We start from the raw sequence: 125,240 nt of genomic DNA on the forward strand, positions 1-125,240 counted from the left end.
AACATTCTCAAAAAATTCCTCATGACCCCGGAACCCCACCCCACCCCCCTCCCCCAAAAATATAGTAGAGAAGCGATGTTTTCATACCGACACATCCTCATGTTTCTTCATTTCTCTTTCAATAGTTCTTACATTCTTATAGATACACATAAATACATAAATACAGTTCATCTGGAGGCCCAGCGGCTGTGCGTCTCTGAAATGCTTTCATACGGAGCATGAGTGGACAAACATGCTCATAAATGAACACTGCCTAATTCCATTCAATCGTTAAGTCAAACCGAATCCTCAGAAAAAAAACTGTGTGTGTGTGTACAGTAAATGAGGTGTATCCAAAAAAAAAAAAAAAAAAAGAAAGAAAGAAAAAAAAAAGGGCAGATGCATCAGAACTTCTTAAAACATGGCCAATGTGTTATGGTCTGGATTTAAAGTGTGTACTGTAATTTTGAAGAAGTACGGTGTCATGGTCTACAAGCGGTGTTTCAATATTGTTTTTAAAAAGCACACACCCATTTAAGTTAAAAGTGCCCAACAGCTCCATCACACCTCTCCTGAGTATCCTGTCTTGTTAACCAGTTGGTGTTCAGTTAACGAGTTGCCTTGGTAAGTAGTGACTGAATCTGGTAGATCAAAAGATTTGAGGTGGGAAAAAAAAAATTACAGCATTAAGTATTTTATATATTCCAAGTATTCGGAAAAATTCTGTTACAAAGTCGGTTATATTTTCCAGGCGTGGAAAATAAAAGGAAATTGTCGTGATGCGACTTAAATTTGGGGGTCTGTTGTTCAGCATGTTAACCAATCGTAGTCGTTTCCACCCCCAGGTTTGCTCTGATTGGCTGCAGAGAAAATGTGACGGGAAATCTAAAATGATCCATATGGTGAGGAAATCCACTAATGCACTGTTTACAGTTAGTGTCCAACTGATGTACTCTACACCAGCAGTCACCAACCCTCTTCCTGGAGATCTACCTTCCAGCAGGTTTCATCCCCAACCTCAACATCGAACACACACACTGTTTAAATGGATCAAGAACTTCTTAAGGCAGTGATTAGATGGTCGGGTGGACACCATAATGAGTGGAAGGTAGATCTCCATGAACAGCGTTGGTGACCACTGCTCTATCGGGTACAGAATACCCATAATGCACTTTGCCATTTATAAAGGTGAGAAAGTGAACGCACGCTAGAACACAACACAGCGACAACAAATAAAACGCGGACACTGGCGTACATTTCAACGATCGCCCGTCTCCATGTAGTCTTGTGAAGGTGCAGGACGACTGCTGGATATACAGGGTTCATCTTTCTACCGCATTTGACACGCCGGATAATCACTACAGCCTTCAAGGGCTGGTGTGTTGAAAGACAGAAAACAAATCTCAGGGAGATATTTAAACGCTGCATTCTGTTTGGGACAGAAGCACATCCAGACCTCCTTCACTTCACATCCTTCGCCTGGCTATGGGGGGGTCGATCAGGTAAGACGTGTTTGGTGTCCGACGTTTACTTCTTTAGGTCAGCAACACCAAAAACACGTCCTGGCTGATCGACTTCGCTTGCACACAGTATTTGAAATCCATGACACAGAACGGTCGTGACTGTTGAAATGTAATACAGGACATGTATCTGCAACCTGCTTTCTGAGACCGGGGATTAAAAAATAAATAAAAAAAGTTTCGGAAACGTGCAGCTTGGTGCATGAGGAAATGTTAAATCATCCTTTAAAACTCTAAGTTTGTTCACTCTCTCATTCACACACACACACACACACACACACACACTCCCTCTCCACTGTGTGTCTGCTCAGGCGTACGGTGATAGGTAACATCACTCTTCCTTTGTGCGCTGTGTGTGTTCGGGTGAGTTCGGGACTCAGCAGCAGCCTCCGCTGGACGCCTTCACCGGCTGGCTGTGGAATTTAACGTTTGATTTCTCGGCCCCGCCCGTGCTGGCACCTGGTCCCATCTTCTTCTTGATCTCCGCCGCCATGGTCATGAAGGCCTGCTCCACGTTGGTGGCGTTCTTTGCGCTCGCCTCCAGGAACGGGATTCCCAGAGAGTCCGCAAACGCCTGAGACGCAGACAAAAAAGCAATTTGAATACCGAGTTAGACCCGCTAGAGCTTCTGCTTGGGTCAGAAGGTGTTGATTAGTTTTCTATAACAGCAGCTCTGAAAGTAGCGCAGCTGCACATCACAGGTTTATATTAAGAGTTTGTGATTTGTGTACGCATATCTGAAGCAGCAGGCCATTAAATGGTGTAATAAGCCAAAAAAATAAAAAAATCATCAAATATATATCATTTCATATAAACTTTCTGGGGATCTAAGAGCAGCTATGCTGACAAGCTGGATTATTTCTGGAAGTTTCCTGGTGACAGACTGTTCTCATACTGTCAAACAACACCGGTCAATTATCCAAAACCTTTACAAAAGAAGTGTTTGATGGACTAAAATTCGAACATGAGATTGTAAATATTATGAAAATGTTTGTATTGTTCTCCTCTTCTATTAGTCACTGCAAGGCGTGGGTGTACAGATTCGGATTATTGCCTTGGCTGTCGTGTAGTCCACTACTTTCTTGGTGGTCAGGTCACACTTGTTGCCCACAAGCAGTTTGTTGACGTTGTCGCTGGCAAAGCGGTCGATCTCCTGCAGCCACTGCTTCACATTGTTGAATGACTCCTGTAGAAATCAAAGTCAACAAAGAAGGATCTCATACTCGGTGCACAGTGCTATGACCTCACTTCCTATCACTAGACTACACAGCGTCTTCAATGAGATCCACAAATGGGTAAAAAAATTAAATGAGCAAAAACAGTTTTGTTTTTTGTTTTTTTTTAATAACTAGTCCTTTTACTAATTAGGTGAAAGTCTCAATGCAGTAAAATAAAAAATTTCCTGAGCTAAAATCAAAATATTGGACACACTGTAAATGTTCTTAAATCATTTTAAATCATATTTAATTTGCGGGGTCAAGGGGTGTTGTTTCTTGAGGGGTTGGGGGGGGGCATTGTTTCTCTGAGTGAAATTTAGTTCAAAACCTACAAAACATTTTTTAAACCAACATTTCCAAGTGATGTCATTTTAATCTATAACTAATCTTTTTTGTTTTCTGGATGTCTGGTACTTGTTATACTAGCAAGAAGGTCTGTAAACAGAGCAGGGTCGTCATGGTAACGGAGTTGTCATGGTGCTGAAATGCTCCATCTACCTGATCTGTGACGTCGTAGACGACGATGATGCCGTGGGCGCCTCTGTAGTAGCTGGAGGTGATGGTGCGGAACCTCTCCTGACCCGCCGTATCCCACTGAGCAACACACACACACACACACACACACACACACACACACACACACACACACGATTCAACACCACTATAAACTGGGTGGATTTACATTACACACCAACAATTCAAACATTATCTGATATGAGCACGTATTGGATTATTCAGTCAAGCAAACAGCATAATAAGATATACTGGATTAAAGACACCTGTACTGTAGTCCAATAATTTCAACACTACACCTACAAAGGGCATTTATTTTCCCCCAAATAAATATTTGCCAGAAAAGCTGTGTTTATTTGCAGGTTACAGGTCAACTGTGGAAGTGCAAATGTCATGTATTTAGAAATAAATATGATGACTGACTCCAATATGTACAGCTGACCTCATCACAACACCTTACTGTCTGACTTCTTTTTACAGCAGTATGATTTACTAGAAATTGGGGCCCAGGCACTATTAGAACCCACTGTACTACAGTTGGTAATATTCTGGAAATTATGTTTGGGCTACAGCTATAGCCTCACCGTATCCCACTGCCCCATGCTTCATTCCCCACTCAGGATGCAAGACTTACAATCTGTAGTTTGATGGTCTTGCCATCCAGCTCTATCGTTCTGATTTTGAAGTCAACGCCGATCGTGCTGATGTAGCTTTCTGTATACGTATCGTCCTGAACAAAGCAATCAGAGACAGAGAGGGAAACAAAAGGTAGGTATAAGACTTTATGAAATGTTCTTTGCTACCTCTATGAGCTGTCAGAAATGGCAAATTGGTATGATAACTCACTGCAAATCGCAGGAGAAGGCAGGACTTCCCGACCCCAGAATCTCCAATCAGCAGCAGTTTGAACAGGTAGTCGCTGGAAAAGACACAAGTCGCATCGCATAAAGCAAGTGTGACAGAAGACTGAAGAAAAGCCAAGCTTCAGCCTCAAGCTTCGTTACTAATCAGCTTTGAGACGTCTCCTGTGTGTGACATGAACAAGCCCTTAGATATGATCATCCAAACTGAACATACAGTTCAAAGTCAAGCTGAAGAGTTGGTTTATTATCTTCCACTGACCTGTGCGATATTATGCTAACGATTAATCCGGGTGTATGACTGGATGGTTACCTAACCGTTGACGTTTTCAAAAAAAAAAAAAAACCTGATTAAAATGCATTTCTCTCCATTACCTACCTTTTCATTTAATTTTACATGATCAGATTCTTTACTCCAGTAGTTCTCCTGTGACCGTGACAACCCCCAACAACATGAAAAGATACTGATAGTGTAAGAGATTTTACAAGAATGGTTAGACGATTTGAGCTTTTTATTTCCTTATATACAAACAAACATACATACAGAAGGATGTGCAAAGAGACTTTTGTACAAAGATGTCATAAGAAGCTCTTCCTTTAATTTCCACCACAGTTGATTAATACCATGCCATGAACATCTCAAACCATAACATCCCTACTTAATACTTAAAACTGGAATATTCCGCCTCTTTTAGTTTTTCAAACACTGTATTAAAATAAAAAGGCACTTTTTTTGTTGTTGTTGCGAGGACCCTCACATAATTCCTATTACTGTGGACATGCTTGGTCCTTACGAAAGGCTAAAAAGTCTACACACAGACACACACACACACACACACACACCAGTAGAAACAGGAAATTACAACATTATGAGAAACCATGTGAAATCAGTGTGACTTAAGTATAAATCAGAGACATAATGGTAAGAGTTATAAAACACTATTTATAAATGAGCTTTTAAAAGGACATTATCTAGCTATAAACGTCTGTTTATGTTGTTGTTGCTGCTGCTGCTATTATTATTATTATTATTATTATTATTATTAACAATATCGTCAATTTGACTAATATCCTAATTTCTAGGAAAAGTTCGAGATGGAAAAAGGCTCAGAGATACACTAACAGCCCCAGAAATAGCATAAACTACATTTAGTAGACATTTTAGCAGGTCTAAATAGGGTCACATCACCATGGCAACTCAGTTCACAAGTTCATCCACAGAGCTAGCTAGCCTCGAAACTAGCATAAGATTTGTGACTAAACTTCAATTTGAACGGTTTTATTATACTTCAGTCTGCTTCTGCGAGCATTATCTTATGTATAGATAAACATTTTAGCTAAGTTTTAACCTCAGCTACTCTGTATGTAATTCTTTTTTTTTCTTTTCTTTTTACCTCAGTCGCTAGCTAACCGGCTAGCGACGTGGCACGGACAGTGATGAGGCAAGTGAAAGCTTTATCTTCAGCAGGTTTGGCGGAAACGGACATAAACCGACATCAGATATTATAAGAGCTCGTAAACACTAACAAAAAAAATAATCAGATTAACCCAAGAACCAGCACAGCTAGCGATATTAATCATTTAATTAAACACAGTATCTAGTAACTTTTCTTTCTTCACACACCTGCTACACAACAGCAGCACCTCATCAGTGAGATATCCACTGTGACACAGTGTCTACGGGGATTTAAAGTAATTTTACTTATTATACAAATAAATCATAGTATTAAATTTCCTTTATTTTGTTAGACGAGTCAAATTAACGCACGGATAAGGGGAATTGTGTTTGTACAGGTGGCAACTTATGTAACGTCACTTGTTTTGTCTTACTTCATTTTTATAATGGTGATTATATGGTCTCCTGCTCCAACATTCTTGATACACGTCAGTTAATCATTTAACCTCTTTCCCTCACTCACTTACTCACTCTCTCTCTCTCTCTCTCTCTCACACACTCACACACACACACGAGGTTCAGGTGGACTTGTAAACTAATGATAACTTATGATACTTTTTCAATATATCATTCAGAAAAGTATAGAAACCAATATAAATATAAAACCACTGTGGACCAGATGATAAAGCTAATTAACTGCATGAACAATACTTTTGGATCTAAACACTATGAGGTTTATGGGTGTTAATCTGACATTACTGCGAGCCTAAATGGAATACAGTCTGAAATAAAGCTACTGATTAAAGACATAAACGACATGAAGTTAACCAACTACTTACTATTCAGGGTTCATGGTTGACACCTGGCCCAGAGAATCTCCTTATAATCAAGCTTAGTTTGTGTCTTCTTTCTTCTCTTTTGTGATTTTAATGTATTTGAAGGTTTCTGGTCAATTCCTGCCCGAGTTTGGAGATGAAATGCTGAAGGCTGAAGATCCGGGTGGATTGAGTCAGTTGGCTAACAAAAATGGCAACCAGGTTGTGAAACCTCAACAAAACGCCATCATGAGTCGTTATTTTAAACAGGCATGTCAAAATAAGAGTTTCCCCAAACGAAATGTTTGTCTTTGAGCTTTTCATCCAACAGCAAATTGCTTTCCTTGATGCGCGCGCGCGCGTGTGTGTGTGTGTGTGTTTTTTTTAAAACAGCAGATTGAATCCTAACACTGAGATTAATTCCACACACCTCCTCAGTACAGATTTACTTCATGAACATATCCAACTATTCAAACATTATGCTTTTGTTTCAATGCATGCAAAATATTTGGACTATTTATTGGAATCAGTGAGTTTTTTTTTTTTTTATTGCTGAAACTTCCACAATCAGAACACGTCAGGGTTCAAGTAGGCCGTCTTGTTTTGGGGTTATTGAGGTTTGGATTAAACAATCCAATTCAAGTGACCGGTAGAATATACCCAGTATTATACTAAGTATACGAATTAAATAATAATTATGATAACTTTGATAACAGTGAGTTGTAATGCCCACCATGATAACAAAAAGAAAGAAACGAGACCCTACTAGGAGGACTACTGGTCTATAGAAATTGGAGTCCTTCTGGTCTGTTCCTAATGACTCGGGTTTTTTTCTCTCTAGGTATAACTATTGGCAAAAAGTTTAATTGATGTTTATTATTTCTATCAGGTATATAGGAATGGAAAGATGTATGAAATGCATTTTTAATACCTACAGCTCTTGTTTACAGATTTGCTCAACACACAAATCGTTTCTACCACTGTGGCTTCTGGTATTTAGCCAATGCTCAAAACCAATGCCAATCATGGACTGCTCCGTACTGGACAGTAGTTCCCCTCAGTGGGAAACCAGGCAAGAAATGCAAGGTGATATGGCTCTGGATTGAGGTTCATTCCACCACTGAGGAACAATCAGTTTGAAGGTTCTGTAAAGGAACTTCATGCCTCGCTGAGTAGGCACTACCAGATGTTGGTCCTTACCTGATCGCAGGTTGTGTGAGAGAACATAAACCTCAAGGAGAGTGTTGAGGTAGGGCGGTGCTGTTTCAGACAAGGTCTTGTATGTGAGCATTAAGGTCTTGATACGGACGGCTACAGAAAACCAGTGGAGGGAGATGAAGAGGGGTGTGATATGGGTTATTTTGGGCTGGTTGAAAACAAGGCATGCTGCTGCATTCTGAATCATCTGAAGGGGTTTGATGGAGCTGGCTGGGATGCCTGGGAGTAGTGTGCTGCAGTAGTCCAGTTTTGAGATAACAAGAGCCTGGACTAGTATATGTGTAGCCTGATCAGTGAAATAGGGTCTGATTTTCTTGATGTTTTACAGAACGAACCTACAGGATCATGCAGTTGTTGAGATGTGGTCTGTAAAGGTCAAGTGGTCATCGAAAGTCACCCCAAAGGTTCTGGTTGTCCTGGCTGGGTTGAGTGTAGTTAGGCCGAGCTGTACAGTGAGGTTGTGGTTGATTGAAGGGAAAGGAAGGGATGACGAGAAGCTCAGTTGTTGCGAAGTTGAGCTTAAGGTGGTGTTCCCTCATCCAGTTTGAGGTGTCAGACAGGCATATTGTTATATTATAATCTACAGGGTTAGTTATAAAACTGTCTGGTTTTAAATTAATAGTCAGATTTTTTTTTGCTTGAGATTTTCCTATTTTGCTATTGAGAAATTTCATGAAGTGAATTTTACAGAAGTTCCCTGTCACCGGTTCACCGGTTGTCCTTCCTTGGACCACTTTTGGTAGGTACTAACCACTGCATACCAGGAACGCCCCAAAAGACCTGCCATTTTGGAGATGCTCTGACCCAGTCGTCTAGCCATCACAATTTGGCCCTTGTCAAAGCCACTCAGATGCTTACGCTTGCCCATTTTCCTGCTTCCAACACGTCAATTTAAGAACTGATTGTTCACTTGCTGCCTGATATACCCCACCCCTCGACAGGTGCCACTGTAACGAGATAATCAATGTTATTCCACCTATTAGTGGTTTTAATGTTGTGGATGATATGTCTGCCTGTATAGGGTGCAGGGAAATGGAAATGTCTTAATGAATGTACAATTTAAAATCAGATCATCAGTTATATTATGATTGAATCACGATATGTTTTACAACAGATTACTGGGGAAACAAATGGAATCATGGAGTCATACCATGTGCACCTTCATGCTATTTCCACTAGAGGACGCCAGCAGAGCATTTAGTGTGGGTGTGTGTGTTTGAGAGAGCGAGAGAGAGAGAGGGAGAGAGAGAGAGGGAGAGAGAGCGCGCTATTTTGTAGTAGTAAGGATCAAATATAAATACATGGCAATTTTTTACCTTTGAGAACCATTCATTCATTCATTCATTTTACTTTGTTGTTTTATCATCCATTTCAACAATGAAAAAAAAAAAGAAAAGAAAAAGATTTTGACTGGAAAATGAAAAAGGGATGTATTTTTGAGACCACAGGTTAAGGTTAGCGGTATGTTGCACTTTCAAACCGCATAATTTGTGCCATCAGCTGACCTCAGTTAATGTGTATGTAAGTTGTGAATCCAAAGAGAATATTACTATATCCATCCATCCATCCATCTTCAACCGCTTACTCCTTTTCAGGGTCGCGGGGAAACCTGGAACCTATCCCAGGGAGCATCAGGCACAAGGCGGGGTACACCCTGGACAGGGTGCCAGTCCATCGCAGGGCACGATCACATACACACTCACACACCCATTCATACACTATGGACACTTTGGACACGCCAATCAGCCTACCATGCATGTCTTTGGACTGGGGGAGGAAACCGGAGTACCCGGAGGAAACCCCCGCAGCACGGGGAGAACATGCAAACTCCATACACACAAGCCACGGGAATCGAACCCCGACCCTGGTGGTGTGAGGTGAACGTGCTAACCACCCATGCTGACCCCTGTCCACCACCTACAACGGGCATGTGGATGTGGATGGCCGGGTGCATGTGTGTCACTTACCTGGGGAAGAGATGGCACCAGGATGCACTATGGGAACAATGTGAGCCAGCAGAGGCAGTGTTGTGGATGTTACTTTGACACATACCACCTACCTAAACATTGCTGCAGACCAAGTACACCCCTTCATAGCAACGGTATTCTCTAATGGCAGTGTCCTCTTTCAGCAGGATAACGCACCCTGCCACACTACAAAAACTGGAACGGTTTGAGGACCATGACAAAAAGTTCATGCCAAAATATGTTGGCTCGGCCTCCAAATTCCCCAAATCTCAATCCGATCGGGCTTCTGCTGGACGTTCTGGACAAACAAGTCTGATCCATGGAGGCCCCACCTCCCAACTTACAGGACTTAAAGGATATGTTGCTAACGTTTTGCTGCCAGATACTACAGCACACCTTCAGAGGTGTTTTTCCCATACTTGAATTCAAAAAGTGGAACTTTCATATATTCTAGCTTCTTTACACATAAAGTGAAATATTTCAAGTCTTCGTTTTGTTTTAATCTCGATGATTATGGTTTACAGCTCACAACATCAAACATCCAGTATCTCAAAATATTAGAATAAATAATTTATAATACAGAAATGAACTTTTCCACGATTCTCAAAAATTTTTTACATAATTTTTTATATCAAAATAAGAAACCCACACTGCATGAATGAATGAATGACTTAATGAAAGTGCACTTAACAGAGAACTGTGACCATAAAAAATCACTGAAGTTAAATACACAATAAAGAAACATAATAAGACATGACAATATACTGTGTGTATATATATATATATATATATATATATATATATATATATATATATATATATATACAGTATCTCACAAAAGTGAGTACACCCCTCACATTTTTGTAAATATTTGATTATATCTTTTCATGTGACAACACTGAAGAAGTGACACTTTGCTACAATGTAAAGTAGTGAGTGTACAGCTTGTGTAACAGTGTAAATTTGCTGTCCCCTCAAAATAACTCAACACACAGACATTAATGTCTAAACCGCTGGCAACAAAAGTGAGTACACCCCTAAGTGAAAATGTCCAAATTGGGCCCAGTTAGCCATTTTCCCTCCCCGGTGTCATGTGACTTGTTAGTGTTACAAGGTCTCAGGTGTGAATGGGGAGCAGGTGTGTTAAATTTGGTGTCATCGCTCTCACACTCCCTCATACTGGTCACTGGAAGTTCAACATGGCACCTCATGGTAAAGAACTCTCTGAGGATCTGAAAAAAAGAATTGTTGCTCTACATAAAGATGGCCTAGGCTATAAGAAGATTGCCAAGACCCTGACACTGAGCTGCAGCACGGTGGCCAAGATCATACAGTAGTTTAACAGGACAGGTTCCACTCAGAACAGGCCTTGCCATGGTCCACCAAAGAAGTTGAGTGCACGTGCTCAGCGTCATATCCAGAGGTTGTCTTTTGGAAATAGACGTATGAGTGCTGCCAGCATTGCTGTAGAGGTTGAAGGGGTGTACTCACTTTTGTGAGATACTGTATATAGACAACAGTAAAACACCACCACATGTTCTAATAATTGTCCTCTTTTACTTTTGTTTTTTTTTAAACCCCAGATTTTACCATCATTTTATTTTAGTTTTTAGTGTTTCGCGCTACCACAATTGTTTGAAGCATTACCGAAGCTTTAGGATATTAGTTATTTACTGTATTGTGATAGTATTTCACATAAATCACCTTCACTGACCACTTTTCCAGGTTACAGTGGTGGTGGAGCATATAAACACACTCTAGTCCATCCAGGCATCACACATACACGTTTGCAAATGGGCGATTGACCAAAAAACGCAGTGGAAACTAAAATGGGCAAAGGGAGAACACACAAAACTATGCACAGACTGTAACCTGAGCTCAGGATTGAACCTTGAACGCTGGAGCTGTGCCATCTATGGAAAAATCTTTCTTAATCACCGTTCGTTTTGTCTAATTTCTTATATGCATGAATGGGTTGATTTTATTACTGCTTATTTTCTGATAATGGATTTAAGCAGTCCTTTAACCATTAATCTAAAGTCAACACATTACTAGTGGTCAAGTGATCTATTACCAAATTGTTTTGTCTACTATTATGGTTGGGATAGGTCTAGGGTTAGGATTCATGTTGGGTTAGGGTTAAGGTCGGCCTATAGATAGGCTGGGGTCAGGCTAAAGTCGGCCTAGGGTTAAGGTCGTGTGAAGTAACAAGGTTTGTTGGAATGGAGACTCATTTTGAAGGACATGGCCCACAATTCATTCTGAGGTCGTGTGAGGGGATAATTATGTGTATTAAGTCTTCTTCACTCCAAGAATAGTCATTCTATCACCACTAACCTATCATTCTGGAGCTCATATTTCTTTCTCTCTCTCTAGCTCTCTGTCCATATATTTCTTCTTTATTTGTTTCTATCTCTCTGTTTCACAAAGGGGCTGAAAACTTGCATTAACTCTTAATGGAAGTATTAATAAATCTGACCAGTTCACCAGCATAGCATGCATAAGTCCCATGACTGCTAATAAGGGCTGTGTCACATGCAGTGGCTGAGCCGGGTCACTGTTAAACTCTGCTACGTGATGGCCGTGCATCAACATGCATGGGGGGGTGGGGGGGGGGTTGATTGAGAGATTGAGAGGGAATAGGGGAGAATGTAAGAAAATTATCATGCAAGTAGCAATGCTGGGAACCGCTGGGGCAGATACAAAATCATCAGGTGGGTGGAGCATGAAAAGGGGCGGGGTTAACATTTCAAGACAAGGAGTGAACATGTGATTTGATTGACAGGTGGAGGGACAAACTTTTGTAGGGCCTCTATAAAAGTCAAGTCAGGGCTCAGCAGCAATACGTAAAAATTTGAAGAAAGCTTTATCCTCTCATCTGATCACAACACTGTCCTGGTAAGTTTTGTGTGCATGTGTGTGTGTGTGTGTGTGTGTGTGTGTGTGTGAGAGAGAGAGAGAGAGAGAGATTATCTCTCTTCAGGTGGCTCAGGTTCTTCTCAGATGGGACTGTGATGGGTTTTTACAGAATAACTTGCAAAACCACATTTGCAGTTTCACTTTAATTTAACCAATAATTCATTCGAGAAAATGATTCAACCTTTGTGTTATGATTCTGAGAGATGTGCATTTGTGTGTGTGTGTGTGTGTGTGTGTGTGTGTGTGTGTGTGTGAGAGAGAGAGTGATATTCCACTCTGTATCCTCACAGTTATTTCCTCAAGGTCATAAAAATGTATTTAAAATGTTGCTTATTATGTTTCATATTAAACAAAGGGCTTTATACATTAAATATACTGACTTTTAATGATGCTTTTGAAATGACACAAAACAAAACAGATAAATAAAAGTAACTGTGGGATATATATATATATATATATATATATATATATATATATATATATATATATATATATATATATATATATATATATATATATATAATATTTTTTTATTCAAAAAAACGAAACAAAAAAAGTCCAGCTTGTTTAGTAGTAGATGTGTATACAGGTAGTTTGTCCTTACATGACCTCCAGCTTCTGACTATGTTGTGTTTTTTTTTTTTTTTGTGTGTGTGTGTGTGTGTGTGTGTGTGTGTGTGTGTGTGTGTGTAGAAAATGTCTGACTTTGACACCATTCTGACGAGCTGGGGCAGCGTGGAAGCCAACTATGCTGCCATTGGAGGAGAAGTTCTGGGCCGGTCAGTACCGAACCACTTTTCCAAAAACCTCTTTTGGGACGTCTTTCCGAAAAGCACTATAGCACAAAAGATCAATTAATAATGACAGGTTATACTCAATTGAAGTCATTACTAAAGATAGAACTATGCTGTGCTTTTATCAGTGGAAACTTTGTGAGATGTAAGAGGGGGTGGGTTGGTCACAATTAAGCTCTCAGCAGTAAAGAAAGCAAGAAAGAAAGAAAGAAAGAAAGAAAACTACAACAGGAACTTGCACACGTCAGGATGGGGGCAGAAGATGATCATGAGAGCGAGAATACGTAGTTCTCAGGAAACGTCAGGAAAACAGGATCCAGTTGGTAGCATGATAGGTAAAAGTAGGTTTTAGTGTTATAAAGAATCACTTGATCAGTGACGAAAGGAGTTTAGTGATCAATAAATGAATCTCCAACACAACAAACTTCTAAGCAAGCAATAACTTTTCCGACAGGGGCTGTAGTTCGGCAGATCGTTGGGCTTTAGTTTGTCATACTGAGTGTAATTCATCGATCAAACAAGCTTAAGAGACTGATCAACCTTCTTAACTGGCCTTTTAATATAATCCTCTGTTATGATGCAGCACGAATGGCAAATATAAACAATAAACTTACAAAAATTACAAAAAATGAAAGAACATCCTTTTGTGTTCTGTTCTGAAGCAGCAGAACTGTCATGCACTTGCAAGTTATAGTGACTAAGTTCCTGAACATTTAAAGTGAGTTCTCAAACCCTTTAGTTCTTTAAAAGGTTCCAGAACATTGGTCCGGCTTGCACGTTGCGGTGCTTTTGAGAATGAGGGTCTGAAACCTACCCCCGGATTAGACTGGATTTGACTATTCTGAGAAAGGATGGATGTAGCCAGGGCTTTGCCGACCTGCTTTCTCCCCTGTGGAGTTTCCCCGTCTCTGAGTACACAGAGGTAACAGGATGCTGATGTAGGCCGAGCTCACAGCATGGACAATAGTCTCTTTCATTTCATCTCTCCATCTCTCGCTGGTCTCAAAAGGAAACCAGGACTTTCAGCAGGCTTAGATTGCCGTCTTGATAGCTTTTACCTTTGTTTTCTAATGGTTCTCGCTCACTCCATCTTGCTCCACCTTTCTCGGTGATCGAGTATGCACAGTCGATTCACAGTCTCTTACTCGGTTATTGAATAACTGCTCCCTTTTTGCAGTCTGTTCGTGGAGCACCCTGAAACCCAGAAACACTTCCCTAAGTTTGATGGGATCTCCGCTGCTGATGCGGCTGGAAATCCGGCGGTCAAGGCACATGGAGAAACCGTCCTGAAAAAACTGGGCGACCTCATCAAGGCAAAAGGAAACCATGCCGACATCCTCAAACCACTGGCTACATCCCATGCCACCATACACAAGATCACCATTACCAACTTCAAGGTACATTTACGACATTTGGCAGACACCCTTATCCAGAGCGACTTGCATTTATCTCATTTATACCTCTGAGCAGTTAAGGGCCTTGCTCAAGGGCAGAACAGTGATAGCTTGGTGGTGCTGGGGTTAGAACTCATGACCTTCTGGTCAGAAGTCCAATGGTGATGGACCACCGCCACATTGTTGCACTCATCTCCCACGCACACGTGCACACGTGCACACACACCCAGTTAGCTAGCCAACTTTCTAAGCCAGACTGAACAGTATTTTTCCAACCAAGCATTATTAAGGAAACATCCAGTCATTCACATGGCACCAAGAACACACACATTCAGAGACATTTTAGAGTACCCAATCCATCAATGTTTTTGGGAGGTGGGAGGAAACCAGAGAACAAGCCAACATGGACACTCAGACGACATGTGAAACACTGAAAATATGTCGAATTTTCATTCGGTTTTTACGCAAAAGCCGTAATTAAGCAGAAGGATGTTAGGGGTCTTGCTCATGCTGACCTTCTGTACAGTAGCCCAGAGCTGTAATCACTATTAGAGTCACTACTCAAACACATTACTGATCATCAATCCCTCTTTCCCGCTCTCTCTTCCTTTATATCAGCTGATCAGCGAAATCATCGTTAAGGTGATGGCGGAGAAGGGCCTGCTGAACAGCGGCGGGCAGGACGCCATGAGAAGGGTGTTGGCTGCCGTCGTCAACGACATAGACGTCTACTACAAGGAGTTCGGCTTCGCCGGCTAGATGAACTTCGAACCCTTGAGTCCCTAACGTCGCTGGGGCCAAGTAAATGGGTGTTTATTTAGCCCGTGGGAGTAGAGTGTAATCAAGTCACTTCTAATAATTACTTTTTCTGTAAGCATTGTTGTAAACTGCATAGTAGCGAGCAGCAGCTGTGGAGCGCAGGGCGAAATCAACACCCCACCTCGAAAAAGAGCCTGACAAAAGAGAGGACGCTGAAACGGGCAGAAATGAAAAAACAAGGTGAAAGAAATTACTGAATTAATTACTGAGTCCAGAAGTCTGAGCCTCTGATTTGATCACTAATGGAAAAGTAATCGTGTTTTTCATTTTTATTTTACAATTAATAAACAAATTAATAATAACAATAAACACAACGTTCATTACTAACAGAAGTCCAGAAGGGTTTTCTTATTGACCGAGTCATTCGGCATGTACGTGCGCCATCAGTTGTGTGATTTTTACAGTCCCCTTATATACGGAAAGGTGTGTAAATAAGACACCCGGGAAGATTTTTGGAAATGGACCGGGTGTCCGTTTTACAACACTGGGGTTTGCTTATTAATAAGGATTAACAGTGAATGAGATTTATTAAAGCAGTTGTCTGTAACGCACTTGTACTCGTGCACCCGAATGCATTTCACAGCTTTATAAGAACAGCACAACTGCCAAGTGTTGTTGTGTTCATGTCTGGTTAGGGTCTCGGCCCAGGCCTACCGAAACGTAAAAACAAACCTGAGAAATTGGTACTGAAATAGAAAAGAAACGCTGTTGGAAAGATGAGCGACACTCTAAACAGCTCAAATATACAGAGAAATGGTTTTGAATGACCACATCCGACAGATATCACTTCATTAATGTGAATTAACGTTAATGATACACCTCAACTGAGGTACTGAGTTCGTGTGGTTCAATTTTATCTCGACTCCTCAGATTATTTAGCAATAATGAACAGTAAAGTCTCTTCACTTAAATGTAATGAAAAAGAACTGGACAAGAAGTAATCAGACGTGTGTGTGTGTGTGTGTGTGTGTGTGTGTGTGAGTGTGAGACATGCTTATGAATGTGCAGTCCTGCTGGTCTACATCTATCTCTCTTCAGTATCATTAACATACTTTAATGTGTGATTAAGCAATGATCATTAATAAAAATCTCTCGCTCACAAAGTCCACGCTGCCTTGTGTCCTTCCTGTCTCGGTCACGTGCGAGGTGTAAAAAGCGACACCTTCACGTGACGGTACCTAGTCTGAGTAAACCAACACAAACGAACTGGAACAAACGTGAAGTGAATTTGTTCAACAGTTCAATAATTACACATGACATGTGAAGGAGTGAACCCACTGTTGGGTCTAGATTGCTTTGCGCTTGCTGTAAAAGTCAGCGGTGAACGAGCTGTTGCTATAGAAACGATAACGTATTAGAACCAGCGCGTTAATATAAAGCTGTGATTTGCAGCTGCGCTACTGACAGAGCCGCTGTTGTTGAAAATTAAACCAACACCTTCTCACCAATTAGCACAGTGGTATAAAGAACATCATGTCCTGGTGTTTATTATTATTATTATTATTATTATTATAAGTATTATATATATATATATATATATATATATATATATATATATATATATATATATATATATATATATATATATATATATATATATATATACATAGACCTTCTCTCCCAGTACTTTACTACCACGACCATAACAGTGCTTAACCAATAAGAACAAAGGATGTAGGAAGAGGAACTGAAACAGCAGTCTCCACAAAATGGCTGCTCAGGGAAATGGTTTGGAATTTTACCTCTTGGATCTGATAGATTAGATTAGATTAGATATAGTAATTTGCACCCACTACTGCTTTAGTGTGATTCAAAATCCAAACCACAAAAAAAATCCAAACCACAGTTTACACGGTGTGTGTTACTTTAAACTAACACACACACACACACACACACACACAGACAAACACAGAGACACACTCAAGCATTTCCTTTGCGTCAGACATCTTCACACTGCTTATCACGGTTGTGGACGTGACTGAGGCCATGAAGCCCTCACTGATTTCTTGGCACCGAAAGAGAAAAAGAGAGAGAGACCAAAAGAGAGATATAGATATATGGTGGTATGTGTATAAAAACTATATGAGTTAAGTCACGTCTGTAATGGCTGAAACGGTCTAGTGTTACACTTAAGTGCGTGTGTGCTGCACGTGCCGTTGTCTTTCCTTTCCGCCATTCCAACACACTACTGATCTGTGACGATCGTTGGCGCTTGAGCTAGTGACCTTAACGGTTCAAATACTTATCGAGTGTTGTTTATAACGGACATTATTTTGATTCTGAATGGGATTTCGTATTATCTTGTTATGTCCGTTTGGTTTTTTTTCCACGTTCAGGAAAGTACTGTACAAGTACATCTGTCGTTCTGGAGCCGGCTTTCTCGGGCGCGAGCAGCGTGTTAACATCGTTCCTTTACCTGGGAATGTGTCGACCGAGTGAACAGTTCATTTGAGTGCAGGTTCAGTTAATGGTTGGTATTAGGGACGTCATACGTTTCTGATCCCTGTGAACCGCCACATGAGTTTGGATTGGACGTGCGTTCTGATCTGGCTCGTTCATCATTTCTTACACACGCCATGAACGTGTGTTTGATGTTGGCCGACCTGACATGGAGATTGCAAACATACTCATAAACATCAATATCGTATCAGAATTACGGAGCCCGTCAACGTTAATGAGAATGCGCTTATTGTGAAGACGTGTCACGAGACAGAAAGCAAAAGAGCACCATCCATCCATCTTCTATACCACTTTATGCAGTTCAGGGTCACAGGGAACCTGGAGTCTATCCCAGGGAGCATCAGGCACAAGGCAGGGTACACCCTGGTGCCAATCCATCGCAGGACACAATCACACACATTCACACACTACGGACATGCCAATCAGCCTACCATGCATGTCTTTGGACTGGGGGAGGAAACCGGAGTACCCGGAGGAAACCCCCGCAGCACGGGGAGAACATGCAAACTCTGCACAGACAGCCACGGTGGGAATTGAACCCCCAACCCTGGAGGTGTGAGGCACACGTGCTAACCACTAAGCCATCGGTTCATACAAGTGCATACGAGCACGTACGCTCTATTTTGTAAAACTTGCTGGAACCTGCAGGCATGGTGTGCAGGATGTGTTTAAGAACACAATTAACCCATTTAATCATTAGTACACCAGGATCAAAATACAGATCATAGAGGATTATCTATAGTCCCAGCAAGTCCAGACAAAGAGTGGAAAATAAAACCATGGGGAAAACACAAAAAAAAAGCATAAGAGACGAGGCTGTTCAAACGGCACGTACAGCGGTGCTTTACACTTTGTGAACTAAATTTCCTGCATGAATATTACCGGAAACATCTTCCCATGTTCACACAAGTCCTAAAAGGAGATAAAGAGAACCCAGTTAAACAAACGAGACAAAGATATCACACTTTATCATTTATTTATTGAGGAAAATGGTCCAATATGACATATCTGTGAGGGGTAAAGTATGTGAAGCTGTGTTTTCAGTATGTGCTGTGACCCCCTTGTGCAGTAATAACTGCAGATAAACGTTTGGGGTGAGTGTTGATCAGTCCTGCACATCGGCTCGGAGGAGTTTTATCCCGTTCCTCAGTACAGAACAGCTTCGACTCTGGGATGTTGGTGGGTTTCCTCACATGAACTGCTTGCTTCAGGTTCTTCCACAACATTTCTACTGGATTAAGGTCAGGACTTTGACTCGGCCGTTCCAAAACATTCACTTTATTCTCCTTTAACCGTTCTTTAGTAGAACGACTCATGTGTTTAGGATCGTTGTCTTGCTGCATGACCCACTTTCTCTTCAGATTCAGTTCACGAACAGATGTCCTGACATTTTCCTTCAGTATTCGCTGGTATAATTCACAATTCATTGTTCCATCAATGATGGCAATGCAGTGTTTTCCTTTCTCCAAACATAACGCGTCTCATTCAAACCAAAAATCCTATTTTGGTCTCCTCCATCCAGAAAACTTTTTTCCAATAGCCTTCTGGTCCACGTGATGTTTAGTTCTTTTTGGAGAGCCGTGTCTTTCTCCTTGCATCCCTGCCATGCACACTACTGATGTTCAGTGTTCTCCTGACGGTGGACTCATGAACATTAACCAATGTGAGAGAGGCCTTCAGTTGATTAGAAGTTACCCTGGGTTCCTCGGGGATTATTACACGTCTTACTCTTGGAGTGATCTTTGTTAGTCGAAGACTCCTGCGGAGGGTAACAATGGTCTTCAACTTCCTCCATTTGTACACAATCTCTCTGTCTGTGGATTGGTGGAGTCCAAACTCTTTAAAGATGGTTTTGTAACCTTTTCATCAACAACTCTTTTTTTTTTTCTTTTCTTTTTTTTGAGATCCTCAGAAATCTCCTTTGTTCGTGCATTGAGACACTTCCACAAACGTGTTGTGAAGATCAGACTTGGCTAGCATCCTGTTCTTTAAATAAAACAGAGCGCTCACTCACCTGCTTCTCGTCCCATTGATCGAAAACACCTGACTCTAATTTCCCTTTCAAATTAAACTGCTAATCCTAAAGCTTAATATGCTTTTACCTCTCACAGATATGTAACACTGGATCTTTTTCCTCAAGAAATAAATGACCAAGTACAATATTTTTCTCGTTTGTTTAACTGGGTTATCGTTATCTACTTTTAGGACTTGTGTGAAAGTCTGATGTTGTTTTCAGTCACACTTATGCAGAAATATAGAAAAAAACATGTAGACTAAACGTGCATAAACACACATACAGTATGTCAACAACTCGTGGTTAACCTGTGACACACTACAAGTTTTATATGATGTTGAACATGAGATGCAGATATCAAGGCAGATTTGAGAAGTTCTCCATCAACTAAAAGAGGTGTTAGATTTTGGTTGGAGATGAAACCTGTAGGAGGGTAGATCTCCAGGAAGAGGGTTGGTGATCGCTGGTGTACAGGGTATGGTAGGTCAATGGGGACAGAATCAATACAAATGTGCCACTTCCTCAACATGGAACTGAAGAACAAAGAGGTGCAGGCCCAGACCATGGGATGCTATTTATAGAGGAGCACCACTGTTCAAGGTGAAGCTAAAGGCAGTGTCCAGAAGGGGTCTAGACCAGAGATAGTGGTGGTGTATTTGGTCAGAGCCTGAGGTGATGTTACTATTTTTGCAACATGAAAAGTGGCATTGGTACGGCTGTTAATTATGGAATTGCATTAGTGGGGGGTTACAAGGTCGACATAATACCATGTCATTGACCAAACAACCAAATAGTAAGCCAAGTGGCAGTCCTTTTCCTAAATTAGACTTGAGCCAATACACTGTGCAGACCAACTGTCAGTAATTCTGCACCCCGTGGCGTACACCAGTGCTGCACCTAGACATGTTCTCAGTGCAGAATCTTCACTATCACACAGTTGTTTTAGGCCCCTATCACACGGCCGAGTACCCACTTAATGTGAGTCTGACTGGCTCCAGTGCCTCTCTGGGAGGTCATTGTCCTCAGTGAAAAGGAGCATCTGGTTTCTGAGAATCCCAGCCCATCTACAGTGTCCTGTGTGTGTGTGTGTCTTTCTTTAGGGAAACTGTCTGATTGTGCAAAGGAGAAAATGAGATAGTGTCTTCTGAATGTTTCCTTTGGGGCTTAGATGTGTGTGAGGAAGAGTCCGGGCAGGAAAGTGGAGATGACAATACAAGCACACACACACACGGATTTCCCTAGAGTCACTACGAATCGTGCACTCACTCACACAGTAGGAAAACCTCAGCTGTTTATAAAATGACTGTGTATCATTTGCGACCAAAAGCATTGTAGCGTTAACCCGCAGAATCTGATATAATTTCATTCAGAATTCTGTCCGTGACATAAATAAAGAGCAGCGCAGCTCCTTCTCTTGTTCCTTTAAAACCATTAGAGCATGATCAAGCCCTTAGACGGTTCCCATTAGGAAAATGAATCACCAGGTTACACAGTAACTCTAGTTTAGCGTTTGTTCCATGAAGGCTTCTACATTGAACTGTTTTTGCATTGAGATACCAAAAAAAAAAAAAGGGGGGGGGGGGGGGGTGTTTATGTGCGGCTTTTGGGTGTAACGCCTTATTGTGATTAGATTTCATTTCCCTGTGAAAAGTAATGTACGAGATTTCGTTTGCGTTTTTCAGTACTTTAATTTCAGTTACTTTCTTAAATAAAACTCAATACTTTCAAGTTACATGTACAATTTCAGTAAGGAATTCAAACACCAGCGATTATGCTCCCTTTAAACGTGATGACGAATCCCAGCGCCTGCTGCGCCCTTGTAAAAGGATGGCAGGAGCAACGATGGGCTGTTTTCAGCCAAGTCGAAATATTGCCATCACCCCTACCTTATGACACGTTCAGACAAGAACATCACTAAAATACAATTTGCCTCCTTGGGGAAATAATTATCACCCTTTCAGCGGTAAATTATTAAAGCTCTCGTCACAGCAACATTCCCACGTTAGACTTCAGGTGAATTCACCAAGTTGCTGCTGCTGCTGTTGTCTGATCTTACACAATTTATTTGAAATAACTTATTTCTATGGCAATTTAACGTATCAAGTAATTAACAAGTAATTCGTTAATGATGAGGTTTTTTTTTTTTGAGTGATTGCCAAAGTAATCTGGGTGCAGTTTTAAAAAGTAACTAGTTAAGATAGGTGGAGTTCGTCTCGACAAACTTGGACGGTGGCTTGAGAAAGCAAGACATCAGCTAAACAGCGTCCCAATACTTCCGGAGCTAGACGGCGTTCCAATACTTAAAGACTTCGGGCCATGTGCACTCAGCTGTGTGAGAGTTCTGACAGTTGGAGCCAGGCTCTGAACATTCCCTCAATGTAAGGGAACGGGAATTTTTAGGAATTTTCCATCGTCTGCAATGGGAATACCGGGAATTCCGATCAGTTTGGAAAAATAGAGCCTGACCAGTGTGACCGGCCAGAAGGACTGTTTCCCGGAAGTAGCTTGAAAGCTCAAGGAGTTAGAACAGCCAGAAATTTTCAATGCAAGTCAGTGGGAATTTTGGCCACTTTGAGCTTCTGTACCGGGAATTCCGATCAATTAGAAAAGTCATAGCACTCCTCTCCTCGATAAACCGATCGATTCGACATCTCATTCATGGAACTATGACAAATAAAATAATAAGTATGCAAGAGAACAATAGTGATGCTTTGCAAGCACCATTAATAATAATAATAATAATAAGCTTATAAAGCAGAACAGTACCTTGGCTTTCTCAAGTCAATATAATTAACAATTTCTTGGAGTAACTGGTTATGAGTAAGCAGAGCATGCAGAGGTGCTTTGACTGGCTTACGTGCACATGTTCAAACATCTGAGTGTTGTGTGCATCTACAGTGCTGCGAGTCAGCCAGGTTATGTCATTCATTATTCGGACTCCCAACATGCCTGTGATGCCCATGAACGGTCTCAGGAAGCTATAATGACCTGAAGAGGGTCAGCCCCTTGTCCATGTGGTACTTTGTTTTTCTGTTTTAAAAGATGCAAGTTCAGGCTATATTCAAATAACCGTTAAAAAAAAAAAACCCGCAGGCAAACACACACCGCCCATTGTGAGGAGTCCTGCACGAATAGGAAGCGGAGGGAGAAAGCAGTACGTGCATACAGAAACGTAGCTACTGCTAGTCTTGCTCCACCAATCTCTCAGCACCTGGTGTCACACACACACACACACAGTTCAGTAACTGAAGGTGCCCCTGTTTGGTGGCACAGGACAAAAGGCTGGCCTACAGGGAGAGCGAGCAATTGCGGGGTTAGAAGTGAGGCAGATTACAGCTACTTATTTCAATACCGCCAGAACCCACGAGATTATTATGGTAAATAAGGTGAGAAATGTGAATTAGTGCAGCTGAAACAGTTTTTTTTCTTACTGTCACTGGATCAGCTTTGTTTGCGTGTATATTTATGCAAGGCAGGATATCTGGACATGTGCTTGTTCCAGCACACATGGCCAGAGATAAGGAGGTCACCATAGGGGTCAGACCTTGTCACGAGAGAGAGAGGGGGGGAGAGAGAGAGAAGAATACAGGCGATTGAGAACATAAAAGCGCTTTTTTCTTTCTCAGGTATACTGGATAAAGTTTCTCCTGAGGGAATTCAGAGTACAGATATCTAGTGCACAGGTTAGTTGGCGACGGGGGGCGGGGGGGGAGTGATCTCTCCATTTCAAGGTTATTGAAGTACACAGTGACCAAGATCACCAGAGAGGGAGGCGGAGCTTAGAGAACACTTCCTATATGCAGGTTTATATTACAAAAATAAAAGGGGGTTTACAGTAAATGTGCTAAATTTACAAATAAAACTGAATTAAAAATGCAAATTCAAATATATATATATTTTTTCCTGGTACATTTGTTTTAGCTCCCTTGCAATTCTATCGCGAAGTGTCCCAGGACTTTTTTTTTTTTTTAAACTTACACAAGTGTCTTTGAGTATCTTGAAAAGTGCTCTATAAATAAAGTGTACTGTTATTATTATTATTAAAACTTCTTAATCTGACGTTTAAACAGGCGTATGCATTTTAATTAGAAAACAGCAACAGTTTCTGATGAACAATAAAAGTGGAAACAGATTGCAGAAGGTCTGTGGAAATAAAAGAGTGAAATGTGTCCATTATGCACAAAGAATTAACGAAAGACAAAAGAGAGAGAGAGAGAGAACGAAAGAAAAAAAAAACAACGTGGGGGAAGAAAGAGAAAGAAAGTAAGAGTAAGAGAAAGAGAGAATGAAAAAAAGTGAGAGAAAGAGAAATAAAGAAGAAAAAAGGAAGAAAGCTGAGCGTTCGCTACTCGTATCCACACAGTAGGGATGGGAAACATCACATCAGCGCAATAAACATCAATTCAATTCGATTTTTATTTGTACAGTGCTTTTAACAATGGTCATTGTCACTGGATGAAATGGAAACTTTGAAGTGCTTTGAAGCCTCCATCAATAAATACATCCGGATACTGCTATTTATTGATAGAGACTTCAAAGCATGTGTGCTTCGTTGTTTTATTTTTAGAGTGAAATTTCAGGTTGTTGTTTTTTTGTAATAACGTGGCACTACTTTTCTGGTGTCACTACGCCGACACGTCAGCATTAGTAGTGAAGATGACATTTATTTCTTTCTTTTAACGCCATGTCAGCATCAACGGCTATTTTCATTACAAGATCAGGGTGGGTACGACGATGATAGAGTTTTTAGTGAAGATTATAAATGTCAGAAGGTCTTATAAATCCTATCAGTTTAGCACACGTCTGCTAGCTGGCTGCATTTTTGGGTGGAGAACTACTGGAATTGCCGAAATCGCACAAAATGTATTTTGCACGCTCTTTCACGTTGAGGAACACCATTTTGAAATTGTACTACAAATTGTAGATGCAGTTTTTCGCAGATTGGTGAGCCTCTGCCCATCTTTACTTCTGAAAGACTCCACCTCTCTCAGATCCTCTTTTTATACCTAATCATCTTACTGACCTGTTTCCAATTAACCTCCAGTTGTTTCTTTTTACTAACACTTACTTCTCCAGCCTTTTGTTGAACCCCTGTCCCAAATTTTTTGAGATCATATTCAAAACGACCTTATCCCCCCCAAATGGTACATTTCCTCAGTTTAAACATTTGAGAGAAAACGTATGTTCTATTCCGAATAACATACGGGTTTATGAGATTCACAAATCACCGCGTTCTGTTTTTATTTACATTCTACGCAGCGTCCCAACTTTTGTGGAATTGGGGCGCAGAACACCGCTGCCCTGATGCACAACCAATTAAGACTGAAAATGAGACAGAAAGAGCTCAGGGTTTAATAATGAACACTCCAGAAACAGAGAGACACTGTGAGAGAATAAAGAACTGATGAAGTCATACAGCTACTATAATATACAGATCTACACCCCACCCACAGGTATTTATTTGCACACAGTGCCACCTGCTGTCTGTAAGGTGAAGTGAAATGAAATGTGTTGACTGCCATTTATTTTTAACCTTCAGTCAATGTCTACTTTTACCTTTGTGATACCCAACAGTCAATAATAATAATAATAATAATAATAATAATAATAATAATCATCCCCAATACTGGAATAGATATATGGCGTTTCAGATCATATTTCAGTACAGATAGTAAGAGATACACGGAACAAAAAGCTAGATGAATAAAAATGCAAAACTTGAGAAAGCCTGTTATCTACAGTATGACTAAAATGTTCAGTCTTGTAAATTGAACAGTGAATAAATACGAATTCTTGTTGATAAATCAAGATTTAAAAAAAAAAAAAAAAACACTTACGCTAAAAGTGGATTTGCAACCAGCTCTCTTTGGGATGAGACAATGATATAAAGAAATTCCTAAAAAACTGAGCAACATGTAAGATCTTCCATGATGTAGTTTAAACCCACTACAGCTCAGGACATCTCTCCAGACTTTATCCAAATACGATACGACCACCCATGAAAATGTTGACTCACGTAGAAGTTACAGTAAAACACAGTTTACTCGCGCACGTGTCTTTTCTTCATTACGCCTTTCGTCACCTTAATAACGGCACCGATCCAGTCAGGTGAAGATTCAACTCCACAGGGTCTTGAGAAGGTTCCCGTCAGCTCTGTTCCACTGTTCCGTGACTGGGTGAACAATTCAGCTTACAGTTTGTTGGTTTCAGTTTCAGTTGTGTGAAAGTGCTCCCTCAGATTCCTCGAACACGCCACACACAGATTAGACCTTATGGAATTTGGGCGTGTCAGTGTTGTGTACTGTTAGAAACCAAGCACAAAAAGCAACCTCAGGGTCCGTTACAACAAACTGACCGTCGGCTTTCGCACCAAGTTAAATTCCTCCAGGTGGCACTGGTTATTGTTTTTGACTGTAGTCTAATTTTTACTCTGTACCAGGGGTCAGTTACTCCCCAAGGTGCCTCATTTCACCCAAATTTATCAGATGCACTTTCCTGTGTTGGCAATCTGATAATTCTGTTCACCAGAAGAGCAACAGTCAGTACGCTCACACTTACGAAAGGTACACCGATATAACCGTGCACCTCAGAGGATATTTTTAGATGACCAGTCAAATTTATTTACTCAAACTCCTTTGAGATCACATTAAAAGTCTGACTGTAAAGCCTCAAATGTAAACCTTGTCTGGGTTTTCCTCAAATTCCCTATTCTTACTATCGACTCTGCAGGCATCGCAGCAGGGATGTCTGAAAAGACACAGAGAACGGTAAAGAGGTGAGAGGTCAGTCCTCATCCAGCTCAGAGGGCACGGTGCAGCGGGTCAGCGTGGACAGGTAGAGCGCTGTGGTCGCCAAGGGAGACTGACCGGCCGACACCTTCAGGATGGTGAGGAGCCTCGACGCTGCCATGCTAATGCCATCCTCTGTCTGTACGCATGAGAGAGAGAGAGAGAAATAAAGAAAGAAAGAAAGAAAGAGAGAGAGAGAGACGTTATGTAGCCATCAGTGAGAGTACTGGTAATCCCGCTGGCTGATACACTCCAAACCATGAATTATAGAAAAATATAAACAATAGACTTAACTTTTTTTTTTAAAACTCAGTATGGTTTGTAATGCAATATTCCAGGGAAGCTTAGTTTCCTAAACCCAGATGTAATGAAACCGTTATACATCATCATGTTGGCGTTTAACGTCATCAGTGAAAAGGAGAACATTTACATAAGAATGTGTCCTGATACATATATTTGCTCTTCACACCATTCCATTTCATGTCTACGAACAGATGGAGACGAGTCCCGTGTGTGTTAACGGACACCGTCCAGGCTGTGCTCAGTACTGTATGACTGCGTCGTACCTGGTGTTCAGCGCAGATTACAGGGCAGCGGTGAGACGCAGCTAGTTTCTTCACGCTGAGCAAACGCTCCTGAGCCAGAGCACCACATCGCGCTGAGTAAACAAACACACACACACACACACACACACACACAAACACACACACACACACACACACACGTCGAAGGAAAACTATGATGACGGATAACCCGTTTTATATGATAAATAAGTTCATGTATTTGGGGGGAAAAAAAAAGTTTCAATAAAACTTGAAAAATGTGGTTGTTAGGTTGTAGGTAGTCAGTTGCTAAGGAATCTAGGGTGTTAAACGGTTGCAGTCATTTTCCAGGGAGTGACTAAGGTGTTAGTAGGTGCAGAAATACGGTTTTGATTGTTTTCTCTGTGTGTGTAATATATATATTTATATATATACGAATAGAAAGAGACATCACGTACCATCAGTGACCATGAAGCACACCTTCCCGAGGAAATAATCTGAACTCAGGTGATTGAGGGAATTCTCCACCACCTGAAGACTACAGACAGGCGAGAACAGAGACAAATAAGCCAGTATGGGTTAGAAAGATGATTAAGCTGGCCCACGTTCAATTTCCAAGTGTAAATGTAGTGGAATGAGATAGGGTAAGCGTGTGTCTGAGAGGAGAGTGTGATGGAGGTTACCTGCGCTCGAACAGGAGGTTCACTATAAACACCACCAGGTCCACACGTGGTCGAGTCTCACCATTCTCGACAGGGAGAGGTAGTCTGCAAGCCAGCCGTCTGAAACGAGTTCGAATTTAAAATCATGAAGTGGTTGAATTTTTATGAGGAGCAACCTGATGCTTTAAAACAATACAGTAAAAAAAAGCTGATGTGTTCCTTCGCTTGGTCTTTGGTGATCCACCGCTAAGAGTTGTCAGCTCTCTCTGTTCTTTTCTGTCTCGATCGGCCCTACGCCGGACACGGAACGCGGGCTTTGGTCATTGCAAGGGTTAAGGGACTAAGTGTTGTCAATGTTGTGAAATTGTGGCTATAACTGGAGACTTTTTAAACCCCTTTAGTCACTTCATTAAAAACAATGAGCCTAGCAACAAGTCTAGTGACTATTTGAGTAGACGATAGTGACCGTTCTACATTTATACTAGTTGAGAGAGGTTCATGCGACTCACCACCAGTGTGCAAAACCTAATTACTGAGCTGCGCTTGTGTGAGCCGATGTTCTCAACGCCCAACCGCCATGGTTCTCAACTGCCAATCACTGAGCGCCATAGTTCTCAACGCCCATTTGCAGAGCGCCAAGGTTCTCACGATTCAAGCGCTCTTCACTATTGTTCCCAACCACCAAAGCCTGATTACTATGACTCCTAATGACCAATCCCTGATCTCTACTGTTCCCAACAACCAAAAGCTAATCATCACCGTTTTCAACAGCCAATCACTGATCAGAATGGTTCCCAACAACCAACCAGTCACTAACCTCATTTTGTCTCATTTTCTAAATAATAAAAGCTAGTCGTTCCATCCATAACCATCTCCTTCACATCAGATTCCCAGCTACTCACTACCACTGCTTCACTTTGTCTGCGATATTAACAGAAATGATGGAACAGTCTGAAGAGCCAGGAACAAAGACTTCCATCTAGTAGAAGTTATCAATTCTTCTCAATTCCTCAATAAAACTCTATTCTATTAAAAAAAAAAGATGATCATTCTTTATCTACCAAAGTATCATGCAAATAACAACGACAAATCAATGAACATGCAGATTAGCCCGTGACGTCACTCGGCGATTGTAAAGGCATGTTGTGCTACAACAGTTTCCCCTGAAATGACTAGGCAACACTGAACACTGCTGGAAACCTCCAGCAGAAGCAGAGAGACAGCTGAATTAGCTTGTATGGTTGATGAAGGTGAAATTGTGCATCTTGTGGATTTACTCACACGTTCACGTTGACGTCTTTTTCCCGCTTCACGATGGCGTCGGCTAGTTTGGACTGAAACTTCTCCTCGTTTTCAACCAACTGTTGTAAGGCAAAAGCACAAACATTACAGTTATATCGATGGAGGAAACAATGGGTTAATGTTTTATTTTTTTAAAAAAACCCTGAAGCTAGGTCCACTGGATTTAGCCAATTGATAGTTAACTGTAGCTATAAACAAGTGTTTACGTGTTAGCAAAAAACACACACACATCTTAGCTGGCTACTTACTAAAACGGTTGCAGTATTCGGTTCAGGTATTTTGCTGTAAGGTACCAGTAACGCCATGTTGCATTAAATTATCTTTTGAAACTCAACGCATTTTCAGACAAGACTGTACTTCCTGCTGCCGCCACTTCTTTTCAAAGATGCTGTCGTCACTTCCACCTAACGCTTTGCTGCCCACTTGTGGACGTGTGGCACATTATTCCCGTCACAAAATATCCTGTCCGGTCTAGCGGTTGATGCTAAGTGTATTTGTAATTGTAATAATGTTCTCACTGATTTGCCAACAAATATAAATTCGTTAAATATAAATGGTGAATGTTGATATTCCTGACGGCTTTGTCTCGTTTTGCTCGGCCACTTTTTCCTTCACACATTTCGCAATGAGAGATTTAACAGCTAGCTGGCGTGTTGTTTAGCTTAGTTGTTTCCCCTCAGTCCTCAAACATACCCGGTTGCCTAGCAAGTGTTCTCACAGCTCGAACGGCGGCCATTTTGGGTTCAGGCGGTCAAACCAGCGACACACTGAGAAAACAAACTAAAAATCTTCAAACATTTTAGGCTGTAATTTTCCAAACGTCTTTATTTAACTTGTATAGCATTTGATGTGTCAGATTTCTCCAGAAAACTTAACATCAAACTGGAAATAAAGAAAAGAAAACAACAACAACAACAAAAAAACAGTTGTGCACACAGCATACTATAGTAGAAACAGTTGGCTTTTGAGAGATACAACCTGGACGTACAAATAAGCATGGACAAAAGAAAGTGGTATTGTTTGTTTCCAAAGAAAAAACGAAGGCTACCTCTCAAAACATCATGGTGGTGTAGTGAACTAACAAACCAACATTATTACTGAGTACACAAGGATGAGTGTTGGGAAGTAGCCAAAGTTTTATATTCACAGTTGCTGCTCAGGAGGTTTGGTCTAAACATTCATGTACAAACTCAAACTTTTCATTGCACCCCCAAAAAAAAAACGAAAAAAAAAAAAACAGCTTTCAAACTAATCTAAATAAAAATAAGAACACTATGAAACTGAAAGCACTGGTTAACAAGCAAACTTTAAGAGCATGATTATCTTGGTTTCAGGATCGTAGCATTAATAGCTTACGATCGTCTTTATCACTCATGATTCAGATTCGGACTTCGTTGAGGAAACGCTGTGCTAGAGTAAAGAAAATACAAACATTTCAAGGCTGTGAGGCTCCATGGGCTGAGATCTACATTCCTGGTCGAGAAGGAAACGCCTACTCCTTTACCTTTAAAAAGGAAAATTCATTACAAGTTCGTGTGAACATACACAGGGACCAAATTCATTACCTCTCCAAGACAGGACTGGTTTGGGACAATTACTTTTAAAATTTTTTTTTTTTTTATTAGTTATTCATCTTAGAAAATTTGGGCACATGATTAAAGAATATTTCGTAGTCTTAAACGTTGAGAAATTAACAAAAATCTTATTTAAAGGACAACGTTATCAATTTTTTTTTTTTTTTTAAATCTAATCGCCATCGGTACCATATATGCAGTTACCATAAACGATATTGACACATTTCCATGTACCGAGGAGGTATCTTTGTAATGTAAGTCTAAGGGAACTCCCCCTAGGGAGTTAATAACTGCCCCAAAAAGTTGTCTTCTGTTGCGTGTACAGGAAAACATGTTAAAACCTTTGCTCGTGATATGTACGCTACAGATGTGCTAACTAGCGATTAGTTTGCTGGAATACTCCATTAAGATGGCTAGTAGTTGTCTGCAGAAAATCGTGCACATTTTTTTGGGGTTCCAGCTTAAACCAGCTTGTTAACGAATAACTCCAGGTTCATAGTAGCTGTAAAAACATCCTAAGCATCAGTTATCATTTGTTTAATAACAGTAACAACAAACAAACAAAAACAAACAAACAAACAAATGCTCTTTTTGTGAAAGAAAATACACATCATTTGTGGTAGGTGAACATCTCGAGGAATGTTATTCCTCACATTAACTCGCTGTAACATGGATGAAGTTGGTGCCCTCTTCCCCCCCACCCTACTTTGGTTGGCTGGCAGATTGCAGGTCGCTCCCTCTGTATAGATCTGAATGCATAACATGAGTGAACAATCTCTGGTCCTGTACATCCTCCCACTTGCCTAATAAATCTGGTCAAAACAGGTACGTTAGAGCACGAGAAACTTCTAATACACACACGCACACAGGCAAATCTGGCGGAATCTACTCGCAAATGTTATTCAGGCACCCGTCATTTTCACTCAAACTCAAATTTTTTTTATAAAAAAAAAAAAACCAAGTGCACAACTTTTCTCTCAAGTCCTCTATTCTTCAATCTGCTGCTTTTCTCAATCTGATGTCATGCAGAGACCCAGCTCAGTACAATCGTATTGGATAACAGGCCCAGTTGGATAAATGACATCTATCTGCAGCCATGAAGACCCTAGCCTTAGCTTTGTCAAAGATGGCTGACTGGGTGTAAAATTTAATGGACGTATTACGCCAGTTAAACGTATTTCATAAGGAGTCCACTGTAATCCGTGACGATTACGGTTTTCCGTCACATAACTATCTGTTAACTACACCTGGACAAGTTAGTCAGCTAGTTAAAGGTGGCTAAGGCTGGAGAAACTGTTGTTGAGGTAGCCAATGTTAAACTTGACTGTTAGTGAAATTAAATGGATCACTTTTTCAACGTGACAGCTATTAGCATAGTTACACGTTACCTAACGGTGGGGCTTCACACACTGCAGTTTAGACCACCTGAGATCGCACGCTGAATTTTTTTTCATTGGACTGGACTTCGAGAACAAGACCTTGAGGGAAGTCTGTGAAAAATATTTAGTTTAACTGTTTTCTGTTTAAGTGAAATTAGGAGGGGGGAAGAAAAAAAAAAAAAAAAAAAAAAAAAAGAGGGAGAGAGAGCAAGAGGCCGAATCGTGAAAGTACAGCCCAAAAAAGGACATGCAGCTGAGAATGAGATCTTTCTTTTAATGTTTAGTCGTCAAAAGAATATCAGATACATAGCATGTCTGTGTGTTGTAGTAAATAAAGCCTAATTGTGCTAAAATTCATTCAGATTTGTGATGTGACCCTGTGCGCATCTGCCAAGCCCCATCCAGTCGCTGACAGGTCGGATAACACTCAGAAATAAACAACACGGACAGGAAGTCATCTGAAAGCATAGCAACCGACATCATTCTCTCTTTCTCTCTCTCTCGCTCGATCTGTTTATATCTCTCCCGACTCCCTCTCCTCTGAGCTGGAGCGGTTCTCTCTCTCCACAGAGACGGATCTCTCTCTACCCCTCAGTCTGCCCATCTCCGGGGACGAGATGGACTTCTCTCTTTCCCCCGGCTCTCGCTCCGTGTCCCTCCGGCTGTCTTCCCGCCACCTGTCTTCTCCTCCGCACTCCCTCCATCGCTCCTGTGACGGGGAGCGCTCCCGCTCTCGGGTGTGCGACGACCTGAGCGAAGAAATCAGAAATAATGTTTCAGAATTGAAGTTCTGCAGCGAGATCATTCACACGATCCCTTTAATCATACTGCTTCCTTAACGAATTCAGCAACAATCGACTTGTATACTGTTTGAAGCTAGCTAACCCACTAGTTAGTCAATTTTTAATAAGTTTTTAACCCTTTAAACGAAAGAAGGTGTATAATTATGTGATAACTGCACCTCTTCTTCTTCCTCCTGTGAGAGTGGGAGCGAGAGCGATGGTGGTCTTTATGTCTGTGCTTCCTCTCCCGGTCCCGGTCTCTCGAGTGGGAGGAGCGATGCCGCCGCGAGCGATGAGACGACGAACTTCCGCCATCCCTGACACGTGCACACAGATAGAGAGACAGAGGGAGGGAGAGAACCTTAAAAATGGCTTTGTTATGACCAACACATTCCTACGTGTCAGCAGAGTACCATCTCTCACAACACAAAAAGCGTAGCGTATCAGACAAGCTTTAGCCCGATCATCTGGAGGCCAAAGCCATGCGTGGCCAGGGGGCCAAGAGAGCATAACTGGCCATGCTCTTGGGGTGGGAGGGACTAGAGGTCGACTGATTGAGCGGGTTTTCCCCGGTTGCGTCCCTTGTGGAGTCCATTGAAAATGGTCCGCTGTAATTATACAGCACAAGAGCGGCCTCTAGAGGCGAAATAAAAAATGACTGATTTTGTTGTGTTATTTGAAGTGTTTATTGATTCGTTTTGGATGTCTCTCTATTTTTATTTGTTATTTGTGTTACTTTCGGGTTCAGTTTGGATGCATTGAATTCCTGCATGAACGTGGCGTGGCATGGAGACAATCAGCCTGTGGCACTGCTGAGGTGTTCTGGAAGCCCAGGTTGCTTTGATAGCGGCCTTCAGCTCGTCTGTATTGTTGGGTCTGGTGTCTCTTGTAGATTCTCTATGGGGTTCGGGTCAGGCGAGTCGGCTGGCCAATCAAGCGCAGTAATACCACGGTCAGAAAACCAGTCACTAGTAGTTTTGGCACTGTGGGCAGGTGCAGAGTCCTGCTGGAAAAGGAAATCAGCGTCTCCATAAAGCTCGTCAGCAGATGGAAGCATGAAGCTCTCTAAAATCTCCTGGTAGACACTGCATCGACTCTCGGCTTGAGAAAACACAGTGGACCAACACCAGCAGATGACATGGCACCTCAAATCATCACTGACTGTGGAAACTTCACACTGGACTTCAAACAGCTTGGATTCTGTTCCTCTCCACTCTTCCTCCAGACTCTGGAACCTTGATTTCCAAATGAAATGCAACATCGACTTCCCTCTTGCCCGTGATTGTGGCTGTGTACAGAACCAGACTGAGATTAAAGGCTCAGGAAACCTTTGCAAGTGTTTGGAGTTAATTCGCTGATTAGAGTCTTCTCAGGTCGACATTTCTGGTAGAATTTTTACACGATATTCTAATTTTTTTTAGATGCACCTGTACACTCTCTTTCCTGTCAATCACAGTGACATTTGTCAATTATGGGGTTCTGTGAACACATGTATGCAAAAGAGCTCACAGAAGCCTAAGATCATATCTGGAGTAAGCAGAACCACTGTGAGAAGTTTATTTCTTGAACTGTTCCTATGTGTAATTGAAATTATACTGCTCCAAACATCTACACACACTGTAGTCATATTCACCTGTACCTGTCCCCACTGCGAGATCTGGACCTGAGAGAGAGAGAGAGAGAGAGAGAGTGTTAAGACTACGCTAAAATTGTGTAAATCATGTTAATATATAATTTATAACAACACATTACTAAGGGTTTATGAGTAACTCACCTCCTGCGCTCTCTCTCCCTCTCCCGTTCCCTCTCCCGCTCTCTTTCTCGCTCACGTTCACGCTCCCTCTCTCTCTCCATCTCCCACTCCCTCTGTTTCTCCTCCTCTCGCTCCCTCTCCTCCCGCCGCTTCATGCGCATCCGCTCCTGCTTCTCCACCACTGCTTTCTGGCAGACAGACAGAGACAGAGCGTGAGAGAGAGAGAGACAGACTGACAGAGGTGTTATACTTAACTATACAACCTGGGAAATATAAGTGGTATTAAAGATGACGTATGTATTTATAAGTAACAGATATAGCTGTGTGATCTCCTGTGTGTGTGTGTGTTCTCCTGTATGTGTTCCTGTCCTCACTCTCAGTTTCTCCAGCTTCTCCCGGATCTCGATGAAGCCCAGGTGCAGTTTCCCCCCAAAGTGGTCGGCGAGGCGGCGGTCGTTGTCATGGAGGCCGAGGTAGGCAGAGCACACCTCACACACCCTCAGCTTCTGCTGCTGGAAACTGGAGGCTGGCATGGAGTTCCGGTATATGTCCTAAACACACACACAACCCTCTTTATGCTCCTTCGGGTACAGAATGTAAAGCATGATGTTAATGATCGTTACTCAGTGAAGTCTCTCTCTTTAAGGAGAGGACCGCCCCCTGACCCACACTGACCTCTGCCTCTCTTTTAAGGGCACGCGTTTTCTCCACCTTCTCTAGCACCTGCTGAGCCTCGTCCACGTTCCCCTCTCCACCCAGCTGCTCCGCCCGCGCCAGCAGCTTCCCGATTTCCTCGTTCAGTTCGTGCACACGCTCTGCCTGAAAGCACACACACACACACACACACACACACACACACACACACACACACACACACACTGAGCACAGACATCACAATGTATAAATCTCAGTATTAGAAAAAGAAGATTGGAAAGAGAACAAAGAAGATGTAACAGAAGAAGCAGAGGAGGGAAAAGAAATAGAGGGAAATAGAGGGGAAAAAAGAAGAAGGAAAAGAAAAGAGGAAGAAAAGAAAAAGGAGGAGATGAACAAGAAGCAGACAGAGAAGCAGAAGAAGAAAAAAGAAGGAAGAGGAGGAGAAGAACAGATGTCCAACAACAGTAAGGGAATTACATACTAATCCACACATACAGTTGAAATCAAAATTATTCAACTGTCTGAATAGAATCCCTCACAACAGCACAAATATGCAGAACAGGTGTTGTCTCAAGCACACCTGATGCAACTAATGAAGGGCTTCATTAGTCACACTAGGTATGCTTGAGCTGGAACACATGAAATACCAGGACGGGGCAGAAAAAGGAAGCTATCAACGGCTCCATAGCAGATTTGTAAAAAGGCAGGTTGTGAAAAACCCTCGAGTGACTGCAAAAGACCTGCAGCAAGACTTGGTGTAACAGACACTGAGGTTTCAGTGGGCACAGTAAGGCGCGTACTAAACACAGAAAGTTTCCATGCCAGAACTCCAAGATGTTCACCACTACTGACCCAAAAGCACAAGAAAAGTCGCTCAAAATCATATAAATAATTCACAGAAGTTTTGGGATTCTGTTCTGTGGAGCGATGAAACAAAACTGGAACTTTTCAGCACGATGATTCAGCGGTATGTCTGGAGGAAGAAGAATGAAGAAAGAACACACTGTCCACAGTCAAGCATGGTGGTGGCTCGGTGATGCTCCGGGGCTGCTTTGCATCCTCTGGCACTGGAAACCTACAGCATGTGGAAGGCGAGATGGATTCATTGAAGTATCAGGAAATCCTAGGAGAAAACATCATGCCCTCTGTGAGGAAGCTGAAGCTTGGGCGTCATCGGACCTTCCAACAGGACAACGATCCCAAGCATACCTCTAATTCCACCAAGGCTTGGTTGCAGGAGAACTCCTGGAAGATTCTACAGGGCCATCACAGTCACCTGACTTGAACCCCATAGAACATCTCTGGTGGGATTTGAAGAAGGTGGTTGCAGCACGCAAACCCAAGAATATTACTGAACTGGAGGCCATTGCTCATGAGGAATGGGAGAAGATTCCTCAAGAATGCTGCCAGAAGCTCTGCATCTCGTTTACAGCAGGTCATAACAGCAGAAGGGTGCTCTACTAACTACTAAACACGCTTGCCATGAAGGGGTTGAATCAATGTGAAACTGGAGAAGTCATTATAAGTTGCATTTTCAGTTTAATTTTGACAATAAACCTGATTTGCAATGAGGACCGAACCATTTCGATTGCAATTGTACAATATAAATGATGTAAACGGCTAAACATGATCTAACCACCCACGAGAAATATTTCCTGTTGAGGTTCACAACACATGGTACAGACTGGGCTCTGGTGAATATCTTCTGACCTACAGCGCTGACGCTCCACCATCCACCAAGTTCTCCAGTCGGGAAACTTTAGTTATAACCTGCTTATGTTCCAATTCAAAAAACAAAAAAAAACAAAAAAAGAGGAAGATCTTAGCTGTAAGGGGGCGGAGCAGCAAACAGCACGGTGTAACGTGTGAAAGCGCACAAAGCTATTTTGTGCAGCTCTACTCTGAACTTCCTGCCAGCTGCAGGCCAGGTGTAGGAACCGTCAGTTTCAGAGCCATCTAACTGACATCCTCTCAGAGTTTCAGAGCAAACACCAGTCACTCTAGGAGAAAAGTACTTTCTCCCTTTCTAGAATGTAGTGATGCACCAAAATTCAAATCTGTGGTTAAAACTTATTTTAAGAAAACGCTGAGCTGCTTATGGCTTTATTTATTTTATATTTTATATATATATATATATATATATATATATATATATATATATATATATACATACACATATACATACACACACACACATATATATTTTATATATATATATATATATATATATATATATATATATATATATATATATATATACATATATATATATATATATATATATATATATTAAAAAAAAAAAAAAAAAAACAGTATTCGTTATTATTTCTTTGCACCCATCTGTTATTAATTGTTTAACGAGCGAATGCGCGTTTTACTCCGCATACCGAATAATAAGACGTGTTTTTGGGGCAAAAAGACACAGAAAGCGGTTACCTTGGCAGCGACCTCTGCGCTGATCTCTTCCTGAGTCTCGGCCAGTCGTTTCTTGGCCAGTTCGGTCCTCCGGTCACAGTCTGCGATAAACGACTGCAAGTGTTCGGCAGCCTGGACACGCCCACCACACACACACACACCAGCATAATCAGACACATGATTCTTCTTGTGAAGATGTGACTTTTCTGAGAAACATATCCAGAAGGACGTGAATTGGGTTATAGGTATCGTTTACGACGTAGTAGCTAACTCGAACTGTAAACGCGACTGCGATGAAATAACGGAGCGTGGTGATGATGTAGCGGGGGGGTTTTTTTTTTGGTATCCTGTGGACATATGGAATAAACAAACAAACAAACAAACAAACAAACAAACAAAGTGTTCTTCGTTAACAGTTTTCTTTCGCCATGGATTTTGCCGCCGGCTCATCAAAGGGCGCCGTGGTCAACGTGTTTAAGCAGCACTACAAAATGGCCGACTACATAGCGAAAGAGCTCATGGTGAGCCAGAACCACTATTGTCCACAGCGTCCTGTTCACATCACACACTCACATCCAGCTCGAAGAAGTACTCCTGGTGTTTGGAGGCGATCTCGTAGTCCGCCCTCAGAGCCAGGTCGTGCACTTTTAAACACTCGCCCAGGTCCATACGCTGCACCAGACACACACACGGGATCAGAGAGAGGAGAGGAAGTAGGAAGGTTTTATAAGTCAGGAAATTAAAGTCTGCACAGATATTTCTACCATGCAGTCCTGGAGCACTTAACAGTCATGAATTTTGTATCAACAACAAAAACAACAACAACATAATGACAAACAAACATGATAAAAACAAGTGTTCCACCACAACATGTGACTCCTTTGGCCAATCTCAGATCCAGATGATGATATGAAAATAGTATCCACAACTCACATCAGCATGCAGTCTTGAGACTAGAGGTCGACTGATTGATCGGTTTTGGCGATTATTCGGCACAGAAAAACGATCGATGGAACTGTCGGTTATCGTCAAAAATCTACAGCGATAGTGTTTGCGTCCATCGCGGGAGCAGCTGAGAAGGGTCCGCTGTCATTATACAGCATGAGACCTCTATAGGCGAAATAAAAACTATCACTGCTCAATTTTGCTGTGTTATTTAAAGTGTTTTTTGATTCGTTTTGGATGTCTCTCTATTTTTATTTGTTATTTGGAGTGTTACTTTTCTGCTCCGTTAGGGATGTATATCTTTTATTTACTTTCATATATATTATTTATTTCATTTTTTAAAAAGTACAGTACATTTTCATGGTACAGTCAGTACGGTTTATTTTTTAAATAAAGTTCAGCAATATTTCGCTTCGAGTGTTACGTTTTCATTCGGTATCGATATTAAAAAACTATTGGTCGATTAATCGGTCATCGGCAGGTAGGTACCACCCGAATTACTGTAGTTATCGCTCTCTGTATCATCCGCTATCGCTCGACATCTAGTTGAGAGCTGTGCAAACAAACAATGATTAAAATAAAATTTTAAATTCAAAAAAGAAGTCAAATTTAATCCTATCATCAAATACCAAACTATACCAATTAAGAAGGCTAAAAAAATAAAAAATACAGAATATAATTTTAATTTGATTCACAAATTAAAATTCCAGTGAAAACAGTCGCAGGATTCATCGAACCCCAGGAAAAACGCTGCATCAGGAACACTTCCCTATTACGGAGGAAGCACCTTTTTGGGGGATTAATTATTCTTCCTCGTCTAAGGTATGAACGTCAATATCACAGGATGACAAATCCTTATCGCGTGGAGGAATTGTACCGGTGTATCGTGGACGATACCGAGCTGCACACACTCACCGTCCCTGATAAGATGTCGTGAGGACAGGATTCCAGTAGATGACTTTTACACACTCTCTCGTCTGTGAACTTGATCCTCTGCCGCATCGTGTCTCCTACAACGACAAGAAAACACCATCAGCTGCTGCCGAATCCGTTCGAACCGCCTCATTCATTCATATTCATAACTCCCTGCACTCTTTTATCTGGTTTGAGCAAATTACTAGGTTACCGATACGCTAGTGTTGCTCCAAAACGACGATGAAATCCGCGTTTAGCTATAAATATACGCATTCAAAAAATTTTACAGTCTCTCTCTGCCACTGATACAGAGCAACAGTTTGGACGACACTGTTCAGCACTTCAGCTTCTCATCAGATTTTCGGTCCAGTCAAACGCTCTCGAGAATCCGAAGCGTTCCCGTCGCCAACGTTATAAAAATCGGTTTGCCGACGTCGCCGTCGTTGAGTGAGAGAAATCATATCGGCGAGCACGGGGTTGTAAAGTGTCTCTGGCAGTTCAAACGCCTGCGTTTTTAATCAGGTTTCTCATTACGGCGGAGGAAATGGTTTCGTACGCGAACTTATTCACCGCCGTGTCGGTATCATATCATCAGCCAGAGTTCGAACCATGCCAGCAGTGAGAGCAGTTACACCTGTATAACGCCGGGAAGAGGGAAGACAGAATAAACACACAGTTAATGATAAAGAAGTAAATTTACTCACACAGCCGCACTCCATAACAACGTCAACAAGCGTCTACGCTCTCGCACTCATATGTGTCCCCCTGACCATCGCACCCAAACGACACCCAGGTCTGCTGTTATTTATAACGAGCTCCACTCTTCTGGGAAGACTTTCCACTAGATCCTGGAGACCTCGAGGAGGCTCCAGTTCACACCAAAGGTGTTCAGAGGGGTTGAGGTCAGGGCTCAGTGCAGCAAGCTCCAGTTCTTCCACCTTCACACACCATGTCTTCATGGAGCTCGCTTTGCCATGATGGAACAGGTCTGGGCCTCTTAATTCTTAGGGAAATTGCAGTGCTAAAGATGTTCTACACACCTGTGTGGTTCTAACTTTGCGGCAACAGTTTGGGGAAGAACCGCACAACATGGGTGTGATGGACAGGGGTGCACATACTTTTGGTCATACACTGGATGTTTATATTATTTGTGAAGGTGCATGTGGTGCTAGCTTTAGTGTTACTGTTCTGCTCTGATACACACATTTAAAAGATATAAATAAATAAACCAGCCATGTGGGGTAACTGAGGTGTTTTCGGAAACATCTGATGGAGAAACACAGCGCTTAGTGGAGAAGCTAAAGCTAAAGCTAAAGATGGTTGATCAGGAAACACACACACACACTCATTCTCACTCACCGTCTCTGCTTGTGCCCATCAGCTGGTCCAGCATGGCTCTCATCTGCGCCTGAGCCGACATCTTCACGGTAATAAATTATTACAATTATAAAAATGTTATTGTTTTCCTCCTCCGACACATGCAGGCCTTCAGTTCAGTGCGTGCCAGAGCGCGCGCGCGCTTGTGTGTGTGTGTGTGGCGAGTTTAACTTTTCTGACTGGAACAAAAAAGGCCCCGGATGTTAGCAAAAAATCCTGCCAGTATCCCGCTAAGTATTTAGCCTTATAATGTTTATTTAAGACCCAGGAATGTGTCTGTGTGTCCGAGCCAACACTGTGTGAATGCCCCCGTCCTTTTTTTCACCTCTCCCCCCCCTTTAGCTTTTCCTTGTTAGCAAAGTCGAGCTAAGCTAGTCTAGGCTAAGCTAAGCTAAGCTAGCGCTAGTCGGCGAGGGGATGAGAAACTTCCGTTTATATTTATATATATTTCCCTTCTAAAGCGATTTCCGCAGACTATTACACTCTGGATTTCTCCATGTTCTGGACAACTTATTATTTTTTATTATTTTAATTTATCGTTGTTTTTTGTTTTATTATTATTTTTTTTGTCTGTTTGTTTCGTAGGTTTGCCAACTTCCTGCTCTGTCTCCGAACCGCGCGCGCTCGCCTCGCCGACGCGGCCTCCAGGAAGCGTGGCGTCATCGCACCCCGGCGTCTGATTGGCTGAAACACGGCTGACGTCACCGCCAAGGCTTCCGTTCAACGATAATGGGTGCACACGCTAAGCGTGTTCTCTTCTGCACTTGCGATCATTCTTTTCATAACGAACACGTTGTAGGTGATAAGGTGATACGCTGCGGTCAAAAGTATGCGGACACCTGATCATCACACCCACATGTTCCTCAAACTGTTGACACAAAGGTTGCATCACACAATTGGATAGAAGGTCTTTGTATGCTGTAGAATTACAATTTCCCTTCACTGGAACTAAGAGGCCCCCAAACCTGTTCCAGCATGACGATGCCCCTGTGCACAAAGCGAGCTCCATGAAGACATGGCGTGTTAAGGTTGGAAGAAGGTGGAAGAAGTCGAGTGTCCAGCACGGAGCCCTGACCTCAGCCCCATTGAACACCTTTGGGACGTACTGGAAGTGGAGCCTCAACCTCACTAACGGTCCACAACCACGCTCCAAAATCTAGTGGAAATCCTTCCCCGAAGAGCAGAGCTTATTATAACAGCAAATCTGGAATGGGATGTTCAACGAGGACATGTGTGTGTGATCATGAGGGGTGCACATACTTTTGGCCATATTAGTGTATATGAAAATGTTACATACAGAAACAAATAGCATGCATACAGTACTGTGAGTACAAAAGTCTTCCAAAGAAAAGACGTGAAGATCCATCCATCTTCTATACCGCTTATCCTTTTCAGGGTCACGGGGAACCTGGAGTCTATCCCAGGGAGCATGGGGCACAAGGCGGGGTACACCCTGGACAGGGTGCCAATCCATCACAGGGCACAATCACATACACACTCACACACCCATTCATACACTACGGACACTTTGGACACGCCAATCAGCCTACCATGCATGTCTTTGGACTGGGGGAGGAAACCGAAGTACCCGGAGGAAGACGTGAAGATGCCTTCAAAAATAAAGAAATGAAATGTTTCTCCATTTAAAGTAATACTATATAGAGCAGTAAACGGTAATAAATGAAACAAAGGTAATATTTGGTGTGACGAGCCTTTGCTTAAAAAAAAAAAAAGTAGTCTCAGGTAGAATTAGTGCAGTTTTACAAGGAAATGAGCTGTAAGTGTTATCGAGCATCTTGCAGAATCAGACACGGTTCTTCTGGAGACTTTGACTGTCGCACTCGCTTCTTATTTTTGCAGAGAAACCTGGCAGCCTTCATTATGTTTTTCTTTTTTTTTTTCTGAAAAATCTCTCTTACCACTTAATACTCTGCTTTCTTTACTGGCATACAAACATTTTTCTGTAACATTTAATTTTGTGCTGGAAAACTAATGTTTGGAAATGTTTTTGTACTGACTCCATAATGCAGAATTCATAAAATAAAAATCTATGCCAAAGTACAAAAAAAATAATAGGGTGCCTAAGACTTTTGCACAGGACTGTACATGCTTGAGGAACTAAAGCAAATGAAGCGAAGTTCAATATTTTAAAATATTACTACACTACAATTTAAGTAGTCTCACTGCTGTACTGAAAAATAGTGAAATTACCACTTAAATTATATCGTGATACACTTTTGAGTGTGTGGTTTGCCAACTGTGTTTCATTAAAAAAAAAAACATTTAATAACAAAATAATAAATATATTCTATAGAACGCGAAGTACGAAACAAATAAAATCCTATCATTTTATAAATAAGAATTATAAACACAATCATTCATTAATAATTGTTATAACTTCTACAAATATATATATATATATATATATATATATATATATATATATATATATAAATAAATAAAAATAAAGCATTGACGATGAGCCTCTAATATTCATATATGATCTTTACTTTTTTTTTTTTAATTAAACATTTTTTAAAATGCAGAATGTAATGTAGACCATGGCTCGATCACTATTAAGTGTGAATTTTATGCCTGCATTTAAATAAAATATCAACCACGATGGATTAAATGCATCAGAGCCAACACTATTGTTATATTCTACAAGCTAGCATCAATAATAATAATAATAATAAAAAATTGCTGACCAGCAAATAAATGACTCCAGAAATGCATTGCTTCTTTATTGTATTGATGTGAAAGAGACGTTCTGTAGTATATGTGAGCTGTATACAGTATAATATTCATATACATATGTATAAAAAAATCAAATGTGTTTCCCCCCCCCATCAATCTTTTCCCACATTATACAAAACAAAAGCTAGCTGTGAATATGGGTTATAATAAATGAGAATAAATATGGGTATGGGGAGGTCTTTTCAAACTCACGCAGTCATCCACCAAGCACGCTTCCCATTGGTCAAAAAAAACAACAAAAAAAGCGCACCTGATTGGCTTGGAGCATGTAGTAGATTGGCATCACTTACTTACAATCTCTACTTTTCTCTAGTCATTTTTATTTTGAATTTTTTAAAAGACAAATTTCCTTAAAGCCTCGAGCCTGACAATACAGTGAGTGACGAACATCATAAAATATTGTGTAGTTGATTATCGGTACATGGCTCACGTGGACGTCCGAGACGTGCTGTTTGGCGTATGAAGACGCGCTGTGTGTGAAGAAGGCCTTCCCATTACAGCTTTTAAACAAAAGTTTCATCACCAACAACCACAAGTCGTAGCTATATACAGCATACAGATGATACACACGCACCGAATTGCCACTTTATCATCAGGCCTACTCATGGGATACAGTCAGTAATTTGACCGGTACGGTTTACCTAACGAAAAAAAACAACAGATGTAGATACAAGGTAGGAGATCCCAAAAACTGGCAACCGAGTTTGTACTGTATATATATAAAACACATTAAAATCAGCGAAACAACCGTGAACATGAAATATACAAACCGTGTTGTACCTTTTGAATGAATGAAATCTAGTGAACACATGGACGGTCACAGATTTGCTACAGTTTTGTGTAGATTTTTCTATACAAAGTTAAAAAACAAACAAACTAATAGACATATTGTTTTCTAAACACAATAAAGCCACAACATACTGTATAAATGTCAGCTGAAGGATCACATTCTCTGATTTTAACACTGGGATGCTTTTAGGAAACTTAATCCAGATGTATGATGATGATGATGATGATGATGATGATACTATCCTGTATTATACAAGCTATACGACTGACTCACACGCGTAGAGGTTTTGATGAATTCATTTCACCATGCTACATTTCCTTTCGAAGACCAGGCCAGCCATTAGCTTTTTTCTCAATCCTTTCAAGCAGTGGTCACCAACCCTGTTCCTGGAGATCTACCTTCCTGAAGACTTTAGCTCCAGCCATAACGGTGCCCACCTGACCATCTAATCATTGCCAGCTAAACCTGCAGGAAGGTAGATCTTTTGGAGGAGGGTTGGTGACCACTGTAGACACCACCCATTTTTTGAATTTGGCAGAACTGATAAATGTAACTGTACAGAGCTTTAACTTAATAATTCATCAACCCATCTAAGGAAAATTTTATATTCTCAGTTGATTCATCTTGTTTTAACCATCACCCCTTCTTCACATTGTCCAGATATATGACTTAACAACTAGCTAGCTAACTACATCGTGAGCCTGTCATATATAATGGGAAAAAAATGGTACAACATTACACAAGTACAGCAGTATTGCTTGATAATATTGACAATGTGGAGCAGTTCAGACCAACCAGAAACGTGCAAAATATTACTTTACCGCCATAATAAGTGTCCAAAACAAATCAGAACAAAAATTGAAATTGTGACAGTGATTTTTTTTGTTTGTTTGTTGTTTTTTTGGGTTGGGTGTGTGTGTGTGTGTGTGTGTTGGGGGGGGTGTTTACAAGGAATAACCAAAAATTCACAGCCTCTCTGAACTTCCAGTTTATTTTACTTCCAGTCTTTTCCTTAAGACATTGATCTCCTTGTTGCTATGCAAACGAGTAATGGCTATGGTAACAGGACATGGTCAAACATTTCTGCTGGTGGCAGTGAAGAGAACTGGCTTTGCTCGCTACATTCAGTAACACGGCGACACAATCAGGTTTGCTGAGCTCTTATGACCAAAATGCCGATGCTACCGATGATCATGATGCACCTGCTAACTGTCAAGACATTCATTGCTAGCTGGGGTGCCTTAAGAATGAACGAAAGCTAATGTTGCTAGCTAGCACGACAACATTTAAAAAGGCAAAATTAGCTTCAGCCATCTGTTTCTTTCATCCGTTTCAGTTTGCTCAGTCTGAACGAAGGCTTCGCCAAAGACCTCGTGACGATCACCTCGAGATATTTGCTACCTTTAGATGTAGTTTGCTGTGTTTACTCACTATTGTAGTATTTAGTACTTAAAAATGGTCTCATCCACTTTACACAATTTGTGATACATCGTTGAATATATCCCCCCTATAACTAAATATAGTCATGGAGGAACATTAGCCGTAAGGAGCCTTTTCTTAGTAATTTATCAACACATCTGAGGAAAATGTCGACGTTCCCAATTGATTTGTCTCGTTTGCACGATCACGCTGGCCTGATATATGACTTAACGGCTACATGCTAGCGATCTACAACATTAGCTTCGTTCACATCCTGTATAAAGAGTAAAGGCTCTGGCTGGATTGCGAGATTGTGTGTATGCATGCGTTTATGTTGAGACATCACACAGTCCTGCATTCACTGAGGGCGGGATGGAAAAAAAGCAACTATAAGCAGTAGGAATAGAGGATTGTGGGTAATCTAGTGAGGTATAGTGTAACGTCTAGCTCCATAGCACCGTTTACTCACTCCAGCTACGACTACCGCTAGCTATTCACCCGCTGACATACGATTTAACCATCTCAAAGAACGGCTCACGTCGTAAAACCGTGTTCACGTGAAAAACGTCAGGCATTTCGACAAGATTAAAAATAAAAGACGACGTATTAGGAAAACTTAAGAGGTCTAATTTAGATGTCAGTTGCAAACAATACATGCTCACAACATTCTGCATAATAATTTAGTTGCCACAGTTCTGGGTAATTTCTACTCTAAAATGCTGACTTGCTTGTCATAATTTATTCAGGGGCAAAACTTATGATGTTAAATATTTTTCTGCACAGATGAGGAGGAAAGGAAAGTGCCTAGCAGTGTTTTAGCTCAGCGTGGATTAGCTGGAGGTGTGTACAACATCCCTGCTGAAAAAACCCCCCCCAAAAATAGAAACCATCACAGAAATTCTAATGGTTTCCACTACAAGCACCATTACAAGCAATCAGCCAACCATTAAAATCATTACTGGTCCTTAATGGTATCCACTAGACATAACATGCAGCCAGTAGAAAGCAACAAGTTACCAGTATAGATCCGCAGGGACCGTTAGTTTCCATTAAAACTCAATACAATTCCCATTAAAACCATTACAACGTCTATGAGAGTTTCTATTGTGTGTGGATTTTTTTTCTTCAGCAGGGAGGTCAGTGTATGTTGCGTTCATTCTTTTTTTTAAATTTTATTTCAAGATTATAGATAAGAACTATATGAAAACAATAAATATTAAGATGTTTTGCTTTAAAACAATTTGTTTTAAAAAATGCATCCTTTCAGATTCATTTTTTAAGTTAATCAATGATCATGAAGGACGTGGATGTGCATCAGTGACTACTGGGCAAGTTACAGATCAGCTTTAGTTCCTGAGGTACTTTTTCCAGGTGCTGTAATTTAAGAATATTTTAACCATGAAAAAAAGTATTTCTACAGACGCTGATTCTGTTTAAAGAAATAAAAATAAAAATCATATCCTTTATGAAAACAGAATCTTAAGCAGAGAGGAGTCTGTAGAATAGACTACTAGTATTTATGAATAACTGAGTTCTAGAGTCTGTGTGGGGAAGCAAGTAGAAACCAAAACAAGACTTATATATTTATTTATATATTTATATATATATATATATATATATATATATATATATATATATATATATATATATATATATTTATATATATATATATATATATATATATATATATATATTTATATATATATATATATATATTTTTTTATTTATATATATATATATATATATATATATATATATATATATATATATATATATATATATATATAAAATAATAAGTGAAATAAAAAAATGAACGCAACCTACACGGACCGTAACGTACGAAGTTGCACAGATTCCATGTTTTCATATCAGCGCTCCAGATAACGGATTATGCGCAGATTAGAAAATGGAGCTCCATGGACCTGGAGCGTTCGAGGAACTGAAGAACACCACAGGTCTCGGACAAGTTCCTGTTTTGTGTTAGAATTGATACTGATCGGCCTTTTTAAAAAAAATTTTTTTAAGGCAATACTTGCAGAGAATGATTGACAGGCGTTGGTGTGAGGACACTCCACAATCAGCTTTGCATGGAAATAACTGCCATAGTTTACTTATTATTACATAAATACCAACGCAATCAACAGTCACATTACTCTGAAATAAAAAGAAAAAAAAAAAAAAATGATAATAATAATACATTAAATGTTGATTTCAGGCTTAGTTGAGTAAACTAAATTAGAACTATTATATCTATCTATCTATGTGTGTGTGTGTTTATTCTGTGTTTCCAAGATATCTTTAAAAAAAAGTTAATTTAACATTTCAATATCTGATTTACGGGTCAAAAGGTCTTTTTGCGTTCGCCTGCGATTACAGATGTCTAGGCTGATTTCGTACGCATGTACACGACACGATAGCCCTTATTTTATGGCGCTTAAATTGAACACAGAGCTAATATGCTAATCCATTAATTAACATTTTAAAAGAAAGACCTTCAGAAATCAACTGAATTCAATTAACATTATTACTTCCGAGAAATCCGTTATAAAAGACGAGGCCCTCGCTAGAGCCGCGCTCTGTAACACACTGTTCAGTAAGGACTGGAGCTGAGCGAGAAAGGGGAAATGGGAAGGGGGTTTAAAGAATAAATCACAAACAGAGAACACAGATTGTTGAAAGCTACATTATACACAGACATGAAACAGCGTGGTTGGTTTCTGTGTGTCTGTGCGCACGTGTGTGTGTGATTTATAAGCGTTCCGGTTGTTGAACGACTGTGAAAATGTATCATCGTGTAATTTTCACTTCACTCTGCGTGTGTATTTTTAACCAAGGTGAGATCTTCACCCTGTGTGCAGTAATGGGAATGAGGGTGTGAGCTGTAGGGTGGTAGTGAAGGTGCAGTAACACACTGTGCCCTGCAGGGGGCGGCGTGGACTCTACAGTGCGGTGAGGCGGCCGGTGAGAGCAGCCTGCAGCTCAGATGGCAAAAACACACCCAGCTCCGTGATGATCCCACCCGTTATCAGCTGATGAGGAGTGACATCGAACGCCGGGTTCCACACATCAATACCTACAGAGAACAAAAGGAGAACACCATAATACATCTCAGACTTGAACAAACTAATGGATAACGAGCGAGCTAGAGGGGGGGTGCAGAGACAGAGAGGAAGAGACAGAGACACACACACACACAAAGAGAGACAGAGAGAGACACACAGAGACAGAGAGACACACAAAGAGAGACATACAGAGACAGAGAGACACACAAAGAGAGACATACAGAGACAGAGAGAGACACACAAAGAGAGACATACAGAGACAGACACACAAAGAGACATACAGAGACAGAGAGAGACACACAAAGAGACAGACACACAAAGAGACAGAGAGAGACACACAAAGAGACAGAGAGAGACACCCAAAGAGACACACAGACACACAAAGAGAGACACACAGAGAGACAGAGAGACACACAAAAAGAGAGACACAAAGAGACAGAGAGACACACACAAACAGAGACACACAGAAAGAGAGAGACACAAAGAGACAGAGAGAGACACACACAGAGACACAGAGAGAGACAGAGACACAGAGAGAGATACACAGAGAGAGACACATACACAGAGACAGAGAGAGACACATACACAGCGACAGAGAGAGAGACACACAGCGACAGAGAGAGACACACACAGAGACAGAGAGAGACACACACAGAGACAGAGAGAGACACACACAGACACATACACAGAGACAGAGAGAGACACACATAGACAGAGAGAGACACACACAGACAGAGAGAGACACAGAGAGAGAGACACATACACAGAGACAGAGAGAGAGAGAAAGAGTGGGAGAGAAACACAAAGAGAGAGCACTTTAGGGTGGGAGAAAGAAAGAGAAAAGAGAGAACATATGAAATGAAAAAAGAAAATAAATGAAAAGAAAAAGTAAACAGACAGATGGACATGAGGAGACGCGTGGCTCTGAACCGAGTCGTGGCCTCATCAGGCTAATACATTAAAGCTCTGTTCAGATTCACTCAGTCGCTGGATCAGACGGAGAGAATGTGTGTGTCTTTATTAAATTTATTACAGCACACAGTGTGTGACTGATCTCAGATCTGCTCTGAGCCTCTTCTCCCCCAGCGTGAGTGCACACACACACACACACACACACACACACACACACACACACATTACACAGCCTGCCTTTAATTAAACCGCTGCCACACACACACACACACACATCAAACATGTTTAATTAAAAGACAGCTCAGTACAGTTTCAACCATCACTCAAGCCCTTGTCTCCTACTCTCTCTTTTCGTCTCCATCTCTCTCTCACACACACACACACACACACACACACCTGGTGCAGCGACAGGGACGCCATTGATGCTGGTGAGCTCCTCGGGTGGTCTCTCCTCAATCACAATGTCTCTCCCACTCTCCAGACTCAGGTCACATGATGTGCTGGGAGCTGCCACGTAGAATGGTATCCCATGATGCTTTGCAGCAATGGCCAGCTGGTACGTGCCCACTTTGTTGGCCGTGTCACCATTAGCAACGACCCGATCTGCCCCGACAACGACGGCTACACACACAACCACACAAAAAACACAGTTTGCTGGAGTTTCCCCTCCCCTAACGTGTGTAACAACCAATGAAAATGCCAAAGAGGTGGATCAGAACGAATTTCTATAAACAGATACATTCTTTAAAAATCAAAACAACTTTAAAAAAAAAATCACTGTATCGAGATCATGGTTAGCTTTTTGAATAAAAAAAATAAATACTGCAGTAGCAGAGCAGCTAGTTTTTGTAAGACTTGGGTTCAAGATAAATAATCATGATTATCTTTCCTTTAAAATACACACACACACACACACACACCTGTGATGCCTTTCTCCCTCATGGCAAGAGCGGCCATGCTGTCTGTGATGAGTGTAGCAGGGAAGCCCTCAGCCACGGCCTCGTATGCTGTAAGCCTGGCTCCCTGGTTATACGGCCTCGTCTCTGTACAATACACTCGCTTCAGACGACCCAGAGTGTGCAGCGACCGCACCACACCTAAACATACACAGGTTATGATAGGATTACATCATCAGTAATCTCACACACACACACACACACACACACACACACACACACACACACACACACACACACACACACACACACACACACACCCACCCACCGAGAGCGGTGCCGTATCCGGCGGTGGCCAGGCTGCCCGTGTTGCAGTGTGTGAGGATGGTGACGGAGTCTCTCGGCACTCCGGACAGGATGTGCTGGGCGCCATAGTTACCAATCTTCCGGTTATCATTCACATCTCGTTCCAGCATCTCCTCAATCCAACCAATTACGCTGCAGAGGGGCGGAGCCAAGAGAAGAAGAGGTTAGGTAAAAAATTTAGGAAAACCTATAATGAGCTGAAGTTACCACAGGAAGTTATCTTTATAGCTAAAGTTACCACAGGAAGTTATCGTTAGAGCTAAAGTTACCACAGGAAGTTATCGTTAGAGCTAAAGTTACCACAGGAAGTTATCTTTAGAGCTAAAGTTACCACAGGAAGTTATCTTTATAGCTAAAGTTACCACAGGAAGTTATCTTTATAGCTAAAGTTACCACAGGAAGCCATCATTATAGCTAAAGGTACCACAGGAAGCTGTTATTATAGCAAAACTTTCCACTGGAATTTACTGTTATAATGAAAGTTACCACAGGAAGTTATAACAGCAGCTAAAGTTATCATGGGAAGTTATTACGGGCAGTGGTAGCTCAGTGGTTAAGATGTCGTGAGTTCAAAATCCCAGCACTGCCAAGCAGTTGAGGGTTAAGGGCCGTGCTCAAGCCCTTAACCCTAAACTGCTCTGTTGTAAAAATGAGATAAATTGAAGTCGCTCTTGATAAGGGCGTCTGCCAAATGCCATGAAATAAATAAAGTAAATGCAAAAATATTACAGCAGCTAAAGTTACCACAGGAGATTATTACTATAAATTAAACGTCAAATAAACTATATATAAATATGATACTGAAGACTTCAGTGGCTAAGAAGCAAGAATCAAACACAATATAATTCATGCATCTTACATATGTATATAAACAAGCCTAATTGGAGTCGTAGTGTTGCATCAGTTTTTTAAACCCTTATACCTTTCTCGGAGTTGCTCTCCTCCTTTCTCCATGCTCTCGTTCTCGGTGAACTCCATTAGCTCTCGTGCTGCTCGGCCCATATTGACGGCGGTGGGCCGTGCTGAGGTCAGGTGACACAGAGACTCCCTGATGAAGGACACTGGGTCATCACCCCCGGCACCCGCCCGGAGCTCCACTGCCAGGCTCAGGCAGCCCACAATGGCGATGGCAGGAGCGCCACGCACCTAAGGGTTCAAAAGGTCATGAGACAGAAGGGTCATTAGGGCACTTAATAGGGTGGTCTTTCACAATGGATACATGTCACATGAAATGAGGATGAGAATATACAGCACCGGCAAGGGTCTTAGTCATATCTATAGAAAATCTGTACAGCGATGCTTTCAAAGTAATGAAATGGAAAGTTTATAGACATCAGAGAAATTACTATAAATTGCAGAAGACAGTTTTAAAAAAACCAAACCCAAGTCACTATTTGACATGACCAGCCTTTTAGTTGAAACCTGCATTAAATTCTCTCAAGTACACTCATGCAGGTATAAGGAACTCGACTGCCAAGTCTGTCCTACATCTCAGAGAACCTTCCATAGTTCTTCTGCAGAATTTGGTTTGCACTTGCTTCGGTTTCTGCAGTAAAACCAGACAGCTTTGATAATGTTTCCCCCTCCCCCATCTGAAAATGGCTCTCAATCTTACTTTCCTTAATGACATACAAAAAAAACCCCTCTAAAATTTTAAACCCCCTCCTCCCAATCTTCTGTGCTGAACTGTAGTCCTGGAGGCTTGACTATTACGACAGCTTACTCCTGAAAAAATTATTATGACTAGAGGTAAAAAATGTTTTTTTTTTTTTTTTTAAATGTATGTAAGACACCACAATCAGTGAAAGACTGTTACCCTTACACCACATTCCAGGAAGCGTTATCACTCTGTAGGGGAAAAGTTATTACCATAATGACAGCACTTTTTTTTTGTTATTAGTGACAGCACTCTGAGGTAATGGTTACTGCCACTGTGACATCACATTCCAGGAAAGCTATCACCATTACAACATTGTGTTCTGAGGAAGATTACTGATTGTCATTATGACTCAATGTGTGATGTTAAACTGCAGGAAAAGATTGTGCCTGTTTTACGTCAAACTCCAGGAAAAGTTATTACTATTATGAAAGGCATTGTGCCACTGTGGCATGACGCCCTGGGGAAGTTATGACCATCACGACCCGACACCCTGGGGACGTTATGACCATCACGACCCGACACCCTGGGGACGTTATGACCATCACGACCTGACACCCTGGGGAAGTTATGACCATCACGACCCGACACCCTGGGGAAGTTATGACCATCATGACATCACACTCTGGGGAAGGATATTTACATTTGCATTTATGGCACTTGGCAGACACCCTTATCCAGAGCAACTTACGTTTATCTCATTTACATAACTTCCCCCAGAATATTACCATTATGGCATCGCAAACAGGGAAAGGTAGTGTCATTATGAGACCATTCTCCATGAAGAGTCATCATCATCATCATCATGATGTCACATTAAACAGTTACCTATCTAATACATTAAAATATTCATAGATGTCAAATACATTTCTGAAAAACAGAGCCACATCAGAGCCACCTCTAATTGGCTAAATGACTCAATTTAAAAGACAAATATATTGAAAAAATAATAATTCATAGGCTACTTCAGCAAACCACATCTGCTCACAGGAGGACCTCGGAGTGTTTAAACCCCACAATAGCTAAAGTAATATCCAAACCATTTCAGCTCGTAGACCGTCTCGTGCAGGGGGAAAGCGAAAGGAAGCTAAAAGAGCTAGCTGCAACATCAATAATTCATGTTGCAGCTCGGTTGGCTGAAACAGCAGGGCGCGAGCACCTCTAATTAAAAACGATGACGCGCACAGAGGAATAATTGGGTCTGGACGGAAAACGGGGAGGCAGCGGGACGCTTCTACAAGTGACACATCATCGAGGAGGTTAAACAAAAATACAAGAAGAAGAAGAAGAAGAAGGAGAATAGAATTAAAGATCGGGGTTTGAGCTTCCCGTAATGCAGACAGGTTCCGTTCAGTCACCCAGCGCGAGAGCGACGCTGTAGAGCTCGAGCACATCAACGGAGACGCTGACGCGCGCACGCGCGAACAAAAGCGGTTGACACAAAGAAGCGTCTGCGTGCCTCGCGCTCTAACGTTCTTCACGCACCGTGATATTTATAAATAAATAAATACATACATAAAATGCCAACCGGAAAGAAAGAAAGAAAGAAAGAAGTGAAAGACTTGCTGCTCTTTCGTACCTTCATGCTCTTGATGGCCTCGTATCCGTCCTGCACCGAGCGGATCTCCTCGTACACGGTCTCCCGCGGTAGCAGCAGCTGGTTGAGGATCTGCAGAGACCCGGCCCGGTACCGGATCGCTTCTAGCGTCATGACCCCGCTTCAGACCTGCTCAAGTCGAGTTCAGGTTCCGGTGAACGTTATGCACGAAGGATACAGTGAGGAGGGGCAAAAACAACAACAACAAAAAACCCCAAACACCGGGCCGCGGGCGCGCGTGAAAGCCTCTCGGTGTGAGTGCGATTTAAAGGGCTTCAGCAGCGACAACAACGCGCACCGACTTGACAGAGGGACCTCTCTCGCGGAAGCACGTGCTCATTCCGGCAGGAAACGCGAGGCTCTTTTTTTTTGGTCACGCCCACCGTTTTCGGTTCTCATGCGCGCGCCAGTCTCCTTAGCACAGACCGACTGGCGCGCACACGTGAGACTTTACACGCTAACCCTTGGACGGACATAAAATAAATAAATAACAAACACCAGTTCCACACACACACACACACGTTTGTCATACTGTCTTTGTGAGGACCTTCCACTGACATAATTATTAATGAAGCTATACTAAACCTTAATCCAAGTCAGCACAACCAGACATGCATACTTTAGCATCATACTTTAATGAGTCATCATAAGACATTTGCCCAAAAACATCTGCAGTAAATATCAATAAGACATCCAAGCAATCACCTCGGATACACAGTGTTATAGTGTCGCTGCCAAAAATACACCACATACATTAATACATACATACATTTGTTCTGATTGCCATATTTTTAAGTATTATAGAGGAAGGTGTGTGGAAAGTTAGAATGTATATTATAATCCCAGAACCTTGCTATGTTAAACATTCTATAGCATAAAAGCCTCAGGGTGATTAATACAGAGAAGTCTGTGAAGCTTGTAGAGCTGGTATGAGGCCTCCAGTACTGTAGGTGGCGCTGTTCAGAATTTACTGGAAGAAAACTGCTGCTCCTTAAAGTGATAATTTTTTGGACTGAACCTGGTCGAGCAAACCTAGTTTGGGGCGAGCGATGCCTCCACACGACGTCCGTTTCCTCCACAATAACGGCGTATCGTCTCTGCAGGAAGTACGCTGAGGCTTTTTTTTTTTAGTGAGTGCAAGAAAGAGAAGGAAAACACATGGTTTGCGATTGTCCCACGAACACCTTCCTAACGGGATACCTGCATGATTAAGGCTTTCCACTGCGCGGGTTTACCTGTAGCGACCCTTTAATTGAGCTAATTTCCTGTCAAAAATAAAAATTACGGCTAGTCTGGGTTTTTACGGATCGCTGGTTTTGCCTCCACTGTTTACGGACACAAACGAGTTACCACTGGAGCATTTCGAGGGGTAGAACCCAACCCGACGTCTTCGGAGAGGTTTTCCGAGGGCGGCGGGACCAGTGGTGGCTGAGGGGGCGGGGTTGAAAGAAACTTTCAGATTACAGATTTACAAAACCGATGAAGCTGCAATTCAAAAGCGCCGCCATTCTGGCGTCGCGCTGACATCAGACAGGAAATTTGCTACCACGAACCCAAGCCGAACTCGAAACTCGGACACCAACGATCCAGCTCATGAAGGTCTCGGTAACTAGCTGACGAATTAGAAACGAGGTAGAACGAGGCAGAGTAAATTAGCCCGCCCCCCGATACATTCGTACATTCGGCTTTGTTCCAAATGATAGATCGCTCACAATCTGCGCTTTTCTTTTTTTATACCCCAGGACAGTCGTTGTTTTTGAATCTTAACGCGGTCTAGTTTCACCAGCCGAGCGATTCACACTACCAACACGTGCACGTCGGTTTTAACGCTGAGGAACAGCAGCTGGTCGTATTAGCATTCAAAATAACAGACTGTATAATAACAGGAAGTGCTAAGTTAGCTACAATATCGGTTGCATTTGTTTAGCATCACTGCGATCTCTGTCAGGCTTTAGCTAACGGAGCTGGTTCATGCGGGTATAGAGCTCTCCTGTATGAGAACAGCTCATCTGCTGATTAACCAGCAAGCTTCCAGGGCACAAAAAAATCTATTTCCTAAATATTTTTGTTTTTATTTTAGGATTCGGAATGAACTCTTTTCTCACAATTGCTAGTGTTTGGGACACAGCCCTCATTTCCCTACGTAGTCCCTGAAGACCACGATCTGCACCTGATCACCTGGCTCAGGTGTGCTGAAGGTGAGTTGGAAGATCACACATCCGAGAGCTGAAACCTGACATGGCTTCACTTATGTACAGAAGTCCAGAGAGGCCGTACGTTATTTGTTTCGAGGATCGTGTAGGCAGGAGAAGCTCCAGAGTGTACTACGTAGATATTGGCTATCTAGCAAGCATAGGTTCCGTGTGGTTTATTGTGATAATGATGCAAGAAGAATGCATGGCTCCTCTGGACTTCTGTCATTTTATCCAAATGCTGGCTATGAAACATCCCACAGTCAGATTGTTCGCTTTGTCGCTCCACTGTAGTTCAAAGGTCACCCGGGCAACCAGACGAGGGTTAATCCCCGATTACGGACCATGGATCCTCACCCCTCCCCCTTTCCCCCTACGTACACATATACAACCCTCTATTCCCGTCCCATTAAACTTCCCCGGTGGAGTGTTAGCATTATCCCCGTATCACAGCATGCTGAGCTGCACAGAGGAAGGATTAAGCAGAAACCCAGTGCAGAGACCAGATTATTCTTCATATGCTCTCTATAAGGATTTACACCACACACACACACACACACACACACATATGCTCTCACAGAAGGCACAGGGAGCATGGAGACAGAGGAGGGCAGATGGAGAAATCAGAAAAGTAGCAGTACTGCTATACGCCTCATCAAATGTGCAAATGATCGCTAAAGAAGCAGTTTGGCCAAAAACTAAACGTACACAAGCACCCCGAATGCTGAGAAGATCTTCCGAGAGCCTTCTGGGTGCACTTCTGTACCGGAACCAACGAATAAGGTTATAGCCTACACCCTTGTTTCTAAAATATATATATATTTTTAAAAAAGCCTGTGTCTGGTCACTCGGCTTTGAGGAGATTTTCATTGTCTCTGCTGTAGTTTCTGACCCTGTGTGACACACCTTTTTATATATATATATATATATATATATATAAAAAAAAACCCTCGCTATATCTTAAAGCAGAACAACTTGTTTCTCAGGACATGTTTCCTTCCCTTACGTGTGAGCTACGTAGTAAATAAGGAAACGCCAGACAGCCAACAGGTCCTGTAGTGTGTACATTCCATTTCAGGCTAAACTGTTCTGTCGTTATAAAAATAAGCCCAGAGGCAAAAACATCCGATACAATAAGTAGTGCTTCGTGTATACGACGCTGGAGTCGTCCGATCCTGATCATACGGACGTCCACAGAGGCTGTGCGTTACTGTTTTTTTGGGGTTTTTTTTGTCCTGTGACTTTTCCCTTCCGTTTCTCCTGAATGAATAATCGTTACTGAGATAACAGACCGCGTGCACAGGGTCGGAGATGCTGAGCGGCGAGTTAACAAGCTGGTGCTGAATCCTTTCTTCCCACTAGCAAGTGAGACGTGTTTGTGGGCGTGGCCAGACGTTTCGATTAGAAATTTCAGGTAACTGTATGTAAACAAATTAAAGTATAGCTCATCGATTGGATGTGCTGCGGAGCTAATTTGCATAATGTTGAATAATTAGTTAAACAGATGTTAGACAGGGTTACACATCTGGATATACTCCAGATAAGAGAAACTAAATAACACACGGACTCGTTGGCCTTCCATACAGACCAGTACAATTTTTTTTCCTCAGAAAAGTAGTCCAGTGAATCTCAGGTGATTGTGGACTAAAATATCATTAGTGTTTGTATAAGAGGATATAGAGAGAGAGAAAGAGCAGGGAGAAGAAAGGGTGATGCTGTGAGGAAGAGAAGGAAATGAAGTACATGCAGAACACGTGTGTTATTGACTGCCTCTGCGTGTGAGAACGGTTCTCCGACGCCCGTGAACTTCCACCTCCTGCACATGTTCACGCAGAACGCTGCCTCCTAAGAGACTCCATCTGAGAGAGAGAGAGAGGGAGAGGGAGAGAGAGAGAGAGTGTAAAGTGACACACTCTGAACGTATTGCAATCAGCGTTCTTGTTTGTTTTTTGGGTTTTGGCTGTAAGGCCAATATTGAATAACGCGATTACCGAGACAGTACAAACACTCGGTACTGCTCTTTATCCGACCCAAACCACTCTCACTCTCTGACACGAATAAACAACGACCTGTCACTCACAGCGGCAACATACAGGTTTAAAGGTCTCAAGGCTGAAAAGAAATCTTTCCGTTTTTGCTCGTGTGGGACGAGCGATACAGAGTATGGAGGCTTGTTTGGAATTTATTCAAAAGGAAACTCAAGTGAGCAGAGCTCGCTCTCTAGCGATAACCTCCTTTACTAACTCCAGCTATAGCTAAACTAGTTCACTAGTAAACTTACCTCAACCTCCACCAGCTTCAGTCTTCCTAGTGCATCTTTAGCTGCTTCCTGAACACAGAGAGAACGTGATAAAGACATCTAGAAAGGAACGGCAACATGTTTACGGCGATCTGTGTATACGTGTGTGTGTGTTTACTCACTCTGTTGCCTTCACTGGAAAACTTCTTCACTGAATCAGCAAGACCAACAGCGAACTTATTTAACACACGATCATACTCTAAAAGAGAGAGAGAGAGATACTGTGAGAGCGAGAGCATGATAATGTGTGTGTGTGTGTGAGAGTGTGTGTGTGAGAGAGAGAGAGAAAATGTGTGAGAAAATGTGAGACAGAGAGGAGAGAGAGATATAATGTGGGGGGAGAGAGAGAGAGAGAAAATGTGTGAGAGAAAATGTGAGACAGAGAGGAGAGAGAGATATAATGTGGGGGGAGAGAGAGAGAGAGAGATAATGTGAGACAGAGAGGAGAGAGAGATATAATGTGGGGGGAGAGAGAGAGAGAGAGATAATGTGAGACAGAGAGGAGAGAGAGATATAATGTGGGGGGAGAGAGAGAGAGAGAGAGAAAATGTGTGAGAGAAAATGTGAGACAGAGAGGAGAGAGAGATATAATGTGGGGGGAGAGAGAGAGAGAGAGATAATGTGAGACAGAGAGGAGAGAGAGATATAATGTGGGGGGAGAGAGAGAGAGAGAGATAATGTGAGACAGAGAGGAGAGAGAGATATAATGTGGGGGGAGAGAGAGAGAGAGATAATGTGAGACAGAGAGGAGAGAGAGATATAATGTGGGGGAGAGAGAGAAAGAGAGAGAGATAATGTGAGAGAGAGGAGAGAGATATAATGTGGGGGAGAGAGAAAGAGAGAGAGATAATGTGAGAGAGAGGAGAGAGATATAATGTGGGATAGAGCGAGAGAGAGAGAGATAATGTGAGAGAGAGAGATAATGTGAGAGAGATATAATGTGGGGGAGAGAGAGAAAGAGAGATAGAGATAATGTGAGAGAGAGGAGAGAGATATAATGTGGGAGAGAGCGAGAGAGAGAGAGATAGAGATAATGTGAGAGAGAGAGAGAGAGAGAGAGATAATGTGAGACAGAGAGGAGAGAGAGATATAATGTGGGGGAGAGAGAGAGAGATAATGTGAGAGAGGAGAGAGATATAATGTGGGAGAGAGCGAGAGAGAGAGAGATAATGTGAGACAGAGAGGAGAGAGATATAATGTGGGAGAGAGCGAGAGAGAGAGAGATAATGTGAGACAGAGAGGAGAGAGATATAATGTGGGAGAGAGAGAGAGAGAGAGAGAGAGGAGAGAGATAATGTGAGACAGAGAGGAGAGAGAGATATAATGTGTGTGTGAGAGAGAGAGAGAGATAGAGATAATGTGAGACAGAGGAGAGAGATATAATGTGAGAGAGAGAGAGAGAGAGATAATGTGAGAGAGGAGAGAGAGATATAATGTGTGTGTGAGAGAGAGAGAGAGATAATGTGAGACAGAGAGGAGAGAGATATAATGTGGGAGAGAGAGAGAGAGGAGAGAGAGAGAGGAGAGAGATAATGTGAGAGAGAGAGGAGAGAGATAATGTCAGACAGAGAGGAGAGAGAGATATAATGTGAGAGAGAGAGAGAGATAATGTGAGACAGAGAGGAGGGAGAGATATAATGTGAGAGAGAGAGAGAGAGATAATGTGAGACAGAGAGGAGGGAGAGAGAGACATAATGTGAGAGAGAGAGAGAGAGGAGAGAGATATAATGTGGGAGAGAGAGAGAGAGAGAGAGATAATGTGAGACAGAGAGGAGAGAGAGATATAATGTGAGAGAGAGAGAGAGATAATGTGAGACAGAGAGGAGGGAGAGAGAGATATAATGTGAGAGAGAGGAGAGAGATATAATGTGGGAGAGAGAGAGAGAGAGATAATGTGAGACAGAAAGGAGAGAGAGATATAATGTGAGAGAGAGAGAGAGAGAGGAGAGAGTGCCACGTTATGTAGTGGACTACTTATCCAAAAGAAAAGCCACCTAAATATAATAATATTTATTCCGTTGCCATGACAACAGCTTTTTGTTGATGAGCTATAAATATTGAAATGCATGGTGTCATATTGTATATAGGTCACTTTAAATGTTCGCAGTAAAGTATTATAAGAATAAGTAAATGAAGGCATTCTTCTCCTGTGTGCGAGTGTGCGCGAGTGTGTGTGTGTGTGTGTGCGCGTGTGCGACCTGCTAACACCGCTGAGGATCCTCTCCCCAAGTAGGATTTTTGCCAGTGCAGTCGCTGACAGATCTCTTTATGCTGGTTCAGCAGGTCTGGCGGTGGATCCCGTCTATTTTTCTTACACTCACCAATCTGTGGACGGAGAAACAAACAGTCTGACCTAAATATAAACCAGATTTTGGTGGGGGTCCCCCCCCACTCCCACCGTCCATCAGGTCCTGTGATGTGTACAGAAAAGCAGTGTTATAAGACGCAATTTTCGAATGACCCTCACAGTAAAATATCCATCCTGAACGTTTAATCTTTTGAAGACGATGTCGGTTTATAAGCTCTCAAAATTAACGTACTTCTTCTGGTAGAAGGATTACTAAACTCTGCATCCAGTTACATCCAAGATATACAAAAGGTAAGCTGTTACTAAGGCTAACGTTCGAAACCTGTATTTTTATTTCTATTTAATGCTAATTTGTGCGAACAGTAATGAAACTATTCGGTATACAACCGGATACAGCACCGCCGCTGTACGTTCTTTTTAACCACAGCTCCACAGGAATCTCTTTCCAAAGAAAGTAATTATGCTAATGGAAGGTAAATGATGTTTAGCATGACACTGAATGCAATTTATACTATGATACAGCGCACACACACACACACACACACACACTGACCTTTCTCTCTAGTCTTTCCTTGTCGTAGTTGAGGAGGCTGAAGCTGTGGAGTTTGTATTGAGGAGGTGAAGGACTGAAAAGAAGAAAAGAGCTCTATACTCAGACAATTGTGCAATACAATTTCATCTATTCAACTGTTAGATTTTTGGTTAGGTCGTCTATTACTAACAGGACACACACACAGAGTGTATTACCCTGGTTGGATGCTCTTTCCTTGATCGTTGCGGGGTTTGGATTTTGGTGAAGGTGCCTAATGGGAAAGAATCAAATATGAACTGTAGCTGCAAGCTGATGACGATGATGATGATGACGCGGGGTTTCATGGGATTTTTATGGTAGTAATAGAATAGATGTAAGACATGGCTTTCTGAATGGTGCGCTGAAAAATAACACTATTATCCGTGTTAACAAAACAAAAATGCAAATATGCCCAGTGGAGAGACAGGATGCGCTTTATAGCCTAGTTAAACAGAGAGAAATAAATCTGTGTGTAGGATGGAACTGTACATTCGTTACCAACACGTCTGTCAAATCTGCCTTTTTTATTATATTTTTTTAAAAAGTGAAATATTCCCAAAAATGTGCCAAAACATAATCAAAAATGTAAAAGACCAAAAAACAAGAATAGAGAAGCAGGTCAAATTTTTATAAAGAACAACAATGACGATGATGAAATGTAGGCAACACTCTACAATAACTGAATGCAGATGAACATTCCACCAGATTAAAAAGAATGGGAAAAAAATACAATAGATAGTAGGTAAAATATCTCCTTGGTGCTAATATGATACTTCATGCATGGCCCCCTAATGTCATCCTTGGTGCCTGGCCCCCCAAATATGCTCCATGATTTCACGCTTACTTTTTTCATCCTTTTATTTCTTCTGTCCTGTCCTTCATCAGTTTATCCCTCTTTCTCTCGCCGAGTGTTTGTTCTTACCCGTTCTCTCGCTCTCTCTCTGTCGGGGGTGATGGCCGGTGGATCCACTACGATCCATTTCTCTGTGACGGGCTGAAGCTGGACCCCGCCCAGTGGCTCCCGAATCTTCACCCTCACCTCCAGCTTCCCTCCTGTCGCCTTCCTGCCATCCAGCACCTTACACACAGACAGCACCTCACTTGTTAACCACATTTTTGTATGTCTTTGATGTATAGATATGACGAGGATTCTGATGAGTGAGTGATATTTTATGAGAGTGAAACATGAGTGAGTCTGTGTGTGTATAACTCACATCTATAATCTCTCTGATCTCACACTGATTCTCCAGTGCTTCGAGTTTCAGCTGAGCATTTCCCACCACCTTATCATTCTTGAAGAGGCCACTAAACACACACACACACACACACACACACACACACAAATTCACAGTCACATTTTCATTGACGTTGATTTATCATTTCTAGTTTTTCTCAGGTGACCTGTGGTCCAGGTAAAAAGTAAGCGTGGTGCAGGTTGTGAATGCATGGTGTGTTTTTCTCCACAAGCTCAGCTGCATTTCGAGTGCTCAGGTTTTTTTTTTAACTGCACGTTAAAACAAAGTTTGGTGAATGATAGAGAAGTACAAGAAAGCCTCACCCTTTGTGGACGACCTCGAACTTGATGCCTTTGGTCTGCACCACTCTCTTAAAGCCTCGGTGTGTTCGGTTGATCTGCAGCTTAAACTGCGCTCTGAACTCTGTTGGTCACAGAGGAAAGGGAAAAGAGAAAGAGAGAGAAAATACTGTGACCGTGCGTTCACACAATCCCACGAGTGTATGACTGACGTCGCTTCAGGTCTGTTGTGGGTGTGGCCTTTTTAGGTGTTTATCTTTTTTTTTTTTTTTTTTTTTTTTTTTTTTTAAATCTTCCAGTAGAAATGATACTAGCTAAAATGGTCATCATGAATCTTATATAAACATCACCAGATCTCAATTTCCTCATGTAAATTTCCAAAAACCTATACATAACTACAGTCCCCTCCGAAAGTATTGGAACAGCAAGGCCAATTCTTTTGTTTTTGCTATACACTGAAGACATTTGGGTTTGATATCAATTTCAGCTTTGATGTCCTGGTATTTACATCTAGAGGCCTTAAACAACAAACTATGAAATAAATTCCAATCTGGCTTTCTGATTCTTACTGCTGATGAAAGGTCTGCATGTATATTTATGCTCTCGAAGTCTTCTTCGAACGGTGGATTGTGATACCTTCATCCCTGCCCTGTGGAGGTTGTTGGTGACTGTTGTTTTTGGGGTTTTCTTCACAGCTCTCACAATGTTTTTATCTGTAGTTTTCCTTGCCTGACCCATTCTGTGTCTAGTTGCTCAGTACACCAGTGGCTTCTGTCTTTTTCTGTCAAGACATTCCAAATTGTTGTATTGGTTTCCCCTCTTTTCTCAGCTTCAAAATGGCTCGCTTTTCTCCCATAGACAGCTCTCTGGTCTTCATGTTGGTTTATCCGTTTTAACAACAAATGCAGTCTTCACAAGTGAAACTACAGATGTCAAACCAAGTACAGAAGTTCAGAGCAGAAGTTCCATTCTTTAAACAATCAATCTAACAAGGCAGACCTGGGCAGCAAGAAACACCAATGTTCCAATATTTTTGATCACTTGACAAAAAAATATGGGTGGGTTCAAACATAAGGTGCCATGTTGCTCAACACATCTAGATGTAAATATCAGGAAATAGAAGCTTAAATTGTCATGATTGGCTGGTGCCATTTGATTGACAGGCTGCAGAGCCACCATTTTTAATACTGTAATATTACCAAGAAGATAATGAGACCATGGTTATAGGTCTCCCCTCCATGTTTCTGAGCCAAAGCGGATACATGGAGAGTAAATGCAGGATGGGAAGTGGTGAGAGAAGAGAATTGTTTGGATTTTTCACTTTACGGGATTATAATTAAACACGAAACTTGTCACTGCTGCAAACCTACACAAGAGCTGAAAGGTCATCTGTCGCTTGATAGTGGAACACGTGGTTAAATGGTTTGTGTGTGTGTGTATACCTGGGCAGTTGGTGCTTTTCACAGTGTTGGTTTTGTCTCTTTGAGCTTCTTCCTACACAACAAATAAACGATACAATTACCAATGATACTATTTTGACAGAGAGAGAGACCGAGAGAGACAGTTCTTTTTTTTCCTTTACCGAACTAGGGAAGGGAAACTCAAAGCGCACACTAGCGTCCAAATCATGGGCTGAAAATCCTGCAGGACAGAGAGAGAGAGAGATGAAATGAGAATGATGTAAGAACAAACAAGCAGGAACTCATCTTTTCATCTCACACACACACTCACACACACACACCTGGAGTGGGTAGGTTGATTCCTTTTATGATTGTCAGCTCCATCTCACTGGCAGTCAAATTGGGGAAAATCCTACAGAGAGACAGAGACACAATTCAGCCCACGTCATCTTCTCATATTGGCACTTTGTGTGTGTGTGTGTGTGTGTGTGTGTGTGTGTGTGTGTGTTTACTTGACGGTGTTGATGGTGCGCTCCTCTGTGTGGTGACCTGGAACAGGATAGCCTTTAGCATGAGCTTTCTTCAGCAGCTCAATATTACTCATACACTCCTCCGCCAGCTTCTCAAATCTGCAAACACACACACACACACACACACCAGTATTTCTCATTTCATGCTGCTTGTGGGTTATGAATGTTATATTAAAAACATCCATCAGCTGAACTCACTGATCAGAGAACTGTGCTAGTGGGCGGGGTCTAATATGCTAATGAGCACACTTCATTGACCACCCCTTTGACCAAGCGCTCCTCCCTTGTCCTTCCCAAAAAACCTCCCCATGTCTTCGATTCAGCTGTTTCTACAGTATACGCTACATCTCAGCGATGATTTAACAAGTCAAACGATCTCAAAATCACCAATTACGTGAGTCCACTAGCTACAAACGCACTTTATGCTACTTGTTAGCAGCGTGAGGTCACGTCTCGGCCGATCGGTTACATTCACGCCATTTCTTTTTTGCTTAACGATTCCAATAACTCCTACCTTGTGGTCTCGGCCATGTTGCCCATTTGAGTGAACTGCTGCGAGTAGCTCAGACATTTCTGTACAGAGAGAGAGAGAGACAGCGAGAGAGAGAGAGAGAGCAGTTTGTAAATGTAACTTTGTTTAAAAGTAAATTGAATTTTTCTCAGTATTTGCTGATCAAGAACAGCACCAGCAGGAACTAATGGTGTATTTGACTAAAGGTCGTAATTTGTCATTTCCATCCTCCAACCGGATAAAACACCAACCGTTTACGTATGTAATAACAGGATTATGAAATGACGGGTTTATTAGATAATGCAGTACATTAGACTGCACTGTTCAGTGTTATAACCCCTGTTTTTAATGTGTAATACGAGTGTAGTATGCAGGTAAAAAGTGTTGGCGAGCGCGTGCTGACCTCGTGCTGCTGCCTGAGGCGCTCCATGAGCTGAGCGTACTGCTGGGACAAGCGGGAAGAGAGAGAGGACGAGCGAGCTTGAGAGAGAGCGTATTCTTCCTCGCTCACTGGGGCACTGGGTACCTACACAGAGAGCGAAGGGGGGGGGGGGGTGTTACAGTCAGGTAAATGTCAATGAAACAAATTAGAGAGCAAATAAAGACTCTGACCCAGGGACTCTGACCGCACCATGGAGTAATCTCATGTGCATACTGTTATAGCTGTACTTACGTGGTATCAGTACTACAGTCATAATGGTAGTATTATGCCAACACTAGCTCACACACCTTGCTGATATCGACGGGAAGGCCTCCTTTGGCTGCGGTGATCATGTGGTCGAGTCCCTTGGCGTTGCGCAGGTGCTGCGCTGCTCCCTGAACATCCTTCATCTGCTTCGAGCGCAGGGCCGCTTTAATAAACTGCTGCCTGCGATGGAGCAGGAAGTCCAGCTGCTGCTGAACTACACACACACACACACACACACACACACACACACACACACACACTTACATCAACTCACTGATTTATGTTAGCAGTTTTATATGTAATTGTTTATATGTAATTGTTATTTGCCCGTTTGATAGTGGTGTTACAGTCTGTGGTGTTACTACTCCAACATTTATGGTAATTTTGCCAGAATGGTTTTAGAGTCCTACTCCAGCATCTGTGGTAATTTAACATTTATTTGTGTTTTTGCAGTGCTACGTAAGCAGTTTCTGGTCATTTTGCCCATTGGTTATTGTTTTTACAGTGCTACTCCAGAAATTACGCCACATTTGTCCATTTCCTAAGTGTTTTACAGTGCTACTTCGGCAATTATCATGATTTCATCCATTTCTACAGTCCTACTCCAACAGTTATGAGCGTTTACCATTTGTTAGCACGTTTACAGTTCTTCTTCTCCAACGTTTATGGTAATTCTGCCCATTTGCTAATGCTTTTAGAGTGCTACTAGTGACATTGCGACTCCAGTAATTATGGTAATGTGCCCATTTGTTAGTGTATTTACAGCTCTTGTGCTGCTTCAGTAGTTACAATAGTTTGTCATCAATATATCAAGCTAAATCATGTACTGTAATAACTGTCACGCTTGTTATTTAAAGTGAGTGACACTAGGGGAAGGTTTGGAGGCAATATAAATGTTATAGCGAATTAAAATGGCTGCTCCATTGATGAGGATTATACAGCAAAGTGGAGAATATACTGATCCTCGGTGATACACACCCACCCACTCACCTTTAGACCCCACTTTGGGGGTGTCTGTGGAGGCCGTGGGGGTCACTGCAGGGGACGAGGAGTGTGAGGGAGCGGGGGCTCGAGCTTTCTGTGCAGCAGGACGCACCGCTGGCTATACAACACAACGGAAACATACAAAAACAACCCAAAACCAGGATCAATACAGAGAACAAGCAGAGCCACTGACTTAAAAATGGTGTATTAAAGCCAAGTAGCAATTTCCAGGCAAGACAAGTTTACTTATATAGCACATTTCATACACATCGCTAAAAGCTAAATAAAAGCAAGCGATTAGCTCTTTTCTAAGCTAATTAGCTAAAAGATTTAGCTAAAATCTTTGCGTAAATAAATCAAGAACACCAATCATGTCTTGCCTGATGGACTACATTTTGTTTGAGGGAACCTTTAGCGAGATTCCTGAAATATTTCACAATGCTCCTTTTCCTAGCGACTCTACACCTCCCTGATCACTGTAACATTCAGAATGAATTTTAATCACAGTCCTTCCCTCTAATTGTCCTTTTTTTGGTATGTTACCTTTGCACCTTCCTCCTCTGGCCCATCGTCATCATCCCCTGCATCTGCATCCTGATTGGCCAGTTTCACGGCCGTTTCCAGGACACCCAGGAAGTTTTGCTCTGCGCTTTCGGCACCCTGTAGAGGAGGACAACCTGAGAGAGGGAAATAAAAACAAGACCATAAACACACTTGGACACACACAGACACGCAGACATTGGTACGCTTCAGGTGTGTGTGTTACCTGGCGGTACTGGTAGCTCTGCTAGATTCACAGGTCGTCCTGCTTTGTGCGCCTTAATGGCATCTTGATATTGCTAAACACACACACACACACACACAAAACAAATATTATTTTGTCTATAATCTCAAACACCGATACATCTAACTGCTGTCAGCACCGGTGAAGGAGGCATGGCCTCTGTGGGTGTCAGTCCCGGTGAAGGAGGCGTGGCCTCTGTGTGAGTCCCAGTGAAGGGGGCGTGGCCTCTGTGCGTGTCAGCCCCGGTGAAGGAGGCGTGGCCTCCGTGGGTGTCAGTCCCGGTGAAGGAGTCGTGGCCTCCGTGGGTGTCAGTCCCGGTGAAGGAGGCGTGGCCTCTGTGGGTCAGTCACTGTGAAGGAGGCATGGCCTCTTTACCTTAGCAAGGCGCTGGTGCATGCGAGCTTTCCGGTCATCTCCTTTGCTCTTGGCACTCTCAGCTGCACTCTTGTATTTGTCCATGCGCTGCTGCAGTGCCTCGGCCAGGTTACGGGGAGCAGGAAGGGCTACACACACACACACACACACACACACACACACACAGGTTATTTCTAGACTAGTATTTGGTATCAATGTTGCACTGTAGTCTAAATACCCCCACAAGCAGAACACTTACGAGCGTCAGGTACTGGAGTATCAGTGGTTGGAGGAGCAGGGGCGGGTCTGGCAGATGCAGATTGAGGAGCTGGAGGAGAACACTCAACTACAACAGGGGCAAGAGCAGAGTGTATGTGTGTATGAGAGAGAGTGAGAGGGAGAGAGAGAGAGAGAGAGAGAGAGTGAGATCGAGCAAAACCCATGTATTGAATAGAACATGTACAGTGATTGTTGACATTATCAAAGTATAAGTGACATGTGATGTACAGGGCAGACCAGGAGGGGGCGGCAGTGAGCTGACATCCACGCGCTCTCCTCTGTCCATCGCTTCCACTATAGAGTCCAACTTCTGTAAAGGAGAGAGTCAGATAATAGAAAGAATTTCTTTATTGTCAAACAGTAAGATGAATAGGTATGGGCCATTTCCCCTATATCCCTCTACACTAATCTTTGGCGTTGCGTTTGCAGATATGGATACGCAATTGTGGAGGTCAACAATATTTATTTTTCTGTTTGTTGGACTGTACCCCTCCGCACTGGGAGACCCATTCGGCCACGGCTCTATTGTTTACACTAGGGAGCAGCTGTTAGCACTGAGCAACACCAGGATACACTCCTACAGAAAGACCAGTGATCCCCGAGGAAATTAGGAGAAGGAGATGGCGAAGGAGAGCTGGACTTAAACGCCGGGAGTGAAGAAAAAAAAAGGGTACAAACCATTCATTCTGTCCGTTATTATGGGGAATGTGAGATCTCTCTCCAATAAGATGGAAGAGCGAACGGCGCTAACCAGGATGCAGAGGGAGTACCGGGAGTGTAGCATCATGTGCTCCACGGAGACGGTTGAGCGAGCTCAGTACGGATTCACTGGACAGATTTCAACTTGTGAGAGCGGACAGGAAAGCAAAGGAGAGCAGCAAGAGGAAGGGTGGGGGAAGAGCGATGTTTGTGAATGAGAGATGGTGTAACCCTGGGCTTATCAGAGTTAAAGAGCAGCGGTGCACTAAGGATATTGAGTTGCTAACGGTTAGCATGTGGCCATATTACCTTCCGAGGGAGTTCTCGCACGTCATCGCGAGAACTGTCTACATCCCACCTCGGCTAACACTACAGCGGCATGTGAGCTACTTCACACTGTTCTGTCACAGATGCAGACATCGCACCCACAGTCCCTCCTTCTCATCTCCGGGGACTTTAATCATGCTTCCCTGTCCTCAGTATGTTAAATGCCACACTAGGGGCAATAAAACATTGGATCTGCTGTATGCAAACACAAAAGATGCATACAGCATTTCACCCCTTCCCCCGCTTGGCCGCTCAGATCACAACCTGGTCCGTCTTCTGTCTGTCTACATACCTTTGGTGAATTAAAAAACCTCCAATTACAAGGTATGTGAGAAAATGGTCTGAGGAGACCAGAGAGGCACTAAGACACTGTCGTGAGTTTACAGACTGGGAAATGCTCTGTAGTTCGCACGGAGAGGACATTGACAGTCTCACTCACTGTGTAACGGACTACATTAATTTCTGTATGGAGAACACTGTGGAAGGTTCGGAAGAAGGTTTGGTGTTTTTCCAACAACAAACCCTGGGTGACTCCAGAACTCAAAGCTCTGTTAAAGGAAAAAAAAAAGAGACTGTTCGGATTAGGGGACAAAGATGAGATGAGGAGGGTTCAAAAACAGCTCAGAGGGGAGATAAGGAAAGGAAAAGACAGCTACAGAAAAAAGTTGGAGGAGCACCTTCAAGAGAACAACATGACGGCGGTCTGGAGGGGACTGAAAACAATTTCAGGTCAGAACAAAGACAATGGGAGGGGCCTTGTATCCGGCGACCGTGACAGGGCAAATTAATTAAATCTGTTTTATAATAGATTTGATTCGGCTCCATCTCCTCCCCCCTCCGACCAGACCTCAGACCTGTCAGCGACTCAACCTTTCCCTCTTGGGCCATTAGGCACCCCCTCCTCCACCCCCAGGGCTCCAGGAATATTGGCATTATCCACCTCACACCTCAGAGCTTCTGAGATATCAGCATTACACAACTCACACCTCTCCTCTGCTCACCGTCCCAAACTCGAGGAGGTTTCACACCCCTCCCCCCATACCACTCATCAGGGATCGCCAATAACCCCCCCCCCCTGCAGTCTCTCTCTGACACTCAATCAGGTGAAGAAGGAGCTAAAGAAGATCAAGGCAAGAAGGGCCCCAGGCCCGGATGGAATCAGCTCCAGACTGCTCAAAGACTGTGCAGATCAGCTCAGTGAGGTCATCCTGCACATCTTTAATCTGAGCCTGAGACTACACAAGTTCCAGTACTGTGGAAGACTTCCTGTGTGGTTCCAGTACCCAAAATTGCACATCCGAGTGAGCCAAACCACTTCAGACCGGTAGCCTTAACTTCACACCTGATGAAGTCCATGGAGAGGATTGTACTGCGACAGTTGTGGACCCTAGTGAGCTCAGAGCTAGACCCCCTACAGTTTGCTTACCGACCAGGTATTGGGGTTGAGGATGCAATTATTTATCTGATGCATAGATCACTTCTACACCTGGAGAATACCGGGAGCATTGTGAGGATCATGTTTTTTGATTTTTCCAGTGCTTTCAACACAATACAGACATCACTACTAAGGGGGAAGCTTTTGGGAGCTGGAGTTGATTGCCATCTGGCTGCATGGATGACCAACCACTGACAGACCACAGTATGTGAGGCTCCAGGACTGTATGTCTGATGTGTTGGTCAGCAGCACGGGAGCACCGCAGGGTACAGTGCTTACGCCATTTCTCTTCACCCTGTACACAGCGGACTTCAGGCATAACACTAACAGCTGCCATATGCAGAAGTTCTCTGATGATACGGTCTTTGTTGGACGAGTATCAGAGGAGAACGATCAGGAATTCTGGGAGGTCATCGCTGACTTTGTCAACTGGTGTGAATTAAATCACCTCTGCCTCAACGCCAGCAAGACAAAGGAGTTGGTAGTCGTCCTCTGCAGGAGGCCACCCCAGTCTACACCGGTGAATCCAGGGTATGGACATCGAGAGGGTGGAGACATAATTCCTGGGTGTTCACCTCAACAGTAAACTGGACTGGTCCACAAACACAGATGTCCTATACAAAAAGGGCCAAAGTCGTCTCTACCTGCTGACGAGACTGAGGTCTTTTGGTGTGTGCAGGACCCTGCTTAAAACTTTCTATGACACTGTGGTAGCATCTGCTATCTTATATGCAGTAGTTTCCTGGGGAGTTGGGAGCACAGAGAGGGACAGGAAATGTCTCAACAAACTGGTTAAGAGGGCTAGCTCTGTCCCGGTCTACCCTCTGGACAACATAAAGGTGGTGGGGGAGAGGAGGATGTTAGCTAAGATGGCATCTATCATGAGCAATTCCTCTCACCACCTTTATGAGATACTGGGGTCCCTGAGCAGCTCCTTCAGCAGCAGACTGCTGCACCCTCAGTGCAAGAAAGATCGCTACCGCAGGTCCTTCATCCCTACAGCAGTCAGATTCTTTAATGCAACAACGACATAATGTACCACTGCTAGCTGTTTTTTTGCATCATCAACCCACACATTATTATTATTTGTTGCTCATCCCTCTATTGTTAACTCCGCAATAATCCATTTATCCATTCATGTATATAAACAAGGTGTTACACATCTGTATATATTCAAATTTATATTCATCTGTACATAGATTGAGGTGTTCATAGTGTACATATTACCATTATTATTATTTTACTACTCTAATTCTTATTTTTCTATTCCTACAGTGTAAAACATATATATATATATATACTTTATATCAATTCAATTCCTATTTAATGTGTATTCTTTCCTATCTGTTTTTTGGGTAACTGAGCTGCTGTAAGGAGGGAATTTCCCCAGTGTGGGATCAATAAATCTTATATAAAATATTTGACAGTTTTCACATTTTCACAGAAACACCATCTCAGGCATTTCTCAATTGTGTATTAACCTCACAAGTGTTTACTAATGCTAATTTCTTTATAAAATAAATAAACAATCAGGACGCAACGGTTACCTTGGCGACAACAAGGTGTTGTCTGGCGAGGTCTGTGTTTCCACTCTGTTTAGCCTGAATAGCCGCCAGTTTATATTCCCTCTGTCTGCTCAACACACTGGACTTCAGCTCTGCAATTCACACACGCTCACACACGTGATATAGCACAATATGTTGGGAAATTCAGTGTTTATGTGTGTGTGTGTGTGTACCTGAATGCTGGGCACTGGGCTGGATGGGAGTTAAGGGCGATATGGCTGGTGTATCTGGCGTCACAGCCGGCGTTTTCTGATTGGGCGGCTGCAGCAGCTGAGGTTTGGGCGGGGCCACAGGCTTCGCCTCCTGTAGCGGTTTCTCGTTGGTCCTTGGCCGGGAGGCGTGATCTGGTGCAGGCTGTTCTTGTTCTCTGATTGGTTCTTGCTGTGCAGTGTTGGGTTTAGCCCCAGTAGCGACGGGAGGCGGGATCTCCTCCTCGTTAATGGGTTTTCCCTTTTTCACCGAAGCCAGCATAGACTGTAGTGTCTGTACCAACAATTAAACACAAAAACACACATCACTTCAGTTGCCTTCTCTGGCTAGCAGATTTCTGGGCCTGAAAACTGTAAAGAGCAACTTGAAATGAAAGTACTGAGATTCACAGCATGGCAATTTTACAAATAAGGTATCTGAAGCTATACATTTGCTATAACCCACAATTTAGACCTTAAATTGGAATTAGTTTAGCATTACAATATGAGCATTAGAGCCATTGGATCACCTTCAGTCCACGGTCGTATCTACGAGCCTTACTGGCCTCTCCTGAAGCTTTGGCGTTGGCGATGGACAACTGGTACATATTGATACGCTCCTGCAGGAGAAACTCCTGACCGCCAGCACCACTCGGGGTAGTGTGGGTGGATTTAGGGGTTATGTTAGAGTGCTGAGACAGGATTGGTGCAGGAGCTGGTTCCTCTTGATCATCTTCCAGAACCTCATTTAGCTCAGCCTGATTTATAAAGACACATCACATCATAGAGGAGCCAGGGTTAAACAAGTTATTTTGTCTAATTCTGTTCTTCCCAAAACTGGTGAAGATCTTTGTTGTTTGAATTTGGTGTGAGCTAATCTACCAACCGAATCTAACCAAACCAACCAAAGTTAACCTAGACATTGAAAAGTACACCTAGTAGACAAAAGTTCATCTAATAAACAAAAGCTGACGTAGCGAGTGAAAACTATCCTGGCAAGCCCAACCTAGTAATGGCTTTAGACTCAGGGTTCCCATCTGAACCCCAGCGTATTGCATGGTTCTGAGTTCTCTCGTTACCAGGAGATCGGCGTCGTCCTCCAAGTCTGCATCGTCATCTCCGTCCTCGTCCAGGTCCTTCATGCACAGGGCGGCCATGCGCTCAATGTCCTCCATGGGGACAGGAGCTACCATGGGAACAGAAATTTTAATTATCCTAATTTTTAAAAGAAATAAATCACTTATTTTCCATCTGAAGTTATGCTTCCCACCTTTCCCATCCTCTTTCTTCCCTTTCAGCCCAGCACTGCCTCCTCCAATCAGAGCAAAAAGCTCCGCCTCTAACTCCTTCTCATTTCCGCCCAAGTCGTTCAGGCCAGCGTCCGGAGACAGATCCAAGAGCAAACCCATCTGAGAGAGACACGGAAGTAACGTCACTCATGAAGCAATCCATAATCACAAACCCAGCAGCAGATATCTGATGTTGATGTGGAGATGCAAAATGGGAAATGAGACTGTCTTGAGCTCCGGACCACGTTTACCTGTTTGGCTCGTGCGGCTCCTTGGCCTTTCTGTGGAGGATTCCTGCCACGACTCATGACAGCTGAAACACAATGAAAAGGAAGTTCAGGTTTACCTGGTGTCATCAATAGCCCGGTCAGGCACCCTGAATAGCAATTAAATGTGGAGTTTATCAGAAAAGCATCCCTTTTTAACGGCAAATAAAGTCATTCAGCTAAGATATATGTTTGGTGTCTGATGTTTGCTTCACTTCTGACGTGAAACTGACAAGTCATGGGGGTCTCACCTCAAATCTGCCTTACTTACATATAGACACCAGTTGTAACTGGACGTCCTTCTGGACGACCAGAATCACTATTTTGCCTAAGTGCAGTTTGGTAGGACTCCACCTCCCAATTAGGCCCCGCCTCCCGCACTTTGAAGGTGGAATATTTTTTATTATTTATTTATTTATTAAAGTATGACATGTTTTATGCATTTATAGTTACGTTACATGTTGTGGAACCTCCAACACACAATTTAGTTCCTGTTCTCACTTACGTTATAGCAGCATCTCAAATCTTTTCTCTCTCTCTCTCTCTCTCTCTCTCTCTCTCTCTCTCTCTCTCTCTATCTCTCTCTCTCTCTCTTGAAGTTAATAAGACAGTGGGGGAAAAAACACGGCGTTTCATGTTACCGCCCCTCGGTCCCAGAGAGTTTCCCGACTATTACAAAGCTCTGACACCGGAGGCTCCTTACAGTGAACGTGTGAATCCTTTACTGAAATCTCTGATATCAAGGATTATCTCTGTTATTTGAGAAAGAAAACCGTGTAAAAAGATTAAATAAACAAAGCAGTCGCTGTAGAAACTATGGGTGCGTCTCAATCAGTTTACGGTGTACACGAGTTCGGGTACTGGTATTGACCCCGGCTCACTACACATCAGGACGTTATCAACAGGCAGGACTGACATCTTTCTGACATTAAACGTCATATAAATGTGTTTGCTTTGTCACACGCGATTCTGTCACGGTACTTCGAGCAGGATCGTAAGCAAGCTGGCGGATTTTTAAAAATCGTTAAAACACTTAAAAGTCGTTAAATTCCATCAAACGTCAAATAAAGTAAAAAAATCGCTGACGTACGTAATCATTTGAGAGCCACGACAGCGATAACAAGCCACTTATATTTGTAGACGGAAGTCGGCTCAGGGTTTGTCCACCGTTTTTAACTGAGCTGAGAGGCTTCAGAAAACATGACGTCATTTCCAGTAAGGGAACATAGTGCATTGTCGGGGTTTTTTAGGAACTGGAAGGATTTTGCGATCGAGACAGCCCTTAAAATGGCCGACTCCCTGATCGATACCCTGACTACTGAACTAGGCACCTGATCGAGACACGCCCTAAAACTTATCCCATAGACCGCATTAATATAAATCTATTGCTTGAATTACAGTCGACACTAATGTCTGAGGTGCTGTTGATGACAAATACCACTTTCTGACCAATCTAATTTAAAAAAGAAAGTTTTCAAAGACTTTAGAGTGTTAACAGAAAAGATTATGGAGTGAAATAAACTGTAGACACTTGGCTGAATGACTGGATCCAGGAGTAATATTAGAAACTATGCCAATTAAATGCAGATTCTTCTCTGAATAAGCACAGACATCTGATTAGGAGACTTAGGACCTGTATGACGTCACACTCATAAATAACATACACTTCCGGGAATACACAGTGTTGACCTGTGCGTCTTAATGTCTTCATTTTCCGTTTCATTTCTCCGGAGATTTTATTATTTAGTATAAAATATCACTTTTAATTACCTTAAATGTTAGGGGCTGGTGGTTGTATGTAGCTGGACAGCAAACCAGCATCGAAATGCTGATTATAAACATTTCGTGATGCAGATTTAAATACATAAATAAAGAAGCAAGTAAGACAGTCTTGCTAAACCAAAGTGGCACCCTATTGCACATATAGTGCACTAGATTACATCGAACGAAACCCTCTAAGTAGTGCACTTAGTTAGGGACTAAGACACCATAATGAGATACAGCCTCTAGATGCTACCTGCTAGACACTCAGATAAACGCTAACAGCTAAAAACAAACAAACAAAAACACGCAGGATTTCCATCTCCTGAACATTCTTACCTTCAGCTTAGGTTTCGTAATGCTGTGTTGTATTATATATCAATTTAGGGAAATATTGCCCCGTTCAGCGAACATAAACCTCTTCTGAACACCAAAACTATCCTCAGCTGTTGTCACTCCAGCTACTACTTCCTACTTTCCGTCCCGTCTCCAATAGCAACGACAACTTCACGCTTTACGGCAGTACCGTGTTAGCTTGAGAAGCTAATCAAAAAAACAAAGCGAGGGCAGAAAAAACAGACTGAATATCATTAAAAATGTATTATGACTAGTCGTAATGTGTGTAGTATTCTATCATTATTGAACAGTAAAGTATTTAATAATTACTGAGTAACAGTCTCTAACATCTTTCATTAGCCTGTTTGATTCTCTTGGAGTCGACTCCCCCTCGATTCCTGAGTTGTTTTGAGTCGATTCCACAAAATCATGAGATACTGCCAGACTTCTTGAGGAAATCAGTTCTCAGACAGTCGGACCTTTAACTCTATTATTTATTTAATTTAACTAATATTATTTATTTATTAGTTAAATATATATATATATATATATTTTATTTTACGCGGTTTGTGCACTAACGTCATCTGTATCCATGAAAAATGTCTGGAATCAAGGAAGTGTGATTCTTTTTTAAAGAATCGATTCCTAGCCCTGTTTTTCCTCTGCTGAAGTAATTTCAAACTTTACAGACTCTGACAGGAAAAAAATAATTAGTCCAGAGACTACTGTGTGTTAGTGGACACTCTACGGTAATTTGTTGTTGTATGTGTGTTTTTTTTTGTTAAAATTACTTTAATAGTGGTAAAGTAAATGCTTAAATAGTGGTAAAAAAAATTAAAAATAAAAATAAAGTACGTGGTTCCCTAGCCACTTGGCAAGGTGACGAGAAAACGCTCGCGCGCAATCTCCCAGCCCTTTCCCGAGTGAAAAGCTTGATATGTTAAACAAACTCTGGTAGAAAAATTAAGTGTTTAAAGAAATAATGTGATTGTGTAATTGTAGTATTTTTGTACTTTTTCCATAAAGCTATTTTATTACAAGGTAAGCAACCTAAAAACAGAAGAAAGTAAACAGTTCCACGGTTACCTGACTAGCTAGCTTAGCTAGATTTCAAACGTGGATGCTAACATAAGCAGTTATGTTAAAATAAACATATTTTTACTGCCAGTAGCTACTCTATGACTGGAAATATTATTCTAATATTACAGCATATTGAAATACTGATATATTGTGCTGGCCGTTCATCATTATATTGATATTTATTGTGGAGCCACGATTAAACAACAAAAAACCCCATGAACAACATGCTTACACACTTTTAATAAACATTTACATGAGTGTGTAAGTGTGTATACACTTCATTTATCTTCCATCCATCTTCTGAGCTTCTTCAAAAGATTTACAAACTGACTATAACAGACTATTTTTTTTTTGACGAGTGTCTATTTTTTCAGTGATTTTTTAGACAGGTGTGTGCATCTACTCCATAAACCAGTCCCTCCAGGATTTCGTGATTTTGCAATCGCAGGAATTAACGCAAACTTATAACGCAATATTTGGACGAGCATGCGATTTTTTTTTTTTCAAAATCACCGCAGATTTTCTGTGGATCCGGGCCGAGACACGTCACGTGACGTCATCACGACACACGTTCAGCCAAAGCCCTCTTCGATTCACGTGCGTCAAACATGAGTATGGCTAAAAGGTCTCGTTTACCAAGAAACATCACTGCGAAAGAGCACGCAGAACAATTTTGTGCGATTGCCAATTCAAGTAGTTTTCTGCAATAACAACAACAAAAATCAGAAATCCTGTACGGACTGATAAACATTAAAAACCGTACAAGAACATCCATTTTATCTGCATCCACCTTGATCATAGTATACCTAATGAATAGTAGGTGATCTCTTCATTCTATCAGAGTTCAAACCCCGCCCTCATCAAAGTGAAGTGATGGTAGGACATCAGCAAAGTTCAGACAGTGCCACAGCTGGTGATACACAAGAACCACAACATATAGGATGCAGCTTGGTAGGTCATTCTGCATAAGTTCGGGTTTTCAAAAATACAGTCGAGCTGGGTTTATACTGTGAGATTTCCAGGCGGATTTTGGTGGTGCAATCTTGTAGAGCGTGACCAGTAACAATCTTAAAAGACGTCTGTAATCGCACAGTGTGAAACAGGAATTAAACATATCATTTGTTGTGCCAATAAGAATCATTCAACAATCTTAATTATTGATGTTTTAAAAAAAATCAGTTCATCTCTCCAACGGTTTGTTTCCACAATTCTTTTAGATTGCAGACATGGTGAACTCCAGCTGCGGAAGTGAACCACATTTCAGCAGGGTTAAAGAGCCTGAATGTGAAACGGTACAATTTAAAGAATTAGACAAAGAGGTATACATCAGTGCAGCTGAGCAAGAAGCTGTTTCAGCTCCTGTTGTGATCCTCTCTGACGTGACACGAGGCGATGCAGTAAGTGACAGATTACAATCTACAGAATTGTTGTTGGAGCCTGCCAATCTTCATGAAATTGACACAGCCCTAATTGACATCCTCCCTGAAGTGAAACAAGACAATGTAACCAAAATGGAGACTGAAGATCATAGTGCTGATATCAAAAATGAACCGCAGGACCAACCAGATTTGGAAGAGCCTGTGATTAAACTCCTTGGGGAATTGGGCGAGGTGGAGAATGCGACCAAGACAACCTCTAGTCCTGAACCACAGACATCTCACAAAGACCAAAGCTCCCCAAACCCTTCCCATGAAAGGTCATTGGATGTGAATGGAGATGGTGTGCTTTTTCAAGAAATAGAAGAGACTAAGATGTATCAGAAGGCTGGAGATGATGATCCTGAAATTTTATCAGGTGCAATACTAGAGCATTTAGTAGAAACGTGTTTTAATAGTGAGATGCAGTTGCAGGCTACTGAAGAGACGGAAATTTTGGAGCCTCCCGCAAAGAAAAGATTAAGAAGAAGAATGGGTATGTGTGGCCTAGGAGACAGGAAGAGGAGATTCCCCTTTGATGGACAGCACTTTAGGCAGGGTCTTATAGGAAGAGAGCGGGAAGAAGGACCTCTTAAGGGAAATAAATGTGCACAGCACCTGCATGACCCACTGTTGGAGAATGATGTTACCACACCAATGGAACATGAAGGAACTAACAGACCCGCATGTCAAGAAAATGAAGAGGTTTTGAAAAACAAGGAGAACAATAGTGCTGCAGTGATTGATGATAAAAGAACACCAGGAGAAGCAGAAAAAGAACAACAAAAAAACATGAATAAGTGCACTGCATTGATGAGAGACGGTGATACCACAGATGAATCCCCTACAGAAAATAGAGATGTTCTGGAAAAAGTCATATTGGAGGAAAATGATGGTATTGTAATCATGGATAACAAAGGAACTGCTGAACAAGTGGTTTCAGAGCATCACCTTAACCTGTTAGAAGATATATCACCAGGGGTTGGACAAACACTGTTAAGTCCTACCATTTGGGAAAACTTGAACATGAGCCAAGATGAACGGTCAGTAGCTGCTGCTACCAATGACCATGAAATAGAAACTGCTACCTGTGGTGAGGAACCAAACGTCCCTGGGACCAACATGACCAACAATAGACAAGATATCGAATTTAACATGAAACACGACGTTCTGCCAGAGAAACAGCAACTTCATGCTGATAATAAAGTGGGCGAGGACCCTGATGAGATTGCGATGGAAGATGAAGTTGCTCAGGAAGTGATCTGTAGCTCAGTTTGTGCTATGGTTGAAAAGTCTGAAGGTTGTTTCATAGTCACTAAACAGCTCCGAGAGGTTCCAACTGGTCTGGAAGAAAGTGAAATGGAGATTGAAGAGTGGTGTCCATCCAATATGGCTCCCACTGAGAAACATGACCCGAACGGACCTGGACTGGGCGGGTCCACCGAAAAAGGATTGGACGCCAGATTTGTCGACAGCACGGGTATTGCTTCCATTGAAATACATCATGTGAAAGGTCACTGTGAAAACGACAAGCCCATAACAGCTGTATCAGAGAGTACAGAGCCTGCTGGAGGAGATGCCATCAATGCTAAGGAGAACAGTGAACCTCTAGCACCACCTACTGTCCAGGAGAAGTGCATGCAGGTATAGTAAGTGGGGGGAATCAGTGGCACAAAGCAAAACATAACGAGCCAAGACCCAGGTTTGTAAAACATCTAAGCAGTGCATAAGGTAGTAGCAATAAAATGAATTCCTTACAGATGTTATATTTATATTTTGTGATATTAAAGCAGTTATAAAGATTACTTATATAGTTGTTTTTTCATGGCTCCTGCTCTTAGTGTCTTTTAGACCAGAATCACCGTGACACTTCTGTGACCCCTACTGTTGCTGAGCAGCAGGTCTGTAACCCCACCCTGACCCCTGCTCCTAGTGAGGTGCCTCAGGAGACTGGCTTATCCGTTCCATCGTTGCTTTACTCTATGACGGACTCCCAACTCCATAAAATTGCGTTAAGGTGAGGGTTGTGACTTGCATCGTGGCAGACCCTAACAGACCTGAACACTAGCAGTGTAAATACTGACTCGTTTGAACTTTGCCCGGTGTTCTGAACAGTACAGCTGTAAAGTGCACCAAGTGTTGATTGTATCCTTCATATTAAAAGACTGTTAAACAGATATTGAGATCTGTATCATCTTAAAAGAAGAGTTAAATACCTCTTAAGAACGGTTTGTTTACTGTGCAGTTCAGACTACTGTCTGCATACGAAGATGGGTTAAATAAATAGCTATTTTCATACATGTGTACTTTTTTCGTACCCTCTTGTTATTGTTTTAATCTCTTTCTATTTTATCTCAGCATGAAACTGGAGGACCAGTCTATCCCAGAAGGCTGTGATCACCAGGAGGATGCCACAGAGCTTGTGCGTGGCCTCATCAGAGAACTCTCCTCTATAAAGTATGAATGAGAAATCACAGAGATAGAGCATTAGCAGCGTTTCCATTCACGTGTGGATATGAAAATTTCTACATACCTTATCATAGCCTATATGTTTATTTTAGAAATCCGTGAAGCTTTTCGAAGGAAACGACTTTCACGTACACAAAGGGTGCCGAGTCTCAGGAAAAATGAATTGATGATTTAGAACGATGAGTGATCAAAGTTCATTCCATCTTGCTTTAGCATCTTTTACTAATGCTCATATTTCCATGTTTTCTTTCTTATCACACACACACGCTCAGTCGTACCGTGATGGCGGCACACCGTGAGATGGAACTCTTGCGCCGTGGAAAACTTCCAAAGGCTCCGAATCGTCGCCTTTGTGGTCCTCGCCATACCGAGATGTAACCACATGACGGAGATGTGATGCGGATAATAGTCTCGTGTCTCTATAAAATTTTTATTTGGCAGTAGGGCCTATAAGTGCTTGTTTATACAAATCTTTGTTGAAATATATATAAAGAGGTAAGGAGTAAATGGTGTAACTTTGATTTTGTGTTCGAGACTGGATCTGTCTGGGTTAGAGGAGTTCTACAGGTTTACTCGTTTGTCCATAAAGTTTGAGTTACTGTTTTTATTTTTATACAGAATGCATTACTAGAGTGTCAGAATGAGCCTCAGCAGTTTCTTGACATTTCTGTAACTGTTCTCGAGGCAGCTAGCCATGTCTCACATTCCGTCTGTTCACGTTTCAGAAACAGATTGATACGAGTACTTAATAAGTAGATTAATGTGTAGACTTGCTTTTTATGTCACTTTGAAGTGGGAGCTCCTTTTTAATGCGCTCACCACCCTATTGTTTTGTTTACAAGTCCTTGAGTTGGTGAAAAATGTTTGTTTTATTGTTGCAACACCAAGACCAGTTGATAATTCAATTCTCTGCACTGGTGGGGTTTGTTTATATATATATATATATATATATATATGAGAGACCATTTGTGCAGAATGAACTGCTTCAAACCAGCCCACTTCTGTACCAGTAAACATCATAAAGGTGAATGTTGAAAGTGGTCACTTTGTTTTCCTTCATGTAATTGGTCTGGCCTACATATACACTCTTAAAAATAAAAAAGGTTCCAGTTAGAACCAAAAAAAGTTTTTTAGCCTGATGGCATAGGAGAACCCTTTTAAGCTGCACAAAGAACCTTCTGTTTACTGGTTCTATAAAAGAACCCACAGATAGTTCTTCACAGCAATGTCACAAGGAACCATGTTATAAGTTCTCTTTCTTTAATAAAAAAAAAAACAAAATGAAGGTTCTTAAGAGTGATCAATGATGCCAGGAGAACCTTTTCCAGTCCCACTAAGAACCTTACAGGGTTCACTTTAATCTGTTAAGGGATGATACCTTGAAGAACCAATACACTGCTCTGAAGAACCTATAACGAAACAAAGAACTTCTTTAAATCGCAAAAGAACCATATAACTCCACTCAGGAACTTTATATAATGAAAAATGGTTCTTGAAAAGAAGGTTCTTTGTAGACCCTAAGGTGCTCTGAAGAATTTTCAGTGATGCCATAAAAGCATCGTTTTTGTTCAGCAAGAACATTTCAGTCCATGATTCTTTGGGTACTTTGTGTTTGTGAATAAACATCTTCCACCACAAACAAAAATCCTTCTACGGATGTACGCATGAAGGGTTCCCCCCCCCTTTCTGTAGCACCAACAAATATGGTTAATGATCCATCAAATCAAATACATTTCTTTCTTACTTTTACTGTTTTTAGTTCCTGCAGATAAAGTTTCCTGTATTGAGAACTGGGGGGAAGGGGGACGCTCAAGGAGGTTAAGGTAGGTGTTCTTAATAAACTGGAAACTCAGTGAGAAAGTGTGTTGAAGAGCGAAGGTACTGAGGTGCTCTGCATTTTAAAAAACACTAGCAGATGCAAATAAACCACATTAAGGTTCAGGAAGAAAAACAGACACAATGGAGCTCACACTTTAAATATATTAGAAATTGAAACTTACAGAATTGCAGAAGATTCAGAGGCATCAACGAGGTCATTCGTACCAAAACAGTCCAACATTTACGTTTTATATAATATATAAAAACAAACAAATGCAGCACTGAGGCTTGTTACATGCATATAAAGTATATTAACTCACATCCAAAATGGTCTAAAACACTTTAAAAAGTCACAACACGTCAGAAGTTCTTCGAATGGACAATAAAATGGAGCAGAAAAATAGCAGCAGGTCGGAGATCCACGGTCCCATCATGAAGCCCTGGATAGACCTGCACCTGTAACATGCTGCACCTGTGATGAGCCAGAGAGGCCTGAGCACAAGCTAGTTAGAGAAATCAGCTTCAAAAACAAAACACACCAGTCAAAATAAACACACAAAAGTGCATACACAAATAAAGTGCACACAAAGTTAGTAAAGCAAAACTCTTGACACTCACAGCCATCCAGGTGTTACAGCTGTAAACCCAGGGCAGGTCATTCCAGAGTTTCAAACAACTAAACCCGACAGCTCTAAGCCATAATAATAAGCACAGTAATGCAGACATTAAAAATATAATGCTGATTTTTTTTTTTTTTTTTAAAGGACTTACAACTTTCTACAGCCACACTCAGATAAAAAGCACCAACTGTACTTGAGCTTTTCTCTGAAATGGAATCATAACTGGTACATCTTTAGTACCTTTTGAAAATATAGTGAAGCCTACATATAAAAGCATTCCAGGTACAGTACCGGACTTTAAGGACCGCTGACGTACCTGTGCAGCTTTTAGTCTAAAGCTTCTTGTTCACCTTCCCAGGTTAAAAAAAAAAAAAAAACAAAAACAAAAAAAAAATTACCTACAGTTTGATAGCGAGTGTGAGAGTGGGGTTCAGATTTTCGGTCATTTCCGGGCAGCCCGGGTGTACACGGAGGTGTACGTGCTGTCCACGAGCGGGCAGAAGCGTTTGGTGTGCGCGCGGTCGCCCGTCGCCCCGCACTGCGGACACACGTAGCGGCGCAGGTAAGGACACGCCACTGCTCCGCCGCGGCTCCTCAGGCAGTGCGACGTGAACACTTTTTCAGACTCGCCGTTATGTTTGCAGAAACTGCAGAACTTTTCCCCAGAGCGAGAACCTTGAGGTGATGGAGGTGGAGGCCCTGTGGTCCCGGTACGACCGCACTTCAGTCGCCCCTTCGGCGTTTTCGGTCTTCCTCTGACCTCGGACATCTCAGGCTCGGGGAAAGTCTGGAGCATTATAGCATTACGGCCCTGGTGATGAGAAATCTCGGGCGTAAACCCGAACTCCTGGACCTGGTGAGGTTCGGGACCAGAGGTTTCCCGCATCGCACGCACCGTGTCCGCGAGACCCAAGTAATCCCGCCACGGCTGGAAGTGACGCTGGTCCTCGGGCTCCATGGAGCCGTGAGCCGCCAGGATGTAGCGCAGCAGAGAAAACACCATCGCGAGTCATCAAGATAGAGAGGGGGGTGAAAACTTAAAACAACCAAGAAACCCCCCTTAAGTAGGCGAGTCTGGAGCGCACACGCGTGTGGCGCATGAAAGGCGGGTGCTGCTGCGGGAACCAATCAGCGCGCACATGCCATTAATTTGGTTTGTTTACTAAAATAATAATAATTATTAAAAAAAAGAGTCGTAGCTAGGCTACTGTAAACACACGAACTGAATTGTTAGGCATGAAGCTATCAAATAAGCTGCTTTATAAACATGAATGAGATTCCCAGCCCTGCTCCTGGAGCCCTGGAGAATCCTCTGCACGTGTTTCCTGCTCCAACACACCTGATTCAACTTACCTACTAAGAACTTTCTGAGGAGAAGTGAGGGTGTTAGAGCAGGAAACTACTCAAATGTGCAATGATCCGATCACACACACGTTTTATTTATATCCACTCAGCAAACTAGTAGCCTAATACAGGCCATAAATAATAGAGATGCAGAAAAATACTTCATCATTGGGGGTCATTCCTGTATTCTGCCCTAACCAGGGTGTGACCTCTGACCCCTAAGAGGATCGAGTGACACGGTTGGGTGGGGGCTGGGGGAGCAGATCTGGAGCCATCATTCCTACCGCTTTCTCTCTCTCTCTCTCTCTCACACACACATCTTTTTTGTTCAACTTGAAATGTAATGGTGGTTTTGTGCAGTATTTGTTTAGTAGAGCATGTTGTGTGTGTGTGTAAGCGGAGGCAAATATTAAAACATTTTGGGCAAAACATCAGTATCCTACAGTTTGCTCCTGAGTTTGTAGGTTACAGATTTATGTACGAGAAGACTCACTGATGTGAACTCTGACTGATCGACTTCAAATCCTACAACTCGTGAACTCAAAGCTTTCTAAAAGTTGTGAACATCACAAGAGTAGAATTTATGCCCCATGCTGATAATAAAGTGGGCGAGGACCCTGATGAGATTGCGATGGAAGATGAAGTTGCTCAGGAAGTGATCTGTAGCTCAGTTTGTGCTACGGTTGAAAAGTCTGAAGGTTGTTTCATAGTCACTAAACAGCTCCGAGAGGTTCCAACTGGTCTGGAAGAAAGTGAAATGGAGATTGAAGAGTGGTGTCCATCCAATATGGCTCCCACTGAGAAACATGACCCGAACGGACCTGGACTGGGCGGGTCCACCGAAAAAGGATTGGACGCCAGATTTGTCGACGGCACGGGTATTGCTTCCATTGAAATACATCATGTGAAAGGTCACTGTGAAAACGACAAGCCCATAACAGCTGTATCAGAGAGTACAGAGCCTGCTGGAGGAGATGCCATCAATGCTAAGGAGAACAGTGAACCTCTAGCACCACCTACTGTCCAGGAGAAGTGCATGCAGGTATAGTAAGTGGGGGGAATCAGTGGCACAAAGCAAAACATAACGAGCCAAGACCCAGGTTTGTAAAACATCTAAGCAGTGCATAAGGTAGTAGCAATAAAAGGAATTCCTTACAGATATTATATTTATATCTTGTGATATTAAAGCAGTTATGAAGATTACTTATATAGTTGTTTATTCATGGTTCCTGCTCTTAGTGTCTTTTAGACCAGAATCACTGTGACACTTCTGTGACCCCTACTGTTGCTGAGCAGCAGGTCTGTAACCCCACCCTGACCCCTGCTCCTAGTGAGGCGTCTCAGGAGACTGGCTTACCCGTTCCATCGTTGCTTTACTCTATGACGGACTCCCAACTCCATAAAATTGCGTTAAGGTGAGGGTTGTGACTTGCATCGTGGCAGACCCTAACAGACCTGAACACTAGCAGTGTAAATACTGACTCGTTTGAACTTTGCCCGGTGTTCTAAACAGTACAGCTGTTACGTGCACCAGTTTAGAAAAAAAAAATGGATTAGACAAAAGCTGGAAGGCAATGATGACTCGACGGATTACTTCTTCTTCCTCCCATTATGAAAGACTGTTAAACAGATATTGAGATCTGCATCATCTTAAAGGAAGAGAGTTAAATACCTCCTAAGAACAGTTTATTTACTGTGCAGTACAGACAACTGTCTGCATACAACACACACAAGTTTAAAGGACTTTATTATTTAGTCAAAGTGCAGTATCTCTCCCCCTCTCTCTCTCTCTCTCTCTCTCTCTCTCACACACACACACACACACACACACACAGAATTAAAAGGGCCAGTTGTCCATGTTTTGTTTGTCATGGCTGAATTCACCTTGCTGTGTCTCCTTCACCCAAGTCTCAGATGGAGGACTGGCACTTTCCCTGTGTGATAGAGAGAGAATGTAAGAATAGGAAAGGGAAAGAAAAGTGTAAGATAAGTTGTAAAGGTGTGTCAGACACACCTGCAGTAAAATGGCAGCTGAAGGATGCAGTAGAGCTCAGGAGTGTTGGGGGTCATTCCTATATTCTGTCCTGACCAGGGTGTGACCTCTGACCCCTCAGAGGATGGAGTGACACAAGGGGAGAGAGACAGCAAATCAGGAGCCATCATTCCTACCACCGACACACACAATTTGTACCACTTGAAATGTAATGGTGGTTTTGTTCAGTATTTGTTTAGCAGCATGTGTGTGTGTGTTGTGCATACGCAGGTCACTGAGTGCTGTGCTGTCTCTCCTGTTGGAGTGTGAAGTCTTCACTGGAGATGTGCTGAGGAACTGCTGTTTTAACAGAGAGGCCTTCTGTTGCTCAAACTCGCATCTCTGCAAAACACACACACACACACACACACACATCATTAATGCTATTCCTAAAACTAACCCCAAGTTAAGAAAATATTGGTAACCAAAAGGAAGTTTTTGGTGAGGACACCCACAATTACACACAGGCCCATGGATTTAAAGTCTACTTTTATACTTTATCATTTCTCCTCATGCACACTCCTGTCCAAGGATGAAAAATTGGTGTGATTAGTGGGGGACAAACCTCAGCAGGATATACTACAGATAACTACTAAAACTGAATCCGAATGAAGTACTCCTACAATTAAATCCCCGTCACTATCCCTCACCATTAAATCTTTTCCTGCGTCCCAGTTCGCCTTCTATCCGTCCTAAACAGTGTCCGATATGAGAATTAGCGCATCCCAAACGGTACCATGTTGAAATTAGGATCCCAAAGGAACCCATATCGTCATCTATTTCCGGTCGATTTTCGAAGCGTGTATCCGTGGACACTTTTCAGCTAATATTACGCACAACTCCTTGCGCAAAAGAAGGGAGGGAGGAGTCTTGTGATGGTTTGCTTTGCCGGACTCAAGGACACGTTTTAGAGAGGTGTAAATGAGATGTGGATGAGTCAATCCAGGGAACGATGAATTAAATTATAATGTTTATAAATGGTATAAGGAATGATGAATGCAACGAGGAACGTGTTTACGGTGATGGTGTGCGTAACTAGGCAACAGCATTCTCTTCCTTTACGTGATGTGTCAGTATGTCCCGGTACTTACATAATCTTTTGCTACACACTCAAAAGTATGTACTTTTTCTTCACAAAAAGGAGTATACACACTTTTAGTGTATAGCATAAGTAGGTGAACAGAGATGCAGGGTTTCAGTTTCCTCCTCACCTCACGGCCCAATCGAATTGCGGCATCAGTGAAGGCCTGTCTTTCCTGCTGGAAGCTCCGCCTCTGTCTGTTAAACTCCACCCACTTGTCCTGTAGCCGCTCCCACTCCTCCAGATAGTAGGAGTCGATGAGTGTGTCTGGGAGAGGAGTAGCCACACTGTCCTGGGAGATAGAGTTATACAGTTAATGGAGATAACCGGGACAAATCTGGTAGCAATGATTTTATGCATTTGGTGTATATTATTGTGTGGAATCTATAAAATATGTGATTCTGTGAACTTATATTTTCAAATCATGTAACTGTTGAGGGACTACTGCAATTAGTGGAAGATTCAGTGAACACCACGTATAGGATGTGCACCGGTTCGTCCTGATTTAGTCATTTTCATCTGTAAGCTTTGCCTTTTTTTTAATTTTTTTTTTTATAAAAAGGCATTTATAAATGTAAAAATCAGCTGTGCCATGAATTTACTTCAGGGCTGAATAACATTTAACAGTAACAGTGTCACAGCTCATGAACTCAAAGCTTTCTAAAGTTGTGAATAATCACAAGAGGAGAATTCATAATCGAATCGTTTCAGAAACAAGGTGAACACGTGCGAATGTGAACGTAGAATCAGGACCTGCAGTAGCTGCTGCTGTACTCGGACCAGCTCTCTGCTCTGCTCCAGCTCTTCTTCAAGCTGAGACAGGAGCTTCTCCTGGTCTGTACTCACTGCAGCTAGGCCTGCACACACACATACACCCCTCAAGAAAAAGTTTGTTTCTGCGCCTTAATTATGGACAACCACACCCACACACCTTGTGACCGCAGCTCCCTCAGCCTCTGCTGTACATGCGTCCACTCCAGAAACACACCCCCTGTCACATGATCACCAAGTGACTGCTCTGATTGGACCAGCCTGCTGGTGTCTGTCTTGTCTTCCTCGGTGTCCACAATCTCCTTTAGAGTCTGACAGACAGAAAACAAGCAGTCATTTAATGTTGGGTTTTTTATTATTTATTTATTTTTTTTTACACCTGCACTCTCAGGTCATTAAATATTTCTTCATGTAAATGTAGGTGCTTAGAAAGTCCCAGAATTTAGCAGCCAGTTTGCATACTAAACAATAAAGATGAAAAATATGGACAGAAAATAGTCTTGGCTAATTTACCATGTTTAAGTGGAAGATGCGTTTCAATTTGAAGATCACGTAAACTTTAACCCTTCTGTTATCACCCAGAATTTATTGGAAAACAACATTTGTTTTTGTTTATTTGTAATTTAACGCCATACCAGCGACCATGGCCATTTTCATGGAGTCCTACTGGAGTTGAAACCATCATAGTCCATGAAAAAATGCCTCAGAGATATTGGACCAAGGTGAATAAAGGAGGATCTTCACCCGTTAACAGAAACTTGTGAGCGAGTATGGAGTGGAAAAGGGTCCCAGTGACTACGCAAGTAGAAATGCTGTTTTCTGCCAACAACGGGTTTGATTTCGTGAAGTTTATTTGTACTACATTGATCCCAATCAGTTTGCCGTTCTTTTTTTGGAAAGCACCAATTGCCAGGAAAATAGTTTTCTTCACATAAAACCAATCTTTTCAGAGTACCAAGGGAAATTATTAATCATTGAGGCAAACCAACACAGGACTTAATGGGAAATTACTCAGTGGAAAAACAAACACATTTAAACCATCCAATCCTGGCAGGGAAAATGTTCATTGGAAACCACCGGACAAGGTCTATTAGGAAGTGAACCCATCGATCCATGTCCACTGTAGCTGCATGGTCTCCTGTTCCATCACCTGCTGCATGTCGGTTCTGAGCGCGTGCAGTAGCGTGGTGAGACTGTGACGCAGCTTCATGGCCTCCCTGAGCTCGGCCTCCCTCCTCTCCAGCATTAACCTCAGCGCCTCCTCTTTCCTTCAGCGAGAATACACATGAGAGAGAGAGAGAGAGAGAGAGAGAGAGAGAGAGAGAGAGAGAGAGAGAGAGAGCGAGCGAGCCCAAACCAATAAATTGAAGAAAAAGGACTCTGGATATCAAATAGTCTCTAAATTTGTGCATAAATGAACCAGAAACCCAAACGTCCTATCAGGTTCTGTTTGGACCGGTTGTGGATCAGGTTCCTATCTTTAACTGGAATTGCACTCAAAAGTCATGAAGTTCAATTGACTTTAAATGAGAGGTCTGTGTGCTGTCTGATTTTGGGATGTCTGTTCTCCTGTAGAAGACACTGGGTCATGTTGTAGAGGACACAGACATATAAAGCGTACCTCCCATCAGGCCGTGCACTCCAGGGCATGGGCTCTCTCTGTCCCGATGGATTAGGAAGAGCGTTTATGATCTCCATAGCTGTAGGAAGGGAAAACATACCCACATATTTTCTTAACCCCAGTCCTGTACACTTACATCTCGGATTATTTCACCTTCATACGTTTTAGTGTGAAAACATCAATATTCAGAGAGCAAAAGCAACGCCCCGAGTGTCTTACACACTCCCCGGTCTCGGTGTCTGTCTGTAAACTGTGAGAGCTTCTCCCTCATTCTGTTCACGAGCTGCTCTCTGCGTTTTAATTCCACTGCCTGCTGGTTAAAACGAGACTGCAGCTTGGAGTTCTGCAAAGAGAGAGAGAACAAATAAAATGCAGGTATTACTGGGGGCGGAGTCACACACCTGCTGCAGCAAAATTCATCTCTGACCTGGACATGCTCAGAAACCAATTACTGCTCTGATCACATTTCAGTGGGCAACTGTACACGCAAACATTTTATTTACTGTATTCTATGGTGTGTGTACATAGTTATTTTGACCCTTTTATAAAAACTATGAAAAAACATTTCTCCACCAGGAGGCGCTGAAGTCTCCTACATTAATATGATCTGCACAACGTATAGATCTCACACACACACACACACACACACATACACACACACACACACACACACACACACACACACACACACACACACACTTCCTCATTACCTTCTCCTTCTCAATTTGAAGTGCATCTTGCAGCCTATTGATGTACTGATCTTTATCCATAAGCTGCTCCTGTGAATGGGATACGGTGGGATCACACAATCAAAACTTAATAACAGTCACTGAGGAGACAGACCATTAGAATAAAGAAAGCTGTTTAATTAATATAAGGAATAAAACACTTTAGGGGAGAATGCTGTTCTAGAGGAGTTACCACCCCAAAGTTGACAGCACCCCCTCTATGCACCCCCATATGACAATTAAAAAAAAAAAAAAAAAATTGTTTACAGTTACATTTAATTCTGCATTTGTTAGCCATGTTCCCTTCCCTCCTTACTGCACCTGAAGTGATCTGATCTGTTCGTTCGGCTCTTCTTTGAGAATCCTGTGGGAAGTGGTGCTGCACAGAGAACTGACCTGCAGCAACACTCGAGTGTTCTGGACCGCTGTGTAATAAATAAATAAATAAATAAATGGAAACATTTTGAAATTTAAATCTTTTATTAATCCCAACACTGTAGAACCATGAGCACTATGCAGCACGCTAATTTGAAAGCATTTAGTGACTAGATCTTTATTTATTATTATTCATCCATTTTCCATACCCATCACAGGTCACAATCTCACACACATTACTCACTCACACACTACATGTCTTTGGATTGGAGGAGGAAACCGGAGTACCCGGAGCAAACCCCCCAAAGCACGAGGAGAACATGCAAACTCCATGTACACAGGGCAGAGACGGGATTTGAGCCCCCAACCCCAGAGGTGCGGGGCAATGATGATATTATTATTATTATTATTATTATTATTATTATTATTAATAATATCCAAAAAAATTGCTCTACATTTTGAAACTATTTAAATTTGTCCAGTTACTAAGTAGAAGTTTAAATATAGAATCTGAAGCGTGTTGATACCGGAGGTGTCATGAATCCTGCCATGTGATGTTAGCAGTCTTCCTTCTTGATTGCATGCCATCTTTTACACTAGACCTAAACTTGCAAGGAAACACACACACACACACACACACACACACACACACACCATTCTCAATCTTAAAAACATTAAACCAATTCCAATGCATAAACCTGTGTCACAAATGAAGTTGTATGGAGATTAGGGACCTCACCCAGACCAGATCAGCAGTCTACTCCTGAAGGGAAAACTTTGGCCAGAAATTAAATGTGCACAATATCCTCTGATCAGCCGAAACATGTTCAGTGTGTTCGCTTCTTTAGTTTTACACTCGAGCTACAAGGATAACGTAGCTAACCAGGGCCACTGTATGGAACATCCAGTCAAAAAACCCCTAGGTGCCTCCTGAGACAGTGAGGCTGAAGCTAACCTCCATCTTCTCCTCTATCAGCTTCGTGGAGTCATTCAGTGTCTCAGGATGTCACAGAGCTAAAAACAGTTATAGATCCATCATCATGAAGCCAAGGTCACTATCTTCCTCAGCACGTAATCTCAATACAGACAAGAAGCTGTTTGTTTGTATGTAGAAGAAGAAGTTTTTGTTTGTATGTAAATGTGCACACATTAATATACAAAGCCTCATTTGCATAAATGAAAGTTGCAGTTAAAAAAAAATAGATAACATACCAACAATAGATAACATACCTATTATAAATATTATATATATAAGCTTAACTATTTACCCATAGCCAACAAACCCAGAGTTAAATGAAGGTCAATTTTGAATTGTAATTATTTCTTACCTGACCTTGTGCTTGAACAGTGTGTAAACTCCTCTTGTCTTGTCTTCATGGAAAGAGATGAGATTTAATATGATCCTATCGTCAGGAGTGAGAGACTGACCCTGAGAGTGTGAGCTCATACCTGCCCCAGGTGGCTGTTATTACTGATAATCAATTCCACAATCAGTCAGATGTATACTGCAGGCTTCCTAACACTGCCAGGCGTGGAGCAAAAACAAACAAACAAACAAACAAACAAACAAAAACTACAGGAAAACTAAACATAACCATGACATGTTATTAATGAAAAGTGAAAGAACCTAGTGAAAATGTCTACACATTTTAAATCATACTCATTTATTTAAAAGTAAAGTGTGACTGATTTTAACTGAAAGTGAGAAATTAGAACGTTTCCCCTCAGTGCCAATTTATAACTTTATAAAACTCTATGGGCTCAAATCTCATTCACCGTTATAACCATTTGCATGTTCAGTACCATTTCAGTGGACTCAGAGGTTCATGTCAGGATTAAACACATCATGCTCACTTGTTACGGAATTTTATAACACGTCTTAGTTCGGGGAAAAATAAGAGAACTTTTTTAAGAATTGAAGAGCCAAAGGGGCGAACAGGTTTGTTGTATCCATACAAATTGATATGGATTTGATTGGATGTTTTAATCATAGTTAATATATTACTTTTAAAAGGGAACAGTGGTTTAATGGTTAGCATGTTTGCCTCACAGGACCAGCGTTGTGGGTTTAAATCCTGTCTGGGGGCACATGGGTTTCCTTCAGGTACTCTAGTTTCCTCCCTCAGTCCAAAGACATGCATTGTAAAAGGCTGAGAATGTGTGTGTGTGTGATTGTTCCCTGTGATGGGTTGGCACCATGTCCAGGGTGTCCTCCACCCTGTGCCTTGAGATCCCTGGGATAGGCTCCAGGCTCCTTGTGTAGGATAACGGAAAGAAAACAAACCAGCAGTCGTGATCTCGGAGTGTCGTAGCGAGTAAATTGGAAAGTCTAAATGAAAACGCAAGGAGTAAACAGTGTGGAGTCGATCTTGTTATTTCTCATTTATATTCAAGTAAAACATGCAGCCTTGGGTAAAAATCACGCAACTTTGGAGACGAAAAAATGACCATGTGCAAATCAGAGTTAAAGTAGCTTTACTGAAAAATTTACAATTACACTGTAAGGCACACAGATTCAACAGTCTCAATCCAACAAACAAAAGAAGAGAGTACATCAGAAGGAACAGAATTAATGAAGGTCATGACTGGATCAGTGTTTAGTTCTCATACTTTACTGAATGCGAGAATACAGACAAACAGTCCCCACCCCCCTCCATGAAAATTAGACAAAGTAACACCCCAAAAACTGAATCAAAAGCACACTGGATTTCTCTGTAGTGTCAGAAAGCGTTCTACTTTAGCGATTAGTAATGATGTCATCTGCAGCTCAGGATATCCACGAGCATCGGTGAGTGAAACGGTTGCTGTAAGAGACAAGAGCGTGTACGCGGTCTTAATTTGTACACGCGGTCAGGAATGTGTTCGGGTTTAGCGCTAACCGTAATCTCGGTCCAATGAAGAGCAGAACCAGCAGTGGGAAAATCATACCGATATGAAATCAGCAAAGCGACACTGCACAACCCTTTTCCATCATATAAATCTACTGCTAATAAATTAGTAAAGGATCACCTTTGAAAATCTACACCCTAGTGTTAAAAACCTCTAATAACCCTCCCCCAACATTCATCTAATAATTAAAATTAAAAACAAAACAAAACAAAACAAAAAAAAACCTTCATATAAAAGCTAGCAGGTGGAGATACAGATTCTGGAAAGTTTGATGAAAAGGTAGAAAAGACAACGGGAAACATCTGCACACCGAGCGAGCAAGTTGTTGTTGCTTGTACAATGAAAAGAAAAAGAAAAAAAAGTCCCTCACAGGTTCTCCACATACGTAAGGGTTCCTAACGTCGTAAGGTTTTATTGGTAGCCCTTTGTAAATAGGAAAACACGCCACTGTAAGTTTTCACAAGTGATCATTTCCCCAGAGGGACTCTTTAAAGGGTCTAGATTTAAGCTTCTTTTTTTTTTTTAGTGTATTTATGGTAGACATGTTACTCCAGGAATTACGGTGGATCGCCCCATCAGTCAGTGTTCTCAACTTAGCACTAACAGAGCGCTGGGAATTCTAATAACAGCAGAAAGTAGCATTATATAGTAATGGTCTTAAAAGGACAATCAGAAACATATTATAAAGCACAATTACGTTATAATGAAGGTTTCAAATTTCACACACCTGACCTAGTCAAGGACTGAAGATCAGGACTGTAACACTAGAATATCAGGACAAACATTACATTGCATCAGTAGAGTTAGGTAATCATTTTCATAGCAGTACAACCCCCCCCCCCCCAAAATTAAAATAACGAAGTGATGAAGCGAAAGATGTGTGGAATTATATTGAACTTTTTTCTCCAAGTAGACAGAATATTTTGAAGGCTGTACATGAAACTCCAGAGCTACTAGTAGCCTTGGAATTACTGAACCTAGAGAGACTCCACAGGTGTGTGAAAGGACTCCCTGTCTTTAATATAGTGAGAAGTGGCCACATTAACTCCCAAAATAAAAAATAAAAAATTTAAAACGTTTTTAAAAACAACCAAAAACCGTAACAGCACAATCCTGCTTTGAGCGGTCCACTTCATGTCTCATCATTTTAAAGAATTTTCAATTCCATGTCCGAACTCCACAAATTCCAACGTCTCTCTTTTTTTCGTAATCAGTTCTCCCTTGCATATAAGAAATAATCTATTTTTTATTTATTTATTTATTTTTTTATAATCGATCATCTCTAAAGTTCTGAGAATGCAGGAAATGGGCCATTCAGGGGGGACCGGTTTAGTGTAAATACGAGTACTGCAGTTTAGGAAGAGCTACAGGTGGATCATGCACAGTGTAGGATCATGACATCCAGCAAGAAGAGTTCTCACAACACTGTAGTAAAGTAAAGTGAAGTGTGTGTGTGTGTGTGTGTGTGTGTGTGTGTGTGTGTGTGTGTGTGTGTGTGTGTGTGTGTGTGTGCGCGCATCTCCATGAAGTCTTCTCAGATGGCTATCACCTGTGCCAGAGAAATAAGAAAATAAAATTAGTGTGCATATGACACCAGATATAAAGCAAATGCTTGACATCATTGTAACTGATTAGATGATTTAATACTGCTGAATGAACGAATGAAACCTTTATCATTCCTTATCTATTCGTCGTCCCTTATTATCTTCCCTTGACCAAAAATAAAATACATGCACACCCCGCACACAAAGGGCGGAGGCGAATCCGCAGCATCCACACGTAAAAACATTAGCGGTCGCTACAGGTTTCAGGGTACCTCAGAGCAGGCCACACGATTTGGGAGGGCGGAAGGGGTTATCGCCGGACGGGACGCCCATCAGCAGAGGGTCTTTATGAGCGTTCTGGAGACAGAAATTCTTCAGATCTGTGGCTGCCTGAGAGACCTGAACAAACAACAGGTTTAGCATCAAGCAAAACAAACCCTCGTGAAAATACACCATAAATAACAATCAGTCTTTATTTATGTAACACTTTACATGTAACATCAAGAAATATGATGCACCCTCTTAAAAATAAAAAGGTTCTTCTTTTCAAGAACCACTTTCTTCACTTAAAGGGTTCTCGAGTTGAGCTAGATTGTTCTCTGGAGATTATAGAAGTTCTTTATGGTTAATTATACGTTCTTCGGAGCAGTGGAGTGGTTCTTCAAGGCATCATTCCTTTAACAGGTTAAAGTGAACCCTTTTTGGTTCTAATTGGAACCTTTATTTATTTATGTATTTTTAAAGTGCATGTAAAAATACATTTCACTACTGGAACTTTCCATTTCCACAGGCAATGTTGTTTGTTGCTATGGATATTTTGCATCCAATTACTAACACACAGCTTTTCTGAATTTTTTTCCAAAAGAACTACATCCACATTATTCTACACCCTGGTTCATAGGTCTTGCCAAATATACACTTCATCCACGTGTTCTGTATGAATATATGCCTAAATATGAGTAATTAATGAACTGATTTGCCTGAGTGTAATCAACTGGGTGGGAAATGGCTCTCTCTGATATACAAATTAACACATTATTAATTATTGTCCTTTGTTGCATATATTTTTAGACAAAAGCATATTTGTGTATATGTTCAACAGGTTAAGCTTCATTTTCATATTACTTAAGTAAAATAGAATAACTTTAAGGCATGGTGGCCTGTACTTAAAATACAATAATAAATAAATATCACAATAAATAACAAATATCACAGAATATTAAAAAATAAATGAAGTATAAAACATTATTAACAGGCCTACAGAGAATGAACAAGGTGTAAGTAAAGTAAAACCAAACTGGTAATGAACTGAAGTTATTTTTTTTTCTATATTATCTATAACTGTCAATTTATTGAGTTTTTTAGTGCAGTGATTGTGTATTTTTTTCTTTAAAAAAACAAAACAAACAACTTTTGACATATTTATCAGGACAAGTAAACAAAGAGGCTACAAGTTAAGCTAACTAGCAGCTGAGCTAACATCAACCGTCTCTTCAAGTTGATTTGAGACACTTGGATGTGAAATGTAATAAAAATATATCAACAATTTATTAAAACTAAAACAACAACACAGTTTAAACAACACCTTCAGCTAATCAGTTATTTCAGATCTGAAGAGATTTCTAACGCCACTGTTAGCAACTAGTGTCATTCCTCCGTGTGAATCCCAAATCCCTCCATTGTACACCGGTAGTGCCCTAGGTAGGGAGCAGAAGAAGCTCCGTCATAATAACAGCTAGTGCGCATGTGCAGGCAGGGCAAAGTGATTTAGGATTCATCCCCAAACTTTCCCTCGGTTATGTTTCTGTAAGCACTTACTTGAATTCGGCGGACGCTGGCCTCCAGCCGCAGCTGTTTAACCGCTTTGTGAGCGACGGCCAGGCTGGTACTGGTGGCGTTATTGTTCGACATGACCGACCAACTGAAAGGTTGACGACTTAAAAAAAAAAGTTTAAACGCCCAGAAAGAGAAACCGGAAGCCCGATAGTGAACTCACTCAACCACCCGCCTTCTGACCAGGGTTGCCAGGCAACCTGATCAAAATCCAACCTACTTAAAATGTTGCCAGGAAGCCAGAACAATCTGGCAACCCTGTGAAAACCTGTTGTCTACAAATGAGTGCAAAGGTTTTTGTCTATTACATCGTATATTGTTGGATTACCCAGATTATCTATTGCATTGTATATTGTTGGATTATCCACAGATTATCTATTACATCTGTTATTGTTAGATTATCCACAGATTGTCTATTACATCGTATATTGTTGGATTATCCAGAGATTGTCTATTACATCGTATATTGTTGGATTATCCAGAGATTGTCTATTACATTGTATATTATTGTATTATCTACAAATTGTCTATTACATTGTATATTGTTGGATTATCCACAGATGATCTATTACATCTTTTATGGTTAGATTATCCACAGATTATCTATTACATTGTATATTGTTGGATTATCCACAGATTATCTATTACATCGTATATTGTTGGATTATTCACAGATTATCTATTACATCGTATATTGTTGGATTATTCACAGATTATCTATTACATTGTATATTGTTGGATTATCCATGGATTATCTATTACGTTGTATATTGTTGGATTATCCATGGATTATCTATTACATTGTATATTATTGGATTGTCTGTTACATCATATATGATTGGATAACCCAATGCATTGCATGATTTTATTGCACGATGTGGAGGAAAAAAAAACATTAAGAGGAAAAGGAAGAGTGCATTAAGATCATGTAACGCACATCTAGCCATGGATTATCCTGCTTATACCATGGTCACTTGCCAGCATTGACAAGTTAAAGCTGTCATTGATGTTTGCAGCGCAAAATTTGACTGAAAGCCCTGCTGAAAAAACCCCCCACTAGAAACCATCACAGAAATTCGAATGGTTTCCGCTACACATACCATTACAAACCATCAGCTAACCATTACAAACCATTACCATTACTGGTCCTTAATGTTATCCACTAGACATAACATGCCACCAATAGAAGTCGACAAATTACCAGTAAAATTTTTACGGCACAAACCAGCACAAACGAAGCACAAACAAACAAGCCTATTTGGAGTGAATTTGGAGCATGTGGGAGGCTGGTGACGTCACCCCACCATAATTCAATGCCTAATATTTTAAAAACGAATGCAGCACAAACAAAACTTTTATGTGCACAAACCAGTACAAACGAAGTACAAACGATGGAGACTATTTGGAGTGAATTTGGAGCATGTGGGGGGGCTGAGTGACCCCAGAATGACCTATAAATATTCTTTTAATATCTCCAGAACCGAAGCAGCACAAACTAAAAATTTTTACAGCAAAAATGGAGCACAAACGATTGAGACTATTTTGCTGACGTTTTGCGTTGGGTGGGGGGCAACTTCACGCAGGTCTCTAAAAGATATTGCTCTAACGATAATCTCGGACAGAGGCACAGAAAGATGCACAGAGAGACTGATGGCAAAAAATCTTAGCTAGGCAAAAAAATCCCTTTGCATTCCTGAACACAAACATGTAAGCAACACCTCTGTATGACAAACAGGAAAGAAGCTATTGAAACCCCCCCACCCTTTTTCAGACAAGAAGCTTTGAATGTGTAACCTACTTCACTTGATTAATATTGTATATTAAGTATTGTATATATGTATCTTTATCTGTCATCCCTTTAGTGATCATTATAGATGACTTTATAATTTTTTTATTTTGTCATACATATACCTTTCATGAAAATATCTTTTTTTTTTTCTAGGAAAAAAAATGTCAACTCTACCGTCTAAGGACTATATAATGAAATGAAATTGACTTGAGAGTATAAAAATGGTCATGCCATGACTTTATTGAACAGAGTGACAGAGAGGTTCAGTCGTATTGATACATTTCCTATCGGTAAAAACAAAACACAGTTGATTAATTTGAAGTCTTCATTTTAATCAATAATAAAAAAAAATTAAAACACACACAAAAAAATTCCCCTTACTTTTCTATTCTATTCTTATCTTATTAGAGAAATTTAAAATGGTAAATAATCATACACATTTAATTGATTCAGAAAAACAACTAGGATATTGTCATATCATACCAACTAAGATCGTCACATCAAGAAGTATCAACTCTTTACATAACAATTTGAATATATAAAATGAACAAACAGAAACATTGCATAGATTTATTTGAATAAAAGGCTCTCTCACTCACTAACTGTGTAACTGTTTTATCCTTGTCAGGGTTAGGGTGAATCTGGAACCTATCCCAGGAGCACTGAGTATGAGGCAGGAATACACCCTGGATGGGAAGCCAGTCCATCGCACGACACCATTCACACACTTATTCACAACTAGGGACAATTTATCTTAGCCAGTCCACCAACTGGCATGTTTCAGGAAGTGCCTACTGGACTACTGGCATGTTTCAAGTTTTTCCCATAATAAGTGTTTGGTCCTTTATGAAGTTCCCACGCTTCACCAGATCATGATGTTGGTCTTGTCTAACACCACAATTTCATTCATTTTCTCACTGCATTTTTTTAGTGGGGGTTGCAGTGGCAGTAGGCTCTCTCTTCCATTTACTTCACTTGGCCTACTGCTTTTATTCAAAGTGATGTACAATCCCAAGCCAACTGTGAGATCTGATATCTAATAGTTTTTGCCTGTTCTCTGAAAGGGTATCAATAAGTCTGGAGCTGACTGTACATATCTGTAATTTGAACAAAATGAACAATTTCAGTCATTTAGTTCAATTTAAAAAAAAAAAACAAACAGACCACAAAGTAAATGACATATCTGACAAGGTGCATCAGCTCATAATTTTTTGGCCTTTGAATTTAGAGTATTTCAATGAAAGTTTTATTAAAGTTAACATTCATAACTTTACATATAAATTGGGTCCTGCAAATCATTATTATCATCTGTAAGACCATATGGAAAATTAAACGACTTGCACCAGGAAAACGGGGGAGTTTAATTTCAATTTGCTGTTAATTTTAAAGATACCAGGGACCCTATTTTAGCTCCTTAGCCTAATGATTCAGCTATTCTCTTTTTTTTTTTTTTGTAGTTGTTCACCGTCATTACAAGGACCAGAATTAGACTGAGTATGCCAGTTGAGACCTTGAACCAGAAAGATGTACTATTAGCATGTTCTATCTCTGCCTTAAGATTTTTGTTCTCTAATTGTTCATCTCTCAGTTTAATTGCCATCTCATTCACCTTCCTCCTCTCCTCCATCTTCATCTCTTCTTCTACAAGTTTCCTATTTAATTCCTCTTCATGTCTGATTTCTCTCTCTTTGATGTTACACTCTCTCTGTGCCTCTGCTTTCACCTCACTTGCTAGCTGTTCAACTTGAATTTTCTCTTCTTCTCTGATCAGTTTCTCCATCACAGCTCTCTTCTTCTCTTCCACTGTTTTGATCTCTTCTTGCAACATCATTCTCTTCTTCTCTTCCTCCATTTTAATCTCTTTCTCTAAAATCACTCTCTTCCTCTCTTCCTCTTCTCTGGTGCTTCTCTGGACCTTCTGATGAACCTCTTTTGTGTAAAAGTAACCCATGTTCTTGTGTAGTATTACGTTTATCTTTTCAAATAACTCTGTGACTTGAGTGCGGTTACTTTGATCATAGTTGTTAAAAACATGATATCTACCTTCACAGGTATCTACAAGATTCTGGAGATCATAACTATTACTGATAAACTTCTGCACTGGTTTCCCTTCCAGAAGATCTCCACCAGTGAACAGAATCATGGTGAACTTCAGAGCTTCTTCTCCAAAGTTATCCTGAATCCACTTCACAGCATTGCTCTCCTCCACTGTGAACCTTCCCAGTCTGATCACCAGCAGGAACATATGAGGATCAGGAGAAGACATGGAGATACATTCATGTGCATGGTGGGCCGTTTGGTTAGATATTAACCATGTGTCCATGACACCAGGAGTGTCAATTATGGTGATGTTTCTTCCATCCAGGACTTTGTTCTTCTTTATACAGCTTGCGGTCACAGATGCAGGAGATGCCTCGACTCTGAAGGCCTCTTCACCCAGGATGGTGTTTCCTGATGCACTCTTTCCTGCTCCAGTTTTCCCCACCAACATCAGTCTAAGCTCATGATGATTCATCTCATGTCCTAAAAAGCAGATAACACAAACGTCTATAGATACTGTGTATATAACAGAATCATATTATTTTATTATATTAAATATTATATTATTGATGTGACAACTTTAGAGTGAAAATTGGATTGGATATTTGGTAGCTGTATTTTGATCAATGTTTACCTTTGAAAGCTAACCGCAATCCAATACACAGTGGAACCAGAACCAGCACAGAGGCGATCCAAGTGAAAGACTGAATGTTTTTCTACAAAAAAATAAAAGAGGTAAAATTGTGTTTGAGGCAATAATATTTTATAATTAGGCAGTAGAAACACTGAAAACGTGATAAAGATGATTGATTAAGTGGCAATTATGTTTAGGCAGTTCTATTTAGCGAGCACATTCTGATCTTTGGGCTAAACAAAAAGTATCCCAATGTGAAAACTTAATTCTAAATGATAAGATAATTATATAAAGACTATCTCACTTATAAACAGAGATAGTATGATTGTAAGTTTTCCATAAAATTATTCTAACCTTTAATTTTCTGTTATTACGATCTGCCTCCTGTAACGATCTCTCTAGTTCCGAGTTCTTCTCTCCCATTTTAGTCTTCTCTTTAATCTCCGTCTTTAACAACCTCTCAATTCGTATATTCTCCTCTTCCATTTCAGTCTTCTTTTTATTGGCCTCGTCTAACAATCTCTCAAGTAGTTTGTTCTTCTCTGTCATTTCCTTTAACTTGTCAGACATTTTTTTCTTCTCCTGTCCTTCTCCTTGTTTCTGTAGTTGTCTGTTGGAAAGTGATAACTATTTACTTGTAATATCACTTTTAGTATGAATTATACTGTTTTATATTTAATGAGATAAATAAAAGAAATATGCAAAAATAAACTATGTCATAAAAATCATGCATTTAAGTTAAGAATTTTGCAGGAGCTCCAAAGGTGGACAAGTGCACGCCAAAGGTTTGTATCTAATAATGTACCCACTTTGTATGCTGTCTTAATGAATAATATGTAAAATTTCATGTGTCGATGAAGTTGAAAAAATAGTATCATAGTGGTCTTTAATAATAATAATAAATATTATTACATTATGTGAAACAAGGCATGTTTCCTGCTTTTGGAAGCACTGGAATGAAAGTTTGAATGTTTTTAAATAATGTTTGTTGTTCATAAATATATGTTTGTATGTTTTCTTTTTACTTTTTGATAGTGACGTATGGGTCTGTAATAAAGAATGAACTGAATTGAATTGAATAAATCTATGCTCAGTTGTAGACCCAAGTTTATTACAAACACCTTAACATTACACCACCTACATGTTACACCAACCACTGCTTCAGACCACAGAACTAAAATTAGACTCAAGACTAGAGACTATGTGAAAGAATTGACTAGTGCCACTTGCACTGCCCTTCATTCAATTGTGTCTAATGCCTAGAAATCTGACTGAACATATGGATTACTAAAACTTCACAATAAATACTGTAGCACCATACAGATTAATATGGACAAGCAAAAAGAATTTAATTCTATGTAAAAAATAAATAAACAAAGATAATAACCAATCAGAATAAGAAGACTATTTTTGGGCATCCAGACATACAGTGCATCCGGAAAGTATTCACAGCGCTTCACTTTTCCCACATTTTGTTATGTTACAGCCTTATTCCAAAATGGATTAAATTCATTATTTTCCTCAAAATTCTACAAACAATACCCCATAATGACAACGTGAAAGAAGTTTGTTTGAAATCTTTGCAAATTGATTAAAAATAAAATCCAAAAAAAGCACATGTACATAAGTATTCACAGCCTTTGCTCAATACTTTGTTGAAGCACCTTTGGCACCAATTACAGCCTCAAGTCTTTTTGAGTATGATGCTACAAGCTTGGCACACCTATTTTAGGGCAGTTTCTCCCATTCCTCTTTGCAGGACCTCTCAAGCTCCATCAGGTTGAATGGGGAGCGTCGGTGCACAGCCATTTTCAGATCTCTCCAGAGATGTCCAATCGGGTTCAAGTCTGGGCTCTGGCTGGGCCACTCAAGGACATTCACAGAGTTGTCCTGTAGACACTCCTTTGTTATCTTGGCCGTGTGCTTAGGGTCATTGTCCTGTTGGAAGATGAATCTTCACCCCAGAGCACTCTGGAGCAGGTTTCCTTAAAGGATGTCTATGTGCATTGCTGCATTCATCTTTCCCTCGATCCTGACTAGTCTCCCAGTTCCTGCCGCTGAAAAACATCCCCGCAGCATGATGCTGCCACCACCATGCTTCACTGTAGGGATGGTACTGGCCAGGTGATGAGTGGTGCCTGGTTTCCTCCAGACATGATGCTTGCCATTCAGGCCAAAGAGTTCAATCTTTGTTCAATCTTTGGTCCGAGAGTCCTTCAGGTGCCTTTTGGCAAACTCCAGGCGGGCTGACATGTGCCTTTTACTGAGGAGTGGCTTCCGTCTGGCCACGCTACCATACAGGCCTGATTGGTGGAGTGCTGCAGAGATGGTTGTTCTTCTGGAAGGTTCTCCTCTCTCCACAGAAACACGCTGGAGCACTGTCAGAGTGACCATCGGGTTTTTGGTCACCTCACTGACTAAGGCCCTTCTCTCCCGATCGCTCAGTTTGGCCGGGCAGCCAGTTCTAGGAAGAGTCCTGCTGGTTCCAGACTTCTTCCATTTATGGATGATGGAGGCCACTGTGCTCATTGGGACCTTCAATGCTGCAGAAATGTTTCTGTACCCTTCCCCAGATCTGTGCCTCGAGACAATCCTGTCTCGGAGGTCTACAGGCAATTCCTTGGACTTCATGGCTTGGTTTGTGCTCTGACATGCATTGTTAACTGTGGGACCTTATATAGACAGGTGTGTGCCTTTCCAAATCATGTCCAATCAACTGAATGTAACTGGTGGACTCCAATCAAGTTGTAGAAACATCTCAAGGATGATCAGTGGAAACAGGATGCACCTGAGCTCAATTTTGAGTGTCATGGCAAAGGCTGTGAATACTTAAGCTTTTTTTTTTTTTGCTAAAAAAATGCTTTTTTGTTTTTTATTTTTAATGAATTTGCGAAGATTTCAAACAAAATGTGGAAAAAGTGAAGCACTGTGAATACTTTCCAGATGCACTGTACAGCACAGTAGGTGTTGCAGAATTCTTACCATTCTTACATTTCCAAGCAGAAGTCTTACCTTGAACTGAACTCATCTTCATTAAAATTGGGCCGTGAGCGTGAAGAGTCATTATCTGTTGTCTGCATGTTTATATAACTTTGCTCTTTTCCTGATTGACTGTTGAGCCCCTGTCTATTTTATTTACAAAAGGAAATAAAAAAAAATCATGTCCACATAAAACATTTGAGAAAATGTTTCATACCGTTATGAATTTATTCACAGTTTTACAGACCTCTTTGCAAGCCGTGGTGGGTTTGTCCTAGTTCTGTCATGTGCAAAGGAGTCTGAATTAGTGTCTGAGACTTCCATGACACTGGTAGGAAAATAATACAGAAAAGAATCTTAAATTAATTTAAATTTGAACAGAATTGGGCTGGCTTCTTTCACAGAGCAACAGTATGAACAACCAGAGCAAAGTGAGAGGATCTTAATCTTCTATATAATTTCATTATTTCTAAATAACACCATTACAAATGTCCCCCTCTCTGCAAGTGGTGCCTGTCCCAGTGTGATGCTTGCTGAGATCATGGTTCTGTTATGTACACTGTTCTACACTGTGCTGGACTCATGGTCATGTTGCAATTTCAACTGAACTAAATATTCCTCTAATATTTACAAAAATGTAATTGACACTGATTTTCTTTACACTCACATGTGTTTGTTGATAAATGCCAATCGGCTAAAAATGACCAAAAGTGTCCCTGCTGATTTATATTTATACACAACACTCCATAAAAGCCAAACCTCACAGAGAGAGAAAACAACAAAATGCCAACTAAACAGTGGAAAAACACCCCTAAGCTTCTTGTGTACTAAGCATTCCAATAATAACTCAGGTCAAACTTATGAAAACTGGAAGCTATATTTTTTGCACGTCAACTTGAAATGAGAAAACACCTTTTTGAAACCATGTGCTTTACTCTAAATACGAGATTTATTTAACATACGAATGAAGTCAAACTGGATACAAATAAATTTATTCACAAAAAATAGGACGTATTAGTGAAAATCCAGCTATCAACATGCACATGTGATTATGAAGGCACTCAATGGTATTGAAACTGTTTGGTTCGGCCTGTGAAAACATTTACACACAACTTTACTAAAACATTGATAAATAAGTCCTAATGATTGTATTGTATATATAAAAAAGGATATACCTACGTTTCTGTTCAGAGAAAGTCTTTGGTTCAGTTTCTCTATATTTACTTTGCTGCACGTTTAGCTCCTGTAAACGTTGGAATTTGGACTGTACTCTAGTTTAATTATTTTATTCTCATATAGACCTACCATATGTCTACACAAGGAAATCCTGCAATCCGTGTTTGGAGAGAGGGATAAAGGTCAAATGTGTACCAACATCAGTTGTTACATTGGTTTGAATTGAGGAAGGTATTAGAATGCTTAACGTTTCAAACTTTCTCAACTTTTGTCACTATTTCTTTGTATTTATTTTCATATTTACTTTCCTTAAGAAATTTTTGCATTATTTTTGTAATAAATCATCAAAACAACTAACTTTTTTTTTTTGCAACCTTGAAATAAGGCTTCTGTTTTCTGTCTAACTTTAATGAAAGGCTCAGTTCTGTTACAATGTGTGTGTGTGTGTGTGAGACGTGCACTCTTCCTTCTTCACTACAGTCCCCCTTTTCAGCCTGTCATAAAATGACAAACTTGCAGCTTCACAGCATTGACACTGAGCAAAACAATTAAAAAAATTTAATTACATGGGGAAATTAAACAAATGGGGCGCACGGTGGCTTAGTGGTCAGCACGTTCGCCTCACACCTCCAGGGCCGGGGGTTCGATTCCCACCGTGGCCCTGTGTGTGTGCAGAGTTTGCATGTTCTCCCCGTGCTGCGGGGGTTTCCTCCCCCAGTCCAAAGACATACATTGTAGAATGATTGGCATGTCCAAAGTGTCGGTGGTATATGAACGTGTGTGGTTGTGCTCTGTGGTGGATTGGTTCAGGGTGTACCCTGCATTGATGCTCCCTGGGATAGGCTCCAGGTTCCCCGCAACCCTATAGGATTAGTGGTAGACAAAACGGATGAATTAAAGAAATATGAATGTTCTAAATTTGCTATTTTTAACAGTGGAAATTCATTTTGAAAAGGGAAAAAAAGAGAACGAAATTATAAATACAAAAGTGAGACATTAAACCTTATAATCCTCTGGGTGCTACATATATACTTTTGGCCTTAAATATTATTGAAAGTCTGGTAAAGGCCGATAGAGGTGACTTTATAGAGTGGGAACAAACAAAAATAACATGTGAACATATCATTTAGATTTGATAGAATTATGAAAGTTTATTTTGGATTATAGTACAAAGCTCATACTGCTTGTACTCAAATAGTCTGATGAAGACACAGATGAGATTACTCCAACCCTCCCAAAAAAAGCTCATCTCAGCAGATACAAATTCATGAGCAATTGCTTTAAAATGGTGTCTAAAGTGTTGTAGGTGGCCCTGCCTCTGATATGGAGTCCTCAACTCATACCTTATCCCATTACGTTGTACCTCCTATCTAACCAATCCAACACATTACACCCAGAACCAAAACTCTTGGTGACTTCATCCCAAATATTACTAAAGCCTCCTTCAGAGGTCAATCTGACATCTCATACAGCGAGAAGATCCCGAAAAGACAAGAGAAGAGCATGAAAAGAAAGAGCAGAGGAAAAGGCCAGAAGAATGAGGGATCACCGGGGGATGCTGATCACAGACGACTACCATACGATCCTGGTATATCTGAGATCCCAACAGAGTAGATGGCTAATCAACTCCGGAAATGCCATAAGGATGTTCAGAAACAGATAAATTCATAAAAATAAGTAGTGTATTAAGTACTAAAATGTATAAAGAGGATATTGCCGTTAATAAAGCTAGCAGCAGGCAAGTCTGTTTGCTGAGCAAAAAAAACACTTCCTGATTCACATGAATATGAACATGATCTAAGCCATGCTATAGCCTACATGACAACTGAATAAGTATAGAATGTTAAAATAGATGTTGATCTGCTTCTGCTTGTATATGTGTGATAGAGAAACGCAAGGTGTTAAAACAACAAGGGTTGAAATGTCTTTGGCCTGCTTATTTAAACCCGTATCTTAAAAACACGCTGTTTAAATGCCACTGAGGCCTAAGAACAGGATATTGTGGTTTAGCCTGACATCTTGTGCTCCGTGACTTATAGGGTTTGAAAAGCTTTCTCGAAAGTATATTGTGTGCTATTTTGAAAAATGAACTTGTAACCTCTGACTCATATACTGAATTGATGTGATGACCGTTGACACCAAAGGTCCTGTTTATAAAAATCGAGGTCCAATGTGCCTGCTGAAATGTATATAATATGTCTGAATATGTTCGTTCTTTGCCAAGATCTTCGTGGTGAAGGCCTACGCCATTAGATATTATTAACTACTGTATTCTGTAATAAACCAAATCCACTTAGGTAGAGATTTGTAAACACTAGAAATGACTAGTGAGTCCTCTTTTCTATGATAGACTAAGAATAGAGTTTATTTTCTTCATCTGGTGATCAGCGAGTAATCCTGAGACATAAGGCCACTCCTGTCTCAGAGGCACGGCCCTCGACCTGAGTAAGTAACAAAGATTCTCATTATGATGTAGACACGGCCAACATTTATATTGCATAGCAGGGCCTAGTATATAATTTTCCCGATAGAAAGCTCACCAGGGGCAACTAACCCTAAGTAATTTATTGCATATTAGCCCAGACCACATCAATAGAAACAGAATTTCATATTTCATATTTCATATTTCACTATGATATGCTATGTTGACAACAGCATACACAATGTTATCATTTTTATGGATATTAAAAAAAACCAACCTTTTCAAACCATATTCATGAGCAAAAAAAAAAAAAAAAAAAATGTTACTTTGTCTAATTCCTTTTGGATTTTTGAAAATTTCTTTGTATAAGGTCCCATTAAAAAACAAAAACAAAACACCTTATAATATATTGTATACTCTGCTTTTTTCTTCTGGTCACACATCTATTTCTATCCATCAGAAGGCTCAATTTTCTTCAGATGTTCTGTGAGCAGTGATAAAGCATGTTCTCTGTCATTAAATCCTCCTTTAACTCTTTATTGGTCTTCAGCTCCAGCTCTTACTCTGCCTTGGTCACCATCTGTCTGTTGTTTTCAGCTTATTATCATCAGTGTCTTGTTTTAGAGCCAATGTCTTTGGTATTTCTACACAATGTTTTGCATGTTTTTGTGTTTGCAGTGTCTTCTCCTGTGTTTTACTGTAAATCCAAGATGTATTGTTTGGGTTCATAGTTATATAATCCCTTAGCTTCCTAGTCTCGTTAAATTTGCTGTAATTTCTGCTTGTCTTCTGGTTTTAACCCTTGCTCTCTGCTGCATTATGATAATAGATTTTGCCTGGGATGATCATCTTGTTTTTGTTTTTGACCCCAGTTTGGAATTGCATTTGGATGAAGGACAATATTTGGAGCAGTAAAATAAAAACTTGCAACACTTACATACTCATCTCAATTTTCACACCTTAAATTTATAAATGAAATATTAAAGTGCAAGGTTATGAAAACACTCCAGTTGAACAGTCTCATGAAGAACCGGTCCATCAAAGTTCTCCTGAATCTATCACAACCTGATAGGAAAGCGAGTGACTGAGGCCCAGATTGTGGACGAGGTCAAAAATGCAGAGCTATACAGTCATGGATGATGAGCTGACATCCCATAATGTAGAGCTGATGCCATTATCTATAAGGTTTGTGGACAAAGACCTAAATATCAGGGAGGAATTGCTGGAGATTTGCTCTCTGCCATGAATCACAGGCAGCCACATTCAACTGCAATTAAGGATGTGCTGAGTCACCTCAGCATAGAGATTGGTGATTGCAGAGGCCAAGGGTATGACTGTGCCAGCAACATGAGCAGCGAAAATGTCAGTGTCCAGGCTCTGACCAAGAAAGACACACCTAAGGCAGTGCACATGCACTGTAATGGGAAGTGCATGAACCTTGTCATTGCACTCTCCTGTGCTCTTCCACTTGTGCACAACATGTTTGAAAAGATGAAGTCTACCATCATATTCTTTACCTACAGCCTGAAGAGGGAACACCTACTCGTGGAGGTTGAAAATAAGGATGTACACTCTACCGGACAGAGGAAACCTCTGATTGACATATGTCGCACAAGATGGGCAGAAAGACATGATGCCTACAGCCACTTTTGTAGTGCCTTTGTCATTATTTTTAAGGCTCTAGAAGTCGTCGCAATTGGTCTCCATACAGAAGATTACAGCCAAGATGTCACCACTGGATGGCAGGGCAAGTACAAAGCAGACGCCTATAGTCTCTTGTCATCCTCTTGTCAGTTTCATCCTGACCTTCCTCACAGTCTATCAAATTTTGTCCCACCTTACAGGCGTCACAGTGAAGCTGCAAATAACGTCAGTTGACATGATGAGTCATCATCAACATCTGGTTGATGATGACTTCAACCAGATCTACGAGCAAGCAATCAGGATGTCTGCTCAGGTCAGTGTGCAGCTTACAGGTCAACCACGGGCTGCTGGAAGGCAGACACACGGAAAATTTACCTGCTGAAACTGTGAAGGACTACTATAGTAGTATAACATGGCTATACCTTTCCTAGACCATGTCATCTTGGAGTGTGAATCCAGATTCAGAGGTTTTCACATGTCACACTTATACTGTAAACCTCATGAACCATGTGTGTGTGTGTGTGTGTGTGTGTGTGTGTGTGTGTGTGTGTATGGTCAGTTTGTGTACAGCATCTCTATAAACAAGAGAGGAAACTGATCCTAAATCAGCACTGAGCTACAGCTGAGCTTCACAATGAATAATCTCCTAAAAGACAGCAATATTGTTGATAAAATAACAACCAGTGTTGAAAATGTTTAATAGAGATGTTACAAACAATAACTAAATATCGCCCATCGCCTGTTTGCTCTTAAAATAAATTAGAGTGCCGCAGTGGGCTTCCGCTATTGTGCCGCAAAGTGGAATGACTCGTTTCCATAGTAACAGAAAAGCACATAAATAACATGAGCATATATAAACAAATGTTAATGTTTTTTAACATTAGTCAATCATTTAATAAAATACACACATAATCAACTGGTTACTTACTTACAGCTTTCATAAAACAATTGACAATATTTTGAATGTATTGTTTTAAATAATATATGATTTAATATTTAAATGATACATTATTTATTTGAATGCAATACAATTCAAAAGCCATCTGTGTCGGTAGTGTGATCAGAAAATAATACATGGTCAGAAAACAGAAGATAAAATGAAAGAAGTGTTCTAACTGCAAGTGTTTTGGGGGGTTTCTTAGCATGTAGAGGAAGGAAGTATTACTTAAAAAAAAAAAAGATGAGCGCATGGTCAAATGTGTGAAAAGAAACCACAACACATTTGAACTTGGACAGGTGAACAGTTTAAACCCTCAGAGCTGCTCCTGTTATTTCTGTTTTTACTCTGGGTGCAGGAGATGAACATCTCTTAATGAGGTCAGAAAAGTTTTTTAAATCAGTTTTAAGTTGTTTTTTTGTGTTGCTAATTTCCATCTAAAAAGTCTGAGACCAATATGAGTGTTTTCCCCTTTCAAGGTAGATTAATTGTTTATATATTATAATGTTAAATGAACTGTTAACATTTTTGGGTCTCTGTTTTGCTTTTGTTTTATTACTGTTTTTTACACTTTTGTGCCACAAGTGATGGGTATTTCATCTCATTCTACTGATTTGACTCCAAAGGATTTGTTTAACTGAATCGAGTTATTTGAGGTTTGATTCAGTTGATACACTACTGAGAGACTACTACACTACACTGTGCACAAAAAAAGGATGGAAATATTAGGATTCAGATAGGATTTAGATGAATGTAGATAAAATACCAAAGATAATTCTTAAGTCAGACTGTTTATATTAATGTGTCAGAATAATTTGATTCATTCACTTTTGAGAATTGATTCACCTCAGTGATTCTTTCTCAAAGACAAAAAAGAAAAGAAAAAAAAAGCAAGTCATCCATCAGGATATACATTTAGTATGATTTCTCCTCACACATTTTATTCCTCACACACTGAACTGTACAACGCATGGCACACCTGTAATGGATAGTTAATGTAACTGCAGGTGTAAACCCACAGCACTTTGCTTTATAATTATGAACACACCACAGATTTAAGGGCGTTTTTATGATATTAAAACTGAACAGTATTTTTCCACATGTGATGATTATACAGGGAGCACTGATGATGTCACCCAAACTGACTCCTCCCCTTTCTCTGCTGTTTCTGCTCAAGGTTTCGGGTGAGTCATTTGCAAATGTACACTGTATTTTTCATACATACATGTGTATATATATATATATATATATATATATATATATATATATATATATATATATATATATATATATATATATACACAAATAAATGTGTGCTTCATGCTATTAGTGTTTGCTCAGCAGTTCTGTGTTAAGTTATTCTTTTCTCCATCTCTCTCTCTCTCTCTCTCTCTCTCTCCCTCCTCCTGTACTGCATGACCTGTGTAGCTTTGAGTTATAAATAAGCTCAGATGTTTGCAGTGGAGAGTTTACGCAGGCTTTCTCACTGTCTGAGACCTGTACATGCATTATCAACACATTTCTGTATTTCTTGTTACAGGAGTTCTCTCCCAGCCACGGAGGGATGTGTTTTACACACAGAGCAACATCTGTGCTCTAAGGAGATCTACATTAACCATGGGCTGCAATTACACATATCCAGATGGTTACAGAGTTCAGACAGTTTTCTGGAGCAGAGAGCTGGTTACAGATAAAGAGGCTCCTGATCTGTCTTCAGAGCCAAAGTACACAGGCAGGGTTCAATACCTCGGAGACAAACGGAGTAACTGCAGTCTCAGACTGAGTGATGTGACAGAACAGGACCGAGGCAAATACTACTTCAGATTTATAACAACAGGTGGAGAAAAGTATCAGGGTAGAGATGGAGTTGACCTTTCTGTCGTAGGTAAGTCCCATCAGCTGAAATAACACACTGTACTTTATTCATTATTAAAATAATATTTTAAACTGACACACTTCTACCACGATTTTCTACAAAGAAAACATTTGTCTTGATAAAGAGCTCTGTGAGCACTAGCTTTAGCTTTAGTTATCTAACTAGTTATCAGTAACAGAAGCTACAAAACTCACCAATATGCCAGCTGAGTTGAAGCTGCTTAATCGGGGTCAAAAATAATGAGTTTTCTCGCTGAAACTGTTTGCAGCTGCGACTTTTCGATTGCCCATGGTGGGTTAAATGATTGCAAAAGACATGTTGAGGTGAGTTTAAAAGCTAACAGGTGTCACTGGTTTATTAGCATAGCTAATGTTATTTAAACTAGCTGGCTAGGTGCTATGGAGCTACTCTATTGATGTCCTACTTGATGAAGCCAAAAGGGGTGGCGGTGGAGCTACCTCCCTGAAATGAGTTTTTACTGGGTGGGATGTCTGCATCAGGCATGTCTCCACCTAGCTAATATCTGCTAGTAAATATGCAGTAGGTTTATGATTCAGAACTAAATAATAAGAGTTAATAACAGGAGAACAGACAATAATCCCCACAGGCTGCACTGCATGTTTCACCTCTTTCCTCTCATTCACAGAGCTTCAGGTGGAGATGATTCCTGTTAGTGTGGTTGAGGGAGATGAAGTCACTCTCACGTGTAAAACCACCTGCAGCCTGACTGACACTCCAGCATTCACCTGGAATAAAAATGGACATCCTTTATTTTCCGTCTCCTCCTATAACTCGCTCCGTTTTCCAACAGTCAGTCAGAATAATGCAGGCGATTACAGGTGTGGTGTACAGGGACAAAGTTATCGCTCCCCTGCTGTCACTCTTGATGTCCAGTGTAAGTACAGATTTATTTATTCACTCATAAAACTAGCAACACTAAAAGTTCACGCTGAATCCATATGTAAAATAAATCCCATCAGTAATCAAGCGGTAACAAACAGCAAACAACACACATATGTTATGATATCATTTTAAATTATTATCCTACACCCAACAAGTCATCAGGTGATATGAGGTTTCACTGGATGTGTTCGGATCAGGGTTGCACTGTACGTGATTAACGATTTTAATCCTACAGAATACTGCTGAGAGAATCAGTCCTGCAGCTCACATCTCAGAGAGCCAACTCACTCCAAAACTATACAATACACCAATATATACATTATCTATATTATCTAATCTATTATAGATTAGCTACTCATTAACCAAAACATGTGTAATTACATGTCAATAATTAAAGTGGGCATGCAGGCGGTCGGTCTCTCTCTCTCTCTCTCTCTCTCTCTCTGTTCAGCTCTGGCTGATTCTTCTTGTACTCTCTTGTTATCTAGAGTTAAACCTCTCTGATCTGGGTTAAAACTCCACAATGCCACTAGCTTCAGTACGGCACACTTACACCTACTAGGATATTAATGTATTAGCATACTTGCACAATGGCTAACTAGAATAATTATGTTTAAATACACCTATGCGGAATATAAAGCAAGCTTACAGACTCGGCTAACTACAGATTAGCATAAATGCACACTAGAATAGCATACATACACATTAATGTACTAGCATCCTAAAATACTTAAACATCAGCATACATGTGTATTAACATGCTTACATACTAGCTCAGGGGTTCCCAAACTTTTCCAGAGCAAGGCCCCCCAAATGGCAGTAACATTTGACCGAGGCCCCCCTTTTGAAAGATGTCTTTAAAACACATTAAAAATACAGACTTCTGAATATATCCCCCTTTATTTAAATTTTTTTTTAAATTAATAATTACATCTTACGTCTTTACATTACATTAGATTAGGAATTGGTTGTATGTGTGTGTAGATGTCTGAGAGTGAGAAAGAGAAAACATACATTTATTTATTTTTCACACCAAATTGTTGAGCCCCCCCCCCCACTCCCCCTGGGCGGCCCCTACTTTTTTCTAACTCTAAGACGACCAAAATAAAATATAAATAATTAAGATACCGTTTGTACCGCGCCTTGTGCCCGATGCTCCCTGGGATAGGCTCCAGGTTCCCCGTGACCCTGAAAAGGAGTAAGCGGTAGAAGATGGATGGATGGATGGAATATACTGTTTGTGATTTTATGACATTTTTCAGTAATTTCACTGCTGTTGATTTTTAGGTAAATTAATGTGTTACTGCAGTAAAACATGAAGTAATGATGGCTTTCATAGTCTGGTTATTAATAACGAAAAACCCCTTCATACTGTGTAGTTTGTGTTTCTATCTCTAGATCCTCCAAAGGATGTGTCAGTGTCCATCAGTCCCTCTGGTGAGATAGTGGAGGGCAGTTCAGTGACTCTGACCTGCAGCAGTGATGCTAACCCACCTGTGGAGTATACCTGGTTTAGAGGAACATCATTTAAAATCAAAGGAAAAACCTACACCGTTAACAAGATCAGCTCTGAGGACAGTGGAGATTACAAGTGCAAGTCCAGCAATCAACACGGAAAGAAATATTCTGAAACAACTGTAAATGTTTTGTGTGAGTGGCTGATTGTGCAGGTGACTGACTGATATCCACTGAGCCACTGGTTCTCACTTAACTATTCTTAAGCTTCTGTTATTGCCCTTTTTTCAGATCCCCCTAAGAACATGTCAGTGTCCATCAGTCCCTCTGGTGAGATAGTGGAGGGCAGTGTAGTGACTCTGAGCTGCAGCAGTGATGCTAACCCACCTGCCGAGACCTACACCTGGTATAAGGTGAATGAAAGCTCACCTGTAGGATCTGGACAGAGTTACAGCTTCCCGTTGAGCTCCAACAGCAGTGGATGGTTTTACTGTGTGGCTCAGAATAAATTCGGGAGTCAGAGCGCCGCTGCAGTGCCGGTCACTTCAAGCAGTATTACAGTTATCATAACAAATAACACTTTGTAGCATTGATAAAGGTGAATGAGTTCTAGCTGAATAATATTTGTCTGCACACAGGGGGCAGAAGTGTAGTTCTGTACATAGTTCTTGGAGTCACAGTTGGATGTGGATGTTTACTTGCCATCATTGGTGTTTTATGTATGAGGTGAGCATGTGTATTTTTCCTCAACTTGCTTACAATATCTGTGATCTGAACCCTCTTGTTGTTACTTTTTAGGAGCAAGAGAAGAGGAGGTTCAATAAATGACACCAAGGTATCATCGTCTAGTCAGGTAAGTGAACTGTAACAGGATGGAATGGTACAGTGTGACTTATCGCTTCAATAGTAATTTGTTTTTGGTAACCACTTTGGACGGCAACATAAACCCCTCATGATTACCTGCAAAACAGCACAATAGAGATTGATAATCATAATGAACTGAGGAAACACCAGGGTCTAGTCTCACAAACCTGACTTTTAGCTTTTTCTACAAAATGTGGCACTTTTCATCACTAAACAAAGCTACAGTAGAAAATGCTGTAATGTATTAAGTCACAGAATGCAAGCTTCTTTCTTCAGACATTCAGATCTGGAGGAATTCCTAAAAAAAGAAAAACATCAAACACATTCTTTATAATCTTCACACAGATCAATAACCCTAGTCCTCCCGAAGACCTGTACACAGCTCTTGATCTTCAGACCAAGTCCTCCAATGACGTGTACGACACGCTTGCAGTAAGTGTCTTCAGAGACGCACTTCAGGCATTCAGATCTGGAAAGAATCACTAAGAATGATGAACACATGATTTATTTCTCGTTCTCTCACACAGACCGTTCACCCGAGTCCTCCTGAAGACCCGTACACAGCTCTTGATCTTCAGACCAAGTCCTCCAATGACGTGTACGACACGCTTGCAGTAAGTGTCTTCAGAGACGCACTTCAGGCATTCAGATCTGGAAAGAATCACTAAGAATGATGAACACATGATTTATTTCTCGTTCTCTCACACAGACCGTTCACCTGAATCCTCCTGAAGACCCGTACACAGCTCTGGATTTTCAGTCCATCTCTCCTGATTACGACACTTTAACAGTGAGTGTTTCCGTTTGTTCGTCACTTCACTTGTAATCACTGGATATAGCACCATGCTGAAGATCTTTGGAAAACTCTAAACCATTAAAGTCACAAATCAAAAGTTTTAAAGCAGTTAAGGCCACAATGATGTAATGCTAGTACACTAATGTTACGTGATCTCAAAAAACAACTTTTGTTATCTTCAGATCGCAAGGAAAAAACACTCATGGCCTTTCTGGACTTCTGTAGTATTATACATGTGTTTGTTCAACATTTCCAACTCACTGTTTGTTTTTCTAGAATGCAAGAAAGCAACAGTGAGATCATCAACATCAAGTCGAGAGAGAGAGAGAGAGAGAAAGCGCTTTGGATAAATATTAACTCATACTTCAAATAGCTGAAAAATGAGAGCTTTACTTCTATGAACAATATATTGTGTGTGACTGCATGTGCTGTTGATTGATTCTTTTACTAAATGTGTACTATAGGTTTTTGTATATAGGTTTGAATAATTATTTTGTTTATATTTTACCTGCTAAACTGAGACACCGTGCAAAAATGTGTGCCGATAACGTTTTGTACATTTTACACAATAAATATGATGTACAAACTCTCAGTATGGTTTATTTATAATGAGTTATAATACGCTGTGGAGCAGAGGAGGGTGGAGGTTAGGGTGGTGGGAACTCCTGGACTCGAATCCTTATTGGGGTCCTTTACATACAGCATGATGTGAACCTTCTCCACCTTCTCCAAATAGAAACAAAGCAAGGTTTCTATAACACAAAACAGAAGCTAATATACAGTCATGTCATGATATCGGATTAGCAGACAATTTATTATTCAATGTCAACTACTCAGCCACTCTCATACATTAACTGTATCTGATTACCATTTTTCTATTTCTTAGTGATGGCCGCGTTTGAAACACTGCTTCATGAAACTGCGAAACCTTTTAAAAATCTTGTTTAAAAAAAAAAAATCAGTGGTTCGGAGCATGTACCAAACTGGGCAAGTCACGTGATTTCGAGGCTTATTTACATCATTACTGCTTTGAAACGTTTCCGATGGTTGCCACTAGGGGGTGTTGATCTCCTCATGAACTCATGAACCAGTGTCTACTATGGTTTTAACTGATTTCGGGTCAGTTTTATGATGTGTATATACTGTTCTCTCTAAATGTTTGCTTTCCCAAGCGTGAATGCAGATAAACAGCAAGCCAAACTCTGTTCAGGAGCCAGGATATGAGCACCTTGCTCCTTTAAATATTCAACGTACAGTTTACATTCTCAGAAACACTGGCCACTGAACCGAATAAAAAGCCATTGGTTTCGTTAGAGTTTAGAAGGAGGATTGACTCAGATGCGACAAACACGTTTCGAGTTTTCACCGCGCCATGTGCTTGCTGCTTCCTGTTACCCAACATGCAGTGCTTGCGAAAACACGTCACAATAAGAGTCCTCATGTATAACCTTACAGAATAATGGCAGGTAAAACAGAATTTGTAGAGAATATTAAGCAACTAAGAAAATATTATATTTATAAATGCAAATGCCCATAATAAACTATACACAGCCTCTAACAGAGGCAGAACATTTACTGTAAATCCAAGAAGTATTGTTTGGGTCCATAGTTCTATAATCCCTTAGCTTCCTAGTCTTGTTAAATTTGCTGTAATTTCTGCTTGACTTCTGGTTTTAATCCTGGCTCTCTGCTGGATTATGATAATAGATTTTGCCCGGGATGATTATTTTGTTTTTGACCCCAGTTTGGAATTGCATTTAGATGAAGGACTTTGGAGCAGTAAAATAAAAACATGCAACACTTACATACTCAATTTTCACACCCTTAAATCCATGAATGAAAAATGAAAGTGGAAGGTTATGAAAACAAACGATGTTCCTCCATGTGATTATTGCCGGTGAACACTCTCATGAAGAACCGCTCCAACAAAGTTCTCCCGAATCTCCACTTTATGGCATTTCGATCCTCCACTGTGAATCTCCCAGTCTGATCATTAGCAGGAATGAGGAAGTGGAGAGGACATACTGACTTTCTGATCATGAATCATGGTAAAGGTTTAGCTTCCGTTCGTCTCTCGTCTTTCTCAGATGTGGAAATTGTCACAGCTCTGAAAGCATTTCTACTCAGGGTGGAGGTTCCCGCTGCTCTCTTTTCTGCTACGGACTCATCCATCACAATCGGCCTAATCTTAGCACCCACATTCACAAGCACAAAACAGAACACCAATGTAAATGACTTTTTAATTTCATATTTCGAATATTTAGTGAAATGAATGATACTAATGCCAAATTTGAGCATATTTAGTCGAATGAACTTCTTCAGATCCAGCAAAATATGTCATTAAAGATATGTATACAAATAAAATATAAAACAAACAGTATACCACCAATATTAAAAATATACCACAATTAACATTAACAGTGATGAGCTTGGTTAATTTAATGGAATACCTCTGGTGGGAATTGAGGTCATACAGAACGGGGCACAAGACACCAGCAAAGCTCGTAGTGCAGACTGAAAGCGTGACTTAAAGCAGGTTCCTTTGGTCTTCTTTACCTGTCGAACATTAACCCACTTTCAGTAACCCTTCATTTACAAAAAATATAGTTTAAACCACACACTCATACATTTACAGGCAAGCCCATCTCTCTGTGTCTCACATTGTTTTGCTTTGCTTCCATCCTGGATTGTTGGTCAGCCTCAGAGGCATCCGACTTCCTTCTGCCAACATCAAACTTTTTAATTAGAATTAAATTATAAATGAATTTATTCATATTTTTCTGTATTTAGAGTGTTTGCTTCAACAACTCCCTACGATAACGATGTATTTATATCAGTGGTAGTGTCATGTAAATACCGGAAAAGGACTAGAGATTATGATTCCCATCAGCCATTGCACCTCACCTGACACTTCACATGACTGTCTGCACCTGATTTCCGTTTCTGGCTCGTTAACACTTGTATATATATAGTCTATCCTCGTTCTACACTGCAAGGGTTGTCTCGCATTGATTGTCTTTCTATGTCATGTTATGCTTTCTTGTCTTTTGTTATTGTCTCATGGTTATGTTCCTTAGTCCTTGTATCTCTGCCACAGATTCATAGTTCTTGTTTTATTTGTTTGTGATTAAACCTTTATCTTTATTTAATTGTACAGCATAAGCTCGGCTTGTCAGTTGTCCCCTTGGGGTAACATTAAAGGGGTAGTGATGTTTTTAAAATGTTTAATTTTTTTTATCTTCCCTGAGGTGTTATTATAATATTAGGGGTTTTTTGCACAAAAATAATTTTTTTTTTAGTAATTTCTGAACGTTTTCCACTCTATCTCTGACCCTCTGACTGAATAATTTTTTTGTGTGCTTTACCTTTAAAACATCAATGTAACCACCCACTGCTCTGATTGGCTAAATATATAAATGTGTTTGTCGTGTGACATAGCAAATCCCGCCACATCCCAAGGAGCCGTTTTTGGAGCTTGGTTAAGTAAATATTCTTTTTGTTCCGAGGAGGACGTATGAAGCCATGAAACTTGCAAGAGGTTTTAATGGTATAATGACCTCTTACATGCCAAAAGATCAAGGAAATTTTGATTTCTCATGTCATGACCCCTTTAAAGCCTGTTTTCCGCTTTATGTTTTGTGTGCTCTTTTAGGATTTTTACTTGTCAACTGTATGAAATCTCATGAAAATGTTGGCAAAGTTCTATAACAGACTGTGCGGAGAACCTGTGTTCTCCATGTCCGATTACAAGATGAAGATCCTCTAACAACAGACCTATGACTAAAGAAAATTACTATGCTCTGCTTACGTCAGTGTGATCACCTTGGTGGAATACCTTTATTGAGCATGCAAGTTTTTTTTTCTAAGAATGTACAAAACCATATGGTTATATGTAATGACAAAATAAATACCTGGATATTGCTATTTGTCAGTAAAGGTCAGTATATAGTATGTTTACCTAATAGAAAAAAGGAACATATTTCCTTCAAAAGTGTTGGGAGTGTCCATGGACTGATGGTCATCAGAAGAAGGCAGCGAATCTTGATCACTGTCACTTAACACACAAAGACAGAACCTTTAAGCACTAAAGATGTCGTATAACAAACCTGTATTCTCATAACAGAATGTTGTGAAAGTTAGATGTTCAAGTTTCACAGCTGTCATGATGGAGTTAGACAGGTCCATAACAGAAAGAAGAAAGAGTTACAGGAAAGAAATAAAACCCGGTAATAAAACAAAACTAATAAATTAACGGTATATTTTAGGAAAAATTAAAGTCTAACCTTTCCATAAGATAAAAATCATTTGTAGAGTCATGTTCATGGTTCTGATCGTGTCCTTCCTTAGAGTAAAATGAAACGCTCAAACAGCTCTCCTCTCCAACTTGTAAACAGAAGAAAGACAGTAGTGAGAAGAGAAACCAGAGAAGCGATTCCTGTTTGGAGCAGGACAAACCAGAGACATGTGTTGACCTGCAGAAAACATCACACCAGTGAACAATTTCAGACCTTTTGCCTACTTATACTCACCTCTCTAAGACAATGTACAAGTAATGAAACTTTGATTTGTACTACCTAGAACAGTTTATGCCCAAGATATACTGTGTGTAACCATGCAAGTAGTAACTATACAAACATTGATATCTGAGTAAATTAGACATTTAAACAAACAAGTGCTTTCTATTATACACTCACGTGTTCCCATGATCACTTCTGGGTTTTTTTTTTGTGTGTGTGTGTGTGTTTGTACAGCAGATCTTATGATCTTCAAGGGTCTCAACCAAATTCAATCCCATATTTACTTCCCCTAGACACTTCCACTTAGGAGAGTCCAAGTTGCAGGGGAAACAAACATCAGCTTGTACAACATTGTTTAATAATCCTGTCATTGTGCCCCATGAGCTTTCTTCTTTGTTTATTCTTCTACTTTAGATAAACATACAAATGAAGTAAAATCACATTGTAGGCATTATTTTAAATGAAATAAACTCAGGGTGTTTAAAAACAACAGCTGTGCTCCCCGGCATAATGGACTCTTCTGAGTTGAAGTGCCTAGGGGAAGTGAGTAAGAACTGCATTGGGAGGGTGCCTGGTTTCAATCCAGAAATGTGCGAGGAAGTGGCTGGAAAGCCTAGAAGCTGGTTTGGACTGACACTAAAGTGAAAAACACCTTCTTACATGTAGAGAAATATCATAAAGTCTATCAAAAGCTTAAACATTTTATGATTAAATCATTCAGCCTTTGGTAAATTTTTCCACAGGAAGTCTGAACACAACTCACTCTGTGGATTCAAAGTCTCATACCAAGTAATTAAATGAAGAACCAAATTCAAGCCACATACAACCTAAATACTGAACACATTTTTGGCTTCAGTTACCAAAATCCTGTTTTCCTGTAGTTCAAAGCCAGATTTTGTTCTGGATCAGATCAACAGAGACACATGAGAGTTATATTTATGCATAGTTTAAATGAACATTTGAGCAAACATTTTTGATAAGATTCAGAGATATTAATAGAAAGAGTACCACATACTATTTAATGCATTTTAAGGAATTTCATATCCGTGGATCATTAAGGTGATAAATTACCTGCTCCACATTAGAAGAAATTCCTGTTTGATTTTTAGAAACAGGAAGTAAAGATATTTAATTACAGTACATGTCTTCTACAATGTAGTCTTTACCTTAAATAAATGGCCCCATGAGTGTTATTTTGAAAAGAACTTCTCTTATATACTCACCAGAATATTTCACTGGTGCTGTTTCCATGATCAATTCTGATTTTCTGTGTTTGCACAACATGTCACTGACTTTATGGTCTTCAAGGGTCTCAACCCAATTAAATCCCATACTTACTTCCCCTAAACACTTCCACTTAGAAGAATCCAAGTTGCAGGGGAGATCAAATTTCAGCTTGTGCAAGATTCTTTAATAAGCATGTCATTTTGCCCCATGAGCTCTCTTTTTTATGTATTCTTCTATTTTGGATAAACATACAAATGAAATAAAGTTCTGTTGTAGTCATTATTTTGAGCAATATAAAGTCACGGTATTTAAAAACAACAGCTGTGCTCCCCGGCATAATGGACTCTTCTGAGTTGAAGTGCCTAGGGGAAGTGAGTAAGAACTGCATTGGGAGGGTGCCCGGTTTCAATCAGGAAATGTGCGAGGCAGCGGCTGAAGAGCGTAGAAACTGGTTTGGACTGGAGCTAAAGTGAAAAGCACTCAATTTCATGCAGAGAAATGAATCATAATGACTAAAAAAACTTAACATTTTTATGATCAAACCATTCCAGAAGAAATAACTGGGCAAAACTAAAGTGAAAGTATTGTATTTAAAAGACTACATTTTGCTTTGTGGTAGTAAAAAGTATTTTCAGATAAGAGAAACAGTTTTGTGATTGTGTAATTGTTTGTCTAGCTCTTTAGCCACTGGTAAATTTTTCTACAGGAAGTCTGAACACAACTCACTCTGTGGTCTCAATTTCTCATAGCAAATTCAACCTTCTACCTACTGTCCCTAGACACTTCCACTTGGTAAAATCCAAGTTGTAGGGGTCATCAAACTACAGCTTGTGTGTCATTGTTTTATAGTCATGTCATTTTGATCCACGTTTCTCATTTCCTATTTAATACCTTTTGAAGTCTTGAAAAAAGCCAATCATGTTATTAGATTGAAATGAAGTTGGAATAGTTAGATATAACAGTTCTGCTCCCCTGTATAATGGCCTCTTCCAAGTTGAAGTGCCTAGGTGAAGTGAATGAGAACTAAATTGGGAGGGTGCCTAGTTTTTATACAGAAGTGTGAGAGGCTGTGGTTGAAGCAGTATCACACCCACAGAGCCTACACTCAGCTTAGGCTTATTTCAGTTTTAATTTGAATTGGCTTTTTAGAGTGAGTTCTTCACTGGATACAGGCAATAGTTTTAATAACTGTTGTAAAACCACATCCCAAAGATGTTCTTCTTTATTTAGATCTAATGATTGTGGAGGTCACTGAAGTACCCTTAACTCATTATCATGCCCATTGATTCCCGCCGGAACCCGATGTTGTCTTCTGCTGTTGAAGTCTGACTGACTGAATTTTCAGCATGTTGTCCATTCTGAGATCTGAGCTTTCCTTCTCACCACAGTTGTAAAGAATGGTTATTGTGTTACTGTAGACTTCCTGTCAGCGTGAACCAGTCTGCCCATTCTCCTCTGAGCTCTCTCATCAACAAGGTGCTTCCACCTATGATTTTAAGCATTGCACTACTGCCTGATGATTGGCTTATTCAAAAATTTAATGAAAGAGCAGATGTACAGGTGTTCCTAATAAAATGACCTGTATGTGTGTGTGCGTTATAGTGTATAGTGTGTACACTATACAGCCAA

General features: G+C 41.0%; 12 protein-coding genes across 16 annotated transcripts; 3 read left to right on the top strand and 9 right to left on the bottom strand.

Annotated features, from left to right (window-relative positions):
• Nucleotides 1-311: 311 nt before the first annotated feature.
• On the bottom strand, nucleotides 312-6,564 carry rab1aa (RAB1A, member RAS oncogene family a). Its single transcript, XM_053615685.1, has 6 exons — nucleotides 6,325-6,564; nucleotides 4,076-4,148; nucleotides 3,864-3,959; nucleotides 3,215-3,310; nucleotides 2,554-2,685; nucleotides 312-2,073 (listed from the first exon to the last, which is right to left on the bottom strand). Exons 1-6 carry the CDS (start codon nucleotides 6,336-6,338, stop codon nucleotides 1,876-1,878), a joined length of 609 nt encoding a protein of 202 aa, XP_053471660.1. The 5' UTR covers nucleotides 6,339-6,564; the 3' UTR covers nucleotides 312-1,875.
• Nucleotides 6,565-12,256: 5,692 nt separating this feature from the next.
• On the top strand, nucleotides 12,257-16,517 carry mb (myoglobin). Its single transcript, XM_053615895.1, has 4 exons — nucleotides 12,257-12,383; nucleotides 13,098-13,183; nucleotides 14,376-14,595; nucleotides 15,211-16,517. The coding sequence occupies exons 2-4, from the start codon at nucleotides 13,101-13,103 to the stop codon at nucleotides 15,349-15,351; spliced, it is 444 nt and encodes a 147-aa protein (XP_053471870.1). The 5' UTR covers nucleotides 12,257-12,383; nucleotides 13,098-13,100; the 3' UTR covers nucleotides 15,352-16,517.
• Nucleotides 16,518-25,214: 8,697 nt separating this feature from the next.
• On the bottom strand, nucleotides 25,215-29,955 carry pane1 (proliferation associated nuclear element). 2 transcript variants are annotated; one of them, XR_008384788.1, is made up of 7 exons: nucleotides 29,428-29,955; nucleotides 29,159-29,238; nucleotides 27,899-27,997; nucleotides 27,674-27,753; nucleotides 27,240-27,331; nucleotides 26,601-26,812; nucleotides 25,215-26,186 (listed from the first exon to the last, which is right to left on the bottom strand). XR_008384788.1 is itself a non-coding variant. In XM_053615512.1 (6 exons), the coding sequence occupies exons 1-6, from the start codon at nucleotides 29,482-29,484 to the stop codon at nucleotides 26,669-26,671; spliced, it is 552 nt and encodes a 183-aa protein (XP_053471487.1). In that variant the 5' UTR covers nucleotides 29,485-29,951; the 3' UTR covers nucleotides 25,215-26,668. The 2 variants fall into 2 exon arrangements, 1 of the variants encoding a protein (XP_053471487.1); XM_053615512.1 differs by having other exon boundaries at nucleotides 25,215-26,812; nucleotides 29,428-29,951.
• A 29-nt stretch (nucleotides 29,956-29,984) lies between these two features.
• zgc:158803 (LUC7 domain-containing protein) lies at nucleotides 29,985-41,602 on the bottom strand. 2 transcript variants are annotated; one of them, XM_053615511.1, is made up of 10 exons: nucleotides 40,959-41,602; nucleotides 39,600-39,694; nucleotides 38,313-38,411; nucleotides 37,761-37,871; nucleotides 35,343-35,486; nucleotides 35,042-35,218; nucleotides 34,689-34,855; nucleotides 34,554-34,577; nucleotides 33,094-33,231; nucleotides 29,985-32,881 (listed from the first exon to the last, which is right to left on the bottom strand). In XM_053615511.1, exons 1-10 carry the CDS (start codon nucleotides 41,017-41,019, stop codon nucleotides 32,647-32,649), a joined length of 1,251 nt encoding a protein of 416 aa, XP_053471486.1. In that variant the 5' UTR covers nucleotides 41,020-41,602; the 3' UTR covers nucleotides 29,985-32,646. The 2 variants fall into 2 exon arrangements, with proteins under 2 accessions (XP_053471486.1, XP_053471485.1); XM_053615510.1 differs by having other exon boundaries at nucleotides 34,548-34,577; nucleotides 40,959-41,601.
• A 6,792-nt stretch (nucleotides 41,603-48,394) lies between these two features.
• mri1 (methylthioribose-1-phosphate isomerase 1) lies at nucleotides 48,395-54,967 on the bottom strand. Its single transcript, XM_053615379.1, has 6 exons — nucleotides 54,415-54,967; nucleotides 52,101-52,324; nucleotides 51,141-51,310; nucleotides 50,837-51,013; nucleotides 50,313-50,537; nucleotides 48,395-49,015 (listed from the first exon to the last, which is right to left on the bottom strand). The coding sequence occupies exons 1-6, from the start codon at nucleotides 54,544-54,546 to the stop codon at nucleotides 48,882-48,884; spliced, it is 1,062 nt and encodes a 353-aa protein (XP_053471354.1). The 5' UTR covers nucleotides 54,547-54,967; the 3' UTR covers nucleotides 48,395-48,881.
• An 81-nt stretch (nucleotides 54,968-55,048) lies between these two features.
• Nucleotides 55,049-76,910, bottom strand: cc2d1a (coiled-coil and C2 domain containing 1A). The gene is made up of 29 exons (XM_053615376.1): nucleotides 76,736-76,910; nucleotides 74,621-74,682; nucleotides 74,351-74,489; nucleotides 74,160-74,266; nucleotides 73,611-73,838; nucleotides 73,066-73,375; nucleotides 72,875-72,984; nucleotides 69,104-69,176; nucleotides 68,847-68,933; nucleotides 68,609-68,736; nucleotides 68,216-68,288; nucleotides 67,993-68,126; nucleotides 67,456-67,567; nucleotides 66,507-66,679; nucleotides 66,181-66,303; nucleotides 65,781-65,839; nucleotides 65,249-65,365; nucleotides 65,078-65,148; nucleotides 64,919-64,977; nucleotides 64,779-64,830; nucleotides 63,361-63,460; nucleotides 63,017-63,107; nucleotides 62,725-62,880; nucleotides 61,979-62,034; nucleotides 61,785-61,857; nucleotides 61,122-61,248; nucleotides 59,046-59,122; nucleotides 58,906-58,953; nucleotides 55,049-58,483 (listed from the first exon to the last, which is right to left on the bottom strand). The coding sequence occupies exons 2-29, from the start codon at nucleotides 74,675-74,677 to the stop codon at nucleotides 58,451-58,453; spliced, it is 2,973 nt and encodes a 990-aa protein (XP_053471351.1). The 5' UTR covers nucleotides 74,678-74,682; nucleotides 76,736-76,910; the 3' UTR covers nucleotides 55,049-58,450.
• A 514-nt stretch (nucleotides 76,911-77,424) lies between these two features.
• Nucleotides 77,425-82,601, top strand: si:ch211-286b5.2 (uncharacterized). 2 transcript variants are annotated; one of them, XM_053615377.1, is made up of 6 exons: nucleotides 77,425-77,481; nucleotides 78,654-78,763; nucleotides 79,030-80,871; nucleotides 81,069-81,244; nucleotides 81,586-81,684; nucleotides 81,969-82,601. In XM_053615377.1, the coding sequence occupies exons 2-6, from the start codon at nucleotides 78,686-78,688 to the stop codon at nucleotides 82,072-82,074; spliced, it is 2,301 nt and encodes a 766-aa protein (XP_053471352.1). In that variant the 5' UTR covers nucleotides 77,425-77,481; nucleotides 78,654-78,685; the 3' UTR covers nucleotides 82,075-82,601. The 2 variants fall into 2 exon arrangements, with proteins under 2 accessions (XP_053471352.1, XP_053471353.1); XM_053615378.1 differs by having other exon boundaries at nucleotides 81,586-81,649.
• Nucleotides 82,602-83,642: 1,041 nt separating this feature from the next.
• nanos3 (nanos homolog 3) lies at nucleotides 83,643-86,542 on the bottom strand. The gene has a single exon (XM_053615601.1). The coding sequence runs from the start codon at nucleotides 85,135-85,137 to the stop codon at nucleotides 84,577-84,579; it is 561 nt and encodes a 186-aa protein (XP_053471576.1). The 5' UTR covers nucleotides 85,138-86,542; the 3' UTR covers nucleotides 83,643-84,576.
• A 1,085-nt stretch (nucleotides 86,543-87,627) lies between these two features.
• On the bottom strand, nucleotides 87,628-93,533 carry si:ch211-286b5.4 (afadin- and alpha-actinin-binding protein B). Its single transcript, XM_053615228.1, has 9 exons — nucleotides 93,420-93,533; nucleotides 91,694-91,762; nucleotides 91,203-91,326; nucleotides 90,984-91,062; nucleotides 90,476-90,630; nucleotides 89,523-89,657; nucleotides 89,345-89,448; nucleotides 88,587-88,883; nucleotides 87,628-87,966 (listed from the first exon to the last, which is right to left on the bottom strand). The coding sequence occupies exons 1-9, from the start codon at nucleotides 93,531-93,533 to the stop codon at nucleotides 87,628-87,630; spliced, it is 1,416 nt and encodes a 471-aa protein (XP_053471203.1).
• A 1,011-nt stretch (nucleotides 93,534-94,544) lies between these two features.
• On the bottom strand, nucleotides 94,545-98,556 carry si:ch211-286b5.5 (uncharacterized protein LOC100003596 homolog). Its single transcript, XM_053615954.1, has 3 exons — nucleotides 98,338-98,556; nucleotides 96,792-96,918; nucleotides 94,545-96,524 (listed from the first exon to the last, which is right to left on the bottom strand). Exons 1-2 carry the CDS (start codon nucleotides 98,428-98,430, stop codon nucleotides 96,793-96,795), a joined length of 219 nt encoding a protein of 72 aa, XP_053471929.1. The 5' UTR covers nucleotides 98,431-98,556; the 3' UTR covers nucleotides 94,545-96,524; nucleotide 96,792.
• A 1,796-nt stretch (nucleotides 98,557-100,352) lies between these two features.
• LOC128601893 (GTPase IMAP family member 7-like) lies at nucleotides 100,353-106,086 on the bottom strand. Of its 2 annotated transcripts, XM_053615318.1 has the most exons (5): nucleotides 106,042-106,086; nucleotides 105,828-105,941; nucleotides 103,170-103,425; nucleotides 102,816-102,897; nucleotides 100,353-102,664 (listed from the first exon to the last, which is right to left on the bottom strand). In XM_053615318.1, the coding sequence occupies exons 2-5, from the start codon at nucleotides 105,893-105,895 to the stop codon at nucleotides 101,556-101,558; spliced, it is 1,515 nt and encodes a 504-aa protein (XP_053471293.1). In that variant the 5' UTR covers nucleotides 105,896-105,941; nucleotides 106,042-106,086; the 3' UTR covers nucleotides 100,353-101,555. The 2 variants fall into 2 exon arrangements, with proteins under 2 accessions (XP_053471293.1, XP_053471294.1); XM_053615319.1 differs by lacking the exon at nucleotides 106,042-106,086 and having other exon boundaries at nucleotides 105,828-105,942.
• A 9,992-nt stretch (nucleotides 106,087-116,078) lies between these two features.
• LOC128601832 (B-cell receptor CD22-like) lies at nucleotides 116,079-118,611 on the top strand. Its single transcript, XM_053615229.1, has 4 exons — nucleotides 116,079-116,090; nucleotides 116,132-116,402; nucleotides 116,499-117,060; nucleotides 117,417-118,611. Exons 1-3 carry the CDS (start codon nucleotides 116,079-116,081, stop codon nucleotides 116,792-116,794), a joined length of 579 nt encoding a protein of 192 aa, XP_053471204.1. The 3' UTR covers nucleotides 116,795-117,060; nucleotides 117,417-118,611.
• Nucleotides 118,612-125,240: the final 6,629 nt, after the last annotated feature.

The sequence above is a fragment of the Ictalurus furcatus genome, chromosome 26 (assembly GCF_023375685.1).
Source record: "Ictalurus furcatus strain D&B chromosome 26, Billie_1.0, whole genome shotgun sequence".
Lineage (NCBI taxonomy): Eukaryota > Metazoa > Chordata > Actinopteri > Siluriformes > Ictaluridae > Ictalurus > Ictalurus furcatus.

Coding starts and splice junctions, on each gene's coding strand:
- rab1aa (XM_053615685.1), bottom strand. Junction 3,960..4,075: donor GCCTTCTCCTGCGATTTGCA/GTGAGTTATCAT, acceptor TGCTTTGTTCAG/GACGATACGTATACAGAAAG. Junction 2,074..2,553: donor TGGACTACACGACAGCCAAG/GCAATAATCCGA, acceptor TCTGCGTCTCAG/GCGTTTGCGGACTCTCTGGG.
- mb (XM_053615895.1), top strand. CDS start 13,101: ATGTCTGACTTTGACACCATTCTGACGAGCTGGGGCAGCGTGGAAGCC. Junction 13,184..14,375: donor GGAGGAGAAGTTCTGGGCCG/GTCAGTACCGAA, acceptor CCCTTTTTGCAG/TCTGTTCGTGGAGCACCCTG. Junction 14,596..15,210: donor TCACCATTACCAACTTCAAG/GTACATTTACGA, acceptor CCTTTATATCAG/CTGATCAGCGAAATCATCGT.
- pane1 (XM_053615512.1), bottom strand. CDS start 29,484: ATGGCGTTACTGGTACCTTACAGCAAAATACCTGAACCGAATACTGCA. Junction 27,998..29,158: donor AAAGACGTCAACGTGAACGT/GTGAGTAAATCC, acceptor AACTCGTTTCAG/ACGGCTGGCTTGCAGACTAC. Junction 26,813..27,239: donor TAATCTGCGCTGAACACCAG/GTACGACGCAGT, acceptor TCATGCGTACAG/ACAGAGGATGGCATTAGCAT.
- zgc:158803 (XM_053615510.1), bottom strand. CDS start 41,019: ATGTCGGCTCAGGCGCAGATGAGAGCCATGCTGGACCAGCTGATGGGC. Junction 34,856..35,041: donor AGAAGCTGGAGAAACTGAGA/GTGAGGACAGGA, acceptor TCTGTCTGCCAG/AAAGCAGTGGTGGAGAAGCA. Junction 32,882..33,093: donor CACAGGAGGAAGAAGAAGAG/GTGCAGTTATCA, acceptor TTCTTCGCTCAG/GTCGTCGCACACCCGAGAGC.
- mri1 (XM_053615379.1), bottom strand. CDS start 54,546: ATGACGCTAGAAGCGATCCGGTACCGGGCCGGGTCTCTGCAGATCCTC. Junction 51,311..52,100: donor GGAGAGCAACTCCGAGAAAG/GTATAAGGGTTT, acceptor GCCCCTCTGCAG/CGTAATTGGTTGGATTGAGG. Junction 50,538..50,836: donor GAGGGAGAAAGGCATCACAG/GTGTGTGTGTGT, acceptor TTGTGTGTGTAG/CCGTCGTTGTCGGGGCAGAT.
- cc2d1a (XM_053615376.1), bottom strand. CDS start 74,677: ATGAGTCGTGGCAGGAATCCTCCACAGAAAGGCCAAGGAGCCGCACGA. Junction 68,934..69,103: donor CTCACTGCCGCCCCCTCCTG/GTCTGCCCTGTA, acceptor CCCCTGTTGTAG/TTGAGTGTTCTCCTCCAGCT. Junction 62,881..63,016: donor AGATCAGAGAGATTATAGAT/GTGAGTTATACA, acceptor TCTGTGTGTAAG/GTGCTGGATGGCAGGAAGGC.
- si:ch211-286b5.2 (XM_053615377.1), top strand. CDS start 78,686: ATGGTAGGACATCAGCAAAGTTCAGACAGTGCCACAGCTGGTGATACA. Junction 78,764..79,029: donor AACATATAGGATGCAGCTTG/GTAGGTCATTCT, acceptor CAATTCTTTTAG/ATTGCAGACATGGTGAACTC. Junction 81,685..81,968: donor AGAGAACTCTCCTCTATAAA/GTATGAATGAGA, acceptor ACACACGCTCAG/TCGTACCGTGATGGCGGCAC.
- nanos3 (XM_053615601.1), bottom strand. CDS start 85,137: ATGGTGTTTTCTCTGCTGCGCTACATCCTGGCGGCTCACGGCTCCATG.
- si:ch211-286b5.4 (XM_053615228.1), bottom strand. CDS start 93,533: ATGAGCTCACACTCTCAGGGTCAGTCTCTCACTCCTGACGATAGGATC. Junction 91,763..93,419: donor ACACACTGTTCAAGCACAAG/GTCAGGTAAGAA, acceptor TCCCATTCACAG/GAGCAGCTTATGGATAAAGA. Junction 89,658..90,475: donor CATGCAGCTACAGTGGACAT/GGATCGATGGGT, acceptor TAAAGGAGATTG/TGGACACCGAGGAAGACAAG.
- si:ch211-286b5.5 (XM_053615954.1), bottom strand. CDS start 98,430: ATGTCGAACAATAACGCCACCAGTACCAGCCTGGCCGTCGCTCACAAA. Junction 96,919..98,337: donor CCAGCGTCCGCCGAATTCAA/GTAAGTGCTTAC, acceptor TTGTTTGTTCAG/GTCTCTCAGGCAGCCACAGA.
- LOC128601893 (XM_053615318.1), bottom strand. CDS start 105,895: ATGCAGACAACAGATAATGACTCTTCACGCTCACGGCCCAATTTTAAT. Junction 102,898..103,169: donor GTAATAACAGAAAATTAAAG/GTTAGAATAATT, acceptor ATTTTTTTGTAG/AAAAACATTCAGTCTTTCAC. Junction 102,665..102,815: donor ATTGCGGTTAGCTTTCAAAG/GTAAACATTGAT, acceptor TCTGCTTTTTAG/GACATGAGATGAATCATCAT.
- LOC128601832 (XM_053615229.1), top strand. Junction 116,403..116,498: donor AACAACTGTAAATGTTTTGT/GTGAGTGGCTGA, acceptor CCCTTTTTTCAG/ATCCCCCTAAGAACATGTCA.